This window comes from Thunnus thynnus, chromosome 3, assembly GCF_963924715.1.
Source record: "Thunnus thynnus chromosome 3, fThuThy2.1, whole genome shotgun sequence".
Classification (NCBI taxonomy): domain Eukaryota; kingdom Metazoa; phylum Chordata; class Actinopteri; order Scombriformes; family Scombridae; genus Thunnus; species Thunnus thynnus.
In genome coordinates, this window is record NC_089519.1 from 10,327,720 (window position 1) to 10,471,898 (window position 144,179).

Genomic DNA, 144,179 nt, shown 5'->3' on the forward strand with positions numbered 1-144,179 from the left:
GTCAATGGATGTCGCTGTTGGTGACACAAGAGCTGCAAAAAATCAAGCATGTGTGAAGTCATTTGTGCAGTCACTGTGTATGAACTAGTTGGAGGAACACTGCACAAAATTAAAACTCAAATGAATTGAACTGGATCACTGTGTTTTCCAAATGCAAGGAAAAGATGAGAGAAATCAATTTTATATGTGCAGAAACTTGCTTTCAGGTCAAGCAAATAAAAAATGTCTCTTAATCTGCATGAAGGTGACATTAATAAAATGAAAGGTTTCACCTCTGAACGGACATGTCCTGATGAGGTGTACTTAAAAGCCCCCACAAAGCCAGACAACTCATCACCATTTACAGCTTTAGGGGAGGCTTTGCATGACATGTAACGCATCTGCCTCTGCTAGAGCTCCCCAACCGTCACGAATATAGTCAGACAGTATGTTAGTCTAGCAATAACTAAAGTGCAAGGCAGCCTGTGCATGTGGAACAGTGAGGGACAGAATGAGAGGAGGTAAGAAAAACTTCACTATGTCTAGTCTAGATCTGACTTGACAAAATTCACACTCTCCATTATCCCAGACTGTGCTTCCTGAGCCGCAGGGGAGGCACAGTAATAAAAAGAGTGAATTTTGTACTAAACAGACTGAAACTTCAGTGCTCACTAACTCAGACTGCTGAAGCCTCACATTGATTTTGGTTCAACTTTGTGATGTTTTTTTAACCGAATGAGGACTATGGATTTTGTCTGCATCTCATACATTGCTACAATATAACATTAGGAGGGGATCTCTTCACAGCCAGTATGGAGAGAGGGAATGATTAAAGCAACCAATAACGCTTTTACTTTTCATATGGGCATAAGAATATTGTATGAAGACAGACTTGAAAAAATGTGAACCTATCTTTACTTTCCTTATATACAGAGTCCAAAACACTAGATCACTTGTTGCAACGTATTGAGCGTCTGTTATAGTAGTGTAAACTGTAGTTTACAATAATGTTCCAACAGCACAATATTACTGTAGCTTACTGTATTTTAGATGATTGAACTTAGTGACTGAAATATCTTAAGTTTGGTGCCTTGAGTAAAACAAACTTTGTGGTAGGTACAGAACAGAAAAAAATAAACTGATACAGTGATGTTCAATCACTATCAACATTTTGCCTTGTATGGGTGTAATGTAGGATTTACTGCAGTGTAAAATCAGACTCTGGACATCATTATCTATCTTTACAGAAATACAGCACTTTTAATAACTAAAATTAAAGTTTTAAAAATTAATTCTTACTCTTTATCATTTTTAATACTGACGTCTGTACAAATTGCATATTTTTTTCTTTTCCAATTTGTATAATTCTGAAGAAATTAATATTGCCTACTTTGCTTTGATGAGGATAAATTACTGTTTGACAGCATTATTTGACTAATGACTATTTTATTTATTTAACTTAAGTGATAAACATACGTTATGCTCTGATAAATGTACTGTGTGACATACAACTTACAAATTAGGCAATACATCACATAATTAATACGCTGTGACACATCACATCACGCTGTTGAGAAAACTGAGCCAAAGCAATTGTAAAATAGTGTCCTGTCATTGGTGTAAAATGTTATTTGAGTAAGTCTCCTTTATTCCTCTGCAGTGCCCTGAGCTACTGTGGTTGTTTTTTGAGCTGCTCTTCCTCATGTTCGTGTTAAAAAATGTTTATATATGCCAGTTCCTGCTTGCAGTTACCGGAGCAGTAAGGTGTGGAGGAGGCAGAGTGTGTGACAGAGACAGAGATTGAGTGTGTCGGCACCCTGCCCCACTACTGCAGTGGGTGTACTTAATGTGTTTGTAGAGCCATATTTTATGTGTTTGCACGGCATGCCCTAAGTGACACAAATAGGCTGCTGATGTGTGTGGGGGTTGTGGCGGAAAAATTTCATCATTTGATGATCATCAGTCCTTCTCCCGTCTCAACTCATCCCTCTTAGCTACCCTGTTTTTTTTTTTTCTTTTCTGTTTGTGAACCATTAACATCTATGTGTCTGTCCTCCCATCTGTGTTCATCCATCTACTGTATCTATTCTGCCGTCCATCCCTACGTCTTTTCTCTCCCTGAGGCTAGATGTGTACCGTAAATTTCAGTAAGCACATTCATCCAATGACTTACCGCACAGCATGAATTGGAGCCCTCCAGTACGGGAGTCTAGTATATGGTGTTTACACCGTGGAGACAGAATGCCTCATCTTCAAAGATCTGGATGTATAGCACTGCCCTGCTCTCATCAAGTGTCAGCAGGATACGACTTTGTTGTTGCGTATAACTTATATTAATCTCCTCGGAAGGAAGCAGATAGATCAGTCAGGGCTAGCTGAGAATTTTGTTTATTACACTGTATGTGAAGTGAAGTGCACTTTCAGCATAAGTCATGTCTTTGTAAAAATCTTTATAAATAATTCTACAAAAGCTCAGATGTTAATTCAGGATAGTGCATAGTGGTATATGTTAGTCACATTTAAAATTCTCTTTTTGTCCTTGCATAATAAAACTTAGTCATCCAACTGGCACAGCAGAGCCGAGGCTTTGGATATCCAATAGTCGCTGGGTCGCTTGGATGGAAGCATTACTGTCACAACAAAATTGGTTGAGTGACCTGGAGGGAGACAGAAAATGAAGCGTGAGGAAAAATCTAAATCAAACTGACTATCCATTACATTGTTTAGAGGTCCCTTCAAAGACTACTCACAACAATCTGTCTATCAAGGTATAATTTCATACTAAAGTACCCTCGAACCAAACAATGTTCAGAGTAAAATGTGTCAGATAAATGCCTAAAGCTGTATGTGAGTGAGGGACCCTGTATGGACCCGGTATGTACCAGTGGTGGATAGAGTCCCGGCTCTGGCTGAGGTCTTATACAGAGGAGCGTGGTAAAGTTCTGGCTCAGGCACATAGTTCTGCTGTGGCTCAAAGTGCACCACTGGCAGCATGGCGTTCATCACTCGAGGTAACGCATCCTCAATCACCATGTTGTCATCGTCCCACCGACTGGCGTCCATGAACATGCCATGCACGAGCACACCGTCCTCTGGCTCTGGTAACTGTTGTATCCACAAATGAACGATGGTGAGTTAAAGAAAGATCAAGGAATCACAGTTTGAGATTCTTTTTTATTGGCACACCTTAAGCACACAGTAATCATCCTCGCTTTTGAACCCATCATTATCTCTTGATTCAGAAAAGAACACACACTGAATCACTGGGTAAAGATAATGCATGCACTTAATGACAGGCAGGTGGTTGAACCCATCGGTGTCCTGCAAATACATACACAAGACTGTGCAAAATCTCTGCAGACGTACGTAAACAATCTGCATTGTTAATTAGCTGTATTTTTTACAGAAAGGGCAAGGAAGCTCAGAGGGAGAAAAACTAATTTGAGTGAAATGGTGCGTTGAGAGACATGGATAACAGGAATTGTAAAGTCTGCAGAAAGAATTTGAGATGAGCGAACTTTAAGAGTTGGCCAAACTTAAAACCTCGATAAACATCTGTTGCCTCTGATCTCAGCCAATTATGTTCATACCTCCTCATCCATGTCCAATTTATCGTTGTTGGTCAGAGTGCGTAGAGCCTCACACACTGCTACCTGGTCCCTGTACACAGGCACCATGTTGAAGCGGAAGTTGAGCTCATCAATGGGCAAATTGTAATGCCTGGCATGATTCTGCAGCACCCCTACATGCCAGCGGGCAGAGGAGAACATCAACAACACAGTTCATCATGTTGTATTACAAGATCTAAAGCATTTAAATGGTGGCAATGCATTGTTGATCTCAAGATCCCTTTAGGAACTGAGGAGATTCTTAAGCAGTTAAGAACTATTCACATTATTTTTATGTAGTCTATACCAGTGAGAGAGCCTTAAATAGTGGTTATTTGATGTATTTCTTGTACATATTATATATCTTACAAATGTTTTCAAACTAAGAGGTCAGTTTGTTCTCAGTTCAATGTGATGTAATGTCACTGCGACACTGTTGTATAAGAAATCCTTTTCCTAGACTATTTGAACTCTTGAACTTGTTTCTATCTGAGGGTTGTTTGCTGACCTCTGGGGTTAGCTAGAGATGTATTTGCCTTAAGCCTATTGTCTTAGAAACTGTGCGGATCACAAGGTACCTAAATGAGCTAAATTTGAAGGATTTCCTTGTTTGAAGTCACTGACCATTAGGTCTCTGTGTGACCATACTTGTTTGTAAGTTTTTAACTTTGCTTGCTGTCTGGTTTGTGTTCGCTATCTTTAGAGAAAGAGCTGGCTGAACAACATGCTTTCTCTCCAAAAATATGAGATAACTGTATTTTTGTTTTGTGTTTTTGTACTTGGACATTTGTATAATTGTTACTGATTGTGTGAAGGATTGTACAGTGTCTACAACTGCTTCAACAAGTAACAAGGTTTAATGCTCTCTTGTGTCTTTGTGTGTTCTTGAGTATGTCATGCAGAAATTTCCATGACAGTTCCCAACCTTTAGGACTTCTGACCCCTTCAAGTTTACCTGGGACCCCACCTCACATGTTGCACTGTCTACCAGTTAAACGAAAGAGGACTTATAACTTTTAGAGACTTGAGGAGATAACATATAGTAATTCACAATAAATAAAGCTAAAATTAGTGGAAAGCTTGAGAAAACAACAAATGTTTTTTCTGTTTTCCTTTCCTGCTCAATCATCCTCCCTTAGATTAATCCAGCGACCCCTTGTGGGGGTCCAGAGACCCAGGTTGTGAATCACTGCTCCATACAATAATTATACTATATAAATAATAGTGATCATTATAATTCTGAAGTATATTCTAACAGCTTTGTAACTTGCTTTACTGCTATGGTTCATTAAAAACATTGAAGACACAACTTTATAGTGCTGCAGTGTTTTACCAGTAAGAAAGCCTTGAGGGAAGAAGAATCCTGAGATCCAAAAAGATTTGGGCTGGCCACGTGTGATCCAAGTCTGGCGAGACAGGACAACAGAGAAGGAGGGATGCAATTAAATGTGTATCATTAAATAACTCAACTTTTTTTAAATGTGTTGTGTTCAGTGTTTAACAAGCCACAGTGCATTACAGGCATCCGCTTACTTATGGGACCTGAAAGTGACTCAGTGACTCAACTTGTACTGGCACAGTGAGGTGGATTCTCTCTACTAAGGTACTGAACATGTGCAGTCTGACTCAGCGGCTAGCCATCACTTTATGAACTAATGCGATTCTCCCGTTTGTGTCCTTTGTGTTTGTGTTTTTGTGTGTGTGCGTGTGTGAGAGATAGAGAGACAGAGAGAGAAAGAGAGAGAGAATTTTAGCGATTTTGCAACACACATGTTCAGACCAGTCTTATGGAAGAACAGCTTAAGTCAAGGGAGATGAACCAAATGTTGAAAGAGCGTGCATGGGAAGACAGAGAGAGAGAGAGAGGGAGACAGAGTCTGTGCCTCAAGGAAGAGCCCAGAATGTTCATGTGTCATTAGTGTTTTCCAACTTAATGAGAAAACACACACACACACACACACACACACACAATCACACACACAAACAGGCAAGCATGCACATACACAAACACAATCAAACCAGAATGCACAGTCACACTTTTCTTTCATTTCAGTGTGTGTGAGGATGTATCACATTGTCTTGGGTTTATTTAATCCTCTCTGATTAACATGTAATCATTTTAGCGTGCTTTATTGACCTAAATTAGTTAGCAAATCTATATTTAACACAAATCAAATGTGCACACTTGTGTTTGTATCTGTTTTCTCTTCCAAACCTGGATAAAGGAGGTTCTGAGGACCAGGTCTCTGACCCAGGAAGCCAGGGTTTTGAGAGAAGGGTAGGCAGAGTTTGCCCAGTGAGTGGGAACCTGGTTTTTCAGAAAGCTTGTGTAGATGCGATCCATCTCCTCTGACATCACCACCAGACCTGCTATGGCCTTTTGCAGAGTGGTGAGAGACATCTGGGAAACACCAAGAGAATCACATGTTTCAGTGAGGTGGCAGAAAGAACCGTAAAAATCTCTAAAAGCCATCATTTATCCATTTAAAACTTCAAAAAAGAGCTCTTATTGTTACACTTATTGTTTACATTTTTGATGTATTATTAGTGAAAGAAATAGAAATGCCCACATCTTTGCACAACTTAAGATCATTTTATAGTTTCCAACATTCCAACTTTGTTTCTTCTTGCAGACTTTACTAAAATCAATAAAAATATATTTAAAAATTTTGACCAAAGCTGTTTCCTAGCAACACAAGTCCAGTGGAATGGTATGTGTGTGTGTCCATGGGTGCAATGTGTGTCACCCTGAGCACTCTAAGCAGGTTGTTGAATCGGTCTACTTCCTGGCCTAACACGGTTGTCAAAGAGTTAAGGCGACCGTTTTCGTCTCGCACAAAAAGAGTTTCAACCGCCTCATCCATGTCCAGACGCTCTGCACACACACAGCGTAGACAAGGAGACAAGCAGGGAGACATGCACAGACACAGCATTAGATATTGAGTGGAAGTTTTTATGATGAATCATGTTCTCGACAATGACAATAATGGTCTGCATGTGTGTGTGAGTGCGTTTACATACCGGGTAGCTTGGCTAGTATTGATTCAGCAAGCTCGCAGACTATGTCATCATTACTTTTTGCTCCATGATGGGCTGAAGAGCGAGGATTAACATCCAGTATGGTGTTGATTAGAGTCACAGTTTCTTGGCGCTGTGGAGGCAAACACATATATATACACACACAAGTAAGCACACACATACTTAAGCTTCCATTTATTGATATTTTACAGTTGCACTCTAATGCTTTAAGAATAGAAATGTTGTCCATAAACTTTACAGTAGCAGCTCCGGATTAAATCATGAATAGGTCCATTAAAAATTACTTATACTGGTTGCAAAATGATATATTCAACACATCACCCTTCTGCTAAATCCAGTACATTATTGTATAGCTGGTAAATGTTTGGCAAATTTAAAACAGAGCAACAAAAACAAGAAGAATGATAACTTTCATGCAAATTTCCTTTCAAATTGAAACATTACCATAGAAGGAACAGAGGAGATAATTGTGTTAAAGCTTGTTTTGACAGACAGATGCAGAGTATTCATGTGTTTGTTTTTGTTTTTATTTTTCCTGCAAGATAACACATTTTTATTTCAGTATTGTTCCTCACCTGGAAGGCCAGGTTGGCGTTGTCGTGCATGCCAAACACCTCAGGATCATCAATGATCGGAAGACTCTCAATGTACTTCTTATACTGCTCTAGTTTGTCTGTCTCTGGGGCGTAGTAGATGCCTTATACACAGGGGAGAAACCATTAAGCCAAAGAAAATGTATGTGTGCATTCACTGAGACACATGGACCTTTGCAGACACACACACCAATAAATGTCTACTGTGCTGAATTTTATTATGTTAAGTGTTCCTGTTATGTTGTCCATGTCCTAGAGAGAGGAAGCTGGTAATTGAACAGTACCTGAGCAGGAGTAGGTGTAGTCAGGCTCCAGGGTTTGAGGTGAGAAGAAGCCTTTGAGGATAGTCCTGAGGCAGCGCTGGTCCCAGGCATCTGTCACTCTGCCTCCATATGTGATCTCACCTGGAGACAGAACACATAATGATATTAGTGTTGCTTAGTAACTGCTTTAGTGCCAATTTTGGTCAGTAACTGGAGTCCCACACCAAAATATTTCATATTAAATCATCATAGCAAAACACTGTTTGTAACATTTCAAATGAAACATTAAATGTAAAAGGCCCCATTAAATGGAAAATACATCTTTCCAGTTTTAACCCTGTGTTCCTGTGTTAATTGTTCATTTATCTCTTGTTATATGCCAAATATATGTCAAAAAAATCAGTATCAGAGTATTTTTACATCAAAATCCCTGTCTTTTCTCTTCCTGTAAAACGGTTTCAAATGCTTGATGACTCATCCTGCACTCAGGGGGCGTTTACTTCACGGTTTGTGGTTCGTAGTAGCTAATAGAGCAATATGGAGAGAGATAGAAAAAGATGTGTGTTTGGATATCAGCGGGCAAAAACTTCTTCATTCCCGAAACAATGTGCCTGAGGTCTAATTCATTCATCTCTCCCTCGTCCTCCTCCTGATCTACAACAGGTTTCGGTGTGTGTGCGGAGCCAACAGTCCTCTGTAGCTCCGTTTCTCTATGCAGCTCCGTATCGCGCTTAACTCTAAGCCCCACCGTCTTTTTTAGCTGTCCAATCAAATGCAAAGGATTTGATTTAAATCCCTCTTGTAATTGTACACTGCTCAAATATTCTGTTTCACTGGGAAAAAATGTCACCGTACAGAAGTTGAAGATGCTCTAACTTCCGGTTCATGGGGCCTTTAATGACATTTGAATGTGGATGAATGGATATCAAGTAAACCATGTCAGAGGAATTGATCATAATACATCTTATAGTACACATATTGTAGTGTATTTTCCTCAAGGCTGCCAAGTGTATTGTTTCCTTTGTTTGATATGTCCTCCTCCTTCTCCTCCCTCTTTCTCAGCAGGGCCTGTTCACACTGCACTTTGTCATTCATCCTGATGACCTTTTATGTTTACCAGTATCTAACCCAAGGCTAAGGAAACATCATCTGTACAGTCACCACAGCAATTCAGGAAGCAGTTTTAAAGAAGCAAACATGCATGAGTGAAAAGCCTGGATGATTATTTATTGTTAATAAAATGCTAATGAGAACTAAAAACTTGCATGTTCAAACATCATTTGAACTGATAAAGGTAATTATGAATCTGTTTAAAGATTTAAGTCATTCCAGATATTTGAATGGGTTGATAGAGTTATTGGATGAGGCTTCATTATGCTTCTAATGTGGAAACCAAGGTATTCAAAAGGACACAACTCCTGTGCCCATCTGAGCTTGTTAAGAACGATCAAAAAGACATAAAGACAAGAGAAATTTGTGACATCTTTTTATGTCACAAAGAGGTGAGAAAGAGAGAGCGGGGGAGCAACAGCACTGGACTCCACAAGTGCAAACATTTAGCTGACAAAGCAGACAAGGATAAAAGAATTCTGTAAATGACATTAAAACAAACAGCTGCCTATCTGTGCATGTTTCATGGCCAAGAGACAGTTTAAAGACACAACTACAATAACAATGTTTTTCCTCTTCACTTACACAGTGATGTGAAAAGATATAAATAATATTATGATTGCAGTCATACATTCTTATGGGCCTCCTTATAGACCAAAAGCTGGTTTTAAATGTCAGCAGTAGCTTTTCCAGCTCTTTGACTTCTCATGAAATAATACACAGCACAGGGGGGCAAACACTTCAGGCAATAAGCATGAAGATGCACCATGAAGAGCAAAGAACTGCAAAGAGAGACATGGATGGTACATATTATCAAAGAGCAAAAAGCAACATTCATTTTTAGAAATTATATTTAACTTTTAACAGTGAAAACCTTAAAATCCATACTTTCTGCAAAGACACAGTTATGTAAGGATGGGAGCGAATAATCAGACAAATCTCTGCTGAAGCCTTTAGTAAGCTGCAGGCGTGGTAAAGCTGGCGGAGCCTTTTTTTTGCACCAGAAGAGAGGAACTGCTCCGTCTAAAAGAGGAAAGGCAATATCATGCTTGGTTTGAGCCCAAATACTTCCCCTCAAAGAGTATGTAGCCCTGGCACACAAGCACTGTTAGAATTAAACTAATAACACAGTAGTGTGATAACAACAATGAGAGACATCAATTTGATGGTGGAGTGGTGCGCTCCACTGAGACTGAACACAACACATAATCATTTGGAGGTGTAATTGAAAACCAGATTAGGGAAACAAATGAACTTTAGAGATATGATGAGTATTGTAAAAGACAGGGATCCCTTTGCTTCTTTATAATAACTTGGAAGATGTTATAGAAGTCCAGGGAAATCAACATTAAATTGACATAATTAAATCAAATTAAATTTTAATTTGCCATATGTGTTATAGAATATAATGACAAAAATAAAACTACATTTTAAAAAGGTTTCAGTTAATATTTGATGTTTCAAGAAATTTCAGAGGCTGTAATTTGGGTTACTGCAAATTGCTTCAACTATTTAATCTACCCTGATTAATATAAATGGAGTAGATATATGTATATATATATATGTACAGTACCCTGTGATGCATACTGTGATTTGTCAAACCATTTCATAGCTCATTACTTTACTTCTATAATGATTTGATATCTTTATTTGCAGTATTTGACATAGAACAAAAGAGCTTTGGTGTGCATGGGAACATCTGCTCTTTTCATGCTATTTCTATAAACACACAGTCAAGAGCAAGAGAGCGGGGAAAGCTCATTGAGTGAGAGCTGAACAAACACGGGATCACAGCTGCAGAACAGAGTGAAATTGTGTTACAGAACCGTCCTCCTTTGTGAAATCAGCAAACATTTTGCTTCCCTCGTTTTGCATGATGCTCAAAATGTGTGTGCTGTTGACAAAACAATAGCGTGCTGTCTGTGCCACACACTGGCAACACAACAAACATGCCAGCTTTAGTAATAAAAGAGGCTGTCTCCATGCATATCTCCTGTTGTATTTAAACCTTAACGGGCTGACGTTATACGTTATGCTTTGCACATTGCGCTGTAGCATTGTATTTTTGTAATTTTCTTTGCAAAAGTGGCAATTTTGAAAGCTTTCTTTATCTACCAATTTGAGATAAATGTATTTTCAGACCCAAATTAATATGCGTATTATACACAGAAAATGTGATTGGTGCAGAACACTATAAAAAACCTACCACACACACACACACACACACAACCCCCAACGTATCAGCTCATGCGGTACATCTACACATTTAGATACACCTGACATGCTGTGTAGGTTTCCCTACCAGTGATGTAGATAAGAGCATCCCAAGGGATAGTGCCGTCTTTGCAGTAGAGGTTGAGGTTGAGCAGAGCACATTCCCTGTCACTGTCATTGAACTCATAGCGGATGTTCCAGCCAAGAGGACCAAACTTCTTTCGCTCCTAAGACAAATAAAGACAAGACACAAATAAGAATGTGCGTAGAAGGACAGGCACATACCAAACACATACAAAAGTGGAATATATCCAGGCACACAATGCAGTAACGATAAAGTGTGTGTGAGGTTCCGAGACAGTGTGTAACCTGGATGATTGCGTGGAAGAAGCAGATTCCAAAGACAATCTTCCTCCACTGACGTCCCAAAACGTGGTCTTCAAAGAAATTGCTGGAGATCTCTGTGAAGGCCCGTCGCATGTTGGCCCGCAGGCCTTTAGGAGGCTCATTAGTCACCTGGCAACAACAACACACAAGCACATTGGGCTTGATGGCTGCTGTTGAGAGGACACTGTAGCTGTAGCTGCTGTTAATGAGCGAGGGGACAGTTAAGGTTTCAAAACGGCATATTTAATCGATAATATCAAAGATGACATAGCTGAAACAGACAATGTATTCTGGGAAAGTTTCTGTTCCCAATAATAGAGAGTATCTACCAGCATTTGTGAGGGATGCAAAATGAGTTAAATAAGCAAATAATCGCTGGTAAAAATCAATATTTCCCAGCAGCATCCACCAAAAGGAGAGAAGTCATATATTACTGTATAAAAAAAACTTGTTTAACACTGTTTGTGTGCATGTAAAAGTATATCAAACACCAATGGTCTCCCTGGCAAGAACATCAAGACAGATTAGACCCAAATACAATTTCTTTCCCTGCAGATCCAACATACCTAAGGCTGTATTCACAGTGTATATTATTCTAACCACCAGGAGCTTTGATATAGACATGCTGTACTGTATCTAAGAGTTTCTCATCAAAACTCATTTATGAACCTGCTTAAAAAATGGGGAAAATTCTTAGTAACAGAGTAACAGGGGGGTTGAACTTTTTGCTGCCAATGACATCAGGTGTCTCATCCATAACACCAGCTATACTAGATAGTTGAATGATGGCCATGAAGCCGGCTTTATTTTTTGTAGCTGTTGAAAATCATGTATTATATGGACAATACAAGGTCTAGCAAGGATTTGATTTATCCTGTAAGTCTCCCTCCCAGATGACTGAAATCTTTCACAGTCTTCATAGCTCACTTTTTCAGTGAACAAAGAGCGTAGATATTCAGTTACTAGAATGCGGTGGACTTGCTGTACATTGAAATATTCTTATATGTATATCAAGTAAGATAATGTTCAAAGCTCTACGTCATTAAATCTTCCACAAATGTTTACACACTTAAATGTCAGAATGGGAGCATCAGTCACTTTAAGAACTGTTTGTGAATTGGTCCAGGGACATAGAAGTTCTCTCAACTACCCCTTTTCACAGAATTAAGAGCTGGTGTTACCAAATCATATGCTAACATGATTTGTGAATGATCTTTAGTCCAAAACTTAGTAGTGTTAAAATTAGGACTGACCAAATATGCCCCTTATCATTCTTGTTTGTTAATTTCAAGTTCATCTGATGCTGTGGTTTGTCCAAGTCCCAGATGTTGTTTAGTATACACAGATCCCATATTTCACCTCCCTGATAATTGCCTGAAATCCACTATTAACAATTTAAGTGAGTTCATCAATTTTTTAGCAGCTGTTTAACTACTGTTTACCTCTTCGTCAATCCTAATGTGCATCACTGAATACATTCAGTGGCAAATGAATAGGCAAGTTATAAGAAGAGTGTATAACTGATTAATTTACAGATCTTTTAATAGATGACATTTGAGAAAAAGTCAGTTTTACTTACATAGCTCATGGAATTAAAACCATGCAAGAATAAATAAAATAAAACATTCCTTCCCTTTTAGGCTCATTTTATTACCGTACAACCTGGCATTACTGACTATTGAAACAGTGTTCTCTTTTACTTTTAAGGAAAAGCTCTGCCTTTTGTTCAGCTTATTACAAAGCATGCAAAATGTCACATAATTTCCCAATAAAAATAATGCAAATCACATCCATTTCGCCTTTTTGCTTGCATGCTACAATCAGACTCCCTCACCCCGGCAGACACATCTATTGTGCCATTATCTAGTACACAGCGCACTACCATCAGGTTCTGCTTTGTAATTAATGAACTTTCTACATTTTACTATCTCTAGGATACAGAACAATACTGAAGTATTAATAGCCTTTTAGACAGATGCAATACGTACGGTATCATCTGTAAGTTTTCCACAGAAGTCCAAGTTCAGTCTAAGTTATACTCATTATGAACATACAGAAAAGTTGCCTTCCATGAATTCCATAAATTTCCATGAATGCTCTTCATGAAGAATAATAATGAAGGGCCATGTGTGACTGTAGAGTGCTTACTGATGGGAATGCAGATTTGTTCAAAGCTGAACTTTGCACATTGTGAGAGAATGCAGCAATTCCCTTTATTCAGGGAACATTAGTCCTGCAGAGCAATCTTTGACTGTCAATCTTCAAATGAAATGAACTGAAATGAAGTGAGATTATAGTGGCACAGGGCGCGCGTGTGTCTGTGTGTGTATATGATTACCTTGACAGAGTTCTGGAGCACTGTAACAGGAAATACTTTGGTTGGCATGGAGCTGAGAAACAAACGGAAGTTCTCATCGATTGATGTGTCTGCACATGAAAAGAGAGGAACATTATTCACAGCAAGAAACAAAAGAAAAATGAACTTAATGAATGTCTTTTCGAAAAACATGCAGTATACTCAGTATTTTTTTCACTAATACAAATGCTGGACAAAAAAACATGAAAACCACCATAAAAACACCAGTCATTCTGGCATTCGTGTCCCTGTAAACATGGCTATACACATTTATTTGTCCCACTGTCAAACATAGAACTAAACTTGAGCCCAAGGGTTTTTCTTGTACAGTCCCAGTCTAAAAGTACTATAAAGTTTGAAATGCAGACCACGCAGAGTCAACAACAATGACACTGCAAAAACTGTATCACACTCTATATTATATTTGGAAACTTAAGATAAAATCCATGTTACTTTCTTCCCCAGTAAAGGCCATGTTTTTATCACTTGATGCATCATGTACCCAACACAATGTGTTAAAATTCTACAACTTGAATTGAAATACTCTTTCAATTGTACAGTAATTTAATTTAATTTAATTGCAAAACTGGAAAGTGGCCATGTTTTAAAATGGTATCAGTCTGCTCTTGTGTGATCATGTGTGTAGCTACATGTACGTGTTTCTTTTCTCATGTTATAGTACCAGGGTCAGTGAAGGTCTTGATGAGCTCCTCCATGTCTAACATCCAGGAGACAGCCAGATGACAGTTCTGCAAGAAAACCCATTTCCCACTCTTCAGTGCTTCTTTGATCATCTTCTCTGCTATAGGCCCTTGTCCTTGGCCCAATGAGATGGACTCAACCCTGAGACATACAGAGAGATGGAACTGTGTGCTTTGGTAAAGCTGTTGCAAATCAAGCTGGGGGATTTCAAGCAAGTTTTATTGTTTTGGCTCTTGGTACAATAATGCTACTGCAAAAATACATGTTTTACAATTCATCCTCAGCTCCACTTCAGCAAACTGCCCAACTATGTATCTTTTTTACCTGTCGAGACAACCTCTCTCTTTCGCAAAGCGCTGGAAGGCACCCATGGGATCGGATCCTGTGCTAAGAATGAAGACCAGTGGGGTGGAGGGAGACATGTCGTTATAGAGATTGGCCAGGTCAGCTGGAGGGTTTTCCACAAACTGCTTCCCAAGGCTGACAATCACAAACTCTGTGGCTGCAAACACCACCTGGACAGAAAAGAAAGAAAGTAAATCATAGAGTAATAGAACAAAGAGGATAGGTAGAAGCAAGGACAGAGGGTGGCACAGTTTATGCATGAGAAGAGTCTGACAGAGAAAAAGGTAAAGAGAAAGCATAAATATAAAGAAAGTAAGTGAGAGGGATAGATATAAAAATAAAATTTGACTAGTTTCTAAGATCCAATCTTTGGCAAGTCTGGTATTATGGGAGTAGACAGCAAAAGGTGTCGCTCATGGCTGATGGGAGATTTTTCTTTAAAGCACCCACAGGAAGCACATTTAGATGACACGTGAGCATTGGGCAACATGATAAAAAAAAAATAGTGTAATTAGCCAAGTCTTTTATATATAAAATCAATGGGAACTCCACTGATCCCACCTATCAAAGTCAGTTTACGAGTCATTAAGAAGTCTACTCATCCTTTGAAAACAGCTATTTAATGTCTTCTGTGTCTCTGGAACAAGATTTGTCAAACATGAAAAAGTAACCTTTGCATAATGGCACACTGGCGCTTGACCCACACTAGGGACTAAAAGTCTGGATATCTTTGTCTTTGCTGCATCTATTTCAATTAGTCTTTAACTCTCTTTTCTCTTTTCTGAGCCTCCCAACTTTATGGAAGTGTAACACAATATAGCTGGAGTGCTCTTTTAATAATAAAAGATCTGCTGAAATGGACAACAATCAATCTCCTCTGAAATCCCTTGTGACCCTGTAGACCTGAAAACAAACAAGAATGGCAAAACTTTGATAATTAAAGTATCTTCCTGTAGCTTTAATCCAGGTTTACCTTCTCTTCAATGAAGCTCTTGATAAGGACCAGCTTCTGGAAGGCCCCCAACCTCTCATTCCAGTAGCCTCTGATCCCGCTCTCCTGCTTCTCCTCTTTGGACTCCCCAAGAGGAGGCAACTCTGACACATAGCCTTCCCAGTTCTCTGGATTAATAGATGCCTGAAAACGTCCTGAAGGAGATTCAACTGATTTAATGCTACACAAATCCTTATAAGTGATTTTATAAGACCTTTGCACGGTGGTGCACATATAGATTTGTACACTGTGTGGTAGAAGAATGGTAGATGAATGATTAGAATAACTAAGCCTGACAGTGAGAAAGGACGTTGTTCTATGTACATCGGTCATTCAAGTTTTTATCAGAAACATGACGTGCTGATAATGCCAATGCGTTCTAGATTAGCCAGACCAATAACACAAGGGTTGGGTTACCGAGTTCGATGTGGATGCAGGTTTTGGTGATTTCCTTGGAGATGCCCTTGAAGCAGGGCAGTGTGTCCTCCAGCTCACAACATGTCTGCCAGTAAAAATCACTTAGCCATGGCACATCTGGCCGTTCTGCATAGTCCTGGGAGATAAAGAAATAGAAAGGGAGATGACATACATATATGTTAGTATATTTATATATGTAGCGTGTGTGTATGTATGTGTAAACGTATACATACGTATGCACAAGTGTGTATGTGCATGGGCAGGGGTATGCATGTATACATGTGTATGGTTGTGAGTAGGTAGAGTACATGTATGTTGTGTATATATAACCATGGGCCACTGCTATATGAGAAGTGCGGTTCATCTGTAACCCGAGATTAGAGTTTATTCCAGGACATGGATAAATGCAGTGAACTTACTTAACCATCTTGTTATTTTGTTTTAAATCCTTTTTTTATCCTGTACTTGAACGAATACATGCAGAGCTTTGTTTCTGTAACTTTTCCCTGAGCATGAAATTAATTTTAAAAAAAAAAGAAAAAAGAAAGGGAGATGATTACAACAGTAAAGAAAGGGGGAGAGGAGATGGGAAAAAAAGAAGGACAGACCTTGAAAAGACAGACAGTAAAGAGGAATTGAAAGCATGTCAATAAAAATGTGACAGGGGATGATTCAAAACATCAAAGGCAGGTAGTCCTACATGCGACAGATAAGAGACGGTGATGTCGGCAGGCATAGAGATGCAAAGACAAATTTGAAATTCATTCAAAATTAGCAAGAGAAGCGTAGATAATAGATGTGTTGAAGATGCAATGTATGAGACAGGAGGCAGAAACACAGAAGGTGAAGGAGAGGAAAGAAAGGACACCATTAGCATGACGATTACGACGGCTGACAGGCAGCACCTCCACTCTAACTAATGCCATATAAATGGGAGCCAAATAGTGGGTGAACACAGGAATATACCCCTGGGTGGCACTGATCTATATTGTGGTCTCAAAACAATCTTCACTCATCAATAAAACCAGAGCTAAGTCTCAAAAGACCTTTTACTTGTTGCTCTGTACTACATTTCCCCTTCTTTATTACCCAAACCAACGTACCACTGGGGTTTTAGAGGAAAGATCAGAATACTTATTGAGAAAGAAAAAGTAAAAGGAAAAGGGAATAAGCAAGTTAGAAGTAGACACTGTTCTGAGAATTGGATTCTAAGGAGTCTGCATGACCTCATAAGGCCCCTTTGGACTTTAGGGGTGTCCAGAAAGGCATCCATTAGCATGCTACATGCAGGCTGCATGTACGACTGAGAAACAGTCTTATCGCACCTTTGTTAACCTCTCCAAAGTATTTTGCCTTTCTCTTACTGTGTGTGTTTTTTCCCATGAGTCTCAGTAGTTCCTCAGCAACAAGCCAGCCAAGAGAGAGAGAGGATGATTGCCACTTTGTGACAAAGGACTTTTTTTTTCTGTATCAAAACAATCTCTACATGAGAGGGGGGGGGGGGAATGAAGACACTGCCTACAGGCAAACCTTGGGGTATTTTTGTATGGGGAAATAAAATGAGATCTTGTTTATCTGCAGTTAAGAGGATCCAGCCAACAATTTCAAGAAATTTCTCTATTTTCCTCTAATAAAAGAAAACCTGGGAGCCAAATAAGATGGAGAAAAAAACATTGTTTTTTTTTCATTTACCACTCATAACAGTTAAAAATGGGCCATTATCTCTGTATTCCTCCAGGCAATTAAGCCTCATGCCTTACGATTTGTTCTGGCTTCAATGGTCAAATCTCCTTACTGACAGTCGGCCATTTTCACATATTCAAACTGATATAATCATTCTTCTTCTCCTTTTCCCCTAAGTGGCTAAACATTATGAAAGCCCATTTCTTTCTAACCACTGATACACCAATATCTCATTGAAAAATAAAAAAAAATGCATGAACAATAGCTTTTTAAAACACCAGCAATCTATCCACATCAATTTTTTCACATCCCATTCAATTTCCCCACCCCACCTTTTCCAGGGAAGCAGCTGCTCTTAGGAAGTGCTGCCACTCAGTGTCTGAGATCTCGTCGCGCTGCTTCATGATATCTACACACAACATGAAGCTGTAGATAAGCTTGTGCTGCTCAAAGAGGCCGCGAGACACGTTGATGTAGGAATTGAGCAGGATCTGGTCCAGCAGGATCTGGAGACGCTCTTCCAACACGCTGCTCTTCTCGGACGTCTCGATGGTGGAGTTAAAAAGCTGAGGTTGGAGAGAGAAACAAACAAGAGAGATATTCAACAGGAAGAAAATAATGATGTTACAAGGGTGGAAATTCAGAGGGATATTTGTCTGTGGCTTGTAAAACAAAGCACAGGTGCTTTTTACTCACCTGTTTGAAGTACTTGAGGGAGAACTGGTACATTGAATCGATCTCAGAGAGACTGGCGATGACAAAGTACAAGACAGAACCTCTGGTGGCTACAGGTCGGTAGCGCTCTCTTGCAGAGTTGATCATTAGCTCAGTGGCCTCTGCCTCCTCAAGACGATGCTTTATAGTCTCTGATGTTACCTGAGGAAGGTGGAAATAGAATGGAAAAGACAAAGGAAAGAGAGGAATAGCAGCAAAACAAGAACATCCAAGATGTTTTAGAAGTAAGGAAGGGAAAAAACATGACAATATGACATTTCCAAACAGGAAATGATCTATTTAGATGATGACAGATGATGCCAAATTCATCATCCAAATAGCGCAGAACAAGAAAAACATCCTTATGAACTTCATGACCTTTACCTTTGACTCCTGGAGAGTCTGAACTAGCTCCTCGTTGTCAAGTATATTCCCCTCAGAGGTAAAGAGAAGCTTGAGGATGCGGTCTTCAATATCTTTCAGCTGGTTGCGGTCAGCGTTGATGCGCACAATAAGCTCATTCCTCTGCTCTTCAAGATGTGGACTCTCTAGACGCACTACATCACTGAGGAGAGGAAGAAGGGTTGGAAGAAGATGGGAGTAAAGAAAAGAATTTGGGAGAAAGAAAGTAAATGTCATGCAAATAGTCATTACTGTATAGTGGTTTGTAAATGTGTACCATCGTATGTGATATCTGTTTTTTAGTGTGTCTACATGGGTATGCACCTAAGCAGTTGGTCCTCCAAGCCAGACTTGGTCACAGTGAAGTTGATGATTGTAACTTTGATACACACCTGAAACGCAACAGGAAAACACACACACACACACACAAGGCATTAAACAACACACAGATCATCAAAGATGTATTTCCAGTATTGTTATCTGCACATCTACAATTCACTTAATGATTTTAACTGCTGCTGGCTTACATTAACACTGCAGTAAAAGCTTGCATTCAAGGTGCTGCTGCTCTCTTGGACATGTGTTGAATAAAAGTGTATTGCACAGTGGGCGAGCTGGCAGGTGACTACATCTTTTGACAATGCATGAAAACCAACCATATAAAGGTTCTTGTTTGTGTTACTGTTTTTGCTAGTTCACAAAATGAGTGTGCCTTTTCTCAAGCCTTGAAATATCAGGTTGCCATTGTTGTGAGCTGTTTGGAAACTCTTCTCAAAAGTTCTTTAAGGCAACCAGAAGAGGTGTTTCGGTATTTGCTCGATCCAAGAGAAATAAACACCACCTGCCTCAACCACAGTTTGACCAACCATCTGGAGATTTTAAGGAGTGTGTGTACTGTCCTTACCTCTGGTAGGTAGTGTGGGTTGGCCATCTTTGTGGTCATATAGAATCTGAAGTTTTTGTCATAGTCAATATCTGAGTCTCCAAGTCGGATCAATGTCCGTCCACCGGCCACAAATGTCTGCTTCAGCAGGATGGGCTCCAGAGCTGGATCCAGGGACTCCTTTAACTGTACACACACAATACAATAATGCAAGAATTTACACACACATGGTAAAAGATAACACTGTTCAATAAAGGTCTCATAGTTAAATACATGTCGCCCTGTGGAAGTACAGTGGCCAAATGCTTACAATGTAAATTATACACAACACCCACTGTACTTTTCACTTAATTAATAATGAAAGTATATTTTACCATTTATCATCTCGGATGATCAAACACATTTTACCATGACACGGGCAGTGTGTTCCTACCTCCTCTAGCAGTACAGGCATGCCCATGCGGATGGCATTCTCCAGAGTACGGAGGAAGCTTGGATCTGTCAGCTTGATCACCTTTAGCCCATGCTTTGCCTCCTTGGAGCGTATCCACCGGTTGGCCTGAGTGGGAGAAAATTAACCTTCATCTAATGTGATAATAAGATTGCCTGTGTACATATTTTGCATATGATGAGAATGAATGTTAGCACTTAATGTTATTTCTATCAAATTACAAATAGTGAACGTAGCAATGGCAGTGTGGCATGAAAAGAAATAACAACACTGTAGTATGTGGTCACGTTCTGTGCTGTGGGAGACACAATCAGACATGGAAGCCTTCATAAAAAATGTATCAGAATTTCTGTCTAATCCATATTTGCATGTGTCTGTCTATGTACAGCGAAAGAGACCAGCTGTCCTCATGAAAAGAACAATAGAGTTACAGAGAGGGAGGAGGAAAAAAAAGCACAAACATGACAGGAGAGAAAATTAGACTTGTCAGTGGTCAGGCCACAGAACAGTAAGCTACAAGGAGGCTTAAAAAAGAAAGCTGTGACAGTATTTCCATGAATGTTTGTGTGTCTGAGAGAGAGCAGGTTTGTGTATGCACATGTGTTAGTGTGTGTTTGGTTCTATGTGGGCTTTAGATATGGGTGAATGTACTGTATAGATGGGTTATCCTGTTTATTTTGTGTGTACAGTGTATTGCTGTGACTATGAGAATATTTTAATATGTGTTCTTGGAAACCACACACATTTATGCAAGTATGCCTGAGTATCTTTATGTTTATGTAAAACATGACAAAATTTATGCTGACAACATATTTGCATTAAGACAGTGTATTAAAAAGTGTCTGTGCTGTTGAAAAGTACCACAAATATGCATTGTCCCAAAGAAAACAAACAGATGTGCTGAACATGACACATCGTTTCTGTGTAGGGAAGCTGGAAATTATGTATTTGTCCTCAGGCAGGGGCAGACTGACAGTGTCCTAAGATGGCCACTCAGTCTGATGGTCAGTGGCTTTAGCTTCTATAGATCACACCACAGACTTTTATATCGGGTCATCAGACAGTCTAATCTGTCCAAACACTACTATGGTTCTTCACTGTGGCCATCAGAGAAAAACAAGGCACAAAACAGGAAGACGTTTCGATGCAGCTGTTGCTCTCTTAGACACATGCATGTAAAGAAATCCTTTATATGTTGTTGGAATGTTGTTTTTGAGCATACAGTAAATGGGAAGAAAAGTGAGTCCAAACAGAGGGCTTCTTGGAGAGAATAAGTGATGAACAGATGTTGCATGTCTCAAAAGACGCTTCATTTTACTGTTATTTCAATGACTTCAAATTAGCAAAAGGAAACTACTAAGAAATTTCTATTTTCAAAGGGTTTCTGTTCTTAACACTGGTACTGCAGCCATGTAACTCAAATAATAAAATAAATAAAAGTAAAAGCATACTCAATTGTGTACTTTTGTACTTTGACTCATTGTGTATTCATTTAAAGGTCCTTCACATTAAACAGTGTGTGAAACTTTGGGATGGATGAATAAATGGGAATTCAAAACCTCGTAATAATCAGCCGACTGGTTAACTGATCAATTACAACAAACAAACAAATTCACAACTGAAAACCACTGAATGCTGCCTGGATACATAATTTGCTAATTCACCTGATCCTGTGGGTCAATCATAAGAGGCCAGCGGCGGCCCTCCGTCACCAGGATCCCATTCTCGGTAGAGACAGTGTCACGAGGCAGACCCTCTGTGTTCCACTGGCGGATGACATATGGGTCACCCAGGATGTTGATAAGGCTGAAGCTGGCACTGATGGGAATGTTCAGTTCCTGGCACTGTATTATCCACTGGTCAATAAGCTGAGGAAAAAGGGCAAATACGCATTATGCACAATGTGTACAATTTCTCCTTTTTAATCACTATCTTATCACAGATAATATTGCTTTACTTCTATGTTTTAATAATGTAAAAAACGATTCAGTTTAGTGCCATTACCATATATCTGTTCTGTACTGGGAACTGCATCTTAAAGCAGTAATGCGAGTGCACCACTGAGAAACAAATTAGCCTAATTTAAAAGGGTGGAATGTGCTGTATTGCAGTGAAATGTGAGACTCTACAGTATGCTCATAGAGGAACTACCAGTGGTCCCATACTGAATCCTGCAGTAGCCCTAAAAGCTTTTTGCCACATCACACTGTACCTACCAGCTGCCTGTAGTGAGAAGTGAAAGCTCCATAGTAGGCCACGCAAGCAGCTGCAATGAAGACATTCCCTACAACATTGATGATCTCTTGCTCAAACAGGGCAACACTTTCATCCCAGCGTACTTGCTCGTCACCAAGAGCAGAAGTTAGTTTCCCTGCCCTGGTCAACCGAGCCTGTGTCAGAGCCATGGTGTTAACTGTGAGAAAGGAAAGTGGTCACAAAGACAGATTCCAATGGGTTATAAAATCTCTTGAAAATTGAAAGAGATTGCAGACATATGAGAGAGGACTGATAGAATTTGCACCATCTCTACAGATCTCCATACAACAGGAATGAATTCATATAAGATATAAAGAAGAAAGGCCGTTAAAGACCCAGGTAGGCTATAGTTTAAAGTGGTAACGTTAAGGCCCTCACCCAAATCCTCTTTCTCATTTATGCTGCTTTCGAACTGATCCTGTAGGATTTTGATCTGGTCCTCCACCTCTTGTAGCTTTTGCTGCTTCTCCCTCAGTGTAGCCATGGTCACATCCAGCTCCTCCTGCAGTGGTTGGGATAGAAGTAGAAAGGGACGTTGGAAAATACTATTAGTGAACCATTTAGACAATATTTTGTCGAGGATGTTTTAATTGTAATAGCCTTGACAAAGCAATAGGCAGCACTGGGACTTTAAAGCATGAGTATATAAAGCACTACCTGTATATGGTTAAAACTCATATTCATATAGTACTCCATGATACTGACCTGTGCCTTAGCCAGTTTTTCTCTCTTGGGGCCGACTTCTTTGAGGACTCTGGAGTAAAGATCCATGGCTCTGACCCACATACACATTGATCTACAGGCTTTGGATACCTTCTCCACCTGATACCATTTAGAAGGAAAACAGAGAAGTAAGAGATAGAAAAATCTACATGGCTCTGTTTCCATTCCAACTCAAAACTGCCAAAGACTTTAAACACCAATTTCACCACAATCTGAGCCAAACTATTTGACCGTTTGTCGTATCAGAGCGTTTGACATGAACATGAATCCAAACAAACCTTCTCAGGTATGAAATCAGGGTTGTTGATGTATTTTTGCAGCTTCAGCAGGATCTGAGGCTTGATATTATCCTTGTCATAGTCTGTCAGACGCCTAAGGAAATTGGCATCTCCCAGTAATTGTTTGGCGCCGGGCCAGTCTGGTCTGTAAGGAGATGGGTCAAGGGTTGTGACAAAAGGGGGACTGAGAAAATGCTTAATACTAATTAATACATGTGCATGTGCGGCTTAAATTGGGACAAAATAAATCTGTTAAAATATCAATGTCTGATTTTGAATTCATTCCAATCTGCTGTAACCAATGGAATTTCAGCCAACCGTAGTTCCCATTTTTCAAGATAAATTGTGACAGGAAGTAACAATATAACGAGAAAAAAAAAACTACTTTTAAGGTAAGAAGACACCATATTTAGTTTCCAGTTGTATACTCTGCCATGCATTGTACCTGAATTATTTTCATGACAAGGATTTTTTGGGAACGGCCATGATGACCAGAAAGACAAAAGTATGATCAACCATTCATATTCATGTAACATTTTTAAAGTACTAGCAGTCAGTGAAAGTTTTACATAGTGCTGGCACAGTGAAATAGTGGCAGTTGAAGGATAAAAAAGATAGGATATTGGGGAGGATTGGATTTAGTGGAGTAATGCAGTAGATTAATGACTGATGAAATTTAAGGGTTGACAGAGTGATGAGTGCCGAGTCATGAGATGGTTGAGTAATCCCTCTGGATGCTGACTAAACAAAACATGTGGGATTAAAAAACTAGCCCCAAATCTCTTGGCAGAACTGCAAAACAACAAAGAAGATTGTGATTAGAATGATGATGACTTAAATTATGCTGAGAATAATTATGCTGAGGATATCAGCATAATCATTATCAACCACCTTGAGAGATGATGAAGCTGGCTAAAGTGATGATCGTGGTTATGGTGATGGATCATCATGACAGATGGAATGATATCAGGATGCCTGATGATAATCTTTTTTTGAACAAACATTTGGCAAATTCTATTCTATTCTTGCTATTTTATATTCAGTGATCCTAGATCAAAATTGATGCGTGTATGCACGCCATTGTTTTGTTTTAGTCCAACAGAATTACACACTATTTAAAGATAATAATTTGCCACTTCATTTTTATAATGAAGTCAGAAGAGCAAGCATTTATTTGGCATCAAATAGCATCTACCATTTCTAATTTGATGTTTTTCCTTCCAAAACAGAATATCACAGTGTGGCATAATTTAGTGAGTTTCCAAAGTTTGAAACAATGTGATATCAGATGGGGAGACAAAGACAATTTTATGTTACTAGAGAGTCAGAGAGATAGGACTGTTCAACAATCTTTGAGGAAGTCTTGTTTTTTAGAAGAGAGAGGGAAGCATACTGACTTGCAGTTGAGCAGGATGCAGACAGCCTCCATGACCGTCATGACTAGATCTGGGGGTTTGGTGAACACCTTGATCTCAGAGATGTCAGCCTTGTCCAAGGAACTAAGGGCTTGATTGGCTCGTTCCAAGGCTGGCAGAGCCTCATCCAGGTCTCTCTGGGCATCATCAGCTATAGCCTGGGTATCTTCAGCTTTGACCTTGGCTAAAGCCTCGTCTTCTTTCACTACTTTACGCACCTGTGGTAAGGATGTATTTTTGTGTTACACGCATGAACACACATACACTATAGCAATGAGATAAAAGCTTCATTCAGTACTTTATAGGGAGGGACAAATTGGAGAAAAGTTAATTATATTTGTTATTTTTATTAATGAGTAATTGAATTACCTCGTCAGCACTCTCCTGGTCGACAGCCAGTTTCTCCATGAGGGCATCAACATCAATGGATTTCTGTTTCAGAACTGGCTCCAGAGCAGACAGGTCCACTTTCATTTTGTCCACTAGTTCATTGGTCTCAAGCAGCTTGGTCAGACCATTCTTCACACGGTCCCTGGCCTACATATGAACACAATCCCACATATATTTATTATGCATATTTTGCTATGTAGACATAATCTACAAAATAAGAAAAATGTGTTACAGCCACAAAGATGCTTATCACATATACATATACAGTCACCACCAGTCAGTAGCTAGTTTCTTCTTCAAAAATGTCAGGTAAAGGTTAATTATTAACACCACAAATAACAACGTATCACTTGTAGTGATAACTGCATTTTGGTGTTTAGCCTTACAAGCACTAACTGCTGTCTCTTGTCTTCGAGCATGGACAGGTAGAGATTAATGAGCTCCAGGTAGGAGGTAGGCGTGGTGTAGTATCGGCGTCTCAGCTCTGAGTAGAAGCGCTCAGCCATGTCAGTGACGCTAACATGTATCTCCACACAAAGGGCTGAAAAGCTCTGCTTCAGTTCCTCACTACCAAAGTCCACATTCTGGAAGAAGGCTTGAGAGACAGTGAGCAGCGCCTCACGGGGCCACTGGGATGGTTTAGGGGAAGAGAGGAAAAAAGAGGTAAGGTTTTCAGCACAGGTGAGGAAATGTAGATTTGTTTTTGAGCTATTCTTTATTAAAGTGAATAAAGTGAATAAAGCGATTAAACAGAGTAGCAATACAAAGACATAAAACACTTTTCAAATGCAATAATAAAGAAATTCAATGAAGATGTAAATTACAAGCTTCTGCAACTGAATTAAAACAAAAAAAATCAGTATTTTAACAATAGACATAATTAAACGATATGACTAAAAAGCCATACACTACAATCCTGAAACAGAGCACAGATGTAGAGAATGGCAGATGAGATAGTACATATTTGCAAAACAAGTACTATAGTAACAAGTTACCATAGACAAGAGTGATATCCTATCAAACATGTAGAGGATCACTTAAACATTTTTGTGCTTGTGCATGTCTAACAGTTTTCTATGCATAATAATTACATGATAATCATCTTCAATTTCACAGAATTAATAGACGTGGTCAAAAAATAAGAGCTATCTCAGAATACCTGTACAAACCAGTCAATGGTGCAGCAGTTGACCAGTGATGGGAACATGCGACAGCGGGACCTAAAGGCATCGCCTACGGGACTCATACACAGCACAATGTGCAGCTTCTCCCGCACACGAGAGATGAAATACTGGAATACCTGTAGGCCACACACACACACACACACACACATGCACAAATGCAAACAAGGTTTCATTATTTCTGGATGGTTGGACTCAGTAGGCAGCGAGCATTAAATGTTGATGTTTTCCTACAGCTCGCTTGGGTACACTAATTCTATAACTGACGGCATTTGCTCAGAGACTATGGCTATTTTGGCCATGGTATGTGTGTTGTTTCTGAAATGCTATATTCTTAACATAACACTTAGTTCTTATTACCTTCTTTTAGCAACTGACAGTTTTACTCTGCAGCTTTTGATACTGATGATCTCTTGATTTTATTTGAACATCTTAAACATCAGGTGGGCATATCTGGTATAGTTTTAAATTGGTTTTGTTTAAATCTCTATGAAATAACCCTTGTGCTGCCACTGGTGTTGCCATTGGCAGTCTGCCTCAGCTCCTTGCAGTTGAGAGTCTCCTCAGGGATCAGTCCTTACTCCTTGGTTTTATCAGGGGCTTTAACCTCAAATCTGGGTCTACAAAGGTTAGCCTGGAGTCTCCACTGGTTGCCTGGCAACCTTACAGTGACGACAAGACACCAGGAAAGTAACTGTGCTCCACCAAGAAATAGTCTGGCAAATGACCCCCCTTTATAACCACAATGTGTGATTTTTATGCTTCAGTTTTTTCACAAATTAAAGCTAAGCTAAGCTAAACTAAGCTAAATTAATTGTCTCACTTTTTGCTTTTGATGGCTAACTTCCTTTTTTCTGGGTAGCTGGGTAGCTAGCTCTGGGTAGCATTAACACAGTTAATGTCCATGGATCTCAATTCACCTTCTTCCAGCATCCCATCTCACAGCAGAAATATTGATACCATTTTTGACAACACGGGTAAACAATGTCCAATCCTGTTTCCTTTGTAACATTTGATGAGATCATTTTACTTATTTTGTTGATGTTGACTGTGACAAATTAAATGAATAAATTATAGAAATTAAAGCTTTCAAAAAGCAGAACCTAAGCATACAGGTTGCGAATTTCTGCAACTTTACAACGCAAAAAATTGCTCTGATAATCTTCACAGACAATCTGTTTATTTGTACATGTGGTCGATAATTTATATACCAAATTCTATTTTTACAGGTGGAAGGATTTATGTTTTATATAGTATGTGTTTGTGTCTGAGCCTACCTCATCCCTGTTCTCTTCACTGATTCCAGCCTCTTTGGCTTTAGGGCGGGTGGCAGCAAGCACTTGTTCTAGCTCATCTTTCTCAAAAAGGTTGGGTACCTCACCAGAGTTCAGCATGTTGTTGATATCCTCCAAAAATTCCTCCACCACAATCTACAACAAGTGAGAGTCGACAGATCTCAATACACTTGTATGTGTAAATCTACATGTGTACAACTTCCTGCTATTTTCACATCAGCCTAGTTCTTCCTTCGTACCTGAGTATCCGTAAAGAGGAACACCATATTTTTTCCCTCCACCCCAGCCATCCTGTATAGCCTCCTCAAGTCTTCATGAAAGCTGTCATAGTTGTAGCCTCGACTCAGCTCAATCTCGAAGCATTGGTACCCACACATGTGGGATGCCAGTCGTGTGAGAGACTGCTTGCCTGTGCCTCCCACCCCTACTAGCAGAGCATTGCCTCTCTCCTGGCGGATCATACGGGCAATCCTAGAAGATGAGATAGGCAACATCATTAACACTTGCAACAAAACAACAGGATATGTTGGGGTTACAAGAAAATTTACATATTTATAGATCGTTATTTCCATGCCAAGAATGCCGTGTATCCTTTCAGCATTTTGTCTTTGAGTAAGACACTGTAGCCTTTCATACTTTTATTGTTAAAAAAGAGATTTGTGTGGCGTGATATACCATGATAAACTACTACTTTTGCACAGATGAACAAAGACTTGGTGTACACAAGCAAATCAATTATATCAAACTCTTCTGAACATTTAAGAGACACCTTATCATCTGCAGAAACAATAATAATAACAATAATAATGCATTTTATTTATGGGCGCCTTTCAAAGCACTCAAGGGCACCTTACAAGACACAGTTAAAAACAAGCAGCGATGTATCAAGACATCATAAAATCAAACAAAGCTTTGATATACAATAAATTAATACAATAGATAGGTATAAAATCATCATCAGTGCAAACGCCAATGTGGGTTTAACCATCAGAGTAAGGATCAGACCAAATATGCCAGTTTGAAAAGGTGTGTTTTGAGACAGGATTTGAAGGTGGAGACAGAGTCAATATTGGGTATGTCTAATGGGAGAGAGTTCCAGAGGCAAGGGGCAGAACAGCCAAGGGCTTTAGATCTCATGGTAGCCAAGAGGGCAGATAGTATAGTGAGTTGGATGGCTGAAGAGGATCTGAGAGTACGACAGGTTGTGTAGATATGAAGAAGTTGAGAGAGGTGCTAGGTTATGAAGGGCCTAAAAGGTGAGAAGCAGAGTCTTGTAATCGATACAGTATTTAACAGGGAGCCAATGAAGTTGCTGAAGAACAGGAGTAATGTGATCTATGGAAGGAGTTCAGCTAATGATACAGGCAGCTGAATTCTGGACCAACTGAAGTGTATGAAGACCGAATAGGACAGAACTGCAATAGTCAATACAAGATGTAATCAAGGTGTGAATGAGAATGGTGGTGCTGTCAGGTGTAAGCGATGGGCGAAGACAATTAAACCTGCAGTGTGGAACTTTTACATATAAGTGAACATCCATTACATTCAAGCCCTTGCTAAACGAGTTCACACAATGCTGATTAACCCTATCAACGCCAGGCAAATCTTTGTATTCATAGTATATGGAGTTTATAATCTGGTGTCAGGTTTGACATTCCCACACTGGCCTAGTGGACTAGAGACTTCCGCCAGCCAAGCCAGCTAACTTCCATTTAGCTCTCTGCTAACTTGAATGGGGATGAAATAATTAAATCATGCAGCTCTTCTAGACTTCCCAAATGTTATCGGACCAAATGGATCAAATTCTAGTGAAACAATAGTGAAACAACTCATTTTGTGGGGGCTGTGACGCTCAAAACACTTAATCCACTGTTTGACAGTAGCAATGGAGTAGGCTAGAGCAGAACCTATGACGTAAGCATGTGTCCCCCTTCTGGCAGTGAAAGCACTGCCAGAAGGGGGAGAGAAAAGTCCCGCACTCCAGCTTTAATACTGAATAGGTGGACGTATGCAGACCGAGTAACATTGTTCATGTGAACTTCAAAAGATAATGTACTATCCATGACATACTGCATCTATCATTCTATGTATTGTATCTGCTTCTATCAAATACTGAATTATAACTGCACAATTTCCAACAAGAGACAAACAGTATTACTGCACACATACAGTATTGTCACAGTTGCTGAGTACGTCAACGTGTCTCTTTCCTCACTTCACAGTTGGTACCACCTACAGCTAAAATCCATTAACCACCAACTAAGGAGTCATCTTACATAAAATCTGTCAATTCAGTGGCGCAGATTTGCATGTACACACCTAGAGACATGCTCAACGGCGTCCTGGAAGAAAACCAACTTGGTCTCCTTGCAGAAGGTCATGTTGTAATCATCAAGGTAATCCTGGAGAACAGTCTGAATCTTATTCATGTCTGTCAGATCCTCATACAGACGATCTTCTTTCTCTGCACCCACCTACGGATATATAATATGATGGAAGGCAAATGGAAGGCAGAGAAAATAAAATCTGTCAGGTATTACAGTGTAGAATCTAATATTTTCTGAACTTAACAAGCATTTTCCAAAATAAGATAGAATCTGACCTTGATGAAGTCTCCAAATATGATGGGCTGAGTCACAAAGTATGAGGGCTCCAAGCTAATACCAAAATATTTGCCTGGCAGAAAGAGAGAGAGAGTCAAAAAGAGGGGTATTCTTCAGCACGTAAAAGGAAAATAAGGGAAATGTGCAGGACTCAAACAATTTGTGCATTTTGAAAAGTGAGCCATCGGGGCTGTGTTTGTGAAAATTCTTACTGGCCATCTCACAGACGATGGTGTTAAAATAAGTCTTATCTTGATTGTTGATAAGTCGATCATGGAACACCCGCTGACACTCATGGCAGAAGAGACGGAAGATCTGGGTCTTATCTCTAACCTGACTCGGCTCACACTGCAGTATACCTGGACATCAAGAGAATAAAAGATGCATGGGGAGAAGGATAACTGGATGTAACTGGATTATTTTGTTTATTTTTTATCTTTCCCTGAAATGCACATAACAAATCCACAGGCGCAAAACAAGCTGAATTAATGTAAACTAAGACACAGCTTGACTGGGTAACAGTTTTCAACATTATCAAAAATGCTACAGAGCTACAACATAAAATGACAAAGGAAATAGAAATAAAATGAAATAGCTCTAATGATGAACCTTTAAATGCATGTCAGTGAGTGTGGAACTTGTTGGAGAATAGACACATTTTCACATTAGTGTCTCTGAAAATGCTTTAGGTTTTTAATGTTCCCCTCTAAGAAACCGCTTTGCTTATGGTTTGCATTGAATGTATAATTCAAAACAAAACTAACCCGACATGGTTCCAAATTGGAGCCATATAAAGATACAGTTATGAATACATATGTAGGGAAACATAACAGAAGATGAGGTGGCATAGAGAAAGGCCATGTGAGGTCAGCAATATCAGAATATGGAAAGAGTGGGTGTAAGTTTATTACCCCTCAACAACAGTATGTATTGCTATCAGGCACTGTGTGTTTGTACAAGTAGTGTGTGGCGATGTTGAACAGGTAGTGTATGGAAAGCAGTCATAGTAGTCACTTGAGGTCATCTTTGTGCTGTAATGACGCCTGCTGGGTAAAGGGAGAGAAAGAGAGATGGAGAGAGGGGAAAAGAGGCAGAGGGAGTGATGGTGCAGACGATTTGGGGCTGAGACAGAGCTTGTAAATATTGCTAATGTGGCTTATAGAGATAAATCATAGCTGTGCTCCATGCTGTGGAGGTATAAAGATTTAGACTCCCTATCTGTCAGTCTCTTTCAGTAAAGTTTAGTTTGTGCTGTTGAGGAAGAGAGAGGGTGTATATTCTGCATGCCAAAATTTCTGAAACCCAATTAAATATACATTTCTACTACTGTCCAACGTCTGCACTGTAGTTATGACAGCTGCAACTGTTCTCTGCAGAGGCCTGGCTGTACGATTACCTCTATGTGTGAGTCTGTGTGCACCAACTAGGTCATCAACCATGTCTCACCTTGGACACACTTGGAGAGGTCCCTGAGATTGAAGACATAGTGGGACTTAGCTGGAGTGGGCAGCAGATCCACACTCAAACGGTCGTAAATCTCCACAGCTGCATCCACAATCTGTCCGGCGCAGTCCTTCACTGCTTGGGAAAACTCACTGAGGAAACCGCTCAGGATGGCCTGGAGGAAGGTTGGGAAGGAAAAGAGTATGACTTAAAAAAAATAATAGCAGCATATAATGGAAAAAATAGCAAGAGTGAGATATCATAGAGCTTTAAAGTCGTAATAGCACATGTGACAACTCATCGAGGGTCATAATTCTTTGTGTATTGATGTGTTTGTCTGTGTATGTGTGTGTCCTGACTTTGAAGATCTGTTTGAGGCTGTGCTCTGAAGGTGTGGGCAGACACAGCATGCTGAAATGGCGGATGAATCGGGGGGTCACAGGGTTGCGTCCCCCTCCTGGAGGAGCACAAGCTGCGGCGATAGTCATTTCCTGGAGGAGAGAAGGGAGGAAGAATAGGAAAGAAGGGGGGGATTGCCAAAATCAAAAAAGGAAGAAGATCAAGAAAAGTTGAACATCATGCGTCCAATCAGAAACTTCATCAAATGTTTCCAGTGAGAGGACTGGATACACTTGGATGACCTTGTGGTATAGCACATTATCACAAACACAGTAATAATCCTGTGCTAGTTTACACAGGTATGGTTTCTCCCCAATCTATGCTTATGTGTGACTCCAACACGACACACACATATCTACACACCCAACACACATTCACACACTCAGTTACATTATAAGACATCACATGCAGTCTTAAGTACAATCAGTCTTGTGTGTGTGTCTGTTTTTGTGTGGTGGTGGTGGAGGGGGAGGGGTGTAGCACAAGTTAAACTTTATATCAATGCAGAATACAAACATGGGTCCACATTATTACCACACATACAGATGCAAACACACACAGTCACACAAGATGAATGGGCTTCTGATATAAATGGACAAACTTCATTAAAATTCCAACTAGAAAACAATTTAAGTCGATGCTGACTGTGTAAAAACAAAAATAGCTATGTCTACACTTTTTTAACTTAACAGAAAACCAATCAAACATTAAAAAGGCACTCCAATGTTTTGTGAAACATCACCCGGAGTTAGATGAGAACATCGATAATATCAATTTAATCTGTGTCAACTACAGCTCCAGGACCGTTAAACTGAGACCGGGAGCAGGAGGAAACAGCTAGACAAGTTCTGCCTAACGTCCTTTCCAACAACTGCAACTCCAACAACAAGCCGTCTTCTTTGGAGGCTTCATTTTCTGTGTTCACATTTTTAATAATCATCCTCACAGGGGATATAAATCATCATATAATGAAGAATAAATCATGAAATGAACTTTTCTCATAAGGGAGACCAGTAAACCTGCCCATTTCTTTTGCTACTGGTAGTGTATCCGAATGTAACTGTGTACACAGAGATTTCTGACTTTACTCTGGCTTTACATAAGGCTCCACACTGTAGTTGTTTTTCATTAGACACTATGTTCATAACTTAGATTTGTGCCAAACATCAACAGACTATCCTTCCTTACACACAAAGTTAAAGATCTTTCTAGTGAGTTGCTGTTCAGGCAAATTCACAAGTCTGTTCCAAAGTCGAATCATCTCATGTTTGTCTGACGTTTGGAGGTTACCATCCCATATCACCACTGAGGGCCAAAACTGAGTTAAGCTTATGAACTCCTAAAAACGACTGAATAGCTCTGTTACAATTCACAGGTTCATGGAACCGGCTTAGTGCCATAAGCATAATCTGAAACAGGACACACACAAGACTTCCAGATCCAAGATCCTTACAATTTGACTTTGCAAAGCACTGATCCCAGCTCTCTACCTGCTGACATCACTAAAACATTAATACGCTCCTTAAAAGTCAGATGCTCATCCAAAATAAAACATGACAGATAAAATGTGACAGCACTGTTGAACCAAGATTAAAAGTAACTACACTTCCTGCAACTATTTTTTTGCCTGAAATGTACTATTTGAGTTTTATCCTGGCTTACCACTAGTAAGTTGCAGAAATATAAAACAAGACATTATGGCTTAATGAGCCTTAGATTATAATAGCTGAGCCCAGTATCTGCAGCTCCACAGAAATCCTTCCCTCTTGGTTACGTTGACAGCTAACTCTCCTCTAGTTCCCAAAATGTGTGAATGTTTAAATGTTCTACTTAAAATACTTAAAACTGAAGACTAAAGGGCATGTTCACTAGTCTATCTGCAGATTCATAAAAAGGGACAAACACCACATACATATCCATTAATGTCAAATGCACCATGATGATGTAGCTCATCTTATTTTTGCAAATTTGTACCTGGATCTCCTTCCAGAAGAACTTGTTTCTGTCATAGAAGCCAGAAAAGTCTTGGAACTGGCGCAGGAGCTCTATAGGTGGCTGAGAGCCATAACTGTCCAGCTTGGGCATATTCAGATCATCCACAAACACCACTAACTTCTTGTTACCAGGAGCACCTGCATAGAGGGAGAGGGAAGAGGATGAAGAGAGAGGGGCAGATAAAAAGAGTGAGAAAAGAGTTGGCAAATGATTGACAGATGGACAGAAGGTTGATACTTTGTGTAGATGGATTGAAGAAACTGGAATGTGAAGGACAAATAGATGGCTAAATGAACAGATTAACTACCTCATTCAAGGCTTTACCATGCTTCAGCCCATTAACTGCACATTTGTGCCAACTATTTTTGGCAATCAAGTTTTTAGAGACTTTTCCCACATTGCAGTATATGAATGATTGTGTGGTAATGCAGCTGCAAGCCTTTACCCAGAATGTTTTTCCTCTTTTTCTCCAATTTGGACTCAATGATTTCTTGCGTGCGAGCGGAGGAAGTCTGAGCAGAGAAGTTGATGTAGACTGGAAGGTACCCTGCCTTTTCCTGGATACTGTTGAGAAGGCCCCGGGCCACCACTGACTGTCAGGGATAGACATGTAGAAATCAATCAGACACCAATTGCTTTTTGTCAATAAAGTTTTACAATCTACATTGTATGAAATGCAACACCAAAAGTTTAATTTGCAAAAGCTTTTCAATAATTCTCTTGAGATTTTTTTGTTTTGTTAAACCCTAGCACAATAAAATATGAAAGCTCCATAGAAACCCAACACTGACAGACATTCATCATCATGGTATTTCATGTAGACAGTGCAATGACTTTTTCAACCTTTATCTTTATTGTATTCTAAATTTTAGTTTAAATGTTATTATTGATTCATTAATGTGAATTCTTAGTCTTCATTCAAATACTTTTCATTTATTTATGATCTCAGATCATTGGAATTGCCCATTTGTGCCATGGCCCCCATTGCTGCCAGCGTGCACTGTTGGCTATAGGAGACTGTAGAGAACCAAGTGCTTACTCAAATTCACATGGAATCACGAGCCACCTTTTGCTGAAACATAGGATTAACCTTGAGGAAACAAGCAGGGGGTTTCTGGGTATGCAAGGGGACCTAACATTAACACTTTCATAATCTTGACGAGCATGATAAGTATCTGAAGTCCTCTGCATCCAACAAACTGAAGGCTTGAAGTAGGAAGAATTTCCAGAATAAAACTAAAGATAAAAAAGCACACAGAAATTTTCTTTACAGTATCTTCTATTAAATCTTTTTAATAGGCTTATTTTCAAGCGTTTCCACTGGGGATTGTTCTGTACACTCTTTTATGTTAAATCCAATGTTAATATATCTGGTTAACATCTGGTAAATGTGCATTTTATATAATATTCACACAGTGCCCACACATGTTCACAGAAACAGAGGCATGTCTCAGGCTTAACGCACGCACAGGTGCACAAAACAACCAGAACTTGTTTTTGCAGCAACACTGTCAGTTGTATACACTGAAACACCTGGTGATGCCAGAAGCACTACTGCTGGGATCTGAGCTCAGGTTTCAGCTGTGGTGGGGCAGTGATTTTCTTCTATAAGACCCAGATGCTCCATCAAATAGTGGGCAAATAATTATCAACACAGGGTTGTATTTGGGTTCTCTGGTTAATTTAACTTTGTCCATTAGGTTATAGTGCTGCCATCCTAAGCGTAGAGTGTCTGTGTTGCTACTGTATCTGTGAATCCTTACCTTCCCCACCCCAGTGCCACCAGTGAAGAGTACAGAACGTCGCACAGACAGCAGCTTCTCCATCAGATAGCCGTAGCGGACAGTGTCTGTGGTGGGAACCAGCATCTCAAAGAAAGGTTGCTCCCTGTTGTATTTAAATGAAGGGATTATCTTCTCCCATGGCTCCAGACGCTTGTAGCCAAAGTTCATGTACAAACTCCACAGGGTACCATTTTTCGGGAGCTACACAGCACATATGAATGCACAAACAGGCAGACAAACACTTTAGGAAAATTGAATGTAATACATTTCACAAAAATGCATATAAGTGCCTACATGAGACTGTGTGTCATTAGCTACAAAATTTCCTTAAAAATCAGCCACAAATTCGACTCTGTTGTTGATTGTACTTTCTGTCATGTGGTGCTTGGGAAGTTTCCTTGTGGCATGTGAATTAGAACATGTATGCCATATTTGTTTCCCTGAATCCTGCTGTTACTGATATGTGTGTGTGTGTGTGTGTGTGTGTGTGTGTGCGTGCATGTGTGTGTGCGTGCATGTATGTACACAGTTTATATTCCCTCAAGCTTCACAGCTGGGAGTTGGCTGGACTGGCGTCATCTTACAGTAAACATACACAAAACATACACATACAGAGTTCTTTGATACAATAGTTCACATTCACAGCACACCACGAAACAACAACAACATTAGTTCTGTATGAAGAGACAGATGAACAGATGCGGGCACATGTGGCAGACTCCAGGTTTAATTATATCCTTCAACCCTTTTACCTACATACTCACTCCACCTTCAAGTGAGTCATGTTCGTACCTGCCTGTGTTCTCCCTCTGTCAGTAATACATTACCTCAATCATCTGTCACGACTTCCAGTCAAGACAAAACTCTCAAACAATTAACTTCCCATTTCCTGTTTGGCTGAAGGACTCATAATATCAGCCTCCAGCTTCCTTCATTTATTTCTCTGCACCTCATTCTTTACAAATAAAAATGATTCATTTCATTCTATTACCCCCCAATTCGTAGTTAGCTAAAGTGGGCAAGTTAGAATAATGATATGAACTAGACTTTTATAACCTTGGCACAAAGCTCATCCTTTCATCTGATTTACCTTTCCAATATGTTCTTTGTATCCCACTGAAGGAATTACAAAAATGTCTGGATGTTCTTTCTTAATGTCTTCATTTCATAAGTGACTGATATCATAAAGTAGAATCTTCTTTTAGATTAGCTGTGCTCCAGCTAGATACATCCAGTGCCCACTTTGAGTGCTTTGATGTAATATATAATATGATTTAACCTTCAGGCCTTTTCACATATATCATGCTAATACCAGCAAATGTGTTGGCAAATGGATTTGACTCTCAGTCATACAGATGAGGGATAAAATATGCCACGAGTGGCAGAGAAGAGTTTTAAAAGCATCACTGGACATGTGAGGTGCAGTTGACATTTTGTCATGTATATCAGTGTCTTATCAAAGTTTGTTGAATCTGTAAATGTACCATAGAGCAAACAAGACAAAGAGTCTACAGCCATGCCAGCAGCTAGGCACAGTTGTTCTTTAAGGTAAATGCTAACATCAGGATACTAAAATGTAATAATGCGAATATGCTGATCTTCAGCAGGTAACATTTACCAGGGTCACCACCTTCATTTAGCCTGTTAGCATGCCAATATATGCTAGATAGCAATAAACACAAAGTACAGCTGAGGTTGATGGGAATGTCATTAGTTTTGTTGGTATTTGGTCATAAACAAAGTATTGGGCAAATTGAAATTTGACCTGAAAATTGACGTGATGATGGGGCTAGTTGAAAAGTCAGGGGATCACCATAGTCAGTAGGCTTCATCTACTGGGTACCATGAATGTCTGAACAAACTTTCATAGCAATTCTTCCAATAGTTGTTGAGATATGACTGACCAACAGACTGATGTTGCAATACATAGAGGTGTCAACATATGGTATAGCAGGGCTAAAAACCTTCCATCCTGTCCATCTACCTGTGCATGTACTGTATCTGTGGCTGTGTGTACATGTATATACCTTAGCATTGCTGTTGCCTTCAAACTGCCCTCTGACGAAGGTGTCAAAAGCATCCCAGTGAGAGCTGGTCAGGTTGCCTCCTACTGCCCATAAGTAGCAAAATATGAAGGTCTGACATATTACAGCGTTGAGGTGTTTGGAATCCTGACACCAACACACATAAACACACACAAAAGAGGAAGAAGCTCAATCATTAAGTAATGGCATGGTTCAAGCTGAAGCATACACATATATATAACATTTGCTCTTGTTTTTGTGCACTTCATTTCATTTCAATTCATGCATTTCTACCACGTGGTCAGCTATCAGGTATTGGTGTTATGTGGTTGAAGTAAAGGAGCTGCCTTTGCCTTTTGTCACCTGACTTTACCAACCCACAACAAACTGTTCTGAATACTGTTTGAATTTGAGTACTGGCTTATTGTGCAAAGCTAACTAAGATCTGCACTAACAGACTGGTCCTCTGAAATGGAATAAAGTGATAGTTTATTGTGTTTAATGTACCATTTTAAGGTCTGGCCCTCCCTTGCCCAGCAGCAGTGCCTCTAGCAGGGAGCAAAGAGTGTTGACTTTACTGATGTCCACCTGGCGGATCGCCTGGATACAATGCTTCAACACAAACTGTAGTCCTTTCTCCACATACTGCTCAAATAGCTCCAGCAGGTATGTGCGCACTGGGTCTGGGAGCTAGTCAGACAGCAATGAGTGAGAGAAGAAAGACATTTACAAAGAGAGGGATGTACGCAGAGGAGGTTAGGGTTACTCAGTGATTTCTATGAAAATCTTTATCTACTTAACCACTTAACAGGTACAAAAACTGTTGGCTTAAAGAGGAGTAATGGACAGAGCAGACTGGGAAAAAAAAACAGTTCAGTGGAAATCATAAAAAAATTAATTAAAAACTAATAAATTCTATCTTAACACAATTGTTTTAAATGCATCAAAGTTATCCGAGACAAAACCAAGAAAACCAATCCCCTCTAAAAAAAATAAAAGGTTGCTTTTTAAAAACCTGATTGAAATAGTTCAATGGAAAGGTTGAAACAATCAAAGGTAGGTGATAGATGTGGAGAGAGAATTATGGGACACAACAGACTGCAAAGAATAAATTAAACATGACACTATCAAAAAACAGAATATTCTCAGATAATTATATATCAAGACAGACAAAGTGGGAGAGGTCAAAGATGTGAGGAGAGATAACCCGCTCTCGCTGCTGTGTTTAGTCACCCTAAAAGGTTCAGGGCTAATATTGCAAGCTAATAACTGTGATGTGATGTGCTGTCAAGTCTAAATCTAAACTTCTCCTGCTTGTAATGCCTGGAACGGCACATTACCATTCATGTACCAATGCACACAAAGTCAGGAATACAGTTACAAACACGCGCACACACACACACACACACACATACACAATATGAGGGCAATCATGGGGACAGATGAAACTTTAGTAGTCAATTATATAGGGGATGCAGAAGTGTGTTTGATGTTTGAATGATGCTTGGACTGTGATCAGTGGTGCATAACTATGACCTGAGAGAAAACCTGATATGATAAATGTTACAATTACCATGCAGTATTCTATATGTACTACCACTGACCCGTGACCATATAATCATGTAATATTGTTTTAAAAGCAGTTGTATGCCAAGCTTTTAGACACTTTCTAATGCATTTTTGCAACTCTATATACTTAAAAAACTAAACTAAACAAAAAACACCTAGAATTTTACCACCTTGGCTCCTAGACCACTGATCCATGTCTGGACATAGGGCATCCACTTGAGCTCAGCAGGGTCAATATAAACCATCCCACAGCGACTGACTGTGGCTGGAGATGCCACAGCCAAGTCCTGGACCTAAAAACACATAGTAGCACATGTAAAATCTCTTTTGACCTTTAGTCATGAACGTACCAGGTTATACAGGTAAAAGGTAATGAAGGAGATTTGATAAGGTGATCTCAGAGCACAAAATACTGTAGAACTATATGTATATGAAATTGAGATACTGCTTACTAACAAAATCATCAAACTCAACTTCCACTATGTTTAGCTCTAACCTCGAACACCATATGTATGGATGGAGTAAGCTTGATTCGCTCGCTGTTGGCCAGACAGAGCATCTTGTTGTCATCCAGCACAGTGTTCATGTTCTCAATCCACAGGGCGTCAACTGGCCCATCGCAGATCACCCACTTGTGGTCATCAGTGGTGTCGCTGACTGCATCACGGACACTCAGCGCCATTAGTCCATCACGCCACTCCAGTGTCAATGTATTAACCTAGGGCATTGAGGTCAAAAAATGAATGATTATAGAGAGAGAAGTGAATAAACCAGTCTAAACTTCACTCTCCTGCCTACAGTACCTCGCCATAGAGCTCTCCCATCGTGACAGATTTGGGGTTGAGAACATAGGTCTTGACAAGCTGATAGAAGGGGTTGCTAGCCTTGTTCCCTGTGCGATGGAGGGTCTCCAGTGTGTCTGCCAGAATGTTGTAGACAGTGGTCTTACCTCCACCAGTAGGCCCAACCAACATCACACCATGACGCACTATCATGGTCTCATATAGTTGGATCACCTGGTGGTAAAGAAAGAAGGGTAATGGAGTAAAACTAAAATTGCCTACATGTTTAAATACAACACACAGACAGAGTATGTGAAAATTTTTTTTTTTTTTTAAATTTGGGGTAAGTACCTCTTTGAAGGATTTTTTTCTTGATGTCAACAATTCTGATGAAAACAGCTAAACCACAATGAACTGATCATACTAATATGTATTTCTTGAGTAGCAAAGCATGATATAGCTTACTCCTCTATGCTGTAGACCTCCATTGTTGCCTGAGAACTATTGAAAATACATAAATGAGACACATCACTGCACTAGGTGACATATTCCTTCATCATGGTGAAAAGGAATAATTTAGTTAATCCGACATACACTGTACTGATGCTCTAAATTCTCACTAGTGCACCAAATATGTATCAATCCGTGCTAAAAATAGTCCCAAAGAAATTCACCACTTACTCTATTTATTCTAAACTACAGTACCAAGTTGTTTTAGGAGATTACTGAGCCTTTTTTAAACGTGAAACAACATATTTATTCACTAGGAATGAATGAGCTTGGGGCTGAGGGCCAATGACAGGGTAGAGAAGTCAGAATGTATTGAGGTACAGGCTAACTAATACAATGCTGTTTTTTTCCTCTTTTCATGGGATGTGTTGACAATAAGAGAAATTTAGAAAGTGTGTATTACATGAGTGTTACCAAAATATTTTACAGAAGTAAAATATTCATAAGGCAATAATTCAGTAAAATAAAGGAGCATCTCTTTTCCCACTTGTACCTTCTTGGTCATGCTGGCCAGGGGCTGCAGGCTCCGCTTAACTAGAGACTCCAGGATGGTGGAATGCAGCACACCATAGTCATGCTCGGGGATACACACACCAGGGAACAAGTCTGATAGGATACCACTGGACGGTGGTTAAAATATGGTAATACATGCACACACATTGACACAGAAAAGGAAAATAATGTAAGTAAAGAAAGAACACGCCATTTGCTCATTTTGAAATGATCATATTTGTGCTGGAAAGGATGTGCAACAGTCTAATGTCCTGTATGTTATCATTATGTGTGCATTTTGAGCACCAGGAGTAACATGCACTTACTTCCTTACCAAAATGTCCGATAAGCTTACCCGAACAGCACAGCATCATCTGTAAGGAACTTTGGCAGGTTGGAATCCCTCAGGGCTCTGATAAGAACCACATCCTCACTGAGGTGGGGGTTGGCTCTCTTTAGGGACCTAAGGACAGATCATCAAATGATATGCATTTACACTGATATATTTTCAGCCCAGCAATCTATTTGTCAAAGAATCATTACATGTTCACAGATCATTTGCATACTGTATGGTTTATTCTTTGCAATCCTAAAGCTTGAAGTGCTTTCAGTCATATGTCTGTTAACTTGTTTGTTGAATCTTGGTTTGTTTGCTTTATTGCTCCCTCCATCTTGGTCATACTGCAGAACAATTCTCAGTTTTCAGTTTACATGTTGTTCACAATTATTAACAGTAGTGCTTAATGAGTCAGTTTTAGAAGAAATGGCATTAAAATAACAAAGAGAACATTTTATCAAATGAAAAAAAATCCAACATTCTTTTATCACACTTCATTTGTCAACATGAAACGTGACAAGACAGGCTGCAGCTCTCCAAAAGTCACTGAAATAAATGTTAACAATATGGGAACATTAATGTTCTAATGGGCAAAGTAATTAGTGGGAAATAGACTCTCTACAAATACAGATGTAATAAAGATAATAAGCAACCAACGTGAGCTGATGATTGAATTTTGCACAACCTGATCTTTACAACAAGCTGGCTCCACTTGATTATTTAAAAAAAAAAAAAAACAGAGTAAAAAACATTAGAGTCATTAGAGTGGGAGATACTGAATGTGTGCTTAGTCTGGAACAAGCAGACTCAGAGGAGTAATATCTAGGCAAAGACAGACAATGAATCACAAGCCAATTACAACAGTTCCCTGAGTTTCAGCTACTAACCAACAGTCAAAAGCATGACTTTCACTATATATGGTCAAGAGCATCAATTCAAATCTATTTATGCACCCACACAGACCAGGAACAATTATGCTTTTCCAAAATTTGTCGACCTAATCTCATCCCTCATCTCTTCATGTGCCTCAACTGTCATCCATCTATGTCTCCAGCTAATCTGGTTCAATGATGATGTCCCAGGGATTTTTTCAGAATCAGCAGAAACTTACATATACATTTCTATTAATTCATTATTAAATTCCTCTGTTGAACTCAGAAGTTAGCAGTTACCAGTTACTTCAGCAGCTCCGTCAGCATTATGTATTATGTACTATTCTGAAGTAAAAGGATGTAGGCACAGTTCAGGCTCAGAGTGCTATTAATCAAAAGCTATCAAAGTAAAATAATGTACTTTACCATAAACAGATATCATGCTCGAAACACACAGATACACACCACAGAGTAAGGACATCAGCTCAGCTCAGGATAAGATCAATTAATAAATCTGTGGCGACTCAGAACATTTTCCAAGCGATGGAGGGCCATTTAAGTTATGATATGCCTTTGGTTGAGTGAGGAAATTTCACAGAGATGGTACTTGAAGTGTAACTGGTACTAAAGTGGAGAAACGCTTATTTTCTATTATCTACTTTAGTCATACCATGAAAGAATGGGGTCATTTTTCAACAATCAGAGGTTCTTATGCTCTAATCAGAATCATCACTGGAACAGTATTTAATTTATTTATTTTTTTTATATTTGATTATAGTATTTGCAGAATATATGAAAGTTTAGCACCAAGCATGACCATCTAACTCACTGATGATGGACTAAAATATGGCAACTGTGTGCTGATTATCAGTATATCCATTTAAGATTAATAATCTCGCACATTAGCCATGTATGTTTGTGTGAGTGCAAGCACGGCTCTCCTGACACTCACACAGACACACACACAAAAACACATGTATTAATGTAAAGAAAATGTGCTGTGAGGGATTATTAATGTTAACTTAAATGGATTTATTACTAATTAGCACACAATGGTCCTTCTGGGACTTTCCTGCAGAGGTGAATGGATGTTTGTCTCTATAACTGAATGCACATGTGTATCAGTGTATGAATATGATGCGTGTTTCTCTGACCCTGCCATGACCAGAACAGACTTGACTGCTCTCATGCCAAAGTCGTAGTGGTCCTGCTGGGACAGCTGCTCAGAGCACAGCTTGTACATCTGGGTCATCTTCCTCGCTAGGGTCTTACTGGACTCGAATCCCTCAGAGTACAAAATCACCTACAGGGAGGGAGGGAGGGAGTGATGCAGACATAGATATAGAGGCAGAGATACAGTTGAGATGAAGATAGACACAAAGATAAGAAACAATGAAACTATGAATTGCCTGTTACCTCAGCAATGAGCGCATAGTTTGGCACCATCATGGCTATGGGTCTAAAGAGAGCTTTAAGGTTGTCAGGTAGCTCTGTTCTTCCAGCATAGCCCGGGTTCATAGTAATGAATGCAGCACACGTCATCACCAGCTTAATCTCTTGGCCCTCAAATCGAAACCTCGACAGCTGCATAACACAGAGATGAGTGAGATTGTTTGTGTGTGTGAGTGTGATGTCTTAAAAATCTAAACAAGCAAGATAAGTTTGTGTGGCAGTAGCTGAGGGTCTTTCTTTATCTCCTCTATGGAAAATAAAGCAATGCCACAGTAGATTACTTGATGTTTGTGTGTACCTTAGCAGCTTTAGCATTTCGTATGGTTATGAGCTGCTGAGCGATGACTGATAACACTTCAATGTCGATTCGGTTAAACTCATCAAAACAACACCAAGCTCCAGACTGAGCAAGCCCACTGAAGAAACGCCCCATCATCTAGAGGAGAGAAAATAAGAGAAAGAAATATTACTAACAACAGAATGGGTAAAACAGTAATGCAGCACATATAAAGGCTTGGATAGTCATTTCCATTTTTTCATGTATTGTTTCATATTATAGGCGTACTGTACTGAAGTCCTGTGAGAATTTTACTATGATTCAAGGTTATGCTACACATACAATATCATTTTGATTCAACTTATCAGTGGCAAACTCCCCAGCCTATTTTAGCTGTATATTTATATTTGCCCCTATAAACGAGCTATTAACACGGCTTAGAGAGAAAGAACGTGAGGGAAGAGTGAGAACAGAATGTGATATGTCATCAAGGCAAAGTCTCAGTGGACCAGAGGAATATTGCAGAAGAGGACAAAAGCAACATGCATTCATTAAATTGTAATGCTAGTAAAAACACCAGTGTTACATTACATATTTCTTCTTGTTAAATTCATTATAGATTCCCACTGGTTGGGGCTGAGTACATTGTGGAGATGCACCAGGAATTCCAGCACAAAAAAGTAAGACAAGACCATGTCTGTTGCTTTAAGTATGAAGCCTTTGTAGCAGGAGGCAGACATGAAACAGTGTAGTGAAACAATGTGTATGTCTGAAGCTGGAGGAGATACAGTACTGAATCAGTCAATTTCACCATACCTCAGAGACATATTATTGTAGGCTCTGTGTTACTTGCACCACTTCCGGGTGACATAAATACTCCTATTCAAAGTTATTAATGAGAAAAAAAAGTGGTTCAATGTTTCAGTAAAACATTTAATTCTGTGTTTTGCAAGTGCTAAGCTTCAGTGGAGCCAGATCTGAACAAAGTTTTACACATGAAATCACATTCCACCCTGGCTAAATCAAAGCCCCGTCTCACTCTAATGCACTTCAGGTGTCTGCTACCAATAATGAACCACGGCAGGCACGAGGAGAATGGCTTTCCAGCTGTCCGTGTGTGATTTCAGCTGTACTGACCCCAACTTCACTGCACTGCAAGACAATGCACTATTTAACATTAACTTGAAATGCACTGTGTATCCCAAGGTTATAGCCCTATTTCTAGTTTTTGGGCTTAAAGAATACAGATAAATTATTGTATATAATAATAGTTTATTACTTGTGGATGAAATATCATCACATTGGTCATCTGATCATAGCTGATGAAACTGACTGATGTAAAACAAAATTAATGACTTAGATTTAAAGAACTGTCAATCAAAATAGGACTGATAGCAGATTCCAATCCTGTGCTTTGATTTTTGCTGACGTACCCCTTTTGTTTACATTTGGAGTTGATTGTGAACCCAATAAATATACATGCAAATAGCACATTTTAGGTCATTAAACTATAAGAACACTGTTACATTTCCAACACATGCAATGGACTTATGATGCTCAAACAGCTGCTGATTGGGAATTCAGAAGTTACAGAAAAAAATACTTCAAAAGATAGAAGGAAGGATCAAATCTGTCATTATGGCACACAATTGTACAGTTTATAAGTGCTTTAACTGGCACAGAGCACCAAACTGCTTTTGCAATACTGCCATCTAATGGCACCACCTAGTAGGCACAGTTTGAGTTAGGAAGCACTCTACAGATAATGTGAGGAGAGCAAACACATGCAGTGGTAGTGGAAGTCATTGTGAACAAAAGAAGAAAAGGTGAATCATATGTCGGTGAAGAGGTGATGGAGAAATAATTAGGTACTGAGTGAAAAAAGCAAACAAAACGAATGGAATAGTCATAAAGTCATTAAGAAGCAGTATAGAAGTAAAGATAAATGCAGTTAGTCATGGCTGACCTTGTAGTCAAGTCCATCAGAGCAGTTGAAGACCACACACTGGATGGCCAAGGCCTTAGCCAAGTCTTTGGTGGTCTCTGTTTTTCCTGTCCCAGCAGGCCCAGCTGGAGCTCCTCCCAGGTCCAGCTGGAGAGCCCCCATCAGACACAAGTAGCAACGGTCCTGCTCATCAAGACAAGGTGAGAGATACACAACAGGAGGAAAGAATGCGCATGTGATTGTTTGAACAAAACCGACATGATATTCTGTGTTTCGTTTTCATTTCTGGCTACTGCAGGAAACACACTCTACAGGCTTCTAAAACACTAAAACCCTCTTTATTGGTTTGGTAGCTTGTGTCTTGTCTTTTTGTTTTGTCTATACTTGCAGTCTGGGAATCGACTGTGGGTTTATGAGCAATCTAAATGAACTAACAGTGTTTATGAATATCTACCATTGGGGGGATTGTGTTTCTAGTTTGATTTCACAGACATTACTTTCAAAAAAAGGTTTGTGTGTTACTCAGGGATTAAATACAGGATGGGTCAGGGTAAGGCATGTCTAGGTATGTCTGTGTGTGTGTGCATGTGCATATGCAAGCTAAAATCTATATTCTGTGATACCGTAAGAGGTGTGATGACCAGCCTTGGGCAGGCTCCCAGGTACTCATAGCCATAAATATAAGTGGACAGAGCCATTGTGGCTATACAGTTGTCCAGGTCAAGGTCCCAGTAGTAGCGTAGCTGTCTCTGCCATTCGAAGTTCATCCTGGAGTCCACCTGAAAAGGAAGGCTGAAGTTACTTAGTGTTTTAAGGGTTTTAATTTTTCTCTGATCACCTGAAAATCTCCCAGTCAAAACCTACAGCTATCACTCTAAGCGAGGTTTGTGTGTGTTTGCACTATTTGTACCTTCTGCCGGACAAGATCTGTGACAATGTCTCTGGCATGGACGTCGATGGTGATGAGGGCGGTGATGATATTACGGTGTAAAGTAGGTAGCTGGCCTCGTACCAATGCCGCCAGAGAATTCAACCGCTGGAATACACACAAACACGCATTCCTGGTTTTCAAAGTTGAAGTTAAAAAGTTGAATGTCCTTCAAACACAACAATGTAGATTTGTTTTGTCAAATCTAAATTTTAACTTCACAATGAGCAGAAAGGAAGCAGAACAGTAGTTAGTGTGGTTTACATCAAAGTTAGTGAGTTCAAATTCCTGCAAGGCAGCAAAGTGGTCGTGATCTCCCTCCAGGCAGGCATCCATGTCCCTGCACCACATCATCTGTGAGATGGTCAGCACCACCTGGTGGAAACACACACACACACTGATGTTAAATCTCTATTTAAAAATAGAGACTACGGAGCACAAGAGCAACACCTCTGAAAGTATTGGCCACCTCCAGAAAGCAAGCAACCAGAGAAATAGTGGAAACAGATCTCAATTTCTTGTTAGGGAATAATATATCTGTAACAGTGAAATTTACTGGTAACTATGTCTGATGATGCCTTGACACAGGTGCAGTAATATACAACCAATAACACATGTGTTAAAAAGTGCTGGCCCCTAACTTTATTTTATAATGCATGCATATGTGTGAGTACCTGCGATGGATGTCCGGCCACCACCCATTCCTCCCTCGACTTAACTTGGTAGTCTGCAATGGCAGCCTTGCTGAGACGTCGCAGTGAGGAAAACATAGCCTCCTCCACCTTGCAAAGCCAATCCTCCACATTGCCTTGCGCCTTGAGACCTTTCGTCAAACCTACCTACACTTACACACAGAAGGACAAGAGTTAACACTTAAGGACATGATTACATCTGTATTGTCTTTCTTATTAAGGGTTTACTGTGAATCCTCCATGTCAATTCACACAGCCTCGATTTGCCCTGTGCGATCAAAAGACTGCAAGAGTGATAACTAATAACCCCTCGTGGTCATAACTGACAAGCCTTTTGTCTGATACAGTGAGTGACTGAGCAGTCAGTGCATGCTAAATTGACACTAGACAAAAATGGTTTATCATCCTTGTTGCAGTACTGGAGATGTCAATTATCCCACAATGATTGCCACGGTATAATCGACAACTGAGGGGAGACTGGACTTTATAAAGACACCCAGAGCAGAAAACAGCTAGCAACCACAGGCTGCCTGCGCTGGAGGATATGATGCATGAGCCCTCAGCTGGCAAACCAAAACATTCTTAACAAATAATAAGTCTCTGAAACAATACTACATAATTCATTCATTATTATTTTTTAGTTATCAGTGCAAACCAAAACTTTGCATGTCCAGTTGTTGCCTTAATTACTTTTGCATAATTTGAGAGAATTTATTTTAGCACTCTTAAGGTTGCAAAGTAGGAAGATGGTGATGTCATTCAAGATGGCTGAAATTTCAGAATAACATGAAAGAGAAGTTACATATTCTGCAACTGTGACAAGGTTAACTGATGTTGTTTATACTGTTGTTAGTTGAACTAGCTGCAGTGATTATTGCAAGCATACTGCTGGAGCTAGATGTCTCAGCATCTCTTAATACATGTGGTGGAGGCCTGCTGGCCTTCAAGTTAGACACTGGTTGCTGCAAAATAAGCAACCACTGGCTAAGTCTGTAATCAGTAGTGTAACAGTATATCTTTTTCTTCTCACGCACTCTCACTCTCAGTAAGGACTGAGAGTAACAGGTGGAACACAATCAGAGAGAATAATGACCAAGGGAATTAGAGTTACTTAAAGCTGACCTTCTCTCCCTCAGGGGAGACCATACTCAGGATGTCTTTGCTGTAAACTGTCTCCTGTTCTCCAGCATCCAGCGCAGTTCCTGCAGCACCGGATGACTGTTCGGGCAGCAAAGCAAACTCTAGGTGTGTGATGGCATCAAAACACTTCCTAAGGTGGGGCTGAACTGCCTGGGGGTTTCTTGTCTGGGCCAAGATCTTTAGCAGCTCATCATTGGATAAGAAGTAGAACCTGCGAGGTGATAAAGGATGGATATCAGAGTATTCAACACTACCCATCAGCCACAGTGTTTATTACTCTGCTTACTGAGAGGAGATGCCTACGGTAACAAAGAAAATTGTTTAATACATGTGTAAATATGTATAAATATATCTTATATTTTACCTTTGTACACAAAGAGTACTACTACCTCTAATATGTAACAAACCAAGCATGTGTATACCTGGGAAAGATAACTCTCTTGGACTCCAGGTACGCTTCCAGACACTTTTGAATCTCATCCAAAAGAACGTTGTTTTTCTGAAAGGTCTCCAATAGATCTGTGTAGGATAAAAGTAGGGGGTTATAGGCTGTGCAACAATGTGTTTGTCTGAGAGTGAATGCATGAGTGTGTATCTGTCTGCTGTCTGTCTATCTGTCTGTTTTTTCTATGCATGCTGTAAAGTCACCTACCAGGCTGTGTGGCTGCTTTAAAGGCATTGGGCATCTTATTGACCTTAGCCATGATCTCCTTCCAGGACTTATCCACTTTAAGAAACATCTTGGACTCAGCAGGGAGCTGCCTCTTGATGTCTTGAGCCAAGAAGATACTTTCTAGGTATAGCCAGTTCCTTTGGCACGTAAGCCACTCATCCTGGAAAGGAATGTAGAAAAAGAAGAGAGAGAGAGAAGGAAGGAGGAACAATGTGAGGGGAGGGTGAATTTAAAAGGTAGAGGTATTTCATACGACAAAGAAACTGCAGTCTTAAATGTGACAATTAAATGTGACAAAAAAGTTTAATTTCACTCTTTCTCTTATGTCATTTTTTTTCACATGCATGAAAATTATTATGCAGATACCTTGACTTCTTGTTTGCAGCCACTAGGGAGAGCTACTGTGTAACATTTGAGGCCAAATCCAAAGTGAAACTGAATTTGGCAAGACACACAATCTTGTAATATCTAGAGGAGAATCACTTATAGCCATAACACATTTCATTCTGTTCTATACTATTGTATTGTATTCAAGGGCTTTACCAGTGTTTGGTTGAACAGTGTCAGCTGTCTCAGTAGTTTTTCCACTCTGAATTTGATGGGAGCTATGTAGCGAGAAGATGCCGCTGTGCTTACATTGATAATACTGTCATCCAGGAGCACCTTCACAGTAAACAAACATGGAAACACATGAACAAACACAGTTAAATATACTGAAACAGACCGTGTGTGACTGTGTGTGTGTGTGTGTGTGTGTGTGTGTGTGTGTGTATACTACCTGGATATCATCTGTGCCTCCCAAGATGAAGACTTCTTTGGAGTCACCATGAGACAGCACGGTGAACTCTGTGGTCTTCCACACCTCCTCCACCTGCACAGCTCATTGAGAGGGCAGAGGTCAAACAGCATGTACAACTCTACCCTCTACACTAAAAGCTGTCTAAGTGCTGCTTCAGTCATCAAGTCTGAGGTCCGAATACCAGTGTGCACACTTCTGTACACATGTTTAACTCAAGTCTGAGTACAATCTTACTAATCACTAAGGTTTATGTATATTTGTACATGTATTCTACTGTATCTATTGTACCACAATGTTAATCGTCAGTGAAGATGTGGCTATTGTGTAAATTATTATGATTTTAAATTGAACCATACCGTTCATTATTAATGATTAAAAAACACCATCCTCTTGCAAGAAGCCTGTCTGAGCTCTCTTCTTCATTAAATAACTGTCAGTCTTATATGGTGGAGAGGGCATTGCTTTTACAGCAGATCAGAGGAACTGATTTTAATTGACTGTAATTAATGCTGGCCTCTAAAATATTCACTAATAATGTATTACTCAGAATCCCACCATGTTCCCACCCACCATGGGCACACTAAATGCCACCAGCATAAAAACATGAAAAGCACCACACCCACTTCATTTTATGCCCTGTGTGTAGATTCACAAAAATGGGGATTTTACACAATATTATACTGGTTGTGCTGTTTCAGCTTGAGAACAAAATGTAGTACCATTTACTCATAGAACCATCTTGCATTTCTGAGTGTTTGCTTCTAAAACAAGGAGTAGGTGCCATATGCTAAATCTTAAAAGGTAGACATAGCAGTATTTAAAGAGGTCATAAAATTGGTATATATGGGTACAGTGGCATGATTAAAAGCAGCTCACATTCAACAGATGGGATGGTAGGATTTCTCCAGTAAGCATATGAAAATATTATATTTGTATACATATTCATAAATAGCCCCTGTTTCACACACCTTTGTAATAATGTTCTCCACTGATGCCTCTCCTGAAGCCTGTCCTGACACCTGAAAGTCAAGGATTGTGTTAGTCCTACATTCAAATGAAAGATCTCTACACAAATCCATATATTAAAAATAATCTAGAAGACATGGGTCCTTGTGTGCACAGTTAAGAACTGGTACCTTACCCTTGGTAACTGAGGTACACAGATATAAAGGCATTCCCAAAGAACAGCATTTGAGTTTTTTGTCATCTTGGTGTTGCTGATGATGAATTTCATTTTGTATTTTATTGCCTGATGTATGATGACCTAAAGGAGGCTTCTATTTGTAAAAAATTCTTAAACAATCCTGATTTTGTTTTGGTTGCATGAAGGTTTTGAGTTGAGTTGGCTTTTTAATGAGATTTTTGTTTTAGCAAAATTGTGCTACATAGTGTTGGGTAAATTGGACCATCTGAAATATTCTCCTTTTGAATTTTAACATCATGATTTTTCATATGACTCATATGGGTTTAACACAATGTGGTGTGAGATACTTAAATCTATCAATCAATACCAAGTTGTCTGTTTCTGTTCACTTGCATACTTCTATTCTTGATCTGACATCAAAATACAAAAAATTATTAGTTTAGTGCAAAGTAGAAAGTTAGATTAGGTTATGGTAAGTAGTTGTACATACTACCGACATAATAGCAGTAAACAAAGTCTAACAAGAGCAAGAGAAACTCTTAGAGTATCTATATTTATGTGTTACCTCCTGTATCTCCGCGCCATAGGAGAAGATGTTGAGCTCCTCCAAAACAGCCACAGTAAGTTGCTCCGCATTCAGGGAGTTCCCCACAACAGACTCCACGGTGTTCCAATGCTCTGGCTTCATACATGGGTTACGCAGATCGGTGATCACAGGCAGCTGAAAGAAAACATATGATTAGATAGAATCACAAAGCTGTAGTCAAGAATCAAGTGGCTCAATCACCAGCACATGCTTGCGGTCAATATTTAATGTGCCATTATTTCAAAAAGAGATCTTTGTAATGTTGTTATTTATACCACACACATTAATGTAAGTCATTACCCTTGAACACTTCGTCCTACTCACCCTCTGCTTCATGATTTCCACCTTGTCCTTAAGGCTTGGCACTACATTATTACGTGGCAGGCCCTTCTCCAGCTGGTTGACGTACTTGCTGTATTTGTTGACCTGTGAGCTTAACTGCTCCAGATCCAGTTGCTCAAGTGTGCTCTGGGGATGTGTGAAAATAGGTTAACTCAGTCAAATTTAGAAGAAAGGAAGAGCTGTTTAAATGTTTCTTTGCATTATAAACATGTTCAGGTCTATATATGGAATACATTGAGTGCACCTCACCTGCCGCCATCCATCTTGTAAAGAGTCCCATTCCTCTAGAGAGTCCCACAGTAGCTGCTTCAGCCTAAACTCTGCAGTTAACTCCTCCAGGGCATCAAACTTGGTCACCTCCGCCTTTAATGATCAGGAGATCAAGGGAAAAAATAGTTTGGGTTTTGCTGACTAGCTTGTTGGTTGGTGAAGATCACTTTTCCTGACTCAAGTTTCCCTCATAAAAATAATGTTACGACTCGTGATTTTTTAAGGAGAATTATTTTGGAATTCCGGATCACCTTGAATTTCTTCTGGTAGGATGTGTAGGCGGAGGCCTGGGCCTGCAGCTCATCCACAGAAATCTGGATCTCCCCCAACAGCAGACGCACTTTGGAGGTATCTGCATTGATGTCTAGGATTTGTGGATCCTACACATGAAAAGGCAGGTTAAAATGGAGCAGACACTTCACATGGACATTTTACTGGTTAAGTAACAAGACTCAGCATGAAAAACACCCTGGAATCCCATCCACACCATGTATTTTTAGGTTATAAGTAAAACCAAATATAGGACCCTAATTGAAACAAGGTTCTCTGTGCATCTTCCAGCAAAAATCAGCTGAATCAGGTGCTTCTCAATTCGAGGACAGCAGACTTCAAAAATAGAAGGGACTGGAGCACACTGATTAATTTGCAGCCTTTAATTGTGCAAAAAGACAAACGTTTCAACTCCACTGTGTCTTCATCAGAGCATGAAAAACACCCTGGAATCCCATCCACACCATGTATTTTTAGGTTATAAATAAAACCAAATATAGGACCCTTTCCATTAACCTGCATTAAGAAATTCAAACATTTATGAAACTTCTCTACATACCTGTGCCTTAAGCTTGATTTTTGTGACCTCATGATTCAGCCGCTTTATGTCCTTGTGCAGGGAGCTGCAAAACTTGTCCATGCTGGCGTCCCTCTCTGCCACTGCCCCGTCGATGATGTTGTGCAGTGAGTTAATAGAAGGTTGCAAGGTGGCGAAAACCACAACATCCTCGGGTGGTGTGGGAACTGAGTACTGGTTGATCAAATTGTACATTTGACATACTGTCTCCTGCTCCTCCTCTAGCACTATAATCTGGTGAGAGAGAGAGAAAGAAAGAGGGAGAGTATGGTGTAGTATAAAAGAGTCGGATAGAAAAAGGTGGAGAGGAAAGGAGTAGAAGAAGGTTATAAAAACAGCTAAACATGAAGATCTTACTCTCTCCTGAATTTCATCCAGGAATGTGAGGAAGTTGGCTAACTCAGTTGTAGTAGAGGGACTGAACTCCAGTTTAAACTGGGCTTCAGAAGTCTCTGCAATGACAGCATCTAGCTTCCTCTTAGCCAGCTGGGTGAGCATCTCATTGATGACCTGAAACAGAGATTCATAGCAGAGCAATTATTCCTTCTTCTCTCTGACAATTTTACTGTAGTGTTCACTTGATATTTCTTAGTTCTTAGAGACTATTTCTTACAAACGTATCACTCAATGTGGCACTGGACCTTATTAATTTCTGTGAGGTTTAATTTGCATAGAAAAGCCCTCACCGTTCCCTTGTGTTCAAAAACCAAAAACTCTTCATAAATACAAAACCAGTAGAAGTTCCAATTCAGTTCCAGAGGTAGTTTAATGTTAAAAAATATTTTCAACTATTTTGAATGCAGTGATGTATTACTGTACATTTTTGTGGAAAAATGTCATATATCTGTGTGTACAGTATGTGTTGAGCGTAGAGGCTTGTCCTGACCTCCAGACAGCAGAGTGGGGAAGACACAAGCTTCTCTTTGAGCTGTGTTTTGTCAACAAGCAGTAAGCCCAGGTGTCTCTTCTGCTGGATGGCTACGGCCTTGTTATGCTCACTGTGGTACAACTCCAATGCTCTTCCAAAAAAGGCCAAACCTGTGAAACAAAGTAGTCAATGTGCATCAGTCTAAAACAGCCATACCTGTAATTTTGCATGCTTTACCCATTAATCACAAATTCTGTATCTTTACTATGTTCATCTTTTGTGTTTTATTTTCCTCTTTGTGACCAAGCTCTTATTAAACAACAGAAAGGCATGGAAGAACTTATGTGCTACTCCTGCACGACATAGAGAAAAAAACTACTAAAATGTATACAGATTTATACTGTACATATTTATAAATATATGTGTACTGTGCAAATGCAAAGTATTGTTAGTTTCCTGAACAAATAAGGCACAGTGATACGGAAGTGCACTGCAGAAAAAAATGGATGCTTAGTCTCGTAATTATGACTTCAGTATTTCACCATTATCATTTACTATCTCATAATTATGAGAAAATATCTCGAAATTTTGAGAATGTTTGACAATTATTTAACTCTCCTCAGTTTGCTGTGATGTGACAGTTATGGACTGTCAAAGTAAATCTTCCTTTTTTCAAAATACCAATACAAAAACTACACCTTTGGCAAAAACGGAAATATTTGAAGATGATTATTGAAGACTTGAAGTAAACTCAAGTGTTTTAAACTAGTATAGTAAGGTTTGATTTTCTGAAAGCTTCCAACAAGACTTTAATGCAACCAGCAATGATGTATTTCTAAAAAAGTTTGAGTCTCATCTGCATTGCCATGCCATAATGTAACTTTAACATAACTGACACAAAGAAATGTCTCTGCAAGTTGATTTGCATATTGCACAGACAAAACAATCTACCTCTGATACGCTTTGGAACATGGTCATCTGTAGTTTATAGACTAAAAAATATAAATACAATGATATGGTCTGCCTTTTATGGAGTGCTGAGAGGTGTTTTTACTTGAAAACAAAACAAAACAAAAAAAAAACAAAAAAAAAAAAAATATATATATATATATATATATATATATATATATATATATATATATATATATATATATATATATATATATATATATATATATATATATTGGTCCAAGAAATCACATTTTGATCATAACTTGTCAATTGTTGTTTAAAGTCAAAAATGTTTTCCATACTAATACAGCGGTTAATACAGCTGTTTGAGGGTCTAAGGATAGAGGATGTTGTATTGCTGTACAGATTGTAATGCCCCCTGAGGCAAAACACACTCACTTGAGCACTGTTCTCAATTGACCTGTGTTGTGAGTGGGAGATGTTACAAAAATTATGTTGATAAATCACCATGATCATGTTTCCGTAGTGCATCCAGATCCAGACTTTCGTTCTCCTTATAGAACAGCCGGAAATGCTCAAACGTTTGCAAGTACACTTTTGCGGCGTCAAAAGCAAACTGGAGTGATTCCTAGAGGGAAAAACAAGTCAGGCCTCCACATACACTGTATAATCGAATTACAACTTCCAAAAATAGAGAACAATGCAAAGTGAAAACTGACCTTGATGTTTTGGATGATACTTTGAAGGTGGCCATCATTCTCTATGATAGATTCCACACTGGGGCTATCTTCATATTCAATTTCCATTTCCTAAAAGTTAACAGACATACATGCTATATCACAAATTAATTTAAGACTAGAATCCAACATCATCCTAATATTTGTGAACTAAGTCATGTTATGGTGGTGATTTTTTTTTTTTACTACCTCATAATCTGTGATTACTGTCACTGAATCAAAATCAGGATCTCCTGTAAGTATCTTAACTGACATCACTGTCTCTTGGAATTGCCCAATGATCTCTGCAACCGTCTCCTGTTGGAATTAGCAGTGCATGGTTTAACACATACACATTGTGGTTAGGAGTAAACTGTAGAATGCTGTTAAATGGGTGATAAATAAATCCTCCAAAACCTGAAAGTTCTCCTCAGAGGGTTTGTAGGTCAATGCATTTGTGTCCAGCATCAGCTCAGAGGTGAACATAGGTTGGCCACGGGCAGTTTCTGACTCCACAGGCTAATTAAGACACACACATAAACAAAAACTGAACACAGTGGTCTGTGTCTAATTAAGAAGCTGATTTGGTGAATATGACAATTACTGTGGCTTTATTCTTAATAGTACTGAAACAATGCCCTACCTTCTTATCAATCTCTTCCTCAGCAGCTTCAGTGGCAGTCTCAGGCTGCTGGCCCCAGCTCTGAATAATGGCATGGCTGGGTGTTCGACTCACCTGCTCCTGGAACACAGCCAGTAGTTTGGCCACTGCATTCACCACCAAGGTGTGCAAGGTGTTGACAACCAAATAGTCAACAAGACGGATGAAGCTGGGTAGGTGCGAGACACAGAAGGGTTGGACTGTGTTAATGTGATAAATAGACATTTTGACTTGTCACAGTAGGAAAAGCACAGGTGTTACTAATAACATTAACAACTGCTCTGTTCTATTCAAGTGTTCCGGCAAGCTAAATGGAATTCAGCCATGATTTATTTATTAGTTTTCTGAGTGTGACATTTCAAAATGTCTTACATTAAAAAGGAGTATTGATTTTAAAAAAACGGGGGGTGGAGGTGTATGTCTCTTCCCCAATAGTGACGGAAAGCAGACAGAAATGAATACAAGAAAACTACCCACCAGATGAGGCGGCAAGAGAGGAAAGTCTGGTTGATCTGTGCCAGAATTCTCATTTCCTTTTTTTCCTCTGTGACAAACAAAAAGTACTGTCAACCGTTTAAAACTGCGGTCTATGTATGAGCATTCAAGTGTGTCCATACAATCAATATGTACGCACTTGGGTTAGTAGATTTGGGTTGAGATTCTGACAAGTAGTTGCGACAGGCACAAACTGTCACCTCCTTTGCCAGGTCTTGAAACTTCTCCAGGTCACTCAATATCTGACAAAAAATGAATAAATAAAGGCAAAGAGCTTCTGAGGAGGCACACAAAATGTATTTATGTACACTTTTACATTTATTAGCTCACTTTAACTGGACCAATTTTTGTATGAATACACAATTGCACCTCTTGTAGTTTTTTTAACTGGGCGTCCTGGAACTCCTGGAGTGTGTAAGTGTGTTTTTTCTCCATGTGGCATAAGCCTGTGTCACTAATTTGGTAACACATTTTTCTGATGTCCATCAGTGCAGGACTTAGAGACTGTATGACACAGACACAAGTTAATAACACCATAACATCCACACTCATCATTGTGTAAGTGTTACAGTGTAAGGTATTCCATCTTCAAGATCATTAAGACAGATTGAGAGAAAATCTTGACCTCAATTTATGCACGCAATCACATACCTGACTGACAATGAACAACCGTTTTCGGAGGGTCTCCCTAGCCATATGAATCTTCTTGGAGCGAATTTTTTTGCGCCAGGTATAGAAGGGTTTCCACTTTTTGTAGCGGGCAAAGAAAGGGATGCGGAGCAACTTGCAGTGGTAGTCATACTCCTGTTCCCAGCGCTCAGCGGTCATATAGTCAAAGTCATCCCCACACACCGATACCACACCTCCACTGCTGATCATCAAATAGTCATCCTTTGCGTATTCATAGATATGAACTTTGGAGGGAGAATCCAGTTTTCCATCACTCTTAATAGAAAATGGCCATCTGGGGAGACTCGGGGTTACCGTCACATTCTTGGCCAACTGATCCTGGTAAAGTGGTGGGGAGACGCAAGCAAAGATGATTTTCCTCCTGCAGGAAGCTCACTTAAAGGCACAATCCCAAATGTGAAGAGTCAAAATTTTCTCATTCACTTGAATGAGAAAGTGTGACCAAACTTTTGACTGGTACTGTATGTGTATGGTCAAAAGTTTGAACATAAATAACTGATTGATAGAATTAATTTTTTATTTTTTCAACAGTTTTTACAAGCTGCCTTCAGTCACTTGGCATTGCCTTTATTTTAGATGTATAATGTAAGAAAGAACTATATAGAGGAAGACTATGTACATTTTAAGTAATGCTTATCCTCGAACATGCCTGACACTGACCTTGGTCCTGGATTTCAGTGGAGGTAGTTGGACAGGTAATTGTTCACGGCGCCTGAGTGACTGCTCTTTTGGTTGAGATGGAGTTGACTGAGTGTACCAGCCTGGAAAAAACATCCTCTCACGGGTTTGTAAGTGCTGGAGACTGGGTTGTGTCCGGGTTATGCGTCTCTTCAGCACAGCCTGGGGACAAAAGTGACATCTACAATAGTCCCTGTCTATAGTATATTATGTAATAACATTAAGAGTGAGCCAAGGATAACATAAATTGATAGACAAATACAAACACAAATACTAAATTAAGTGTTCATTTTAAATGTTTATTTTGTTTCATAATGTCTCAGTTACGTCTTAGTTTGCAAAGTCATACCTGTGTGTCTTTAACGTGGACTGGAAGTCTTGGTAAGACGGTGGAACTCTGTGGTTCAGGGGGCTTGTGCAGCCGCTCTGGGACATTAAGTGGAATTTAGGTTTCTTACTGATGTGACGTATACTATTAGCCAAGGCTAAGCTGTGACTGACGCATAACATACAACTAGTTCATTTTCAAAATAACTAAGGCCTTACAGTACCTCTGGACTCATTTCCCCTGCTTGGGCCAGCGCGGCTCAGCTGAGAGGCCCCGGGAGATGAAGAAGCCATGGCAGGTGTCCTCACAGGCTCAATGGAGGGACAGCAGGACAGAGGAGGAAGTAACGCAAACAAAGTAGCGCTAGTAACGACAGCTAGAGGTCATTATGGCAAAAACAATATTAGTTATCCTATTTAAATACAAATTGTGTTATTAACCAACTTTATTGGCAGTCTTAAGATAAATTTAGCCGCACACAGCAGCTTCAATTTCCCACACATACATACGGAATGTTACGCTACAAGCAATTGTGAAATTAAAATTAAAGTTAGCTTACGTTGACTGGGTAACGCCACGTTAGTTAACGTTAGCTTAATGTTCATTAACGTTTGTTCAGACGGCAGGTTAAATTACCAAACTGTGTCAACTTTCTGAACATTTGTGAGCGTTCACTTAATAATGAGTAACTAAATGTTACTAGTATTCAAACATGCCTACCATCAAATGTTCAGCTCCGAAATCTTTTAAATATATTTTCCTTTACTAAACTATCCAGTGTAAATTATAAAGCGCTATAGGAGTTGCTGATGAACGATAACTCAGGTTTACAGTTTCCTAGCAACAGAAAGCTTTCCCAGCATGCAGCGCAACCAAACAAAGTCACGTTGCTGGTTGTGCATTTGATTGAACTCAAGCGTGTACAGCACTCTGGCTTTTAGACAATGCCAAAAAAAAGCTCATATTAAAGTCCCCCTATACTCAGATATGTTTTGCACATTGTAACCTCACTTAGATGCTCGACCTATACTGTGCAGAATGACGTATGTGCCGAGTTTGTCATTAGAAGGCTGATTTCACTCTCATCTTGTTAGGTTTCTTTGTGTTCACCTACAAGCACGATTTTGTGACATCCCAACGTCTTGTTCTGGTAAATTCAAGTAGGGCACATCTTGTTTCAAGTAGTTAAACTTTTCAGATGAGGAATCACATATTCATAGATTCTGTGTTTTTCAATGAGGGAGAATAAATTGTGTTGTGTTTTTGACACTTTTCATAAAACGTCTGCGTGAAATATTTTAGACAGCTTTTAATTCCAGTAAAACATTTTAGTTTTATACAATAAAGACCACTGTGTATTTTGAAGGTGTATATTTTGTAGAAATAAAGTTTATTTTACATACTAAACATCAGACATCATAACATCCTTATATATACAATGCACCAAGCAACATTTAAACTGGAACATGTTGCCATTTAATCAGACAAAACCATTGCTGTCTTATGCCTTTGGCCACCATGTTGATATCATATTAACAAAAAAAGCAAAGTGTTCTACTCTCATGGCTACATTACTTTTCCTATAGTACAGTGACAGTCGCCATTATAAAGTCTCTGGATCAACCATGGCTGTTTTCCTTCGCTGGGACGCCAACATAGTCAACTGTCAAAGAAAAAAAGAAAAGAAATACATGACACAACAGATAAATAACATGAGTATTCATTCAGATTACAAGAGAACAGCACAAAAATGTAATATGTATACACAATATATATACACATTATATGTATACATATCACCATATCCCTACACAGAGCATATATTTAGTCATACCTGTTGTGTAGCAGTAGATGCTCTTTGTTCAGCCTGTGTCAGTCGTCTCTGCAGACGATTAGTCTTCTCTTGATACTCTGCTAGTTGCCTCTCATACTGCACAAACACGCAAATTCAATTTTAATTACATGGAGACGAACATACAAGTCACTGTGCTTAACATGGTGCAATTATCACTATCCATTATCACAGACATACTTTTTTTTGGCTGTTGTTCATAGATGTGGACTCACAGATGTCTGTCAGCTCCCACATTCTCACCATCCTTATTTCACCCTTTTTGTGACTAAATACTTATCATTTCTTGTATATATATATAAGATATTTTGTTGCCAAATGTTATGATTAAGTCCACAGGATGGACTGCATTGAATTAAACTTTACTCAGATGTCTTGATCATGCTGCTTGATTCCACTTGACTCCTCTTGACACTAATGTACAAGGTTTCCAGTCAAAGTGCCTCTCTGCTTCTTGTCTTTTTGTAGCTGCTTGTCTGAGAACTCAAGGCAACAGGAGGCCTGACATTTGCAGAGGCTAACAGCGGATGAAAAGGCCTGAACAGCAAAGGCCAGCTCCTCCCATCAGGTAGAAGACAGTGTCCTACAGTGCAGGATGAACATCTTAAATTCCTCTTGAGACCAACATTTTGAAAGATTGGTCCTTGTCTCAGCTCACTTCAACGCTACACTCTCTACTACTACAAATCATGGCCGTGTGTGCATGTGTGTGTGTCACACAGACCTCGGCGATGGCGTTGTGGTCAGTTTCCAGTTGTATCTCTAATTCATGTGAACGTTGCTTCTGCCGATTCAGCTCTGCCCTGAAAGGAACATTTAGGAAAAAAAAAAGTAAAAAAAAAAAAAAAAAGTTTCATTTTCAAGTGATTCAAAATGTTCAATATTTCCAATATATCTCAGTGTAGTACAGCTGTTGCTGAGGGCCAAACAACTTCAAGAAGTCAATTTTTGTTTCATCGGAATCTTAGGTGCTTCACCTCAGCTGTTGCTCAGTCTTTGATCCAGTGTTCGTGATAAAACTGATACAACAAAAAAGTATCTGAAGAAGTATTTTTCTCTTATTTAATAAAAATACCATTTGTACTGCACTGAATATTGAATTATGTATCTCATCTTATTTTAAATTGTCTCATATTGGGGATACTAGAGTTGAGTAACTGTTTTTGATACTGGTTATCATTGTACGCTTCATTTTGCGGGGAAGCTCCATTACAGCAGATGAAATTTAGCTGATTTTGTTAGAGCAGATAAAAATGTGTTATCATTTATGTTCCCTGCCCGTTTAAAGGATTTGAACTGGTAACCTTTTGGTATCAAATCACATTTCTCAGCTAGTATTACGTATCATTCTGTGCTTTCTTTAGGAATGTTAAAAATCTACCTTCATCTGTTCTTACTTGAGACTTGCGATTTTCGTTTCAAAGGCCTGAACCAGGTTCTTGGCCTCTTCCTTCCAGCGCTGAGTACTTTTCTGCTGCGCTGTGAGGAGGCGCGTCAGATCAGCACTAGAGCTTCGGCTGCTTTCCTCCAACTCCCTCACCCGTGCGTCAAGTCCCTGCTCCTTCAGGCTGTACTCCTGCTCCATCTGCGACACCTGGGGGAGGGCAGCAGAGTGGGGAGGTTGCGTACATAAGGTCAATAGATGAATATTCATACATCTATTGTGATAACTAATTAAAATGCATGCTAAATTATATATCAATATTTTAACCGGTTTATACGAGCATGACTCGTGTGAGAAACATGTATTTCATTGTCCGTATTTATTTTTTATCTTGTTTTTTTATCTTCTGCCAACCATTCCACAAACTTCTATGGAAGTTTCTGAATATTTAATTTAGTGATAGATCTCCGATTGTTAATCCAAATGCTTGTTTGGCAAACACATCAGATCAACATGCTGAACAAATACTGCTACCTACTGCTTTCATCTTCCCCCCCCCCCACTTTTCTTACAGGGACATTCATTTTACATATGAAGATTGTTTACTTGTCATGAGGAGTTCTACTCAGTCAGTTGTACAATGCGGCTTTAGAGGAAGCTCTCTCTAGTCTGAGAAAACAACCCTGAAGATGTCATCTCTCATCTAATGTCCTAAGTGGCTTGTTGTTGATTACGACTTTATAACAGAAAGCATGCGTTACAAACCAGGGGTGAGGACTTTTAAAGATGTGGTCTGGGAGGGTCTATCAAAAGAGTTAAAATTTATCAAGTTGCATTGCGGGAATTGTAGTATCTGGGGGTTTTAGAGCTTTACCCTAAGAGTCTGACTAAGAGTCAATATATTTTGGCCTCTGCTGCATCAATTTTGACTGTGTTGATCTATCTCTCACCAGTTCCCCTACTTCACAGAGGTGCAATACTAAATTACTGGAATAACCCTTTAACAGGCAGTCCGCTCCTCTACTTCCTTTCCTTTCTTCATTTCCTCCCTAAATCCTGCCTTCTTCCTGTTTATATCAAGCCCCCAGGAAGAGTGCTGAGCTGTGACGCCAATTTGACATAGTGCCCAAACCGTGTAATTAAAACTTCCAGATCTATCACGTGATGCAGACTGGCCCAAAAGCATTTTTTCCCCACATACAATCATTGGAAAAGGAGTGCATGAATAATGGAGAATACATTTTTTTGAGGGCATTGATCCCCACGACATGACTCACTTTAGAATCACAATTTGATCCATTCAGTCCAACAACACTTGGAAAGTCTAGAAAAGCCGCACAATTAAATAATTTTATCTCCATTCAAGTGAGCAGAGAGCCAACTAGAAGTTAGCCGGCTTGGCCAGCGGAGGTCTCTAATGTGCAAGCTCTATGGACCCAACAATCAGGAAGCCTGGCCAACATCCGGGTAATTTCTTTACAGTGGGAATGCGATTTCTTGGCTTTTTGGTTTCAGAGAGCAACTTTCATAGGAATGAGCAGGCCCCGTCTTTGAGTCTAGTATCCAGTTCTTATAATACATCCATGGTTTAAACATAGTCTTTCCTAGCTGACACTTCTTGTAGTGAGAACTTGCAGTATTCCTCCAATTCTCTTCACATCCTTCTTTTTTCTATAAACCATTAAGTTACCTGTTGTTTGGCCTTCTTTTGGACCAGCAGGGTGGCCTTACGCAGCTCATCCATCTCCCTGCGGAGCTGCAAGTTTTCCTGTTGCAGTTGGAGCCGCTCCTCACTGACGCCGACACAGTCGTCCCGGGCTGTAGCCAGAGAGCCCTGCAGCCGCCGTACTTCCTCCTGGCACCGGGACAGCTCTTCACTGTAGCTACAGGATAGACGGATGGAAGATGGATGAGAGGAAGGCGAACAAAGTGTAACAAAAATATTCATGCTGCCATTGTTACTGGCAGAAGATGGAGCCACGTGAAGTAAGTGAGGGAGGAAATAATAGTTAAAAGTTAAAATGACCAAACTATAATGCTATATGTTAACTATTCCACTTACTCCATTTCTATGTTTTTTAGTTTGTTTTGGGTGCTTTGCAGAGTGATGCTCATGTCTTCCTTCATCCTCTCTGCATCTAGACACCTCTGGTGAAGGGCATCAATCTTCCTGAACTCTGGCTCTGCTCTGCCCTCTTTATACACCTAAAGCAAAAAAATTAGGAGCATTGACTGGGATCATTCATAAAACCATATAATCAAATAGTATCGAGCTAGCTTCAGTAGCTTCTTCCACCTTGCGGTTTCATTGAACTTTCAAATGATACCTTCTCCAGTTCTTCCTCTACGGCTTTTCTCTCTCGCAGGGACCTTTCAATCTGAGACTCTTTATCTGCACACTCCTAGAGAGAGACGGAGAGAGAACAAGGAGAGTGAGGAAAGGGAGGGTTCTAGACGGAATAAAAAAAAAAAAAAAAAAAACAGATAAGTAGACAGGTAGAGATTGAAAAAGGATTTAGTGTGATGCTGAAAGGAATTTGTCCTTAGCGGGGTGAGTTCTTACCAGCTGCAGTGCAGACAGCTCCTCGGCCATGCGATGGATTTGAACATTGCACTGCTTACGCACATTATCCACCTGTTAAAGATAAAGTCACACAGTTCTAATATGAGCGGTTACTACTGGGATCATGCAAGTGCAAATGCTTTGCATTTCACTTTCCTTTAGATAGACAGTTACTTTATTAGACAAAAAAGAAGATACTTGAGCTGGTGACTTAACTTCTAAATCACCTCTCTAAGGTTGTGAGATTCTCATGTTGAGCTTTTGGGGAATTAGGTTTTTAAACATGTCAAGGATGCATTTGCCTTTAAGATCTGGGGTACAAGAAAAAGCAGACTGATAAAGCAAATGCCAATCATGTGTGGAATTTCAATAAATGCATAGGGAATTGTAAAATGAATTAAAAGTAGAGTCTAATTTACAAGAATGAAATAAATAATATGATGTCGAGATGCAGATGAACATCTAGTAATAATCTTGTTCTCCAGTGGGATTGACTGCCATGAACAGTCTATTTCAACGATAATCAGGGGTGTCATGATTCTCCAAATCCACGATTCAATTTGATTTAAACATTTTTTTTCCGGCACTGACGGCTATGCCATTGTTAGACTATCAAGTCTTGATTTCTAAAGATCAACAGGTCATTGGTTTCATGCCCCGACAACTGTCATTTATAGGGATGCACGATAATGGATTTTTTGCCGATATGCAGATATTTCCAACTCACTGTGGCTGATTGCAGATGCCGATACCAATATATGCACATATTTTTTTCCAGATAGCTGAGGAGACTATTATGCATGCAGGCATAGATTGGACTAAGTATGATCAAGAAAGACAATAAATGAAGGAAGAATTTAGGAAGACTGGAGTTCAGGAGCTCAGCATTAAAACTTTAATGAACCTGCCAAGTGGGTGGAGCAGTAGACTTTTCATTGAGTTCATTAGACAGACAGGATTAATGTGTAGGATTTAATCTCTGGTCCACACTCCGGAGCAGAAGGTGGCGGTAATGCAACTAATATACTGGTTGCCAACCGTCGTTATAAACCAAAAAGTTTTTTTTTCCAAACAGAGTGGTACATCCTGTCAGCCGAGCTGTTTAAAAGATATATACATACATGATACAAAGACACATGGTATCAAGTGTGATATAACTGCCATATTTTTTGTTGGAATGTAGTACAATAAGGCCATATGGTCAAAATTACATGAATCTATTTAAAATGTAATAATTTATTTCACCAGTCAATTGGGAACAGACTCTTAAACACAAAGAAAGAAGAGCCACTAGATGGCAGAAGGGTACTTTACAAAAGCTTGAGTTTCTGAAACTAAATATAAGTTTAGGCCAAGTGTTGCACCTTGTAGACAGTCCCTGCGCACTCGTCTCACAGCCGGATATACATAGAGACCAATGTTATTTGTTCAGCTCGGAGGACGGCTCGTTTTGGTGAAAATTAGGTGAAGGTTATCTACCTTACTATGGTAGGAAAGGGGCGTCTTTTTTGTTTGTGTTCGAACATTTCACTTATGAGTTAATGATCCGGGATGTTCAAATCTGTCAATATATTTCCAACTTTACTGAAGTGTGTAGCGTAGCCTACAAACTGTAGTTTTACTCAATGACGCATTCGTTGTTTACACAACTCACAGGAAAGGCAAAATGTTTCCACACTGGTGACTTCAGAGAAGCGGTAGGATTTTCTAGTTCTGATGTTTCTCTGTCATCTCCGACTCTGGCAGTGGCCATGGTGTCCGAAAAGTAATGCAGCTGCAGGCTACTGGTAAACTACGCTGTGTCATCTTTGAAATGTTGTTGTTTTTCCTTCAGACGCGCTCAAGAAAATCACCGATCCTGCTTTTAATTTAGATCCATTTCGTTTGATTCTAATTTCGATCGATTTTCAATTTAGAATTGAAATCGTGACACCCCTAATGATAATAATATACATTTTCATACTCTGCCTATTTGCCAGTTTGGAAAGACAAAGGCAAAGGGCTTAAAAGAAATAAGAGAGGAGAAGTATTATTATATCAATGTGATAGAGAAACCTCTGTGATATTCTTGCTGGAGTGTTCTATGATGTCTGTGACATAAATAACCATAAAACACAAAACTAGTTTACGTCTAGGGCTATTAAATGTCTCAACTGGTTCATTTACAGTATTTTATTTCTAAAATAGTTTCTTTAACAAATTAAATGCCCTTATTCAGAAATAATACAAGCCTGCAGCATCCTGGTAGTCTAGGGGGTTGATTAACACATTTATAAAAAAGGGAATTCGAAAGAACACTTGACCTTAAAGAGAAAGTTGGCAGTCATAACAATTCTCTCTTTGCCCGGGTGGGAACTGTGTAAAGGAAATGAACCTCAGCTCTGAGTCTGACTAGCAGATAACCCTGGACACACCTCTATTTTGGGAAACTCCACCCCTCAAATATGTCTGAGTGGCACTTAAGTCCTCAGGTAAGTGTGCAGTCTGACCAATGTTAGCAGTTTTGGGATTAACTCTTCATTAAACAAGCTTATCTCAACACTCAATGTGGCTTTAAGTGAAGATGGGGGAGAGAGGAGATTACGCTTCACTTTGGCTGCATTGTTTAACATTAACCTCCAACTCCATGAGAAAATTACCTAGGAGGTAAAAAGGCAAAAGCAAGATAAGGTCCATAGTTTATAGAAAGTCTAACAAATCAACACTTACTCTCTGAAACACCGTCATTTATTGAAATCCAGCCAGTGACTAAGATGACAGCCAGCGCTGCAGTCACACTAGGCTTCATTAAAAGGATTAAACAGTTGAAGGGCTTGATGAAGAAGACCCATTAATAGAGCATTAATCACCATGTCTTTGACTGAGGTAAGGCAGAGGGAAAGAGTAGCTCTTTGCTTTTGGCTTAGTGCATCATGTGTTTAAAAAGAAAAACAGCAGGGCTGAGCAACTGGTACAGCTGAAGGTTGCGCTTCCATGTTTGGCTCATCATACATCAAAAATTCTGCAGTGTCTCAAATTTTTGTGACCTTCTTTTTTTGAGAATTATAGAGTTTGCACCAAATATCTTCACATCATCCAGTGCTTTTAAATAATAGTTTAGTAGAATGAGCTGTGACCTGCCCGATATTTTGTAACTAACGACCAAACAGTTTTTAAAGCCTATTCCAGACAGCTTCTGTCATGGAGTTTTTCAGTGCTGTGTCAACTCCTGCAGGAACACCCCAGCATTTCTTGCTGAGGGAGCCATACAACAAACAACTCCCCACCTCTTTCCTGGTGCGGACTGCAGCATCCTGGATCAACTGTTTGATGGCCTCCTTTGTTTTCTCCAGCTCTTCTGTCTTCTGTTTCTCTCTTAACAGGGCCTGCAGGGAGAGGGTAAAGACAGACACAAGTATGCCTTTCAGATGAGCAAACTTTTATAGTGCTGAAGGGATGTGAGGACATGTCAGTGTTAGTGCAGCTGCACAACACTTTGACTGAGGTAAAGGCCAGTGAAAAAGACTAAAGGAGAAGTTGGGGAGTCTGGAGAATCAGGTCTGGACATTTTCCAGAGTTGCCCTTTCACACAAGTAGCACAATATACTCCATTTAGTTTAGGCAAGGGGTGCAGGAGGCAGGATATGATGCAAAAAGTATGCTGCAGTTGTAACTGAGCGTTTTAAGCTTTTCATCATAAGTAAAACAGCTTTTATTTTACGAGAAATCACAGTCCTCTCTCCCATTAGCGCTGGCTTCAAATGGGTAAAACCAGACATTACACAGGCTTTATAGTAGGGAGCTTGCAGGGTAAAGTCTGTTTAATATCCAGTCTGACTGATTCGGACATTTGCGTTCACACACTGGGTAATGTCCAGAAAATTTCAGGGTTGCAGCGCATGTGTGAAAGGGGATAAAGTTACTGCAGTCACCTGGTCCTTCTGCAGTGCAGCCTCCTCAGCCACCTGAACGCTCTCTCGGACTTTGGCCAGGGCTTCATACTTCTCCTCTTCCAGGGTAGTGCAACGCGCCTGGAGTTCCCCAACCTTTCTCTCCCACACAGTTTGCTCTCTGCGAACTGCCTCTGCCTCCTGAGATGCAGCTTTTAATCTAGCAATGGAGAAAAGTAGTGAGAACCAGCAGCAGGTGGAAACACTGGGAGCTGATATTAAATTCAAAGGCTTCCCCAAAGAAGAGTGCTTCTTCTTGGTTGGTTAATTCTGTTGAACTTCCTGTGGATCGTTACAACCACAACTTACCTGCATACAGCTATAAAGGTTTTTCAAATCAAATTGAAAAATTGAATATGATCATGTCTACTGTCTCATTCATAAAACATGCTGAAATTCTCAAGATTTCACCAAGAATGTATCAAATTTTCTCACCTTTTCAGTCTTGAATTCACATCTCAGATTTAAATCTTACTGCATACGTTTCATAAATGACTGAAATGCTTGACAAGGTGAGAAGAGGATGGGAAAGGGGTTTGCGGGTGAAGCAGCAGTTTATCATGTGCTGACCTGGCCTCTAGCTGACTCAAGGCTGACTGAAGCTGCTGGAGTCGTCTGTCTGCTGCCTCCTCTCGACCCTGAGCCTCTGCCACATCTTCCTCCTAGATAAATACACACACAAATGGCCTTCAGAGCAGGGTCGCAAGGAACCATGTCATTACAGTAATTGTTTTCTTAATTTATTCACCTTTTTTTTAAAAATTTAATCCATTAATTTCTTTTAATGGATTTATCTTTTGAAATTTATGACAAGTTCATGAGCCCAAAGTAATACCTTAAAATCGATCACTTACTTCCACCAGCAGGGAAAAAACAAAATGAAACATTCATGGCGAGAAAAACTTACTTTTGAGAATCTATAACCATCAAATATCTAACATTTCATTCAATAAATGTCTTGATTATCAATCATTATTATTCAACCAGTTCTCTACTACTTTCATCACTTCTATTCTATTGATTTTTTTTTTTTTTTTCCCGCTCACCCGTCTCTGTATCTGGTCCTGTACATTCTGCAGAAGTTTGGTCATCTCATCCACTTTGGCTGTGGCCATCCTTAGCTCAGCTTTGGCCTGCCTACACCAGGACACAAAGAGAAAACAGTCCATGCATGGCATTATTTGGTGATAACAATTCCCCTGAAAGTCAAAGGTTTACATTTTAGATAATAACTACAATAAATATCTAAAAGCAACACCCATCTGGAACAGCGCAATGTAGAAGTGGTCATGCATGCTGCACTTTTTCTACCTGATTGGGGTTGTAAACTCTTCCGCACCAAAGTAATTTCTCATCCCATAATCCATTACAAGTAATTCATGGATTAAATGAAAATAAGTAAAGATTCATCTGTAATGATAATTATTAATCATTTTCTTCAATTTCAGAAAGACAAAACAGAAGAAACTGTTTTTGGAGACAAGGAAGAACAATTAGTCTGTCCTCAGTCAGCCTACTGTCACCTGAAGAATATATTAGAATTAAAGAACTTATGTCTCAGCAGGATTTGGAAAAACTTGTCCATGTATCCTCAGTAGACTCGACGACTGTAACAGTGTCTCAAGCATCTTAAATCTTTAATAACTATTTTTAATTGTATTTAAATGTCTTTTTATGATGCCTTTCTTTTGCATTTTGTCTTAATGGTGAACGTATCATGTAAAGCACTTTGTATTGCCTTGTTGTTGATATGTGCTATACAAATAAACTTGTTTTGCCTTACGTTACCCATTTCTGGGCACAAGCTTGAATCTTATCTGTGCTGGTGCTGTGAAAGTAATTTAATAAAAGGTTATCATTCATATATCTTTCATTTTAATATCTTCTATTGTCTTCTGTATTGTCTCATGCCCTTGAAGACAGCTGGGTTGCAACATGAAGCCTGGCATATCTATCGGACACTTGTAAACAGGTTATTTGTGTCACTCGATGCCTGGTCCACACACCAACCTGCTGTGTCTTTCTATACCTTAACCTACTGCCTTAGAAACTGTGTGGACATAAATGGAGATGTTTTGTTGTTTATTCCTGAAGCTTGATAACACACCTGAGTATAATGTATGCCTGTGAAGACATCCTGCCTATAGACTAGTCGACCTCTGAACCATGATCCTATTTGAAACCTGTCTACTGACCTTCGAGGTCGACTGGAGATATTTTTGCTTGCATACAGAGGTACTTAAGAACTGGGTGAGTGCCCAGCTGGTAGAGAGAAACAGGGATCTTAGGAAGTGGCATTGGTATGTTTTCTCTCTCTCAGGAATATAATGCACTGTACTTCTGATTGTATTTTTGATTACATTATTATTATTATCTAAACCTGCTATTGCTCTTTTTGTGTGTTTCTTAAATGAAAAGTCTATTTTCCACAATAGTGCAACCTGTTGTCTTGTATGTGACTTCACAGGACACAGGACATATCTTTTCAAATGATGTTCAAACATAAGAAAATTGTTGGCAAAGGGATACAAGTAATGTCAGCTTAGACATACCTGGCGTTCTAACGGTAAATCGCATAACACGTTTACGGAGCAATACTTCTGCTGGCAGCCATTTTGAATCTACACCACATGTAGTTACCTGTGCTGGCTGTGTAGCTCCTCCATCTCCGTGCTCTGCTCTGTCATCGTCTTCAGGAACTGCTGGTTTGTCTGTGTGTGGCAAGAGAGACAAGACTTCCATTTGTGCGGCATGATTCCAAACAAAGACCTCAAACTTTATATCTAAACTAACCTTCTCCTACAACTTCTTTTCTTAAAACTTTCTGTCCTATTTAGAGCAAATGTTAAGGAGCCTCTGTCTGTCACTCACTGCTACAAAGTCAAGCGCTCTCACATACAGAGACTGAAAGAGGCTGCTTGTATGAAAAGTCAGAGAGGGGAAAGCCCAAGGCTTGCCCTCTCATTAAAAATGCATCAGAGGGATATAGTGTTACTCTCTCCTCACACACTGTATTGTGTACAAAGTAAGCACCAGTAATGCATGTGTGTGTGCATGCATGGGTTTTTGTTGGAATAAATATATTCTGTAAACATACTGTACGCCTTAACCTCCAAGTAAGGTTAAGCGTCTGTCAGGTAACTGTCTCTGTAAATAAAACTGTCTAAACAGTTTAATGCTGAGTGTTTTTAATGCACGACCGTAGGTGTTTGAGTAAGTGTGTGTGTGTGTGTGTGAGAGAGAGAGAGAGAGAAAGAAAGAGAGCGGCTAGAGTGTAACAGTATGTGCTGGAAATAGCTAAGGTAGTTAGAGGATTACCAAGCGAGTTGACAGTCCATTATACAGCCAAGACAGTTCTGGCTGACTACCAGAGTGATTTAGAATCCGTTTCACTTAGTTACAAGATTAATTATTAGAGCAGGGTTCATTTCAGAGAAGCAGGAGCATTTCGATCCCATGGCTAATTAGGAGGCAATAATTTAACACACTTTTAATTAACCGTCACTTACCGATTCCAGTTTCTGATTGGCCACTTGGAGTTTGTGCGTGTGTTGCTGGAACTGAACAAGCTGATCCTATGAAGGGAAAAAAAAGGGGGCATTCAATAAAAGTTAAATGCTCGTAATTACCTCATGCTTTCACCAAGCATTAACTGAGGCCAAACTGCTCTAATTAACCTAATTTCTATGATAATGGCTCCATCTAGTGGTGGAGAGCTGTGCACGCTAACGTGGGAACACTTCACCTTGAGCTGCTGTCTCTGAGCATCGTGGATCTGTCCATCAGAGATGGTCTTCTGATAGACCTGCTGGAGACGGTCCAGCTCCTGTGCTGCTGTCTGCCACAGCTCCATGGCCTGTACCCGTTCCTACACAAATACACACGAGAATACACACAGACACTGATACACACTCAGCGAGGCATTTATGCATGTTTTACAAAATTGTGGCTTCCTTACTAGAAGTTAGATGACGGTAACAACACTAATCTTCTCTGTGTATTCAGTAAAGAGGCTGGTCCAGGACTTATTTCACCCGGAGTAGGACAAACACCGGCAGCAAGGAAAACAGTTTGACTAAATCAAGGACAAATAATGCCTTACAACAGCTCCAAAATTGCCTATTTCGGTGTTAGCTAGCAAGCGAGTCACCACTAAATAAAAAATAATCTGGGTTTTGTTCAGAGTTATTAAAAAGTGTGTAAAGGTGGCAACTCTATTATAAGGGCAGTGCTGTGTAGAGCCACTGGGACCAGCTGTTGTTGTCAGTTAATAGCTCCAATGCAAGAGCTAATTACTCAATGACCCATTATGTCATGTTTTCTATTACTGCACGTGTAAAATGTACAGCATACAACATGTAAATATAACAGTTTAAAACTTGTTTGAAAGGACCTTTGACAACGTTCAGCTGGTTGTTTCCCCCTCCATTTAAGCTTTGTGTTAAGACAAATTAAAGACACCTTGGAACAATCACTTTACTGAACACACAGAGATCAAAATGTACATTGATCCTTTCATCTGACTCCAAGTAAGATAGCATCAAGCACACTCCTCACAATGTCCTTGAGATTATACCAAGGACACTGTGCAACAAATACTAATCACAGTATAGACACATGATTGTAACTACAGGTTTCATCTATATAGCTTTAGACATCACATATGGGCATGTGCAGACCTGTTCAGACAGCTGGACCTGTTCTTGAAGGTTTCTAATGACTGCTTCCTCCTCCAATGTGCTTCCCTCCACTCCTGAAGCCACCGGCATGGCATGAAGCTGCCTTTCCACAGACTCCCTTAGCTCTGCGTGCAGTCTGCAACATATTTAAAGCTATAATATGCAACTATTCTGCATTAAAATGTCTAAAAACAACTAGATCTATGTTATATATTTTGTTGAGTTGTGTACTTACATTATCCCAAATGTTTCCAACAATTTTCAAACCCAGAGAAATCTGTAATTTTAATCAAGGTAACGGTCCATTTCATTTGGTCGCCCATCAATGGCGTCATACCCCCTCTACCAAAGAGTACACACATACAAGATAGTATGTTGGTGTTGTGGTTGCCTGCCAAAAACTGTCATAAATTGACTTTTATTCAGTTTTAAGCCACATTTTATGATAAACTTTTTTAGATCTTGGCCATTTTTAACTATATCTTTTAACCATATGAAGGATTTTAGTCATCAGACGTCTGGATCTTAAGTTATCAGAGAAACAAGCTGAGCAAACGTTAGCAGCAGCTCAGCTAGCAGCCCCTCCCGACGTCATCTTTCCGCCGAACAGCATCAGAGAAACAGCGATTTTTAACATGAAACTGCTTTACTAACTGTTTTTACAGTCTTATTCACCATGTACGTTTGTTTTGGAGAGAAGGAGACCTCTGTGGATAATTCAGCTCACAATAAAAACCTGCTGAACGTCAGTATCTTAAGTTATCAGAGAAACAAGCAAACGTTAGCAGCAGCTCAGCTCGCAACTGCTACCGGACATCCTGTGTCCACCGAACAGCATTTGAGAAACACTGATTTTTAATGTGAAACTGCTTTATTCAGTGTTTTTACCTGTTTTAATCACCGCGTCTGTTTGTTTTGGAGAGGAGGACACCTCTGTGGATAATTCGGCTCCTGGTAAAAACATCCTGAATGATGAACACTGAAGTAATCCTAACCAGGAGAAGCTGGTTGTTTTACAATGAAGACGACAACTCCCATGATCCCACACTACTTCACATCATCATCACACTCTGTCTTTTGTTTTGAGACCCCTAGCAGCATGAATCACATATTGTGTGTTTAAAGATTAATTCATATTTTAAAATTTTTTGGGGGGAAATTGCTGATAGTTTTAGATTTAAAACAAAATATCACAACCTCAATTACACTCAAACACATTTTGTTCATCTGTATTTTTAAATAGTACAGATGCCTTGATTACCAACCAAACTAACATTACTACTGTACTTTTACAACCCATTCTAACCTTTATTTCCGGTGACATACCAATACAATCAGAGTCACTCTATGTATTATAATTCAAGTTAGAAAACAAATTAGAATCTGATATTCTCCAGTAACATCTTGATGTGATAAATGTTTGCTTGTGTCTCCTATTGTGTAGCCACTTTCTATATGTTGGCACCAGTAGAATTTGTTTACCTTTCATTCTCCTTGACAAGCCTCTCCAACTTCACTTTGACTTCTGTCATTGACACCTGTTGATTTGAACAAGTAGATCAACACTGGGTGTTATTAATTAGTTAAGATATGCTTATACATTCTCTGGCACATTTGAAAAGTAACTAAAAATGTATACAGGACGAGTTTTCTTTAGAAGAAGCCAATATGAATATGTTTTCAAAAACAAACTCGGATCAAGAGATCCAGTATTCCTCACTCAGGTCTTATCTTTTAAAGCCTTAGACTTTCTACTACTCAATTTAACATTTTTTGTGTGCTTCATTGTTCAGAATACGTTGTGTTTTTCACCTGGTATTTCTGCAGTTGTTCAGTCATTTCATCCATGTGCCGATCATACTCAGCTATCAGAGGAGCCATTATACTGTAATGCAGATGAATAATGATGTCACTTGCGCTTCAGGGCAATCACATCAACAAGAATGTGTTGACTGTCATGTAAGAATGGCTTGCAAATCTTGAGTGATTCTGGTGTGTCTCTAAAATGTGTCAAGGAATTAGCAGGAGACACACAGACTTTTGTTGTGCCTAACCTTCTATCAGAGATCCAGGGGGCAGGAGACTCTGCCAGTCTTGCCTCCTCAACCTGATGAACATAAGGCATGCAGAATGAGAGGGTAAACATTAAGGGCCCAGTAGTACTTAATCTTCACTAAATACTTCGGTAACAAAACAAAATACAGATGGAAGGGTTACAAGGAAAAGAGCTTTCACCATGAATGATATGTTGTATGTCTTGTTGAATAATTTTCTGACAAAGCCAACCACATTGTTTACTGAAGATACCAAATAATGAGCCTGAATAATTTTAGCTGAGTTAAATCTTTGTAAGTTTATAATGGTTTATGATGATGCCTTTGTACCTGGGATGATGTGGATTGAGCGCGGTGTCCATATTGATATTGGCTGAGAGCCGAATTTAACCTGTGGACTTGAAACACATACACACACTGTCAAGCATATACACTTATGATGCTCCACTATTCAGAGTTAACAGATTTTTAGTTTTGAAATGGACTGTTTTGAAATTGCAAATTTTCACAAATGGGCTTTTAAATAGTACCACTCACCAATTAGGTATAGTTAAAGCAGAAAAATACCAAACTGATGTTGTTTTGAGTATTTATTTTCTCAGCCTGTAAGTGCTCTGAATTAATTGAATTTGTAATGCCAAGTCAAATCTATTAACTGATTCAAAGATTCTTGATAAGTATTGGCCATGTTGTTAGCCTATTTATTGATGTCATTGTAATTCACTTATCAGGGAAGGTGAATTCATAGCTAATCTATACCACATGATCTACATTACAGTGTTTTCGTGTAAGTACATAACATAGTCATGATGGAGCAAACATGGCCCCGTTTACACCTGGTGGTGTGTAGTTTCGTAGTTCCGTGTCCTATAAATGTCATATGGTCATGGTGGATTATCTGGACTTCAAAGTCTGTTATTACTCCCCATCTGGATACTTGTGCAAGTTTAAACCTTCCTCGAACAACTGTGATAGACATGAAAACCAGCTGGTGCTAAACTCCTTGGTCCGCCCTTACCTTGATCACGCAGAAACTCAACCTCTGCCTCCATGCTGCAGGTGTGCTCTAGATGGAAGCAAAACAATTTACGTTGGCAGGTAAAAAAAAAAAAAAAAAAAAAACTACCTAAACATTAACATTAAAATAGACTCATATACAATCGGTGACCGTTAACGTTACACTAGTAATATTTACAGTTGATTTCAAGGCACCGTTTCAGTGTGGGATCTTCCAAAAATACATGCCTTCAGCTAACGGCATTACAAAGCTGCAACAAACATTTCACTGTACGGAGAGCTACCAGCTAGCTTAGCGTTGCCTGTGGTTACCCTGCGGGCAGCTAACATTAATTAAGCTAACTATACCTTTTCATCTGTTAAACTAATAGCTAACGTACAACACAAAACGTATTTAGTTAGAGGTGACACTTACGAGTTATATAAGTGTCTTGTGTGACGCGTTTTTCTTTAAAATATTAATACACAAGTGTTTTGGTTTTACTTTATATTCGGTTCCGCCGTCCGTTTTGAAGCAAACAAATAACAACCAATGACAGTACAGAAGCGCACCGCTGAAGTTGTCCGGTCTGTACAAGAGAGTGATCAAAGAGAAGGTTCCGCTCTGTGTAACGGGGAAGAAGCCTCAGTCGGATATATTCTGAAGGCTGTGTCAATATAAACTATCAATTTTTAAAATTTTCAGTTTGGGTTACGAACGATTTTTGTGGAAAGAGATTATGCTTTCACCAAAGGCGGCTTGTCTGGTTTGTTAGAAAGTAGCAAACGTATTTGTTCGATTGCTCTTGGCTTAATTGGTCACTTGTTTGTTAATAAAATGTGATTTTGGTTATGTTTCTGAAAGTTTCTGTTGTAAAATAACGTCTACGTGGTAGTTTGTTTCTATAAGTCCAGAATTGGAGTCGGGACTAATCATAAAGTAAGTTCATTTTCCTGTTTTCTCTATCAGGAAGTCAGTTTTACTATCTTGATAAGTTATTGAGTAACTGATTTTGACATCAACCTAACATGATAACAAACTGCTTGAAGAGCGAACCGCTGAGTATATTAGGACATGACAGGCTCAGCTGCAGCATAGTGAGTATTTCAGCCAGTGAGTCTTTGACAACATGGGGTTAGCTCGTGGACTACAGTTTATGACACTCATCTACATCCTGCTATGCTGTGTATCTCTGTAAGTTTGCAATTCAGTGATGCACCGTGTCACTATGGTCACATTGCAGATTCTCATCCTGGTTGACTTTTTCTTCCAGTCCTAATACGCAGATGGAGTTTGTGATCCAGCACACTTGGGATAGCGACCCTGTGAATCATGACCCTATCAGGATTGTTTTCTCTCCCGGTGAAGGAGGGCTGAAGATGCAGGTGTTTGGTCCCTTCTTCAATGACCCAGCAGCCCCTCCAGGACCCCCTGGCCAGCCCTTCCCTGGACTCTGGGATTATGAGGGTGGGTAAGAAAAGTAGGAGCACAGACCCAGAGTAGTATTTCATTAAACAGCTATTCTCACATGCAAATAGTAGCCTATATCTGTAGCAAGAGCATTTAGGGATTTGTTGACAAATTCATTAAGAATGTCTGTAAGTAAAGTGAAATGTTTAGATGGAATGCGATATGAAGTCAAATTAGCAAATGGAATAACTAAAAGTAGCTACATTTTTAAAACCCTTTTAGAAACTATTCTACCAGTTTATTTGGAAATTAATACAAATTTCAATCCGTGCCAATCAATCTTTTTTTTATTTATTTATTTTTTTTAAATGCATGGCTTAATTAATAGTTATATTAATAGTTAATGGAAATATTAGTTTTCTTATTGAGTGTTAGAGGAGAAGATTGATACCAATCTCATATGTCTGTTAAATATGAAGCTACAGCCAGCAACCAGTTAGCTTAGATTAGTGCAAAGACTGAGAACAGTGGGAAATTGCTAGCCTGCCTTTGTTGAAAAAAAAAATCCACCTACCAGCACCTCTAAAGCTGGGTAATTAATATGTTGTATATTGTTTGTTTAATATGTACAAAAAACATACATACATGGTATAAAAACAAGTTGCATTTTCCCCCTCTTTTCAATCTTTATGGTAATCTAACTGTTTTTTAGCTTTGATTAGCTTCATATTGAATGGACAAATAAGAGTTGTGTTGATACTCTCATCTAACTCTTGGCAAAAAATGAAAAGGTGTATTTCCCAAAATGTCCTTTCACTGATTATAGTAAGCCAAACACTGACTCAGACTCCTTAGTGTTGCTTCAAACAGAACATGATGAACCTCACAAAGGTTGTGTTTATGGCCTATTTTAACAGATTGCACTATATTGTACAGGTGTTGCTTTTATGGTTTCCACCCAGAGTTGTTGTACTTCTCATCACATTGTAATTCCAGTCACGATTCAGGGATTTAGTCAGAAAGATGCTGTTTTAGGCCACTCTACAAGCTGAGATAAAATTATGAGTATAGTCCAATGAGGATGGAGAGACTTGGGACTAGTTCTGTTTATGAGGCCATAATAGTAATTGCATTATCATTATTATGGTGACACAGCAATTAAACCCTGTAATGAGGCTGAGTAATAACAATCCCATCTAATTGACCTTAAGTAAGTTCGATTTCCAGTTAATGAGCCCCACATATTTTGGCCTCATTAATGTTACTTATTAGATTGGAAACCAACCCCATTATCATCTAGGTAGATAATGAGCACGCTGTTAGGTTAGTGGGTGTGCTTGTATCTTGTTTGAATGTTTATACTGTATATCTGTTATTTTTACATATTATTGTTAAACTGTAACTTAAAATACATTATTCAAATTATTCAATTATTTTCTTTTCTGATGAGGTTAATCACACCACTTAAGCAGTATGTTAATGTCAGATTAAAATTGTTTTTCTTTTTTTCTTCATCTCCTCAGTTGTGGAGTCCTTCTTCCTTGATAGTACTACTGAAAATTACCTAGAGGTGGAGGTTTGTCCGTAAGTACACAGCTAAGCTGTTATAACATCCATGTCTATTACCATAGACATCCTCAATACAAACAAGTAAAGGCACAGCACAACAATGAGACATCTTCTCCATGTTTTCATTTTAGACATGGACAGCACCTGATATTATTGCTGTCCGGAGTCGGCCAAGCATTCCAGGTAGGCAGACATCAAGGGAGTTATTGAAGGGGACAGCGATACATTGTGTTTGGAATTGTAAGTATTTCATTTGTCTTGATTTCTGTCTCCAGCAACAACTGCCCATGGTGTTTGGTGCCACAATCACAGGGGACAAGTGGACGGGTGAGGCTCTCATCCCCTGGTCGTACTTCCCTCCCAATGTCAACAAGATGAACTCTTATGCCATCCACGGCTCTGGAGAGAACCGTACATATGAGGCTCTCTACCCCATCCCCAAAGAGGAGATAGTGGAAGGGCAAAAACCCAACTTGTGAGTATACTGTGTCCTATGAGTACAGTTGTTTGAGGTCACATAGCTCATATACAAAAACATTATTCATAGCAAAACATTGTTTGGTTTTAAAGGGATACTCCAGCAATTAGATAGTGCACTTACATAAAGTGTAGGGACTTGTTTAAGATTTAAGAAAGAATGGTCAAAATCAAAGCAGCAGAAATATCCTGACTTTTAGTAGCATGGATCAAGCTCCAAAAACACTGTATCCTACAATACCCACAATGCAACTCCACAGTATCTTTACTTAGACCCTCCCTCTCTGCCCATGTATTTTAAAATCCACATCCCAGTTCGTAACATAGACTTTCTGTTATAAATTTGAAGTCTCAAGCCCCAAACAAGATGACCATGATGATATCATCAGGATTATGAGTTACTTTCTCAGACTTTAGAAACCTCCCTCCATAGCCACACAAGATATTTTTCAACAGTTTATACAGGCTGAGTACTAATTCTCATGTTGAGTAAACTGATCTTTATGTGTAAAATCAGTGGAGTGCCCCTTTTAATGTTTTTTTTTGTACATTTTTTGCATCCAGATTTATGACCATTATTATAAGTGTGAAGGTTTATGCATCTTATTTTAAATTCTCTCTCTGTCCCTTAGCCACCGCCTGGAGTATTTCCAAAATTTCCACCTGCAAAGCATCATGGGAGAAGGTTGGGTCCAGCCAGAGTCTGATTTGTGGAAGGGAAAGCCGTGAGCTTTTCAAAAACACTCCCTTTTGTCTGTCTCTCTCTTGCATACACAGACACACACACACACATACATGAACACACATACACCATGGCTGCAGGGTTATAGTACAAACACTCATTGACAGAGAACAAAGGGCAATCAATCTTTATTAGTTAATGATGTGAAATGATATGACAAGGAATATGTTATCAGCTTGTCAGTGCGCATTAGCCTTCACACACATCCATGGAAGCACGCAGACACACACACACACACACACACACACATCACAAGGTATTGGACGTCGCCTTAAATTGCCTCGGCAGTGTGTGACCTAGAGCGGTTACACTGTGCATGGTGGCAACGAATGCTCACTTTGACATTCAGCTTCTGTGTAGCCTGTGCATTTCACTTCAGTGAGATAAACCACAGCAGGTTCTGTGATTCTTTGCCCTGACTGCCAGGACACACACACACACACACACACACACACACACACACACACACACACACACACACACACACAAACGATCATACACACACCACTGAAGTGAAAAATCTGTTCTCCAGAGATACGTGCCAGAGCTTTTGATGTAGTGCTCTATTGTAATTAGATCCTTTTGCAATCATTCCAATCCCTTTGTCATTTCCTTTTACAATTAAATGTGTCAATATATTGATTTCATAGTGCTGATGAAGTGTTTTTGTAATTTTTTTTCCTATGTGACTGTTTGGCAAATGTCAATTTAATTTGATTTCTGATGTATGATCATGTTTCAGTGCCATGTCTGTCTATTAAAGCAATGCTTTCTGAAATGTGCTTTTCCTTGCTAAAAGTCAGATGAGAAGATTGATATAACTCTTATTTCTGTTGGGAAATACTGTATGTAGTTAGAGACGGTTAGCTTAACTTAGCTTAGCATAAAGACTGGAAATGGGGAAGCAGTTAGCCTGGATTAGTCCAAATGTAACAAAATTTAATAAATATAAATAACATGTTATATCTCATTTGGGAAATCTGTCCCCTTATAATGCCTAATAATTGTATGATATGGATTCTTCATGGCAAATAAATTGAAATAAAGTAGGTCAAAAGCTACTTGGAATATTGAATTGGCTCATCCTGAGTTTGTCCCCCCTCATATAGGATATCAAAGTCCTCCTCGCTGGCTTTTCCACCTACTTTTGAAAGCTGAGATCACAGGCCCTCTGATCCCCAACATACACAGGAGCGCACACACACAATGACTGGGGACTCACAAATCTCTGTCTTCTTTCCATGACACTGCGAGTCTTTCCCCCCTTGCCCTCGCTACAGCCCCTTGTGGAGCCCGTGTATTTATCAGAGGTTCCTCTCAGATCACTGGCTGGCAAATCGCTTCTCTCCGACCAGGAGACGGGGGGCCGATTGATTTTCATGTTGGATGTGTTGCTCTTCGCTGTGGCAGCCCAAAAGCCCATATTGAGCCCTATCAGTTTTAATTGGCGTGCTCGCCTTTGAAATGCCCACTGCTTAAGCCCCCTCCTTATCATCGCCTGCAGTGCCTTGCCACCACACCGCACATTATTCACATGCACATGCACAGTTTGCACATTGTATTCTAACAGCATGTCTCTTACTAATAAAATGTTGACCTAAAAATGTGTTTCTGGCTAGTTTAGACAAACACAGGATCTTCATAAAACACTTTGATGAATACACGTGAGCATGCTCACCCGCCCACCTATGTGCAGGCAGAGGATGTGCCCCCACTAAACCCAGCTCTCTCTAATTAGTGTGAAGAGATGAGAGGGGAAGACAGAACAGGTACCTGCCTCTCCTCTACCTCCAAAGCCAAGCAGACACAAGAGCCTTCTTATCCCCCTCAGAAAAAGAGACCAGCCTACTCTAAAACATTCAACACCAGCTTAAGGGTGATTCTGCATGTCAGAAACTTTCTGGTGATCACCCAGACCTAGTTCCTTTTTTTCTTTTTCTTTTTTTTTCAAGAGATGTGGGTCTCATTTCTTAAGTTTAAAGAGTGTTTGAGGGTATGAATGAGGGTAAAGTTGTGATGAAAAATAGAACGCGAGGGATAAAGGAGTGATCTCGGAACATGAAAAGAGCTAGAGATTGAAAAAGTGAAAAGGGTAATGACTTTGCCTAGTTTTAGGGGTTCTGTGATACAGACCCAAATGAAAGATTCATACTGAAGCTAATAAGATACTGGGACAATTCGTAGCCTTTGCAGGCTAACGCCAAAAGCAGTATCAGATTGTACAGAGCGATAGAACTTATCAACACTGCACAGTACACAATCCTAGTATGGCTGGCTTCCAGTACACCGTGAGTAGAAAGCAACATGCACACCACTTGTCTCCTTTGTGTTGCAGGGAATCAATTCCCCTAAAGATCCAGTTCCAAAGTAAAAGTCAATTCCCGCACTCACTTATCACCTCTGCATTGATTTATTAAAAAGAGTTGACGTTTCGGCCACAAGAACCTTTCATAAAGTCACACAGTGCTTAAATACAGCCCATAATTGCATGATAGTCTACAGCTGTGCATCCATGATCACATACAACAGCTCATTCATTCAAGATTCCCTCAACTGTCAAAACATACAATATCTATGGTTATACACATTAAAAATCCTTTTGATATTACTAAAAAGCAAAACATTTTTTTCAGGTTAGTGGTATATAAATAAGACATAGCCCATGTCTACAGTATACAAATCCCCCATGGGGTCCTATAACGTTAGATTCATCCATGAACAAATAAACAAAATATATGTGAACACACACACACACACACATATATAACAGATGACAGAAGAAGGCAGTGGTGATAGACATAGCAATCCCAAGCAACAGCAACATCAGGAAGAAGGAACACAAGAAGCTCGAAAAATACCAAGGGCTGAAAGAGGAGCTAGAAAAGATGTGGGGAGTAAAGACAACAGTGGTGTCAGTGGTAATTGGTGCTAGGGGCTGTGACCCACAAACTTGGAGAGTGGCTCCAGCAGATTCCAGGTACAACATCTGAGGTCTCTGTCTAGAGGAGCACAGTCCTAGGAACAGCTAAGATACTGCGCAGAACCCTCAAACTCCCAGGCCTCTGGTAGAGGATCCGAGCTTGAGGAAGACACACCACCACCACCCCCCATGGGGGAGGTGAGAGGAGGATTTTATATAAATATAAATATACACACACACACATATATATATATATACACATATACACACAGCACAAATAATGTATACAGCAAGAAATAATCTACCAGGTAATATACAAAAAATGTTCTTTGACAAAGAGGGGGATTATAATTTGAGAGGAGAGTTTAATTTAAAGAAACTCTGTGTTTGTACCACTATTAAGAGCATGTGTATTTCAATCTGTGGGGTAAATTTGTGGAATGGTCTGGATGTGGAGCTATAACAAAGTACAAATATAAAGCATTTCAAGAAGATACACAAAAAATGATTTTTAGAGGTATATGGATTACGAAGGGTTGTCTTAACTGTTTTATTTTATAGACATTGGGTGGATATTTGGGTTGTACATAGAATTGGGATAGTTGTTTATAAATTGTATACATGATTGAGCAGTTGTGAAACGGGTAGGAATAAATAAGTGTATACTTGTTCCAACTCCTTTTTGAACATGTAATATTTAATTTGTGTTATTTATGAGAATTTGTTTATTGAGTAATTGTTTAAGTTTATTGTTTATTTCATTTTCTTGTTATTTTTGTTTTGTTTTTTTATCATATGTTTTTTTTATCTTATTTTTACATGTTCGAAACAAAATTGACTAATATAGATAAATATAGCACAAAAAGTAAGGAAATTTGTGTTTGGTAGATTATTTCGTTGTTGTAACAATGCTTCTTGGCAATAAATCTTATACCGTTGGAAAGCCAGTTTATTTCCCTTTTAAATGGTGCCACATTTGTAAGGAAGATGCATTTGTGGGATGAGCAGCAGAGCTGAGTATGTGGGTTGCGCCCATGAAAAATTTGCCAAATCTTCTCTGCCAATGCCGAACAGCTTATTCTGCCATTGACTCTTGTTTGGGGTTTGGTGGATTGGATGATTGAAGTTTGAAGAAACAAGACATATTGGCAATTTAATAATTTATTTATTTAACAAACAGGAGCCTCAGTAGCGTGTGGAAGAACCATACATAGCCACAACAGCCTGGCACCTCCTCCTCATGCTGGTCACCAGCCTGGTCACACACTGCTGTGGGATGGCATCCCATTCTTCAACCAGCATTTGTTGCAAGTCAGCCAACGTGATTGTGTTGGTCACTCTGGCACAAACAGCATACCCAAGCTGATCCCACAAGTGTTCAATGGGGTTGAGGTCAGGACTGCTGGCAGGCCATTCCATCCTCTCCACTCCCAAATTCTGGAGGTAGTCTCTGATAAACCCCACAAACTGCATGGCATTTGTCGGTTTGTGGGGTTTATCAGAGACTACCTGGCAAATTTTTCATGGGCGCAACCCACATACTCAGCTCTGCTGCTCATCCCACAAATGCATCTTCCTTACAAATGTGGCACCATTTAAAAGGGAAATAAACAGGCTTTTCAACAGTGTAAGATTTATTGCCAAGAAGCATTGTTACAACAAAGAAATAATCTACTAAAAAACAAATTTCCTTACTTTTTGTGCTATGTTTAGATAGGTAGATAGATAGAGATATATATAGATATGTATATATAGATACACACACACACACACACACACACACACACGTGGCCGAAACATCAACTCTTGTTAATAAATCAATGCAGATGTGATAAGTGTGTAGTGTGTTTTCTTTGGAATTAGCTTCCAATACACCACAGTGCAAAAACAAAAGCAAACTTTGATCAGTGTTCATATGAGACTTTATCTTACCTAATCATCAATGTGCCATTTTAAATACCTTATACCCAATCTACTTTCCAAAACCACCAAGGATAAACCAGTCCTAAAATACGATAATACACCAACAGTGCTGGGTTGTGTCTTCTGCTAAGGTTAAAAGAGATAGGCTTATAATGGAGGGGATACAATGCATCCAAGTCTTTCCCTGGATCAACTGAATGCTTATTAACTCCATCTAATTATTGTTAACAAGTCCATCAGTACTGAGAGAGCTTGAGAGGTGAAGGATAGGAGAGCGGTGCTGTGCACATAAAGATCCGGACCTAAATGCTTCTGCAGTGTGTGTACGTGTGCTTGAATGCGTGATGACACAGGTACTAATTGCAGTTGAAGCCACTAGTGTTGCGTGTATGAGGATGACATGGGTAGAATGCAGGATGAAGCTGTAAGAGGCTGGGGAGAGGAAACGAGTGATGCAGAGCCAAGCGAATGCCAGGGACATTAATGAGGGCCAGACGAGTTCTACTTCTCAATAACACTGCAGTGAGCGAGAGAAGAGAGAGGAGGATGAGGGGAATAGAAAAAAGAAGGAGGAACAGAGAGGGGATTTCATTACAGAGGAATGTTAGACAACCGTTTGCAAACTTAGGAAAGCAAGGGTCCTTTTCTTTCACATCCAAAGATATGCAAACATTTTTCATGTCAACATGAAGACAAATTACACACAGCAACACACATACAAACAGAGAGAGTAATCTACTCCAACCAGATACATACAGAAATCACCCTCATGTTTATGAATCAATGCTAATATATTCATTAACATTTTATCGAGTTAATAATTAACCGTTACTTCTGCTTTATATGACCATGTACACACATGCACAATGTATACACACACAAACCTTGTGCAACACAGAAATATAAAGACAGGCACTACTGCTCAATTTATTTGTCACAATAGGGAATGGGATTCATATGTTATCATTGTATAAACATTAGAAACAAATGATATCAGTAAGAGGGAAAAAGAAAGTAAATTAAGCTTTCTTTGTTATCAACACAGAATATAAATCATGAGCGTTTGCCTAATTGATTCCATTACATTCCCACCTGCCTGCTGAGTCTCTCATCCATCCGTGTATTGTTTATCTTCATTTTAAGCTAGATGGATGAAAAAAGTTGTTATTGGATGTGAAGCCTGCTGAATTTCATCCTTTTTAGTGAGCACATTAATTGCCAATTAGGTGTAGCACACAATTATTAGAGGATATTTGTTCTTGTACAATAAACTCACAAAGAAGTGGACTCTTGATGCAGAAGTTTGCTTGTTTGGGAGATACAAGATGGTGATATTCCTTTGTTATTTAATGGCAAATAGACCGCAATATGCTTGAAGGTAATTTATGTGCAGCTTGATATTACTGGTTGTAAGTGAGCAAGTTCACTAACTCTTAATTGGGAAATAAATCACACCGTTGCCATAGCAACAAACACTTAAAAGTGCTAATGGCAAAATAAGAGAATGCTGATAGTGTCTCGGCACATTGAGGTTGTGTTTGTGTGCGCGCGAGTGTGTCCACTCATGCATGTTTTTTTTCACCTCCTCGGGCTCATTACTATACAGCCTTGTTAGTATAGCTGCTGCTATGTACTGTACATGGCATGCCGTTTCATTCCATTAGGCTTTGTTTTGTCCGTATTGCTCTTAGAGGGAGGAGCTGCAAGCTTGTTCATTTAAAACCGTGACAAATGTTGAAATAACAGTGTAGTTAATCAGTGAATAGTGACCCTAAAAAATAATTACATCATTATTGTATGTGTCACAGTCTATCCATGTTATTCTTCCATTTATTCCAAGTTTTCTCTACACACTTTTCTCCTTTAGTTCGTATCTTCTTTATCTCAATTCAATTTATTATTTACACCCTTTCTCTTTTTAAAATCTTTCCCTTTGTCACTTTCCCCTTCATTCCCTCTCCGTCCCCTCTGTTCTCCTGTGCCTTGTCCTTCTCTCTCCAGTCCCCTTCAGCTCATGAAATGGATGGAGGCAGAAAGAGCATTAGCGTAGATGAATGGATTGACTGGCCTAACACAATCTGGCCCACTTCAGTAGACAATTTAATATGAACTCACCCACAGTGTGGTTACCCTGCCAAGGCGCAGCACTAAATCTCACTTTGACTTAATCACACAAGCTATGATGGATACAGATTTGACAGATGAAAACAGTGTGTGTGTGTGTGTGTGTATGAGAAAGAGAGAGTGTGTGTTGCTATTTGTGCATGTGTAGGCATGATGGATACGACAAACGATCGGCAGACGGGTGAGCTGTGAGAGGCAGAACTGATAATTATAGTATTTATCTGGGTTAGGTGTCATGGCTCCCTATGCTGCATTATGAACAGATAAAAGGCTGAAATGTCTTTCAATGCATTCCATCAATTCAACACCTGCACCTCACTTTTTAGAGCGAACAGACCATACAGGAAAGAGATGAACCGTATAATTCAAGTAAATGTCTTCAAAGGCAGAATGTAGACTGTTGATGTCAGGTGGGGAAGCAGGAGTGGATCCAAATGCAGAGGCCGGAATGCAGATTTGACGAAAATCTCCTTTAATCATAGATGGTCAAGTACAGGCAAACAGAGCTGAACAGAAATAGCAGACAAGACAACACAAACGATCCAACAAAGACTCAACTCAAAACCAGACCTGAAATACAGACTTAACTAATCAGGGAATGGGTTACAGGTGACGAGACACAAGGCCAGGCTGGGAGTGATTGGCTGAGGGAAACACAGGAAGCAGGGCAGGGCTGACGAGACTGATACAGGGCAGGTGTGGGGAAGACACAGAGCAGAGCTGGGTTAACGAGGGTGAAGCAGGGCAGGTGAGGAGGAGTACATGAACACACAAGGGAAACACAGTAACAAAACCAAAACCCAAAAAACACAATACTCTAAATACAACCCACACCAACCTGTCCAAGAACCATCATGAACCCAAACTAACGTACACAACACACCAGGCTAAACAACAAAAGGCAGTCCAAACCCACCACCAAAGAAAACCCATATGACCCGAAGGACTAAACAGAAGTGCAAACCAGGAGACCCCAAAGAACACAAGAACATAAAAAGACAGTTGAGGCCTTATGGTGCTTGCAGAAGATTTCATACGACTATGAATATAGATCTTTATGGAGGATGGTATATATTATGAGGAAATCAACCCAGATGAAAACAGAAGTTATTCTGTTTTGCAAAAAGACCAGAGTTGTTTTGTAAAATAAAATCTTTAGTCTAATGTACTTAGATTTTGCTAAAAGTTACTTTTAGCTTCTTTATGCAAAACTCCTGAGTCTTATTTTTTTTGCAAAGATTTAATATTATAAAACTATTATTAAGAACATTTCTTGGATGTTTTACACCAGACAGGTTTGTTGCTACTAAGCAGTATTATTCATTACATGAAATAATCAAATACAATTGAAAACATCATTGCTACTGCTTTTACTGCTATCACTAACTATCTTAATACTAATTGTGTTAATTAATTACACTGTTAATGGTTGCAGCCAAAGGAACAGGTAATACTAAGTGGCTTAGGTCTGAATAACCACTGCCACAGTGTTCTCTACTAACAGCATCTTATTAGCCGAGATAAGGCGCAAATCAATGGTTTGAAAGTCACTGGATGATCAGTGCACACTCATTTATCTCCACTGACTCAATTAATTCTACCACTGTCATTATGCAGATCAATCAGTGCAACAGACTGCATTTCTAAGTGACAACTTCACTAAGATGCCCTAATTGCCCCTTATTACAGGGAAATACTATTAATTCCAAGAATTACCATCTTACTCTTACAGCCATAAACAGTCACTAGTGGTAGGTATAAACTGCTCTCTTTCAAAGCTACATATCAGGGTAGCAAGGTACTAATTTGTCATGTATAGCTGAATTTTTATATCCCTGTGAGCTATGCAGTGCTACAGTGTCAGGCCAGAAAATGTATATCCTGTGAGCCTAAAAGACAGAGAATGTTGACAGATAATAAGGGGAAGCAGCGAAGCCTAAAACAATCTGAGGTGACCAGAGCTCAGCACGATGCAAAATAAAAGTGAAAGGCTCAACAATGTATGACTATTAGGCTGCGGGAAAATGTGATGTGATGTGTGTTTTACTTCAGTATTGAAAGTGGATGGTGCTGATGCCAGGCCAAAGGGGTGTGAATTGGTAGACACAATCATGGGTTATGAAAGCAGTTAAACTGTAGCTCTCAGGGTGCAGAGGTAGTTGGTGGTAAGCTGAACTCAAGTAAATCTGGCTGTGTGGCTGTATCTGGGTGTGTAGCACCAGCTAGTTCTGCAAACAAGTTCCCCATATGAGGAAGAGAGTAACAGTCCATGATTACATTCTTATTGGGTTCATCAAGGTCAACACACAGTCGCAGCTGCGTTTCCATGCCACCACTAGGGGGACTCACCCATTCAGATGCGTCCACACGTTCTATGATGCCTGCTCGCAGTAAGTGGTTGAGCTCCCCTGACACCTCCCTACATATGCTCAGTGGGAGGTATCTCATCTTTTGACATACAGACTGTTTTGAGCTGTTTACCTGTACCTTGTGAATGATCCCTTTCACACATCCAAGCTGATGGTGTGGAGCAGAGTCAACATGGTACACTGCAGACTTTTGTCTGATAGCAGGGGTTGCAGTTTGCATCATCCTCCTTGATGTAGCTCACCTTGCCTCTAATGATGCTGACATTGAGTGCTTTCATCAGGTCCAGGCCTAGTAAAGGTGATCCAGCTTTAACAATGTAGACGACATAGCTAAGGCCCTCAAAGCTGCCACATACTGAGACATGGTTTCATTCGCTCATTGTCTAAAGGTGCGTCTACATGTCACCACATTGACTTTGACAAGTGCTTCTTGAGGGCAGCCATGGCCTCCTCAAATGTTGTACCTGTTCCAGCAGGGTGTAGAACAGATGTTGTCCCTCCGGCCCCAGGAAGTGTAGTACAACTGCATGTCTCTTTGCTTCTGGCCATGCATTGCCTCTAGCATGTAGCTGTTGAAAATCTTCCGCCACGTATCAGACAGAATTGGCGGCTCACCAACATGAGGAAGGAAGGGTGGTGGACTCTGTACTGAAGCATCCTCGTCGCCAATTTGTTGTGTTGGTGAGTGAATCACATGAGACAAATGAACTGTATTGGCAAATCTGTTAGTGTATTCAGAAAAAAGTAGCCATATGTGAGTCATATGTAATTTTGACACGCAAATATGACAAATCTTGATGTCAAGCGACTAATGTCAGTTATCAAGCCAACAAACAGAGACTACATTTGTGACTTATTAAGGTTTTGTCAGAAAACTCCACCAGTGTCACAACATTCAGAAAGAATATGATTAATAATAAAAAATATAATTAAGGTTTGATACAGGACTTCTGTGACAGGGCCAGAGGATTTGGTAATAACGCAGGGCTAACTGTATATTGTAGGGTAGTGTTGCAAATTCACAAGCAAATTCACAATTAATCAAATTACCAAAAGCCAAGTGGCAAATGAATCTGGGATTTTTCGGGTCCTTGCAGGGTCAAGGGCCCTGGAGCAGTTTGAAAGTGTTCACATTTGTTGGAACATAGAGCCGGAGAGTTCAAAATGGAGGAAGATAAAATTATAACAGCTTTTTAGCTGTGCAGCACCATCCACTTTTATATCTGTCGAGTGTAAACTTTTTCACAAAAGAGGAAAGGTTCGCAGACAGTTTTGAGACAGGAGTACAAATTTTGAATACACTGTGATCTTATTGTCCTGTTAGCCATCAGGCTAAAGATTTTTCTCTCTTCCATAAAATTCTTTGTTGAACGACATTATGTACAATCCCGGGAACAAAATGCCAGCATGCAGTAAATGGCACAGTGCAGAGAAAATAGAAAGAAGCTCAGAGAACTGTTGTGACTGACAAGCATTAGCATGTTCCCAGGTGGCTAGAGTGTCAGCAAGCAGTTAGCTCACCAGGAACAGGAGTTCTAACGTTATGAGTAGTCACTACACAATGAAGCTCCTAAAACCTGAATATTTCACAAAGATGAATTCCACTGTGTCACTTTTTGGAGTGATCAGGCCTATATGCTGGTGAAATGTAGTGAAGATGGCAAGGACACAGAGTCCCATGAATGCAAATGACACCAGTGACACTCCATGGCAAGAGCCTCTGAAATGTACCCCTGAAGTGACAGTAGAGATGCATGGCCCCAAATATAATGTATACCAGAATCACAATGTAGAAAGGTCTATTGTGAATTAATATGAGTGCTGTGGAGGGAAACTCACCTACTTCTTAAGAAATACTGTGCAGAGATCTTTGTATGCTGGTGGCATGTTGGACATGTTGACAGCCTTGTAGTCTCCTGGGCGGACGCCACTCTTCCAACAGGTTCACATCCACAGTCTGGACAAGAGATAATATTAGGGAAGCCTTGGATCTTCCAGAATAAAGTGAAAACTGGGACAGTTCTATACAGTATTATAAAAGAAGACAGTACATGGGAAGCTGAGTTATTGTGAATGACAGTAAGAAACTTGGATAGTTTCCACCTTACCAACAGGACCAGCATTTTGGACAGTGCCCGGGACTGCAGCACACCACAAAGCCTGAGTTATGGATTTAAAGCTATATAATGAAATTAGATGAATGAAAACATCTCACAAAGGCTTGTTCACACATACAACTGTTGAGTGCAAGTCAGATACAAGTTGAGTTAAACTTGATTCCTGAGATAAAACTGGGTTACTGAGGCAGCCAAGAGGAGCATAAAAATTGTATGCAATGCAATATATTAAATATACTGAACGCTGAGGATGCAGCATTTTTATCATATATCACTGTGTCCTTTTCGCTCTAACAAATTCCACTGTTGAACTCACGTGGAAATGTTAATTTGAGTGCTTTTTGCTCTGAGCTTGCAGTTGGTACACTAAGAACAGTAAGTACTTTGCGAGTGGGGAACTGACAAAGAAGCGTTGTGTAAGTAGAAGGTCAATAATGTAGAGTGTTAATATTCAGCCTTGGCTTTTACAGCTTTGAAAGGATTATAAGCAAGTTTCATCACATGAAAGTAGTACCTCCTGGAGGGTTGGCATCTTTGATATAAAGATGTGATCAGAATTTGATTGGAGTAGTACAAGCAAAGTGCATGGAGATATACAAAGAGGTGGTGCAGAATAATATAAAGTAAGAGAGTTGAAAAGGAAAACAGGAAAATGCATAAATAGCACAGAAAAGGAAAAAAACATGGGAAATAGATGAAAGCAACACAAAAATAGAATAAGACAAAGAAATTGTCCAGGAGAGTAAAATAAAGGGCAAGCTAAAAGAGAATGAGTGGAAGATAGGAAATAAATACTAAAAGTCAAAACTGGGCCTTGCTCCACTGGGAATGTGGAAACCTGTGCAAACCTCCAGAAGATTGGAGATTTGCAAAGGGGAACTAAACGGATAGAAAAGAGAGGATTTCATTTTTTATTTTATATATATATATATATATATATATATATATATATATATATATATATATATATATTTATTATTGCTGATGTTTGTTGGCTGGCAACCAGTCAAACTGCTCTGGTGAGCAGAAGTGGCATGGTAATGAGTGAGAGAGATAAAACTTCTCCATTTTCACTGATAAGACAAAATTAGAATATCTTTTATTTTTCTCTCTTCATGGTCTTTTCTTCTTTCTCCATCTCTTTTGACCCACTCCTTTCCATGTTCCTTTCCTCCTCTCTTTCTCTTCTCTCTCATCACTTGAGAGCTCTCTCTTCTCCCCATTTCTGCATCCCCTCCTCACTTTTTATCTTGCTGATAAGGTTCTATCTGGCTGCCAGTCAACTCCTATGCCAAGCAGACACTGATAATGCTCTGACATCTCCTGCAACCGCAATTAACTAAAGCTCTGTCTCCCTCAAAAAAAGAGAAACATAACATTTTCTATCTGCATTGCTCCCCCTCCCCCACCACCCTCGTCCTTTTCTTCTCACTCTAAGTCACCTTGTGACAGTCACACGTCTAACTTTTAAACCCAACAGTGCAGAAAGAGGAAGAGCCAGCTCCACTCATCTGCTCTGTTTCGTGTCTCCGTTTCTGTCGTTGTTGAGTCAGACTTGGGCAGCTTGGCTAATCCCATTTACAAAAGTAGGTTTGCATTTAATTTTGTTAGCAAGTGTGTGTACACGTGGCTCAGTGAATGAGTGAGTGAGTGAATGAGGATAAACTGTCACAGCTGCTCTGCTCGTTCTCAGCATTACATGGGTAACATGTCAGCGACAGCTAATAGCTCATTCGCTGCTCCAAATTAAAAGACAATCACCTAATAGGAGTACAGGGAGGTAGGCGGGCTCTAACAGGATTTATGAGAAAATGGAAAGTGATTGGATGTGAAGTTTGTATTAGAGGAAAGCAGTCTGGTGTCAGACTCTATGAAGGTGACTGACTGGTCTGGTGAACGGCCGACTCTCAGTGGACCAAATCCCATCCAAAACCTGTCTGTCAAATTAGTGTGGCAGGTAGGCCCCTCCCAACAGTTAGGCTGGGAAAGCAACTTGCCAGCTATTAATTGCACTATAGTTTCAATGGCCTTACATGCCCTTTCCTCCTCTTCATGTTGATGCAAATCTGTTCATATGCCTAACTTAACATTTATCTGAAAAGTTAACATCCACCCTGACATAACGCTATTTTAAAGTGAGACTATGTAACTAAAATTAAAATAAATTAAAATATAAGCCAACCCTTGCTCAGTCCAATACACTCAGGGGTTTTGCATACAGCCTTACTTGGTGTGGTATGACCAGTAGCTTGGATGCTAATGTTAGCTAGTGTTATCGAACTTGCAAAAGATATTGGTGGGTAACTGACATTACTGAGTCAGTTAAATTACTTTTTCACTCCTCTCCATTTGTACTACTGTTACACTATGTTTTTGCATGTCACAGAAAATTGGTTTATCCCAAATTTAAAACAAAGTGTAAACACACCATACCTCAACGCAAGACATGTTTGTTGTTTCCTGCTTGTATTCCCAATTCACTCGCTCTCAGGCAGGTCCACTGACAATAATATCCTTAAAAAGTAACTTAACACCTGCAGAAAATCTGGTTTTTGCTGACATCCAGTTGTTAAACTTCTCGCTGTGGTGATGTAGAAGTGTACTCAGGGTGTGGTTAATATACTGTGACATCACTGTTTGGTATCGTTGCAAGTGCAATAGAGAACACCTCTGACCACATTCATCAGCTGGGTTTGGTCAGACGTGCAACACATTTGAAACTTTCAATCAAATGGCGGACAAACACGGATTTTCAGCCAGGTGTTATGTTGCTCTTAAAAGCAACTGACTCAAGAGATACTTGAAGCCAACATCCATCCCTACATACATGTATATCATGTGTATCTTCGCCTCCCAGCTCATCACTCACACTACCCTTGATGATGTAATAATGTTGTTGCATATTGAGCACCCTATCTTACCTGGATAACAGCAACAGTAAGTGCACCTGACTGTTCTTCTACATCCTTCCACTTTCTCTTTTCTCTTTTACTCTATAATTATGTCCCTCGCATATCTCTCTTACCAACCCCTCACCTCCATGCCCCAACCCCTGCTTCCTGTGTTGAAAGCCGCTATTATTAAAGTCCTCCAGGTATCTTGATGAGATAGCCAGATGGGATTGCCAACTTGGTACAGAGCTCTCTATTGGCAAGCTAAAAATCCCTCCCCAACCCCACCACACGCCTTTTTTGTCTCACTTCCTCTTAGCCCTTCCTCTGTCACTCTCAATTCTCTGTTTCTCTTTGGACATCTCCTCTCCTTCTCCTTGTGTCTCTCTCAAGAAGGGGCTTACATTGAAATATCCTCCCTCTCTTGTTGCGTGTTTCACTACCTTTTGTTCCTTCCTTTCTCCCATGCCATCTCCTGTCTCCTTCAGTGTAATTACTGTGGTGGATACAGTCAGGTAGGGAACAGGATGGATATATATATTGAAGAGCAGGCAGGAGAGAAGAAAAAAGAAGAGAAGGCCAAAGAAGGCAGGGAAGAGGAGAGATAAGGAGGAGTGGTGGGATAGCAGAGTAAGGGGAGAGAGGAAAGGGGTAATGCAATCTTACTGTGGGAAGTGTGGTAATATATCACCTGCCACAGTTAATAAAATGTCACTACGCCATGGCTTTAGACAGGAAAGAAAGGTTAACTGGTGCTTCATATAAATGTACTTCAACAAGCACAGGTGGAGGAGATTAAGACTCACACACACACATACACACACACATATATATATATATGTATACATAAAAGCATGCAGGCTTGTAGGTAAAGTAGACAGATGAGCTCATAAAAGACCAGAAACGCTAATGGACAATTCAAGAACACTCACAGATATGCATGCAAATGCATAGGAGGGAAAGCAACCAAATGTGCACACTCTTTAACACACACATGCATGAGTCTGCACATACTGCATATACACACTCAATCACTTATACCCTTTGATGATAGTTGTAATCATATATGGTGCAAAATTTCATTTTCAGGCCATGTCTTATCACGTATTCTCACCATCGCACTCTTTCTTTCTCTTACTTCTCGTCTTCACTTTCTCAGCTCCTCTTTTTTTTCTTTTTGCATTTTTCTCCTCAGCTTTTTTTTGTGTAATTTCCTCCTCCCTTGTGTCTCCCTGCTCCTCTCTCTCTCCCTCTCTTTTTTCTCTATTCTCTTTATGCATATCTCCACTCTTCATTCTCCACCTCCCTCTCGCCCTCACCCTCCACCTCCTCTCCTCCCTGTGGTCGGTTCATCCCTCTCTCCTACTCCTTCTTTTGCCCCAAGGATATCTCCCCTCCTACATCTCCTCGCCTCATCCCTCTCTCTCTCTCCATTTATTTATATCAATGAGCAAAAGTCATCCTTTCATCTTCCTCCAGATGAACAGACTGCTTGTGGAAGAGGACAGAAGAAAAGAGGAGCGGAACACAGAGGCACACAGTTTCTCTTAGTCCATAAATTCAACTGTACCAAGCAGTGGGAATATTATATAAACTCTCCCTTGTAAGAGAAGATTATTCAATGTGTTTTGGCTGGCTGGTAAAGGGATTGTTTCACCCCAAACACTCCAAACACATTTTAATGTTGAATTAGAGAAATCAGGCCTTTATTCCAGTGTTTCCACTATGGAATATTGCGTACAAAAACCTTTCACAGCATCAAATTCACCTCATGCTCATACTTTGGCCTTAAATCCACCAACCTTACCAAAAAAAAAATCATGTTCGGTGAACAAAAAATTGTCTTTGAAAACTGTGAACAAAAAATAAATACATAAAAAACCTGAAAAACTAAAAACAACATTATGTTTTGAGAATACTGGTAATAGCATTGTTTCAAGACTGTTGTCTTGAATGTTTTAATGTTGATCACAGCCTGCAAATTACTGTGTGATTTTTTTGCAATTATGATGCATTTATAAAGTGCTTATGAGATGTATTTACAGGGCAACATAACAGAATTTAAAAAAAAAGCTTGTTTTAATTTTGTCCATCGTCTGGTGTGCATGTTTTGAGGTCTGTGTTTGCTGTGCCGCAACAAATGCGAAATGTGGTCTCGTGGGATAATAAAGAACTGAACTGAACTGAACTTGAACTAAGCAGAAAAGCTCATGTTTTTTGGATCGGCCAAGCAATAGCAACGGATGCTTAACCATCTTGCTCCCTGTAGTTATTCGCAATTCTCCCACGGCGTACAGAGCCGTGAATCAATGTCAGTAATGTCAATATCAAGTGCCAATCTGAAAATGACCCACCCTTTAATACAAAATTACACAGGTGCACATAAACCACAGAAGTAAGGGCTGTGTAAAAGGATTTATTAAGATATATCCTGAATCAGAGTTTCTTACTGCAGTTGCTGTCGTTTGATTTGATTTGCCATCATAGTAATTTGTTGTATTTGTACATATATTCATTCGACACACCTCATATGATATGAGATGGGTCATATCATATTGTGTTACGTGTGCAAGTGTAGGTGTATGCACATGTGTATATGAATACACAGTAAATTTTGTCATGGTCACAAGTTGCCATGTGTGTTTTGACTGGTTGACTTACATAATGTCAGCTGGTCTGAGGGGAGGTGCCACGGAGCTAGCGTAGTGATGGGAGCACATGACAGTGGTGAGCCAGCAACGAGTATTTTGGCTTACTTTCTGCCTCTATTTCTTAATCTAAATGTAATGAAACCACCAACAACAGATGAGGGCACGTGACCTCGTCTGCTTCTCTCTACTTTGCCTAACATGTAAAAAGAATTAAAAGGCCCCTGTAAAATAGAAATAGTCTAAGAAGTACATCCTGTTTGGTAGCTTATAATCAGCACTGTAAATGTTTGTGAACTTGAATCAACCCACAATAAGAGGTCTTTATTCTCAATAACTCTCTGACTAATTTCTATCTCCACCTCAACAAACCATTTAGGTTATTATTCAGTCTTAAAACATTAACAAACATTAAAAAAAAAAAAAAATCTGACAATGAGGTGAGATAATTACACCTTCTTACAACTACTACTACAGCTAGTACTACCTAATTTGTGAGAATCAAGTGTTTTCTCAATGCAGCTGCCTTATTCTGTCTTTTCACAATCAACTTGACTCTCATTTGTAAAGCATCCTTGAATCAAGGGAAACTACGTCAGGAACAAGTGGAATTAACTCACCCCTCAGGATATTTTCATCTTTCATTTAAATATCTCAAAGGCTGAAAATGAGACAAAAATGATTCTTTAAGAGGGATGTTTTTGTACCTTCTCATGTCTCACTTCCAGTCTGTATGTACAATGTGCATCTATACTTTCATCTCTAATTTAAATGTTTTGTCCATATGTACAGTATGCAAGTGAACTCTTTTTAACCAGCTTCTCCCTTGCAAGCATGAGAATTCCTCTAAAGTGGATGGTAATCTTTCAAGTTTATTTCTGTGTACTTAGGAGTTTGCCTGAGGGTCTGTGTATGAGAGACTGATTCGGTCAGGAGAGTTGATGTCTGACACGTGTCTTTCCAATCAGCTCTTATGCCTTGGCTGACTCATCCTTTGTGAGTCAGACTGTGAAAACCTCACACTGTGACACCTGATGGCTCTGTTCTCAAATATAAAGCCTTGCTGGGACTTCTTAAAGGACCAGTCTGTAAGATTTAGGGGGATCTATTAGCAGAAATGGAATATAATATTCATAAGTATGTTTTCATTAGTGTATAATCACCTGAAAATAATAGTCATTGTGTTTTCGTTACCTTAGAATGAGCCCCTTACAGAGGGAGCGGGTCCTCTTCCATGGAGCCCGTCATGTTGCACCACCATGTTTCTACAGTAGCCCAGAATGGACAAACCAAACACTGATACACACACACATACACACACACACACACCAGCAATAATGGAATAACAAGCTCCGTTCGGAGAGTTATTGTGTTAGACTCAGATGAACATGGAATGAGCTGGAACACCTTTAGTTTTCCATTAAGGGGGAAGCCGTGAGGGAGGGGAAGCTGCCTGGAATCAATGGTCTGTGTCTGGGGGAAACCGCAGAGCTGGATGGAGAGAACAAGACAGAGAGCAAGAAAAAGGATGATGATGTTATTGGTTAACTGCTGGGACTGTGATTAAATCCTCCTCACTGAGATAAGTCTCTTTGTCAGTTTCCCTTTCATTCTCAACACATACAGTTTGGCTCAGTTCTCTGACAGTTTCTTTCTCACTCTGGGTCAGTCTCTCTGCATATACAGTCACATCTTTCTTAGTGTCTATCTGAAGACATAAGTTCACATCATCTGTCTCAGCACACACTTAACCTCTCTCTCTGCCTACATTCCTCTCCCTCTCCCTCTCTGTCTTTGTTGTCATTGGCTGAACAGCTGAATCTCAGTCATCCTATCTCCCGAGGATCACATCAAAGCTTTATCGCAGCGCCCCACCAAATTCTACCCAAACCCCAAGCCACTGCTAACTCTGTCAACTAGCTACCTACTGTGTGTGTGTGTGTGTGTGTGTGTGTGTGTGTGTGTGAACATGTCAAAGGAAATAGATCTAAAGCCTCTAATACAGATTAGACAGTTATGCTTTTACTGAACAAAGGGATGGGCTAAGGCCCTATATAAAAAATCCCTGTTATAAAACTTCTGAAACTGAAAGAAAATCAATATTAGCGATGATCATCGTTAAAGTCTCTTCAACAGCATGCACAGAAGTGTGCTTATATTCAATATTCCATCAAATCATGTAGAAAGAGAAAATTATTCATCATGCCACACGGAATAAATGATTTAAAAATATCTCTCAAATGTGTCAGTTTTTAAATAAATGGAAACGCGAGGAAGCGGAGGCGCATCCTTCACAGACTTCACAGAAGTCTTTTGTATGGGAGTGTCACTTAGCAGGGTGTTCTTCTCTTCCTCTGCCTCTATTGCCTCTCCCCTCTACTTCCCTATTTCTTCACAGCTTGTCATTTGTTCCCTGATACTCCCTTGCTCTTCGGTGGAAGATGCATGATTAAATCGATTCCTATTGCTTTTGCCTTCACACCCTTTGAGCTAGCGCAGGCAAGAAAAAGCTTTATAACTTCTATTAATGTCCAACAGATAGACTCATGTAAGATGCATATACCTGTGTGTAAACACACGCAACACTTAGCAACATGTTGGCATGTTGAGAGTTTGTGCTCTACCAGCTGGCGAGTAGTAGCTAATAATAACATGCTAATTGGAGGAGCATTTGTTTGATTAAACTAACGTGATAACATCAGTCAGCTTAGTGCATGAGCTAATTATGCTCTGCATTACTGCCTGAATAAATAGAAGAAAAGTAAAACACATTTGAGAATTTGAAGACGTAACAGTGGTAAGCAAGACACAAGACAACAACGATGTCCTGGGTGTAGTAGATCAATGTTCTCATAAGTAGAAATATACTCCACTCATAAACACTTTAGTTTAGCCCCGTTTTTGTCACATGTCATGCCACCACAGGATACAATGGGTGTAGTAAGTAAGTACGTAGGAACAATTAATCAGGACTTTATTAAAGATCAAAAAAACGTGATTGAAAAATACATGGTTGGGTGGGTTGAAATCTGCATTGTTTGGTCTGGTTGAATTGTTCATTTTCCCCCTTGGTGAGACTCATTTGGGCAGGTCTGAACACAGCAATTGTAGTCAGGTGTGGACCAAAACAACTGTACCAAGACCCTTTGAGGATGTGGTTTTGGTTCAGTCCCACATGAACTCTAGAGTGGTACGTTTGCAGTGGCAACATGATCGGAGCTCAAGCTGACCCAACTACATAGCATACTCTGCAAGTTTGAGCTTAACAGCTCCCCTAACCTTGTGCGCTTTGCCTACTGGGATGGAGATGAGCAAAATCATCAGTTGCTAGCAGCTAACTGGAGAATGAATTGATGTGTGACCTGTACTAGAACAAAGAATTATGTTGCATTTTTTTTATCTTCTTCCTGTGTTTATGTTCTTGCTCCAATGAGCTGAGTGCACATTCTCACATGGCTTTTAATGATGCATTTTGGTTTGCTTTGATTTTTCTCTGCGTGAAAGGAAATGGAACCAAGGGGAAAACACACCAAGTTTACCAACTCATCCACTGATTTGGACCAGAGCAAACAAATTATCGGTTTGAAAACTCCTTGAGATGGCCTCTTGTTCACAGTAGGACATTGGGGCATTTGACTTGGGGTCAGGTAAGTAAAATCTTTCGGAAGCCAAGTGCTTAGCATGCACTGGGGGTCCGTGATAACATTCCTTGAGCTAATAGAAAAATCACTGGGTTTCGAAGTGTATTTTTTGTTATTATGTACAGTATTTTTCATTTAAAGTATTAGTAGCAGTAGTTTCTAATGTCTCAAATGTAAACCAGAGTGTCAGAATCACATTTATATAACCTTTTTCCACCCAGCCTTTTATTAAGGTTTGTGTACAAAACCACCCAAATACAGTGTGACTAGTAAAATTGGGCGGCGTAACTGCTGGAATGACCGATGGATTTATAGCACCAGTGATTTAATCTCCTGATTGGCAGTTTATTGAACCCGCTCTGTGATAATTCAGAATCATGCAGAGGAGGAGACCTGTCCAGAATTTTGAAGATAAAGACAACTGCTGAGTGCAATGGAAAGAAATTGAATCACTCTAGAAATAAATAGTCATACAGAGCAATAAGACATGATTGTGGCTTTTGCAGAGTCTCTTAAAATTATTGTTAAAATCACCAAAGAACATACACCTCACATAGAAGCTAGCGCTACCTACCCAGCACTGTTATAAAAACACACAGGAACACAAATGTAAAGTACATATACACGTAGTAACCGCACTTATACACACACATACACATGGACATGCAAACACACATCTGCATGTACATCAGTCCATCCAATCATCACTGTAAAATCAAAGGACAAACATTTCACATAGTAGCTTTCATGCCTGTGAGAAATCACTGAGTAAGGCAGCCTGACACTGAGGCAAGGTGATAACAAGATTCGTTGTAAAAGTGGCAACAACATCAGAGAATGCTGCCGCCTCCAACACCACTTTCTTCCACCTGCAAATGAGGGAATGAAAGAATTAAAAGAGATTAAGGAATGACAAGCACTCTCTAAAAAGGGAATGAGACGCTCATGGCCTTCTGAGCTGTGCTGCGAAACCACTCTGTCACCTTCTGATAAGGACTGAGAGAAGCAGAGGGACAGAGACAAAGAGAGAAGGAGCGAAGGAAGAGAGGGCGTGAGACAGAAGAGACGGGAGGGAGGAAGGGTGGAAGGAAGCGAATTGACTGGACAGAAAGTGTTCTTTTACCGTTTTCAAGCACATAAAAAAACTTAGAACAGAAGCTGTCTGCTGGAACTGTCACTACGGAAATGAACCACTAACTAGTGTTTGATCAACCTTTCTCTCGTTGATCCACACAACTCTGTATAATCTCTGATGCCCTCCTGCCTCACCTTAACACACACACACACACAACATCGAAAGCCTCCAAGCATACTAGACAAAATACACACACACTTTCTTCCTGGTATGAAAAAAGTTGTCTAACCTTTCAGCATCTTTTCCCAGCTTATTAATATGCCTCATTGCTAAAAGGCAAGAAGGGAAAATGTCTCATTTAAATTTGGAGCGGCGATGAGATGGATGTGGGATTCCATTAAAGGTACCTCTCTCTTTTCATGATATACACACAAGTACACACTCACACTCGTACATACACACCTTGGCAGTGTTCCACTCAGCGTTGCGTGACTCAGTGATTAAAGGGATGGCGTTGAATCTCAATCTGAGCACGTTCTTCCCAAACCTGACATTTCAACTCCTTGCTCCACTCTAATCTTGTGTCTATAACACAGTGCTAAGTGGCTAGTGGAAAAGTTTATGTTTCTTTTTCTCTCAATCTCTCTTGAAACGCCAGTTTTTGAGCCAACTACAGTCCCCTTGAGTTTTTTTTTCATTCATCTGAGTTTTCTTTTGAATTCAGTTCACTTTGAGTTTTCTTACCTCATCTCACCTTTATGTTTTTCATTTTGAAACTGCCATTTCCTGTTCTACTCTTGTCCACCCTTGAAACTGCCACCCCAATGTATCTCTGTTCTGACAGCAATGTTGTTTACACCTAGCTTGAACATTTCTGGTGATGTTCATTTTTGATAGCTGCCTTCTTTTTCAAAAAAAGTTTCACTTGCTTTTAGTTAGTTAGTTAGTTAGTTAGTTAGTGTGTCATGCACATACAAGAGCCCAGACCACACGGACTTACAAGACATCAAAATACAGTTGCAGTAGTGAAACATTTGTCAAACATTGAACCAAATAGAAAAAGGCTAAACTATCTGATAGTTTTGATTACTGTCAAATACAAAAGTGTGATGTGACTGAGCTACAGGGATAATGAGAAATCCAAATGCTAGAAATTTAGAAAGGGATTCAAACCTGAAGATTTTGCCTTGAGTTCTTCTTACCTCAACTCACCCTTATGTCTTTCACTTTTAAAACTATTTCCCAATCTACTCTTGTCCACCATAAAAGCAGCTTTAACATGTTATGTGTGTGTCTTACTCAGAGAGGGTGCTTCCATGAAGCTTGAACATTCCTGGTGATACAATGTTTGAGAGCTCCCTACTGTTTAAAATTAATTGTTAGCATTGTATTACACACTAAAAATCACTGGATCAATATTACCCAGTTTGGGTTAATGTAGCAACAGTGCAATATTGAGTTAACTTTACCCAGTAGCAATCTGTTATTCTGACCTTAAAACTGCCACAAATGTTTTGTTTATTGTACAAAATATGCATGTGACATTCAAAAGATCACAAGTTCTTAACAATCAATAACAAGTAGATTATAAATAACCCAACAGTAAAATAAAAAACACTAAAACTGGGTCAAAACAACCCCTTGTCTTGAGTGGCTTTCTGGTTAACATTAACCCAGTATTGTGTTGGTGCTATATTGACCCAAAATGGGAACAAATTTCATCTAGTGAGTTTTAGAGTGTGCTAGAGTGTTTTTTTCTCTCCCTAAAATCATGTATAAAAACTTTAAATTAAAAAAAATCTTCCTTTTAGCTATTGTATCACTACAGTATAGCTGGCAAGTGTCACTGAGGCTAGCAAGCTAAGCCTGTTCATTAAACCATTTCAATGCTTAGCAAAAGGCAAAATTAGCTGATACAGGGATGATTAAAAATTGAAATTGCCCACCCAGACACTGCCAACCTGTGCAGAAGGTCACTCAACAAACAGTGGCTGTGTATGCTGCAGTTTATTCCTTTATTTTTCCTTCATCTTTTCTCCTATTGTATTCCTGTGTTGAGATCTTTTTTATAGTCTCATTAATCACTCTACTCCAATAGGTTGACATTTGTGGAACTGCTTTAGATTGGTTCTGCTTTTGTTTAGATATGTTTTCTGTTTCCATTATACCTCAAGTTATTATGCCTTATCACACTCAGTGTGCCACAGGGTCCAGTTTTGGAGCCATTTGTTCTGTGTTTGTCAGTGTCCCTGCATCTATTTTCAGTGCTATGAGATCGATGGCCAGTTAACTGTCAGTAAAACTCATTGACCTCTATAATGTGGCTACTATATTTGAATGTTTAGCTGGGTGAAAGGCTGAAAATTCTGCCTCAGAGAATTCTGCAACCAAGAATAATAGTCATTTTTTATTTAAATGATCAAATTTGAGCACCAAGCTGAAAATGTTTGATCCTATTTTATGACTTATAATGTCTAAACTGTATAAACTGCAACTGTATAATAAGCAATACATTTACAAACAAGTTCTTATTTTGTTTTATTTCTTGTTTCACATAGTCCTCTGTAAATCAGTTGTGACATGTTTAGAAAAAATATACAAATAACATAATTTAACATCAGCATAATCTTCGCTATTGTTTAATTCACTTATATATTATTTAGTAATTTATTTAAATGTAAATTTGTTTTGTCCAATATTTTAAGTTGCAGTTTAAGTTACATCTGCATTGCTTGTTCATCACCTCCCTTTGTCTTTTTAGTGCTTTATTCTATAAAGCACATTGTAACTTTGTGCTTTTACAAGTACAAGTAATAATAGTACTTTGGCAATCAAAAATTACCCTAAATTTCCATTTGGTTAATGTGGAAAAACTTATGGCTTTGGTGACTGAAGACACACACACATACTGTACACATACAGGAGGTGAGCACACTATAATGAACAGCTGTACAATATCATGCAATTCAAAGCAGTAACCCTGCAGCAAACACCTGCTGTTCCAGTACAACACATTATTATTAAAATTATGAAACACCACAACCAGTGGTTCCCCACCTGGGGGTTGTCAAATCTGATTGAGAAGATTAAAGGGATAATAAAGGAGAAAAAAAATTACACAAAGTTATGTGAATTTTTTCTGGCTTATCTCAAATTTTTCACAGTTTCTTGTCAAATACTGGATTCTTTCACCTCTTTGGGCCTTTTTAGCAAAGAAATCTCACACAAATCTGCACACAGGCCGTAACTTGTGACGAAGGGCCACAAGTAAGCTATTGATTTACTTTAAAGGGTCACACACCAACTTCTTAAAAGAGAAGAGTATAAACCGTATGGAATGATATGAACTACAGCTGTTTATGATTTTGTGTCCACTCCTGACATGCATATACGCTAATTCACACACACACACACACATAAGCTCACACACAGAAACATACACAGCGATACTAACAGACTTCAGGCTGTCAGGTTTGACACACCAGTCTGAATACCAGCTGTCATCACTTTTCTTGTCTCGCTGTCCCAGCCTCTTTCACGCTGTCCCCCACACCCTGTCACTCTTTGTCTTCTTTTCATACACCCCCACCCATATTCCTTGTATCTGCTGTTTTCTCTCACCTCTCCAAGTGTGAGGCAGGATCTGACATTCTTTTGGTGTGTTTGTTGACATCACCAACATCCTAGTTGTGTAAATGTCACACCCACAGATCTCCATCAACAAAGCCGGCACTGTTGTCAGCTAAAAAAAAATTGTACCAGCAGATTTTCAGCTGCCAAGGCTCTGAGTAGTCAATAACAGTGATAATTTATTACAGCATTAATGATGAAAAGTTGTAATTACGTAATTTATGGAGCTCAACACATGTTCAGGAAACTGCCTTCAGTGATAATGTAGAAAATCTGCATTGAGAAATGCCGAAGGCAGGTGCTTAACACTTAACATTTTGAGCACGAGGAGCATACTGACTATGCAATAGGCAGAAAGTAGCTATTATGTGAGAATCCAGCAGTACAAGAGAACAACAGTAAGTCCTTGGTACTGTTCAGCAGATAAAAATCACCCTTATTTTTCATAGAGTGCAAAGTCTGGACAAGCAGATACCATACATCACCCACACTGCTTCACTGCACAAAAGCAATGAGGTGCAATGGTTTATTTTGCCTTTTCACCTCAGTTGGATCCAATGAAGATCTTCATTAGCTACACTGAAGAACATAAATTTGTGGATTGCAAAACAATTTATACTTAATAGATGAAATCACACAAGTAAAAATCACATAGCTCCTTGGCCTGAATGTTTAACCACTGGATAAAAACCTAAGATCATTCCAAACCTCAACTACAGTTCTATACTTCAAGTGTCATCAGATCTGCTTTATATCACCTAAATAAATATTGCTGGAGAGTGGTGCTTTATCTCTTAGGTTGATGCAGATAAACTGAGGGGAGCACAAATGTGTGTACAAAATGTCATGGTACTCTAGTCAGGTGGGCTGTTTATTTGTTTGAGGGAGAAAAAAAAACCTCTGTGGTGGACTCTGTGGTCACTCGTTCATGATGTTTCCTTGCTCTCCACCAAATTAATACTAAGGTAAGTTCAACCCCGCCAATAACCCTTGAACAAGAAGAAACAGGAATGGAGAATTGTCATGTATCCCCAAATGGTTAAATACTCTTTTTTTAGTCACAGGATGTAAATTTTATGAAATCATTTCAACGCAACATCTAACTTTTTCCTTCTAATATATGTAATCTCTATGTTTTTATGCAAACACACAATTAATGTTGAATATGATAAGTGGGTATTGAAAATGGATGGCTGGCTGGGTGGATGTTTTTTTTTTACGTGAGCCTATGTTTTTACTGTTTATATATTTATACACACTCATGACTTCTATACATTTTACTTGACTTGTTAATGTACAAAACATATTCTGTTATTCACTCATATACACCTGTACTTCACCACATTTACCATCATGTAGTGTGCTTGTTTATTTTCAATTTCTCTGTCAATAACATGCTTACTCTTTGCCCAAAACTGATTCATTTATTGATCATTCATTCACTCAGTGTGTCAGTCAGTGACTCATCATCAAACTCGCGTCTCCTTCATTCTCTATCTCCCGCTCTCAGCCACTCTGTTACCTCTCTTGTTTTTCTTTCTTTCTCTCTCCAAGGAGTTCAGTGAGGACGAACCTGAGATTCCAAATTGTGAATATAGCTGGGTTCATCATGCACTGTGATGGAGAAGCAGAGCAGCACAGCAGAGGAGCTGAGATGGTGGTAATGTAACCACTTGGTGATTAATTACACACTGAGGGAGATGGAAGCTCTAAAGGTGAAGATGTGTAAATGAGTGAATATTTTTTCATGTTTCAGTCATTTTCATTGTGTGTGCATATACTGAGTGACATTAGTGGGAGGTTTCAAAAGTGAATTTTAATTTGGGTCAGAACCCTCCTCGGCAATTAAGGGTTGTGCACAAATGAACAGTGGTAGAAAGAGTACTGAAAATCTGTATTCGGGTAGAGGTACTGTCAGGACAGTTGATATTCCAGACCAGAGTCTTTATCAAGGATCACACTTGCATCAACGTATTCAATATGGTCGATTAGATCAAAAGCATCTAGGTCAGCTTCATCTTCATCTACCTCAGCATCATTCTGTGCCCCAAACATATTGAAAGCTTTGATGAACTTGGATCCACTATCAATTGTGGTTCTTAAAACTTTACCTCTAATCTTGTATTGACAATGGACATCATCAAGAGCACCAGCAAGCATGTCAAATGTGTGAGACCCTCTCAATCTTTTGCAGGCTAGTGCCACAAATCTTCTTTCCAGGGACTCTTCTTCTATCCAATAGCACGTGACACCGAACTTTTCTGATGAGCTGACCAACAATCAGTGGTGGTAGCAACAAATTTGACTTTACCCAATTCTGCAATCATAGTCTTCTTCATGTGACCAGCAACTTCACAGATTCTAGTATGGACAGTGGGTCTGGAGATGACTTTTGCTTGAGTTTGCAATGTGGTAAACTAATTCTTTGAAAGCTGGCTGTTCTACCACTGCAAATGGCTGTAGACCTTCACATACGAAACTGATGACAAGCTTGTCAACAGTTGCTTGTGGGACATGTTTGCTTGCAGATGCCAACATCACATCTGGTAACCTGGCTTGCTTACTTGCTGAGAGCTTGTTTGGTGCAGCTGTGGTCTTTTGTTGATGTTGGATTTTGCATGGATGTTTTCTCTGTGAAGATAAATATTATCTCAGTGCATGTTCACACAGAACTTCATCACATCACCGCTATTAACACCAAAGAAAAAACTGAGTAAAATCATTCAACCAGAGTAATTATTTAAGCTAAACATTAATTGTTTAGCATGATGTGAAAGTGTGGTAAATTTGGTTAAATGAATACTGATTTAATCATTTTTGTTTAAACGTTATTGTAATGAAAGTGGTTGTCCTAATATTTTGCGATAACATTTTTAAGAATTGCAGTTTAATTATTTAAACATGCATGCACGCACGCATGTTAGCTAACTCTCTCCTACTTGAATCCCAGGCTAACCGATGACACTAGAGTGTAGTGTTAGCTAGTTAGCTTACTTTATGTTATCCAAGCTAATTACCCTAAACCTATCAAAGACGAAAACAATAACATACAAATAGCTGTAAATCTTACCTCAATGTGTTTTTTGAGATTAGAGGCTGAATTCTTGTGAGTCGATATCACTGTATGCGGCAAACAAAGTTTGCATTGCAGTTTCACGCTGTCTCTTTTTCTCCCCCTGTATGTGAAGAAATCTTCCAGATGTGGCCAAGGGCACTAGTCCGCCGTCTTTTCCTCTTCTTCATTTGCACTGTTTTCAATGTTGTTGTTCTCTGTCTCCATTTGGTTTCTGTTTCTCCAAATCTTCAGTCACTAAATTACTCACAACTCCTGCATTGTTCTGGTTAGTGGTCCCCTCTCCAAACCTGTGCCTGCTGCAGCATTTTGTCTGTTTTTTTGACTATATTTCATGGTTTTTACTGGCACATTTGTGATCAGTTTGTAGCCTTATTGGCTACAAAAATGCAGATGAAAGTTTCAGATATATATGTATAGGTATAGATACGTATAGACACATTTTGGTTGTGGCTAAATACTTTAAAAAAAATGGACTTAGATTAATCATGTTTTTGTACAAGCACCATACACATCTCAAAACTTACCTCATGGGTTAGGTTAATTATAACAGACAGAGGGTTAGTTGTATCACTTGCTAGAAAAGGTGGATACTGTTTGTGGATCTATCAATGATAGATAGATATCCATACATCTATGCATCTATCCATCCCTCCTCTAAATATACATCTATCACGGATGGAAAGATCAATACATAGATGGATAGATATGAGTGGATATTATCTATCCATCCATCTCTTTCCATCCATGATAAATGGATGGATAGATAGGTATGTGTGGACATCGACCTGTCTTTCAAACTATACCATGGATGGATGGATAGGTACCCATACAGGTCTATTTATCCTTCCATCTATCTATTAATCTATCATCAATGAATATTCAAATGGATGGACAGATGGGTGTAGATAGATGGGGTAAATCTACACATCAATATAATCTAGATTCACACATCAAAATATCTATGGATATTGACAAAAGACTGCGTGTCAAACATTGACACATTTGTTTTTATCCACAAGGTAGACAGCAATTAAAAACAGCATAGGTCAGCAGCAACATATACATTGTTAATCTGAAAACTTTAAACTGCTTGAAAGTTCATGTCAACACATGCTTGTTGAAGCTTGAGGCCCTGGCCAGACAGGTTGCTTGTGGCTTCCTGATGTACATTGTGGGGTTATGCTTAAGGAAAGATGTCATCTAGTCCTTTCCTGCTATCTTAGATGTCTTCTAGGACTCTGGGTATGTGCAATTAAATTGCACTGCACACTGGACGGCAAGTTTTCAGACTTGAAAAACATGAACATATCTCTTATATGAATTGTTTTTATGTATGATTCACATAAACTAACATCTGAACTGTATTTATTTATTTAGTCATTTATGATTCAAACCAACTGACCTATTGTTTGAAATGAGGCTAGTTATTCTATTAACAGTGAACTCATTTGTGAACTTAAATGAAATGTAAGGTTACTAGATGAATTAAATAGATTCTTTGTGGAATCCTAGCTACTGAGTGTGTCTAAAATAAATAAATACAACTCTGGAATCCTCTTATTTATTAACTTTTTTACTTCTTAAACCTACTTCTTTCGGGCTCAGCCCATACTACATGGCAGATGCTGTTTTTAAATAGTTCCTGAGCTCCTTTTCTTGCTCTGTGATGAAGACTCCCTTGTGACGAGAGTAACCCACGGAGGGGGAATTGTGCCTACCAGCCTCCGGCAGCTTTCTCTTCTTCCTGACAAAATGACAGAGTCATGTGGCAGATACCATATGACTTCACCACCCCTCTGATAGACCTGCCGTTATCCACATCCCTGGCAGCAAGACACAGAACCTCTCTACTCATTCCCCTGTCTGTTTTTCGCTTTGGATGTCTCATTCTGTGAAAAAAGAAGTTGTAAGAATTAGCTGTTTTAATTTCATTATCGTTGTACACTATGAGTAGCTTAGTTGTAACACTGTGTCGCAACTAACCCTGCCGTGAGGAGTTTTTATTCAAGCCTAGCTAACACTTATGAGTTGGTTACATGTATCAAAACAGTGCTTTGTTTTAGGCAACAAGATGGTTATAAAGATAATGTAAGGTTGGATTTGGTGACTTACACATAGCTCAGTAATCAAAAAACAAGTATGATAAAGAAATTTATGGAACTTACATGCTGCGAAAACACTCTTTCCCATAGATCTCCACAAAAACACGTCCAAATGGGAGACTGTCTGCTGGCAATATGGTAACTGGATACACACCCTGCTTCACCCTGTGTAACTATATAAAAGCTCTGTGTTACTTTTAACCCCATGTTAGGAGGTGCCCTGTGCTTCCCTAGCTCAAATTGTAGGCCTGCTCAGTACCAAATTATGATTTTAAAAGTAGCAAAGTAGATTACATAATGTAATGCATACTTACGTAAGAGTAAAATTGCAGACTTGAAAAAAAACTCAAAAAAGTACAAGTACCCAAAAAATGACTATACAGTAACAGGAGTAGTTGCAATTCGTTACTTCCAACATTGCAAATGAAATAGCACAAATAACACACATAAACACACATGTACACATGACAAATGTGTGCATACACACACAAAGATCCTGAGGAGACCACCAGGGATGCAAAACCTTTCACATCTCAGCATGAGAGTGTCTGTTTATGTATCGATGAACACACCAGGCCACAAACACAAACACACACACACACACACACACACACACACACACACACACACACACAAACACACACACACACACACACACACCATGGTGCTTCTCTTACAACCACATGGAAACTCACACATAGCCCACACACATGCTTGTGTACTCACAAAACCATGAGTCTGACAGTAACCACACCATTATATGACTGCAGGAAATAGGTGTCTGTCTGTGAGTTTGTGTGTGTGTCACTGGTTCTTTGAGAGTAGAGTAAACTTAAACTTAACACTAACTGTTCAGCTTTCTGTTCTTGTCCAGCACATATGCTGCTTACAATGACAATGATGGCAGAAAATTAAAGGGGAACTCCAGCGATTTTACACACCAAAGTCTGTTGAAGCTAGAGGTTCAAGGCCATGTTAACATAACAGACCAGAATCTGTGAACCAAACTGTCGGCAGTTGAGCTGCAATATGGGTAATTTGTAAACAACCATTTTTGACAAGGTAGAAGAATGCATTAAATAAAAAGGTTTTGCTGCATCAATTTTGGCACTTTTTTAGTCCATTGTAAGTCAGAGACAATGTTATCTGAGCGCACTATTTAATCGGTGGAGTACTCTTTTAACCTTAATCTTGGCTTCACTAGCTCCTTATAAATTAAAATCTTGTTAAAGGGGCCTTCAATATGCATGTGATGGCTACATACAGGGTAAAGCTACATGTCCCAGACAAAAGGTCTGCATTCTCACCAGTTGAATACAGGCTTGACTTGTGGAATACAGGTACGTAAGAAAACAGAGATGTTCTTGTATTGTGCAGTATCCTAGTATTGTAGTATTAGTGTCGTAGTATTATAAGTACGATAGGGAAATTCTAAGTAATTTATAAATGTAATTTTTTCTAACATAATACTGATTGTTCATATTACTTGTTCATATTTTCAAATAGTATGTTTTCACTGTAACATAACAAGATTAGGACTAAATGGATGTGTTTGGCAAGCTATTTCGGATAACATTGTCTGGGGTTGTTGGTGTATAAACTTCCCCTAATCCGATAAAAAGTAACTTTAACTTTAATTAACTTTAGCCAAGTTAATAGACAAGTTAATACTGTCAAAGCAATAAGCTACCACCAATCAGTGAATTTGAATTCTATGTGGGTTTATTATCAACAGTATTAAAATATGAACACCATCAAACCCACACAAAGCAATATTTCAACAAAAGCTAACATATGACACATATTCTAGTAAGAAACTGCAGCGAGTAGAAGTGGTAATGCTAACACAGACTACACAAAATTAACTTTACAGGTAGTAAAAAAGTAGCTCAATGTGTCTCAAACCGTCAACCAGGCTAAAAGCACAGAAGCTCCCTGCACACAAGTAACGTTAGCATGAAAAAAATAAAGTAATGCTAGCATATAATTCCTGCTGTTTGACTGCTGCACAGGACTGACGTTCCTAACAGTCGTTACCTGAAAAACTGAAATTCCACCTGCACGCACATCTCAGTGATAACATTGCTCGGAAACCTGTGTGTCTGTAGGCTACCAATAAAAATTGGCGGAGAGAGGCAACCATTTAGAGAGCAGCTTCAGGTCACTTGTTTGCCAAAAGTTGAAGGACCTACATATAAACTCATTTGGCAGGCAATCCTCATACAGGAAGTGCACGTTTTTACACAGAAGTCAATCAAATACAATTTGAAAACAATTTTTTAACCCCAGTACCCCACATTAACCAGCCACCACTTGTACAGTAGGTAGGCTAATTAGCTGCACATGCTAACAATGGCACCTTTTGTTCAAGCAGATAAACACACTGTATTGTCCATTCCTTACATTTTTGATCTCTTGGTTTTGGTTCTTTGTGGTTTTGGAAAGGTCAAAAGAAATGATACAACTGCCAAAATACAACTGTTATTCGCACCTCATGCACACAGTTTCAACATGTGGAGAAATCTTCACATTATTTGTTTGCTGTGTCTATGTACGGTTGATAAATTATGACTGAACAATGGCTGTTCTAAGAGGTGTTTTACTTTAGCTTAAAAGTTGATTGCATAGCTAGTGCAAACAGAACTTAAATGAACAAACTGAATAGGCAGGTGAGTAGGTGAGTGATCAAGCGAATCAGTAAAGGAATGAGTTCAGACTGAAAAAGTGAAGAGGTAAATGAGTGAGTGAGCAAGCGGCTGACTAATCAAGTGAGTGAATGAGCAGGTAAGTGACTATGTGTCTGACTGATTAAGTCACCAAGCACTTAAGCCTAGAAAGCAGTTGAGGCATTTTATATGTTAATGTGTTGGAGAGGAAAGTTAGGGAAGAATGTGCCATAACAAGAAATAAGAGGGCAAGCAGCAGTGACAAAAGGTGGAAGCCAGGCAGAGGATGGAGGGAGGGAGGGATAGAGAGAGCGGGGGGTGGAGAAGATGTTGGGGAGCCGAGAAAGAAGGGAGAATCATTGGAGTGTGTAGGAGGGATGGAGAGAAGGAGTGAGGGTGGCTGTGGAAGCTGGTGGTAATCAGAGGGCAGTGATGGGTGGTCAAGCTGTGCATATATGTGTGTGTGCGTATATGTGTGTGTGTGTGTGTGTGTGTGTGTGTGTGTGTGTATGTGTGTGAGCCCCACTGTGGCCAGCGCTCTGTGACAGACCGACACCAGGTTTCTCTGCCCTCAGAGTGTGTCTGTCTCACTGTGCACAGCTGTGTGTGTAAGTTGTATTTTAAGGTGGCTGAATGGATTTTCAGACACTTTTTCCTCCATCCTGCTGCTGATTTGCTGGGTGCCTCTACCAATGGAGTTCCTGTACCTACCAGTGAGTAGAGGTATAAAGTTTGCATCAAAGCCAACTTCCCATTTTTATTAGGATATTTTACTTTTTCAAACGATACTCAGCAAACAACACACACACAAAGAGCAATTTTAACTCCCTTTAGATATTCAAAAAATACATTGAAATATATAACAAATACAAAGGAGAGTTACATATGTAACTATGGTTATATAAATTCTGGAAGATAACATAATAGAGACATTAAGTAACACCAAGATTTCTGCCATCAAAAAGAATGAATTAGAGCTCTCCACACAGCCGACAATTATGTCCAGTTGTATTGTTTCTGTCTGATGGGGGTCCATATCACAGTAAACATGACGATGTTGCTGAGGTTGGTTCTGTTGATTTTTCACAGATCATTTTTATCTTTTTTATTTATTTATCGTCTAAATTTAGGGTCTAAGAATAGAGCATCAAGTCCTCCAAATTCAATGACAAAATGCATTGTAACTACACCCTGCATGACACACATAAGTGTTTTCTAATGCTACGCCCCTATCAGCAGGAAGACATCATTTGTTACCAAGTGAGGTTTGGTTAGGTGTAGGCACAAAAAACAGGTTAGGGAAAGACAGTAATTTTGTTAAAAATAATAACCAATTGGTTACAGTTAGGGAATGATTGTAGCCATGGTTAAAATAAACTAAATGTTGACTGTTGGTTTAAAATACTAAACAATCAATGTCTGTCATTTTATTGACCCATCCATCCACCCTGGCTTTGTCCTTCTGCATACTTCATAGCTCTATAACAACATTGCAAACTGTCCTCCTTAGCTCCCGATGGACATGAGTCATAATTCCTATGGCCATTAGAGGTCTTTGCCACTTGAAGATGAAAATATGTCTTGGTATTTGTTAAAACGATGGGTTCTGTCATGTTTCTTATGGTTTGTTCAGACAGAACACAAAGCAAATTTTTGCCTCACGTGATTCGCACGTTTTTGACTGATGGACCGCTTTGTATATAAGCTTTTAGCTAGCTAACAACGGACACACCATCAAGGTCTGTGGGAGTGTTTCTTTGTGTTTGTGTTCAGTTCAGATTCTAAATGAACTCAGAAGTCACCACAAACTCCAGTTATTTCCCTCCAGTCTCTCTCCTGTTTTCTCTCCTCTCTGTATGTTTATGAAGCACATTCATAAAGCCTCAGGATATGTGCCAATTCTTTGCTCAAATTGAAACATTTTCAACTTGTGCTGACCCATTTTTGCGTCAATTTGTGCCACTCGAGTGACTATGCATCTACTTGTGTCTTTGCATTAGCTTTGTATTTAATTGAACCACATATAAAATTAGTTTTCTTTTTAATCTGTGATTTTGGGCTATCCAAATAAATTGACTTTACTTGACTTAAAGGACAATACTTGATTCTCTATGAAGAAAAGCCAATAAACGCTATTGCATTGAACACTGGGACCAGAATTAATAGTACAGGATAACAAAGTGACTGTACATACAATTTACTGACTTAAAAAGTTTAGTGTTAAGTTACTTTTTAAGCATTTACACAGCAAGAAATTAAAATTGATTTGATTTGAAACCACTGAAGCATATTTTTTGTCTTGCTTGTCATCTTACTCTTGATTTAATGTCTCAACATGTGAACTGTTGACTTGTGTAGCTAATAGCAGATCCAAGTATGTCTTGCTTCCATCTATAAACTGCTTACTGTGTATATTTCTCCATGATAAAAATGTATGGGTCTCTGGGATTTGAATTAATCTGCGTTTTTCTGTATGCATGCTTGCGTGTGTGGGATGGTGTACATGTATGTATGTGGGTGTACATGTATTTAACGGCTTTCAGTGTTGGTTCAAGTCACATAGTAAAGGCTTTGAAGTTGCTGTGCATGCATTTAAATGATCAAAACAGTCATTTAGCATCTTTTAGGCCATTTTTGATGCATAATGTATGTTTTGTTTCCATTCAATCCATCCCATACTTTCTTTCTAAGTAACTAAACTTATAGACTTATAACTTAAACTTACATACACAGAAAACCTGAGTAGCACTTTCACCCTTGTCACCCTTTATAAATGGTTCATTAGTTGTAACTAACATCTTTATTGATGTAAGTAAATCATTTATTAATGCTTTATGGTTTATTTATAAGCCACTAATTAGAACTTAAAGGGGAACTTTTGGGTTGCCAGGTTGTTGAAAATCTTTTCGTCTCTTTACCATCGATGCTTGTTTTTATTTTTATTTTTATTTAATGCTATTAATCAATACTCACTTATTAATGGCAATGACAGACGTCATCTAGCGGCCATAGTAATTATGACCTGGAGAAGTGACTTAGTTCAGATGACTATATTAGGTGACAAATTGGACAGTTTTTTAAAACCGTAACTACGATTGTACTGTAGTCATGACGATGAAGGTTATCTAACTTAAAGGAAGCAGTAACCCTAACCCATACCAAGTCAAGTCAAGTCATTTTATTTATATAGCGCCAAATCAAAACAGAAGTTATCCCATGACACTTTTCACATAGAGCAGGTCTAAACCGTACTCTTAATTTTACAGAGATCCAACTTTCCCCAATGAGCAAGCACTTGGCGACTGCAGCTAGGAAAACTCCACTTTAACAGGAGGAAACCTTGACCTCTAGGTGAGTGGCCATCTGCCTTAACTGGTTGGGTTGAAAGAGAAAGAGAGGAGAGAGAGAGACACAGAGAAGCAATACCAGAAATAAGAACAATAATAATTACAGAAATATGACTAATAATAATAGCGGAAGCAGTGGGCAAAAATGACTAATAATAAAAGCATCACGCCGGACAGTAGGTGGTCCACAGGCAAAGGTCTCTTGCGAGACGAGAAAGCACAAAACTACGGGGAGGATACCAAGTCAGTAAGATGCATTAATGGTATATGAATGCATACAGATGAAGAAGTGGAGGAGGATAGAAGAGCTCAGTGCATAATGGAAAGTCCCCTGGCAGCTTAGGCCTAAACCACATTCCAAGTGATCATTTTAACCCAAACTGTGATCTTTCCCAAATCCTAACCAAGTGTTTTTTGTGCCTTAACCTAACCTGTCTTTAACCACAGCGTTGTCACACCATAAAACATTATTATTTTTTAACAGTGATTTGTAACAGTTTTGGAAAGTTGCTGAAAGAAATTCCTCCTATGGGTCGTTTGGAGTGCATGGTACAATCAACCTATTTTGTCATTTAATTATGAGGATGTGTTGTGTATAACTGATAGACAAGTTACAGTTACAGTTACAAAGTGGTACCAAAAATGACTGATCCATAACAATGCACATTGTGCATTGTGACTACTTGCATTTTTTCTTGGCAAATTTACATTATCACTTGATTGTGATTTGATTTCTCGAGGCTGGTGTTTGCAAGAACTGGTGGGAAGCTCAGAAATGCAAGAACTGAGAGTCAGCTCCTGAGATCAGTGACAAACCAAATAAGAAAATGCAGTCAAAAATTTGTAATTTGTGCATATGATTGTGTGCCTATATATGTGTTGTATTCATGTATTGATTTCAATGCTCTCATTAAAAACTATCTATAAACATCAACAAGAGAATGGAGAATGGTTAACCAAAGCTCTCTCAGTCTGTCTGTTTTTTCTTATGGTTCTCTGTCGGCTCACTGTCTTCTAACAGGCTAAGCTTTGAGATCACCTTTCTGTGATCATTGTACTTACTACTGTGTGTGGGCGAGGAAGGGAGGGAGGGAGGGAGGGAGACAAAGAGAAAGATAGCACATTTTCTTGCCTGTGTCGTTCCCTTCTTCCTCTTAGCCGGGGCTCTGCTTTGATTTCTCCCCTTCTTTCCTTTTCCCTGTCGTCTTGTATCTCATCCTTCTTTCAAACAATCCACGGATTCAAAAATACACACAAACATGTTCACAGTCACACGTAGTGTATGTGCACACAAACTGGCGTCCCAGTAGGATGGGACACTGAGACAAAGACACACACCAGTACAACCCAATGTGAGCCCAGTCATGGATCACTGGTAATCCCTACAGTGGATCAGTGCCCCTGTGTGTCTTTGTGTGTATTCATTTGCTGAACTTTTCGGTTTCAGTCACAACTGTGAACATATGCACACACACACACACACACACACACACACACACACACACACACACACTTCTCCCACACTTAAACACAATAAGTATGAGTATCATCCACCCTCCTGTTGACATTTGCTATTAGTTTAAATGCCAACATAAACATTTCCATTCCTTTCTATAGACACATATTCACACACTAACATATACACACTCACACAGAGAAACCATCACTCTGCTACTTTACATTCAAATCTTACCTTGGCTGTGCTTGTGATTAAATTCCTTGTCTCGGAGGAGAGCAGATGCTATTGTTTCCTCCCTTTGGCTGCCATGAACGGAATGAGACTTGAGATCCTCATTCTGGCTCAACCGCCTCGCAGTTGCACTGCATCTATGAGCTCCGACATGTAGTGGGATGAAATTACAGGGTAATATATGGTTGCCATTAACCCGAGGCCTGCCTGCTTAACCTCTCTCATAGATCTCCCGGTGGAATCTCCTTTGTGTGGTGTTCAGAGTTAAAGCTTGTTCTCTCCGAGTTGACTTTTGTGGGCACAGGCGTATGACCAGCTCTCCGCTTTTATATTCCAGCCTTATTCACATATGTATGAGCATGTGAAAGTTATCTGTCCTGTGTCATGAGTAAAACAATCGTTTTCCTCCCCCAACATAATGTGTGTGCTGTTGTGCTCACACTAACCAACAGGTGGCACTGCAACTCTATGTTTTCAGTATGTGAAGAGCTGTCCATGGTGCTGAATGTAAATCTCCCAGATCTGCTGTTGCAAAGGGAGAGAGGGAAACAAGAGGAGAGAACGGATCGGATTTAGGGAATGTAGACAAGAAGAAAAGGATGAGAGGAGAAGAAGAAAGAGAGGGTAGGATTTAAAGACAGGACAAGAAGGAAGGCAATTTAGGAGGGAGAAGTTAATGGCTAGAGATAGAATAAAGAAATGACAGGTTTAGGAGGAGAGGAAGGGTTTAAAAAGAAACAATGATCAGAATACAAAGAAAGTGAAGAGTAAATGCTAATGCGTAAACAAAGGTGTGAATAAAAAAGAAATGGCAGAGGTAAGACAAGATCGGAATGGAAAAGATCAATAAATCAGAGAAACACAAAGAAGAGAAGAAAACAGGAGATGGAAGTTGAAAGGGGGGAGAGTAAAAACATGCTTGCCACATCGATAAACAGAAGGTAGGTTAAACGGGAAATGAATTTCCCCCGTAGGCATTTAGAAAGGTTTTCATTAGTCAGTGAGCAGAGGTAAGAGGCAGAATTGTGGACATTGAGGGAGGATGACCAAGTGGATGGAGAGAGAGGACTGCATGGAAGAGAAGAAAGACGAGAAAGAGACTTGAAAGTGCCAATTGTAATGGTGAGAGTGATGAGGTGAGGAAAAAATGACAGGGAATAAGATAAATAAAAGTAAAATGTGAAGAGAGGAAAATGGAGAGCAAAAAAACTGACACAAAAATTAAAGACATTTTGTCTGAATGGCATAAAGACGTGTGTATTTGTGTGCGCGCATGTGTGCATTGACACACTCAGTTGGTGGTGTGTATTTCTTTGTTTGTTTGTGTCTGTCACAGTGACAACAGTGTTTATGTGCACATGAGAGGGGAGAGCAGAGGAACAGACGTAGACAGATGGGGCTAAGAGGGGTGGAAGACATTAAGTGTGTTGTGTCCGTCTGTGTGAGAGTGTGTGAGTGTGTTGGTGATCTGTGTGTGTGTGTGCGTGTGTGCTGATGATCTCTGATGCAGTGGCAGCAGCAGTACAGTATGCATGACACAGATAGCAGGATTTATGCTTTCCACAAGACTACAGATGGTGACAGGGGAAGCCTCTGCTTCCTTCTATTCCCCCTGCATGAGTCTTCTTCTCTGTCTGCTCCCACCCAATCTCCCGCTCACCAACATTCTCCTCCAGTCCTTCTGTGTATATTTGCTTTGCTTTGTCATAGCCTTACAATGATCCAGTAATGGGATTGTCAAAGTCAGAAGTCTCTATCATCTGTGGCCTCTCTGTCTCTATAGACTATTCAGTAGTGGGAAGAAGGTGTACATGTCATAGTTGACCTCAGCAGAGCAGTGATTGTTCTCAGCCACAGAAGTGATCTGAGGGGGAGGAAAGGTGATGTGTGGAGCAGACAAAAAGCTTTTAAAATATATCTATATAGTATCTTTGTATTTTTAACCTTCATGGTAAATTTTCTTTGGAGCAAATACATTTTAAGAGTCGGTCGCTTCCTCCCAATATTACAACAGTTGGAATATCTTGTAAAATACAAATCACATGGTGTACACCTCACTAGATGTTTAGGAAAAGGACAAAAAAAGCATGGCTAAATAGTTTAAATTCATTGTCACAGTACACATAACCCATCTGGATACTGGAGGGGTTAAGGTAATTGAATATGCAATGCTAGCTGTCTTTGGAATTGGATTTAGGCTGGCCTCTGGGAGTTTTGAGCCATTTATCTCATGAATTGAAAAGTCTTATGTCCACATATGCTGTGAAATTTTGCTATCTTGTTTGGTTGGTGGTTATCGTCAGCTTCACTGCTAGTGGGTTTATCATTGGCATGGATACTTACCACCTTTGCTTCTCATGCTTCAGTACTGCACGCAGTGCTGCTAGGATTGACAACAAACTGATTATCAATGCAATGCAGTGGTTATTTCCAGGCACCCCATTTGGAGCCTTACTATGCAGCTCGTGTCGCAGCAACTCTCTAAAGGCCTCAGTATGCTACAAACAAACTAGGTTGTACAATGTGCTGTTTGACCATGTCTAAAGGCTTTTTTTGTTTGTTTACACCTTTTGTGGTGACCACACTCACAGGCAGGATGAAAAGCTTGTTGTCTCAGCCTCCTCCTGGCTGCATCCCACCTCCTCCCTTACCAAGAAGAAATCTGTGTCATTTGCATGTCTTTGTTGTCTTGTTGTTATGAATCATATAATGGGCAAAACAGCACATACTTTCAGAAAAGTATCTCTTCGAAGGCAGTCATGGTATTGGACGCATTTGTGCACAAAAAAGTGATAGAGGCAGTTGTGTGACGAATGAAAGAAAAGAGAGCTTGAGGGGTGTCTGGTAGCTGAGTGGTTAAGATGCATACCACATGACTACAACGTTCCTGGTTTGATTCTAAATGCCTTTTTTACAAAAGAGTTCAAACCCTGCCTTCTTTCACTTAACACACCTGACCAATCACTGCATAAAGTGTGTGACTATGTGTTTTGGAAAGTTAAATAAGTTGTCTTATATAGCTCCACCTGATTCTGTCATCAGAAAGGGGATGTCAGAAGCTGTCAGTCAATAGAAGAAGCACTTTGCTTGAAGCATGATGAGGTCTTTATATTTGACCAATCTCCGCCTGCACCAGACCCTTCCTTGCCAAACCTGTTGCAGAATAAAGAAGGCCCCATGCAGGCTGGCAAGAAGTTTTCCAGGCTCACTCCTCTGCAGCATCGTTGTGTACTTCTGCACAGGGTTTCCCACCACTTCCCCTACTGGCGAGGAAGGACTTTTTCAGCGGGATGAAGTTTGCTATTGAGTTACATCAGTGTTGAGCTTCTGCCTCCTGACCTGCCCCACTAAACCTGTCTGCGCGCGGTTGCCAACACTTACAAAGTGTTGCCTTGAGAAAAACTCTTGAGTGAAATAACCATGGCAAGATTTACTGCAAGGCTCCTCTTTATAGCTTTGCAGATTTCACTAAAGCAGAGAGGAAGACCGGCACTCAGTACCAAGGGCATTCCCCCAACTTCATAATTATCTAGCTGCCCGCTCTGTACTGGGTTGTGCTAATTTGTTGTGGAACTATATGCTGCAGAGCAAGGACAAGAACACAAGCAGATGGTGATTTCTTTGGGTTGGGGGGACAAAATGTTCCTCCTCGTCCATTTTACAGAGATGCCCAACAACATGCCCTTGATTGGTAAATCCCTGTCAACCATTACAAATGATATGGCCTTCCTGTCAGTTAATGAGTTACTGTTGCTACTACTTTGGGCTGTTTCATGTACAGTATTTAGCCAAAGAAGTTCTGTATTTTGCTACACATAACCACATTTCAGTAGAAGGGGTAGGAGGATCTCATCGATTTCATTGATTTCTCACTAGTTATGAATTACCTGGTATCATCACAGGAAGAACCACTGCCTTTTCATGAGGGCAGCACCTGAACGACAGAGTAGGCTCATTCTTTTTGACTGTGTACTTAGGTGAAAACCTCAGTATGTGGGGATGCAGCGACAAGTAGCCAATGCATAATGAATCTTGTTACAGCCCCATTTGAGGGCATCACTTGTGATCACTGAATTAGAAGCATTCTAGTTTGTTTTCATCAGAAACAGCCAAAAATGTTTGCAGAGATAACAGCATGCTGTACTCAAAAAGACCTGTTCTATCAGTGATCTCAAATGCACAACTGGAATGGTGGTATGTGATGAAAATTATTCACTTTATACTGTTTTTTTTTTCCCTTTAGTGGTTCTGTGTCTGTAGCTATGCCTTCCTCACTTGTCTGTAGTCTACTGGTTTATTCAATCTCTGTCCATTCCTGTCTTCTTTTTCATTCTTTTTTCCTGTTCCTGCTGCAAAGAGAATTACCTTTCTTCCTCACCTTTTTCATTCTCTCTTTCTACCTTTTTCTCACACACACATGTACATGTGTGCGCAAACGCGCGTGCGCGTGCGCACACACACACACACACACACACACACACACACACACACACACACACACACACACTGATTTGTTCTTTCTCTCTCAACCTCTAGTTGTGAGATCAATGCCTCCCCCAGGTAGGCTGAGTCTGAGTTATTCTGCCACACGGTGTGGGAGAGTTAAAAGGCATACCAGTGGCATATTGAGTCAAATTTTATGTGCATCTCAATGCACCTTGGATGTTTTCTGTATTTGAAAATCATTTAATGGGAGTCAGACAAGATGATTTCTCTTATCCCGCAAAGATCCAAGGGGAGGATTCAGTGCTGTGCTTTAGAAATGAAAATAGCACAGGGATTTCAAAAAGAGAGGCTGTAAAATAAGGATGAATATGATCTCTTCACCTTGGAGCTAGCCATTGCAAAACTATTCTAACTTAAATTCCAATTTTCATACAAGTAATCAATACTGAGTATAAGAAAGCTTGGAAGGGTTGCTATTTATTCTGTTTATTTATTTATTTATTTATTTATTTATATGTTTTAGTGTTGACATTATACTTGGCACAGTTGGTTTAATAAATACCATGGTGCAACAAATTCCAAGCTTTGCTTGACCACATGCTGGGTTAACTGTATGGTAGTGCTCTATTCCCTCCATTGTCACAGCTATGCCATTAGAGATATACAGCACATCATTAGAAGATGGTTTCAAAACAAAACAGCACCACTGTTAGCATGTACCGTATCTGTTTGTTTAGGTGTAAATGCACATGTGTCTGTATTAGCAGATAGAAAGATAAAAATGGAAAGAGATCAGTGAGACAAATCAGGGGATTGGGGTGAGGACAATACCCCAGGGGGAAGGATTAGTGAGTTAACCAGATGTATTTAACCAAATTCAGCAAAATCCTGGATTTTTTGTTCCAAGAGTAGGGCCCACAGAGTCTTACTATGGCAACAGCTGCCATGAAACTAGCCCACTATATTCCAGGTTGATCTTTACTAGTGGCCTCAGGCTGATTCTCATAGGTTCCATCTTCTTCATTGTGAAATTATGTGATTTATCTTGATATCTTTGGTGTTTTGAAGTTGTGCATATGCAGTTATGTTGATTGTTAAAACCTTTCCACAAACCAAACTAAGCTAATTTAAAGTTACACTACTCAATAATCTATATAAACTCAAATGACAATGTGTATGGGAAAGGGGTTGCTCTTAGTGATGAATCCACAGAGAATGTTCTCCTCATCTCTTTGGAGAATTTTAGCTTCTTTCAGCTCATTACTTTGGTTTTATGACCCCGCAACTTTACAATTTGGTTCAGTTCCACATCTCTCATCAACCTTTTTAGCCACAACAGGCAGTTCCTTTCAGCAAAAAAATCTCTAATAAACCTATTATATGATACCTGCCCAGCACCAAATAACAGACAGACAAAGTTAGTGACTAGCAAATGAACATGGTGGAGCATTTAGCAGCTAAAGAGACAGATATTTCCTTCAGGAGTTTGTGGAGACTAAAACATGGCTAAAAGGAGAGTGAATATTGGACTTACATTCATCAGATGAACATACATGACCCCAAATAATGTTGATCCGTGTCTGCTGAATGTGTAAACAAGCAACTACATGCTAACATATTCGTCATATCTACTTTACAAAGTGATAGTATGTCAATGTTGTGTCAACTGTCAAAAAAATCAATCAGTAATGCTTTTCTTAACCCCCTTTCTAGAACTCCACCCCACCTCCACATCATGTTGGTGAATTAAGTTGTCCTCAGTGTCCCCTATAAAAAGTAAAAAGACCCCCACCCTATGACACAAATACTATGATGGTGTTGCTGGTCCAGAGGTATCATTTCAACTGTTCTTTTTGTCAGACACATTGCATTTATCATTCTCAGTTTCACTTCACACCCACACACTTTCACACTGTCTCAGTTGTATTTTTTCTGCTGTGTGTTGATCTGTGTGTGTATGTGTGTGTGTGTGTGTGTGTGTGTGTGTGTGTGTGTGTGTGTGCGCGCGCATGTGTGTGTGTATGTGCTTGTATGTATTCATGCCTACATAGAAACAATTCTGGTTTATTGCCAGCGGGGGTGAGGCTCCTAATTTCCTTTCAACAAGGTCATATCCTGTCTTGCGAGAAATAGGAAACAAAGGCCATGTTTTGCAGGGGGAGACCTTGATCCCACTGCTGCAAATCACTGATGTTACGTTCATGGGTGTACACATGCTTGAATGCATAATGCAAGCCAGCCATGCTGTTTTGCTTCGCTGTGACAGATAAATCCAAGTTGTGGTTTAGTGTGTCTGTGTGTGCATGCAGCGCCCACAGCACCTGTCAATCAACGCTGTCGTTTTTGAATGAGCTTCACTGGGAGATGAGGGCCTATTTGATTTGATCGCTGAGGGGAAGCATACGGCCTGTATTACTATATCACACACACACAGAGTGAAGAGAATGTTGCTATTCCTGCAATACGTCAGATCCTCTTGAATGCACACAAACCGGCAGCATGCATAAAGACCAACAAAGACCCACGCAGACACAAAGACATAGACACATGTGCACACGTGTGCAGGAACTCAACACAGTTCCTGGACCTATTTTATTATAGCAATGCTCCAGTGCATTAAAATGAACACTCTCTTTCCTTATCATTTAGAGAGGCAAAGAGAGAAAGAGAGGTAGAGATCAATCTGAAGGTTAGACAGATATGATAGCTTACAGCTGAAAGCATGAAAAAAGTTAGAGGGAGAAAGAGGGGAGGGATGTGGGGACAACAGTATGAAAAAGTCTGAAAGACGGTGAGATACAGTAAGAGTGTGTGTGCGTCTGGTCAGAGGGCTGGAGGCTTGTCCTCTTTCCCCTGCTCAATGTGACCTGGCCTTTCCTTGGAACACGCTATCAAATGCTGACAGTATCTGTAAATCTACGTTTGTTTATTAACTTGCTTCTAAGTGCTGATTTTCATCCTGTTTTGCCTGGCTTTGTACTGTTACATGCAAGCTCTTTGATTCTGTTTATGGCTTGTGGAGTCCCAGGATTTCCAATGATTCAAAGTCTGGTCAGGTCTGTTGCTGTTTTTAGCTAGCCAAACTGTAGCAATAGCCAAGCCAACAAACCCAGACTCATGGTACAAATGGCCAGGATGGTTACTGCTGATGTTTTGTCTGGTGTTAAATCAGAGCTAAGAGCCATTGAATGTCTGATCAATGAACTCCAGAAGCTCAACTTGGCTCTCAGCTGGTTGCATTGGAGCCTGGCATCATTCCAGGTGTCCCCCTGGTCCTTTTGCCGGATGAAAATGGATGTATTGTTAGTGAGCCCTCCTGGGCTACTCTTATCAGGCAGAGTTGTAGGGTCTTTCTCCCTCTCTTTGACCCAACGGGCAACAAGGATTTTTCGAGGAGTCAAGAAGCGGGGTCCCTCTCCCCATTCCCTTAACAACTCTCTGGCGACATCTCCCAAGAGGAAGTGGTCCTGTGTTATGGCCCCCCGTGCTGCTGAGTGGTGCCTGCCACAGCAACAGGTTACACAACCTCCGGACACAGCCGCGTTGGTCACTCTGGCTGACTATTCTGACGTCCTTCCCAGTGGTGCACCCTCTAATCTCAACGTACAACAGCAACTGCAGAGATCCTGAGTTCCTCTTTATTGGAGATTCAATAATCAGGTTTGTGGAATTACAGATGGGAATTACCTACTGTATTTCTAGTGCCAAGATTTTGGATATTGCCGAGAGCATCCCTCCTGTCCTAGACAGTCATTCCACTGTCCACACTGTTATTATACATATACACACAAATGACATTAAGCTAAGACAATCTATAAAACTTCAGCAGAACTTTGAGCCACACGCAGAAACAATGAAAGTCTGCATAAACAGTGTATCTTCTCTGGTCCAAATGCCACAGTGAAGAAAGGCTGTGAGTGGTTCAGTCATCTTTAAGGTGTTGACCAGTGGCTTCAGAATTTTTAAGTTGCCACTGCTTACAGTTTCATCTGTCATTTTGATTCATTTTTGGCAAGGAGAGATCTCTTCAGAAATGATCACCTTCACCCCAATAGGAGTGGCACGAGCCTACTGGAGACTACACTTATCTCACATATTAGTGTGTGTCATTATACTGACTCACTATCCCCACATACACTTCCTAATCCTGTCCTGTATCCAACATCTTAGTACTTCTCAATACCAGGCCAAAGACTCATCTACCTTATAGATATATTAACATGCATAACTTCTCCCTTGTTCATTGTCACAGCTAATAATCAATATTAGGACGGTTCATAGCACAGAGACAGCACTTCTTAGCATTCTTAATGACATTCTTTCACCAGCTGACAATGGCCAAAGATCTGTTTTTATTGCTTTTAGATCTTACTGCAACTTTTGATAAAGTTGACCATGTGATTTTAATTGAATGTCTTAAGCATTGGGTTGGCATATCAGGTACAGATTTATATTGCTTTTATTCTCTTATATTCTCTTTCTAATTCTCAGTGGCCATTGATGACTTTAAATCCTCTACCTCCCATTTCTTCTATGGAGTGCCTCAAGGCTCAGTCCTTGGCCCTTTATTATTCACCTCTATACCTAGAGGTATATGTTACTTCTAGGTGAAATCTTTTGTTGGAGCTGGGAGGAGCACAGCTGGTTATTAGCTATAATTAATAATTATCAGAGATAATTATTAAAAAAATGCTAATGTCTGAGGGATATCAACATTCACAGGTGAACAAAGAAGGTTTGAGTTCGAGCTCTGAGTCTCTCTATCAGCCACTTTTCACAATATAAAAACTTCTCTTTAAAGATATAACAGTGTTTATTAAACAATAGCAGAGTTAACAAAGTTAGCCGATGCTCTGATCAATAAATCACTATCCTGAAATCTTATTCTACCTAAGCAATAACAATAGCAGCTATGTGAAAACACATGCAAGTGAGAGCGTGCATGTGTGTTTGTGGGCAAGATGGCGGACATGATCTTGTGAGATGATGTCACACAATCTCAAGGATGGTGGATGTGATCTCGGAAGATGAATCTTGTCACGTGAGAACCAAAATGGTGGACATGACTGCGGTGTCTTGGTTAGAACAATAGCAAGATGGCGCTGACTGGCGTCTCTGTGCTCCACACTCGCCCGAGTCAGTGTGCGTTATCAAATTACACATCTGATGATAGATGACGAGGGGCAGAGCATCACTGTGTCCCATGTTATCTGTCCACCAGATGTACAAAAGGGTGCGAGTGTTGTGTATGTGGGTGTGTGTGCATGTGTGTGAGTGTTAGTAACAAGAGAGAGAGAAAGAAAGGAGAAGTGATGCCGGCTCGCGGCAAAGTCCCTTGACTGTGGGGGAGAGAGCAGCAGTTGCTTTGTCCACAGAGTGCGTGCGTACAGACGGTAGTCTGTCACACATGTTGTCTAATATGTCGATCGACAAAGCAACAGTCCCGAGTGGGACAAACACAAAAACAGTCTAGCGTGGTGAACATAACTAAACAGGCAGCAAACTTCAAATACTCCTCAGAGCATAGCAGAACAAAGGGACTCGGCAGTCCGTCAATTCACAACAAACAACAGCAACAAAGTTGAAAATAACACACACTTTCATCACCTATCTCTGCCCAGACATTACATGTCTTGCTTAAGAAAGTGAGTAGAGTGCGTAACAGTCCGTCTTTCGGATCCGGCTCGGTTCCTTGGCTCAGATGCTGATGGGGCCATCTTCACGCTCTGTCAGCGGGTTTGACGGCAGCTGATCCTCGCGGCATTGCGGGGAAAACAGCAGAATTGACTCAGTTAAAGACGAGTGGGACATGGAGGCTGTCCTTCATCTCTGTGAAGAAATCCTTTCTTCCTTGTGAGAGCGCTGGGTTGCAGCAGCGGTCTGTCTCTTGGATCAGATGATTGTGTTCAGGTGAACACAGGGCGAAGTTGTCCAGCAAGGGGAGGCTCTTCAAACTCAGTGAGGGGAATTGCATGTGCATGGGGTTACCTCCATTGTAAGCTGGCTCACAGGAAAGTAACTACTGGGGAAAGGCAATGTGTGTCGGTGTGCAGCCAGTTCTTAAGGCTGTGGTGATGTCATAGCTGTGTCACTGTGACTTCCCCTGATGTTGGAGTGTCTCTGCCAATGAGAGACGAGAGTTTGGGGTTCTTCCCAGATTTCACACCAAGGTGCAAACTGCTGGGGCAGGCTGGGAGATGGAGTCTGTGAGAGCAGCATTTTGGCACTGCTCCTTTGTTTCAGGGGTTAGATGACAAAGGCGGCCTCGTGGTCAGGCTTCAGAGTTTACAAGTAGGCCTGCCTTTGTCTGACATGCTAGAGGCCCAACACTTTCATAAGTACAGGGCTTTCCACAAGGATATGGAGTAGCCAGGCAGTGGGAAAAAGTAGCCAGCTAGTGGTGTCCAGGGGCATACCTCTCTGGAGAAAAAATTTGGACAAATTTGGTGGCATCTGGCACATTCTAATGCCACTATTCCATCATATACACTGAATTAATCATTGCATATTTAAATGAGTTTGCCTACCCGATTGTTAACATGTAGTGAATTATTGTAAAGAATTAGGCTTCTCTGTGTTAAAGGTCCAGTGTGTAGTATTTAGTAACATCTAAAAGAACAGACTTGGTAAAAATTGAATAGATTATTTATAGGTATATCTTAATTAGTGTCTAATCAGCTGAAAATAATAATTGTTGTGTTTTCGTTACCTTAGAAATAAGCCCTTTATATCTACATGGGAGCAGGTCCCCCTCCACAGTGGCCGCCATGTTGCATCGCCATGTTTCTAGAGTAGCACAGAACGGACAAACCTAACACTGGCTCCAGTGAGGGCCTTATGCGTTTTAGATTCAGTGGGCGACTACCGGTGTTAGGACGGGCAGTTGTGCATTTGGTTATTAGCAATAACTATGAAATCAAGATATTGTTAACCTTAATCAATAATTCGGGCACCAATTGTTGGATCTGTGAGGAATACCGTTGATTATTTGCAATAATTATCAATTATCAAAGATAATTAACTAATTATAAAAATTAATATAATTATTAATATGAATTAACAAATATGGGGCACCACCCGGGAACCGGGACCAATAACCAAACAAGGTAGTCTAATAAATGGGAGTTCACCTCGAATGTTAGTATCTGAGAGATATCAACATTCAAGAGTGAACAAAGAAGGGTGAATTCGAGCTCTGACTCCTTCAATCAGCCACTTTTCACAATGTTACACACAATAATGACAAAAGAACTTCTCTAAAGATATAACAGTGTTTATTAAACTTAGCAAAATTAACAAAGTTAACAAATGCTTCATTCAATAAACAACTATTCTAAAATCTAATTCTACCAAACAAAACACAACAGCTATGTACAGGGTTGGACACATGCAGGGGAATGCGTGTGTGTGTGTGTGTGTGCGACAAGATGGGGCCTGACATGATGACGTCGTCGGTCTGCAACTCGGACGTGACTATGGGGGAAGTCACGTCACGCGAGAACTGAATGGCGGAAGTACGGCGGGGTCTTGGTTAGACAGAAGCAAGATGGCGCCGCCTGGTGGTCGGCGTCTTGCACTCACCCAATTCTGTGAGAAACACACGTGTCTGATGGCGGATAAGGAAAGACAAAGCAAAGCTTTGTCTGACGTTATCTGATTATCAGATGTGCAAAAAGATGTCGGTGCGTGCGCGTGTATGTATTAGTCAAAAGAGAGGGAGGAAGGAGGGAAGGCGATCGTGAGAGGAGGAGAAGTGGTTCCTTTGTCCACAGAGAGGGCACGTACGGACGGCAGTCTGTGACGCACGTTGTCTGGTTTCTGATCGACAAAGCAACTCACTTTCTAACTCACGATGGCACAAACACAGCAGTAGTCCCGAGCGGGACAAACACAAAACAGTCTAGTGTGGTGAACATAACTTAACAAGCAGCAAACTTAAAATACTCGGCGGTCCGTCAACTCGCACAACAAGAAACAATAGCAATAAAGCTAAAGAGCTAAATGCTAAACAGAACTTACCCCCCCAGCTCAGTGACATGGGAAAGGCGTGTGCTTCAGGGCACGTTCAGTTTTTAAAGGGGTGGTGATATCATGGCTGCGTCATCAGGACGCTCCGCTGTGCAGGAGCGTCTCCGCCGATGAGAGACTGTATGTTGACTGTTCCCTGCTGAGGTGTGAAAATTGCAAAGCATCCTTGGAAATGGAGTTTGCAATGGACTCCCATTGTCTGTAAGCAGCATTTTGGTGCTATTCCTTTGCCTCGGGGGAAACAAAGGAAAAAGCACCTCATTACATGTAGGCCTTCTTTGAGGCCCAACACCGGAAATGCACCGGTTTTAAAACGAAGAAGAAGAACGGACCAAACATTTTGTATTGTAAGTTTTTGAAACCAAAATCTGATAAATGGAGGATCATACTTATTTAGAAAATCACAGGAGCGTGAAATGTCGTCGTCAAAGAAATGAAAACATGAAGAAGCTAAATGAAATTGGGACAACGAACGGCATAAAATGAAGATAAACCCAGATGGAAATCCCTGATGAGAGAAATGTTTGCAGACTGACGGCGAAGTTTCCTGTTTACTGCTGGACAGGTAATGTATACTTATTTTGCCCCGCCGGTAATGGTTCAAAACCTAGATGATGTACAATGTTTATTAGCAGTACATTAGTTTCTCTGAAAAGAAACAAACAAAATATTGCTGCTCGATACTGTTGCTATATAGTATTTATATAATTGTTCAGTAGTGTTGCTGATGTTTTCAGTAGCCTCTTTTATACAGAGAACCTGCATTATAACCGTAAAGAGGATCCAAGGGGAGGACATTTCTCTTCGTTTGATAACGTTAAAAGTAAAGTTAGACTTTTCTGTCGGCTTCCTGACTCATTTTAAAAAGACGAGAGAAAGAGAGAGAGAGAGCAGCTGTGGTCGAGTGAGCTAGAGGGTGAATGAAGAGAGGGAGCGCTAATAACATTAGTGAGGAAGCCGGTGAATCAGATCGATAAACGTTATTTTCTGATTGTTTCACAGCAGTTAGCTTCTAAAGCACAAACACACCCACACACCTCTTAAACCCTGTAGCTGTGCACTGCGCCGCCTGATTTGGTCTGAATACGGGCTAAACAGAACAACGAGGCGGATTACAGGCGCAGTATTCCCGCCTTGAACGGGCTGTGTAAAAGGGGCTATTGACTCACATTACACTAATGACACATCAAACTATACAGACTACAGTAATGTAAGCACAGAGCTGCTATATAAATACCACTTTGTGTTGTATTGGCATTTTTAATATCGTGCAGAACAGGTAGGAATATGATAAAATAATTGTATAAATGACGTCACAAACCTCAGTCGCTTCAGTCCCTTCTGAGGGTTTCCAGCCTCTTCCCCTGCTTCCACGGTGCCGGTGTTTGCTCTCCTCCCTCGCCTGGCCCTGCCTGCAGCAGAACCGCTAACTCGCCCTCTTTCTCGCCCTCTTCCTCCTCCTCTAACCTCTGGTACTTCCGCAAATGGATAATAAAATATGTAACGTTATCCTGCCAACGCTATCTCACTATCAATAATGCCTAACGTTAGAATAAAATAACGTAAGTTTTGTTTAGCATGACGTTGCTAATGTTAGCTTTTATTACCAAAACAATAAAACACTCATAATTGCTATCTTACTTGTGAGCTATAACCTATAGTATTATAGACTAAATAATTAAATACATCTTCACCTCATCGCTTGACTTGTTAGAAATGCTCGAAGTTGTCGTGGACGATGACATCTTCAGCAAATAGCTTCTTGTCCTTGAAGGCCACCGTAGCTTCTGGAATCTCTCCAAAGTCTTAGGGAGGGGAGGGGTGAGCGGCGGAGTGCTTCAATCTAGAACCTCACCGTTAGCGGCCGCTAAATACCACACATATTACACACTGGACCTTTAAGCCCACACAGTCTGTAAATAAGCTATTAATATTTAAAACCACGTCTGTTCCTGACTGATTAGAACTTTAGTAATTAAGAATCATTAGACCTTATTAATTATGTTTTATACAGTGAAGATCAACACCTTCACTGTAAGATTTATCAGGTTTTAAGACAGGCCACAATGATGGTTACTGTACTCTTTTACTAGAAACATAAATGCATTCTAGTCAACAAAAATAATCAAGGCTATTTTATTTATATACATCTTTTATCTATGTATCCATATGTAAAATGACCTGAATACTCATCTATGAAAAATGTTAATATTATATATTAATATTATATATTATAATATATTAATGTTAATATTATTTAATTCCTGATTAAGGGGAAACTGACTACTCTTGCTGTTCTATTCTATCAAGGCGTTAACATATATTTAAATATTAAATAACACATGCACTTATCAACCCAGACAGATAAATAAAAGAGAGAGGGGAAATAATTCATTCAGACCTATTTTAAAATTGAACAAGGACCACTTGACCCATATTCAGCTCTGCTCCACTTTCATATGTCTGAAAAGCAAATTAAATTGTTTAGCAAACAAGACTGTTAATTAAACTACTATATTTAGCTGTTTGCCTTTATTAATGCATTTTAGTTTATTGCTACAGGAAAAACTATTATTACCTTTAAACTAAATAATTATTGTGTTGGTGGGCTTTAAAGGGTGAATTGGATGGTGTACTGCTTTGGGTTGGATGCCAGTTACGTCTCTAAGTGGAGGAGTTCAAGTATCTTGGGGTCTTATTAATAAGTGGAGGATAAGATTGACAGGCATATCTGTGCAGCATCTACAGTAATGCAGCCTTCATACTGAGTCTGAGGGAGAAACTCCTGATTAACCAGTAGATTTACCCTCCAATCCTTACCTCTTTTCATGAAATGTAATCATTTGGTTTGGACATCTGATTTTAAAAAAATATCCGATTTTTTTCACATTTGTTTCTTTGATCATGACTTTGTGATAAACTATCACTTTTCATAAGAATTATCCATTTTTTTTTCTATTTTTTGACCCCCGCCCCCCCAAAAAAGCCTTACCATTTACCAACCTGAAAGGTTCAGTTTCTAAAATCTAGAAAGGAGGTGTTGTGTGTTTTGTTGCATGTAACTTGCAATGTTTTCTGTATTTGCACCAGTTTCTTTAAACTGCATATGTGTTAGTTGAAATTGGTCAATGTGTTTCTCCATTTGATTGTGCTTTATTTTTTGCAGTCTTTATTTCTACATGCGATATAAAGATGTTTTCTTCATTAACTTTGTCCATTACCTGTTTTAAAGTTGCATTACATTAACCTCCTCAGCCACTGTACTATGTAGCTCACTACCTACATTCAAAGACCAAGGTGTAATATAGAATTAGCATTACATGCACATCCAGTGTGGCAGTGAGTTTGGGTAGCAGCTTTGCCCTGTTTATTATTGGATTTGGGGAAGTTTAACCAAGACACAGAGCATTTGCTTGCACCTGTAATTAAGACAGTATTTTTGATCAAATCAAATAATTGTGATGGCACCATAAACAAAAAAGTAAAAAACATTAATTCATTCATTGCTACACCTTTGACACTTCTCTTCAATTTCCTTTGTCTTTTTTCATTTTATTTTTTGATTAATACCCCTCTACTGGACACGACATTATTTTTAAACCAAGCGTTATCATAGCAGCTGTTGGGGTCTTCATTTCTGTGTTAAAAACAAACAAAAAAAACCCACAGGTTTCCTTTCTGACATACTGTTAGAAGCAGTGGATGCAATGTGGCCCCATTGTCAGGGGAAGTGTTTCAGATGTTTTACCTTCACACTGGTGAAATGGTTATCAACATGCCATATGCACGTATCCACACAGAAGTGTTTTTATGTCTGTGTCCTGTTTTCTCACTCAGATCTAATTATACTCTTGGAGAAACATTCCCTTAATGGTTGCTGTTTTTTTTTAATTAATAATGTTTTAAAGCTAAAATCCACACATCTTTACAAAAATACTTAAAAAAAAAAAAAAAAAAAATTAACTCTGAAACAAAATCATGTCTTTTTCACCTTTCTTAAACCATCTAAGGATGTAAAGCCACTGATGAAAACCTGGTTTCAAATTTTGAATGTTTCTATAAGATTTAATATTTAAAGCTTAATTAGCAAAATCCAAAAGCTCAGGGAAAAAAACCCCACTGTTGTTATTAATTACAGTCCAAAATTCAGACAGTCTGCTTCATCAGGACTGTGTGGGTGTGGTTTGATTAGATCGATTGACAGTGCTGACCACATAAGCCAAAAATTGTCATTGCATTTTTCTAAATCCTGATAGGTGTGTGAAAGTATGTAACATCACCTCAGCTAGTTCAAACCAGTGAGAATAGCACAGACAGAATCACAGTAGTAGCACAGAAGTACAGAAATCTTTCATGTAAAATAATCAAAACTGTTGTAACTTTGGCGGAAAGTTTTTCATGTAGGATCCCAACACTCACTATAAGAATCTGATTGAGAAACTAGGATTTCAGGGTCTTTAAAGATCCTGCCCTGCAAAAAGTGTAGATAACATTTGCAGTATTTTTAAAGGGGGGCATATTATGCATATTTACAGATCTATATTTTTAATCCAGGGCTCTACTGGAATAACTTGCCATGATTTACAGTTCAAAGAACTCCTTATTTAACTCATACTGACCCTTTATGCAGCCCCTCAGTTAGGCCTCTGCCAGAAGCAGGCCGTTTTAGCTTCTGTTAGCCAGCTCCTGGAAGCTAGGCAGAAAAAAGTAGAAAAAACAGGCAAGGTAGAAAAAACCATTGCAAACAAAGCGTTCAGAGTACACTGAAGCCCTGGCTTTTTGCAGGGAGCATTTCTACATATGTAAACCTCAAATTTTGGAATTTGTTGACCATGTACTATATAGATATCCAACATCATAATAGTATATAAATAACAGAAAACCACAAAAAGCATAATATGGCCCCTTTAATGTATCAGCCCATTACCACAGTTAACATAGTTGAAATTTAAGTACTCTTCTGGGAAGAATCCAAAATGGTAATATTTATTTTACCGTTTTTTTGTCCAAATGTCATCTGTTTGGCCAAATTCCACAGCTCATGGCATCCACAACAATCAGTCCGTCACTTCACAAAAGCACATTGTTTGTAAAATCCTGTTCTCTCTGTGACTGAACCCCGTCTGCATAATCAAGCTCACAGATCATTACCATGTGTGCCATATTACATTTCTGCCAAACCCCAATTAAGGGTAGGATTACCTATGCATGGCCAGCTTCATCCTAATTTTGGAAGTGTGGTGCATATCCATAAGCAGCCCACAGTTAATTTGAGCTTGAATCTAACATGAACCTGTATTTGCTTTTGCCATTGGAGCTGGCATTGCTAGTGCAGGCTGCATATTTACGGCTAGAAATCCCATGCTCCATTTATGACTGGTGGAAACTTTCTGCTTCTGAAACAGCAATTATCTTAAAACTTTCCTCCCATTTCAGTCTCAGTGCAGGACACATAATTGATTCCCATTAATTGCAGGTGCTGCTGCAACTGAGTTGTGCATAAAATTAGCGCTGCACTGTCCCCATCAGGAAATGTATCTCGCCATGATAGACAGTGAAGGTTGAATTAGGATTTTAAGAAGATGAAGAGCTCTGCACAAAACTCATTAAAAATAGTTAACAACTGACATTGCTTTATTAAACATGTGCTTACAGTACGCACACACATGCACACCACGCACGTCCAAAAGAAACACATTCACCCACCGCCACTCCAGGGACTTAATTATTGCCACATATGAGCAGAAGGAAGCTCCCTTATATTATTAACATAGTTTCATTTTCCTTTTAATATTCAAGAAAATCTTATTAAGGAAAAAAACTCCTTTGCTGAAAACAGAGAGGAGATCTTGATTAAATAAAAATATCTTTGTTCCTTTCCTGTCAGAGCGAAAGAGTGAGAAACGCGTTCAAATGATGAGGCTGGGAGGTTTAGCCTTTGAAGAAAAGACATATATTAATATTAACAAGACTCACCTTACCCTCCACCCTGACCTCTTATTCTTCTATAACACCTTTCACTCTTTATGCTTCTTTTCCTTTTTTCATTCCTACTTTTTTATTTATTGGCTTTCTCGAGTCATTAGTTCATACCTGTTTGCCTGTGGCACACAAGAGAAGCTCCTTTCGTTAATTACACTGTTGGTCTTTCATTCGCTCCCTCCGTGCTATTTCCCACATGACTTGTGACCCTGAAAGGAAGAAAAAATGAAGGACTTGTCTTAACATGCAGCATTTACAGCCGAGTGATGCCGTGTTTTCTGACTGCAGTAAGAGGCAGCTGGTGTGGATTTCAATCCAATATTCAATTGAAACAATATTCATGTGGTTCTATTTTCACTACTGCTTACACCTTTACACTTCTACCATCCACACCATTCAGCTACTAGACAGTATGTGCCACTGGACACTGATGCAAAGCATGGTCTTTTATACTCTCACAACGGATGTGGTACAAAGCAACCAAAGACCTGAGGAGATCCTTTAAACTTCCTCCGCCTGACTGAATCACTCTGATAAGCTTCGCAACAGGGAGACACTCTTTTTTTTTTCTTGTGTACCCAAAGACAACTGAATATGTAATGAAATCACATCCATCTTGTACATATCTGGATCTTGTGTTTCATATTCTGTACGTTATATCATGGTATTTCATTCAACGTTTCACTTTTGAGCAACATAAAAAGGCTACACTGTCTAGTGCACAAAAGCCTGCAGGAAATAGTACGTTATGAATTATTTATATTGTGAATTGTTCATGAAATGACATCTCTTTTCATGTAAGGCATGTTATTTACATCATATAGCATACCTAATGACGGTGAGCCTTTGTACTCTCAGCACTAATTCTAACTTTTTTTTTTAATGTTGGTGCATAATATACTGTATCTGTACTGTCTATTGTGCACTCAAGTTACCTGAGGATATTCCTCTAACAAAGTTTTCTTACAGAAGTCAGTAGAAGTCAATACATTCTGCATACCTGCATGTATATAAAGCTACAGACAGCATGTGATGTCTAATGCACTGATGCGTGACATGACTCACATTGGACTAATAATGCCACTGCAGTTCATCAAATGTCATCCCATCAACTTATCAAGTGTGTAAATCAAGCTACCAGACTCTAGAAAACACTAATGGCAATCAAGGCTGCTCAATCCTCTAAATAATTTAAAATAAAAAACATTGTTTAGTAAATCTGCATCACTGTGTGTATTTTGACAGATTGCCATGTAGTTTATGCCATTGGGTCCCTTGGGGAGGAGGCCTAAAAGGTTGGGAAACATTGGTTTATGCCCTTCACAAAAGTACCCTAAACATTTTTTTTATGAAATTATGATAGCGATGTGGCTTTAGGGATGGTGATGTTGGGTCTGTCAGTCCCCCAATTTGGTCCAGAATTAAATATCTCAACAATTATTAGATGGACTGCCATGAAATGTTAGAATTTCATGTCAACAAAGGTTATGAATCCTACCAAATTTGGTGGTCCTCTGACTTTTCCTGTAGTGCCACCAGCATGTCTTACTTATCCAGAGAAATAGCTTAATATCTATGAGATGGATTGGCACAAACTTCTCTAGCGCCACCATAAAATGTCTCATTTACTATGGAATGGATTACCATGAAATTTGGCACAGATATTCATGTTCCCTCAGGGTTAAATGCAGTAACTTAAGTGATACTTTAACTGCTTATATGGTGAAATTCCTGCACAACTCAAGAAATTCCCATCAGTGTCAGTTGTACTTTGTCTACAAGCTAATGAACATGGTAAACATTATACCTGCTAAACATCGGCATGTTAGCATTGTCATTGTTGTGTTATGTTGCCATACTAGCATTAGCATTTAGCTCAATGCCTTACTGTCTGCAAGTATGGACAGTCATTGCTTGTCCAGTGATGCGCTTATACGGTTGGTGCTTGATTGGTTGCATCTTTACGTGCAAATTGCTCAGTGCCTTTACATGCAAATGAAATAAAAAGGGGCATGCAAATAATGCAAACTACCCAAAATATGTCAAACCAAACAAACTGATGTGGCCCTTGCTGCAGGGTAGAGGCTGGTTTGCTATGAGAGGTGCATCTAAGCCAGAACTACTGAAAACAAGTACAACTTTTAGACAGGACCAAAAGAGCATAGAGTGTATAGAGCAGCCAATTTTGGTTATTCGTCACGTTACAAAGGTATGTTAACTACACCTGTCAACATTCTACCAAAGTTAAATTTGCCTTTACACTTCTGAAAAGTCCTTGAAGTGAACAAAGTTTAGAACCCCTCTGTATAATTGGCAGTGTCTAAAAAAAATGATTTGTAGAGATTTACTGGGAAGTGTATATCTGTCCTACTAATTTCAAAGATTAATGCTTGGATTGATGACAGAACTAATTATTAACTAAGCTCAACTGTTACTGACACTTTGGTTCTTTAAAAAAGGATCACGTCTTAATTTGCTTTTGGGAGGAATTTTCACCAACAGTAATAAAGTTGTTTAATTAATAACAATCACAAATTAGCTAACAACACCGAACACCTGAAATTAAATATAATATTGAATGATTTTAATTTTGTCCAGTGAGGTCGTTTACAACTCCGTGTTCTTTGGAGTGTTTAAACTATAAATACTAACCACTTCAGATTCTCCACTTCACTAACTCCACTACTGCTGCTGTTACCAGGCTGCTGCTAGTCAACAATGCATACAGCTTGAAGTTGAGTGTTGCCAGATCATCAGGTGGAGTATTCCCCATATCCTGCTCTTTCACTCTTTATCATAATAGCACACTTTTTTGCAGGAAACATACAAACCTGGCAACTCTGCAGAGATCTTACTGTTAAAGGTGCATCACGTAAGAATTGAATTCAACAGAATGTGATGAAATAATAAAATGAGACCTTCCTCAACTTTCTCAGTTGTCTATAACAGCCTGTGGACTGAGTTCAACACAAAGTAAGCTAACATTACTGCAACGCATGTGAACTATATTCTGATATTGTGGTTTTAGTTGGCTAATGTTAGCACCTCTGCGCACTCACACTGACAGTGCGAGCACGTGCGTGAGCAACAGGATTGATTGACTGATTGAAATTCTTTATTGACAATATAAAAGATATACAACATATATAACTAAATACATAATATATGCACAGCCTCAACCAGGAGGCATCATATATTTGTACAGTAGTTGTCAAAGGGATAAAACACAATAAAGCCTAAGAGCTTATTACCATTGTAGTCCTTTGGGTGTAGGATGCTGACTGCAGCTCACTTAACAGCCACCGATGTCATTAATGAGAAGGAATTTCTGATTCTTATATATTGCACCTTTAACATTACGTGGAATTAAAATGGCTAGATTGTTTGAAATGGGTAAAAATATTGTTAGGGACAATCCAGAACACTTTGATAGTGGTAGGGGCATGTCCCTACCATCCACACGCAAATCTGCGCCCATGTATCTTGGGATGTGTGGTGAGTTTCTCTCCACCTTGACCATCTGTCCACTTGAATGAAGGGAATCCAGAGTTGAGGTGTACTGGAGGGAAAAGCTAGAGAGAGAGAGATATGACATAATCCAAACTGAGATTGGTTGCTGTGTGATATCTTGTTTCTCAGCTCCAGAGTCTCAATCAATAGCTGCCAGTGAGGGAGAAGAAAGCTCTCTCTCTCTCTCTCTCTCTCTCTCTCACACACACACACACACACACACACACACACATACACACACACACACACACGCACGCACACACACCTGTCAGTGAGAAGGAAATGTTGAAGCTAATGAGAAAAGCTTTAAAACATCTTTCTGGCTGTCCTCTTCTGGGACACGTGGACACACTAATCTACCTTCCTACTTTCCTCTTCTCAACAGAGCAACACAGCACAGAACTCCATATATTATAAAGCACAAGATGTGTATTCAATCTTCATAACCAGGCTGCCCACGGTAGAATTATTCACATGTAACTCTCAAGAAATTGACATCTTGGTGTGTGATTGAAGCTTGTGCGGAATCTCCATTTGGCAGAAGAAAGAAAATTCACAACCTTATTATTTGCAGGGGATGTGAAAAGAAGGCTTGAACTAATACAATCCTTCAGATAAACACAGTAGCTGACAACAGCAGCAACTGGGGACTATGTAAGAAACCTTGTACAGATAAAGTCTCTATGACTAGAATTGTTGTCTCCAGATTCAGCATCTCGGAGAGTGGACAGTTTGCCGCAGTGACACAAGAAGAATAGGTTTAAATGAGTAGAATCGATGGTCCAACAGAAATTACAAGTCTTTTTCGTAGTGAAAAATCATAGCTACAAGCTAGAAAGCATTCTTGTTCAAAGTCTGTGGTTATTCATGTGTTGTGTGTGTCACAGGTTATTGCCTGACTGTTACAGCTTGTCTACACAGGAGGCTTTTCACCTGTGTTTTACTGGTGTCTGTGTCATGCTTTTTTTCTTCTGTTTTGTATGCTGCAGCAGAAAAACAAAAAAAGAAGCTTTTGGAAACCTATTGAACATAACAATGATCAGTTGTCTCTCTGTGTCATTTTTTAATCACTCTCTTGTTCTGTTCTACATTGGATCACACAGATCTGGTGCCCAAAAGCAGACTTAGGAGGCAGAATAGATGTCATCTTTAATTGGTTAGTATAGATGGCAATGAGTTGGCAGGCAGACCAGGCAAACAAATCCACATGACTGGGGCACATATGCAGGCTAGTTATAAGACAGGCAGATGGTCATCTGAACAATGCAGTCCAAAATATAGGTGGGATCACCAGGAGAATGTAGCTGTCCTGTATATAGTGTACTGTACACTGAGACTAACTGTGAATGGTACACCATGAAGCAGAGAGCGATCCAGAGAACGTTCTGGCAGTGTGTGAAGACACCAGCAGAGAGCCACGCCAGCTTCACTGCAGAACAGATAAACAGACATTAGTGCTGACGACCCAATTACCTGCAGCTGCGACTGCAGCACCAGCCAGCTACAGCTGCATGCCAGCCCAGACAGATGCACCACACCCCTCTGCCACAGTCACATCTCCCCTCGTTGCATCTCACAGGTTCTCTGTGGGTTTGAGGCTGAGTGAGTGCTATAAATTTTGTCACTGAAAAGCAAAATGAAAAATATTGTTTACATATTTTTTTCCATGACAAATATGAAACGATAACTAAAAGATTATCTTGATAAACCTTGGACAAAAAGAAAAAAAACAACAACACATTTTTGTGTTTCCTGTGGCTGTCAGCTTTTAAAAAACCTGTCTAGTTCTGTCTCACGTATTCTGAACTCATACCAAAGTGCTTATTGCCAGACCTCTTTAAGTTGACAGATGCGACTAATTGGCATTCAATTAAAGTGAGTATTTGCCATGCAATTAAGTATAGCTGCGTTTACCACCAAGTTTCCTTCATGAAGCAGAGGCAGCCGTGTGGGTCAAAGTACCATTACAGGGCTCATTATTCAAAACCTTGATTTCTAATTAAAAATGCACAAACAAGGAAAAGCAGAGCAAGAGATGGACACAGGTTACAAGCAGCCTTATACCATGAAGCCTGCACCGTATTTGCACAGCCACTATTCCAAATCAACATGATACCAGCGAGGCACATGCTCAATGAACTCATTTGATTACATTTGGCATGTCAGCATTGTAAAATCCAAACCTATTTTTTAAAATCCTTACATATGAGGTGTTTCCATTATTTCGTTTACCTGAGTTTACATTAGGGTGTGTGTAGTGTCCAGTTAATATGAGCATCTCTCCCCAAACCTCTGATTTTTGGACGACAAGATACAACTGCGTTAAAAAACTAATTCAAGCACAAGGAGGGAGCGGGGGAGGCACAGCCTGGCCTTCAAGTCCTCGGAAGGGTATACCGCGTCCTTCGGAGGATGCAGCCTGTGAATAGAGAATGGAGCTTTTGTCTCTTTAGACACAAACATACAAAGACAAGCACACACTTTCACATTTTTGAATCTATACATAGCACAGCAAGAGTATACATAAAACATCAGTGTCATTAAAAATTACAAAAAGACACTGAGTAATACAGGATGTGTGATCATCTTTCACAATTTCATAGTTCCTTCTCTCACCAATCTCTTGTATGAGGGCTGGAAGTAACATAAATGAATTGATAAAAATTGAGTTGCTGAAAATGCATGTGAATTGAAGAACTGAAGGGTAAATTGTCAAGTAATTTAATTAATTTAAAGCTGATTTGATTAAAACAGTCGTGATATAATGAAAACAAAGCCATTTTTTAAAATCATTTTCCCTGTCTTACATTCATCATTCACATGATCATTTATCATTTACAGTAAGCAAGTTTTGTTTGTAAAATATCAACCAAAAACCATGTCCACTGACTAACTGATCAAGTTTTTGGCTCTCAACTTGCAGGCCTGGCCTGCTCGTGAGTGGTCAAGATACACTAGTAAACAAATACAATGTGTACTGAGAGATGCAGACTTGCTGTAAACGGTAAATGTCAGTTGGGTATTGTGAACGATGAATGGCAGACAGTAACACAGCCCAGTTGATTATCAGAGCAACACTGTTTCAAATCAAATGTCAATCAAGTTTATCAAATCAATTGATAATTTATCACTCTATTTTTCAATTCACATACATTTAATCACTTTCATTATTAATTCATAATTAATAATTTTCATCACTTCCATTTTTTTCAATAGTTTTTTTGTTACTCCCACCCTTGAGGCCACTTTCCTTAAATGATAAATGGCAATTTTGTATTGTGAATGATAAATGTAAGACGGGGAAAGATGAAACATGGCTCTGTTTTCATCATATCATGACTGTTTTAATCAAATCGGCTTCAAATTAATTCAATCACTTGACAATTTATCACTCTATTTTTCATTTCACA

At 39.5% G+C, this 144,179-nt stretch overlaps 3 protein-coding genes and 2 long non-coding RNA genes across 12 annotated transcripts; 1 reads left to right on the top strand and 4 right to left on the bottom strand.

Annotated features, from left to right (window-relative positions):
- Positions 1 to 2,351: 2,351 nt before the first annotated feature.
- On the bottom strand, positions 2,352 to 59,777 carry dnah6 (dynein, axonemal, heavy chain 6). Its single transcript, XM_067584137.1, has 82 exons — positions 59,649 to 59,777; positions 59,152 to 59,291; positions 58,950 to 59,026; positions 58,583 to 58,762; positions 57,884 to 58,240; positions 57,602 to 57,736; positions 57,372 to 57,474; positions 57,215 to 57,281; positions 56,720 to 56,906; positions 56,494 to 56,595; positions 56,287 to 56,394; positions 56,080 to 56,169; positions 55,868 to 55,988; positions 54,467 to 54,618; positions 53,938 to 54,090; positions 53,563 to 53,814; positions 52,985 to 53,113; positions 52,713 to 52,826; positions 52,446 to 52,589; positions 52,101 to 52,256; positions 51,360 to 51,410; positions 50,371 to 50,463; positions 50,136 to 50,255; positions 49,572 to 49,752; positions 49,342 to 49,438; positions 48,902 to 49,130; positions 47,762 to 47,926; positions 47,352 to 47,462; positions 47,070 to 47,195; positions 46,783 to 46,938; positions 46,181 to 46,342; positions 44,236 to 44,373; positions 43,902 to 44,069; positions 43,640 to 43,788; positions 41,632 to 41,739; positions 41,278 to 41,404; positions 40,296 to 40,508; positions 39,989 to 40,210; positions 39,663 to 39,785; positions 38,431 to 38,613; positions 37,927 to 38,070; positions 35,879 to 36,100; positions 34,561 to 34,708; positions 34,095 to 34,252; positions 32,081 to 32,212; positions 31,725 to 31,896; positions 30,491 to 30,637; positions 30,278 to 30,351; positions 29,995 to 30,149; positions 27,915 to 28,146; positions 27,658 to 27,810; positions 26,359 to 26,499; positions 25,586 to 25,828; positions 25,179 to 25,346; positions 24,792 to 25,027; positions 23,395 to 23,539; positions 23,099 to 23,215; positions 22,772 to 22,895; positions 22,354 to 22,550; positions 21,802 to 22,005; positions 20,120 to 20,245; positions 19,708 to 19,872; positions 19,128 to 19,195; positions 18,786 to 18,966; positions 18,384 to 18,563; positions 18,020 to 18,253; positions 16,005 to 16,140; positions 15,570 to 15,742; positions 14,576 to 14,766; positions 14,232 to 14,392; positions 13,532 to 13,620; positions 11,176 to 11,322; positions 10,895 to 11,033; positions 7,504 to 7,623; positions 7,202 to 7,323; positions 6,609 to 6,738; positions 6,335 to 6,462; positions 5,803 to 5,988; positions 4,921 to 4,993; positions 3,570 to 3,721; positions 2,862 to 3,084; positions 2,352 to 2,636 (listed from the first exon to the last, which is right to left on the bottom strand). Exons 2-82 carry the CDS (start codon positions 59,219 to 59,221, stop codon positions 2,533 to 2,535), a joined length of 12,159 nt encoding a protein of 4,052 aa, XP_067440238.1. The 5' UTR covers positions 59,222 to 59,291; positions 59,649 to 59,777; the 3' UTR covers positions 2,352 to 2,532.
- A 520-nt stretch (positions 59,778 to 60,297) lies between these two features.
- Positions 60,298 to 76,958, bottom strand: sclt1 (sodium channel and clathrin linker 1). Of its 5 annotated transcripts, none has more exons than XM_067584138.1 (22): positions 76,822 to 76,958; positions 76,408 to 76,455; positions 75,720 to 75,787; positions 75,390 to 75,442; positions 75,148 to 75,220; positions 74,818 to 74,873; positions 73,336 to 73,471; positions 72,402 to 72,524; positions 72,166 to 72,231; positions 71,297 to 71,367; positions 69,703 to 69,793; positions 69,227 to 69,318; positions 68,639 to 68,816; positions 67,994 to 68,092; positions 64,728 to 64,799; positions 64,492 to 64,566; positions 64,227 to 64,369; positions 63,855 to 64,047; positions 62,178 to 62,374; positions 61,505 to 61,583; positions 60,763 to 60,858; positions 60,298 to 60,591 (listed from the first exon to the last, which is right to left on the bottom strand). In XM_067584138.1, exons 2-22 carry the CDS (start codon positions 76,439 to 76,441, stop codon positions 60,532 to 60,534), a joined length of 2,055 nt encoding a protein of 684 aa, XP_067440239.1. In that variant the 5' UTR covers positions 76,442 to 76,455; positions 76,822 to 76,958; the 3' UTR covers positions 60,298 to 60,531. The 5 variants fall into 5 exon arrangements, with proteins under 5 accessions (XP_067440239.1, XP_067440240.1, XP_067440241.1 ...); XM_067584139.1 differs by having other exon boundaries at positions 76,891 to 76,920; XM_067584140.1 differs by lacking the exon at positions 76,822 to 76,958 and adding an exon at positions 76,585 to 76,603.
- Positions 76,401 to 81,362, top strand: c3h4orf33 (chromosome 3 C4orf33 homolog). Of its 3 annotated transcripts, none has more exons than XM_067584149.1 (6): positions 76,401 to 76,487; positions 77,660 to 77,853; positions 79,320 to 79,380; positions 79,497 to 79,548; positions 79,641 to 79,840; positions 80,475 to 81,362. In XM_067584149.1, the coding sequence occupies exons 2-6, from the start codon at positions 77,673 to 77,675 to the stop codon at positions 80,569 to 80,571; spliced, it is 591 nt and encodes a 196-aa protein (XP_067440250.1). In that variant the 5' UTR covers positions 76,401 to 76,487; positions 77,660 to 77,672; the 3' UTR covers positions 80,572 to 81,362. The 3 variants fall into 3 exon arrangements, with proteins under 3 accessions (XP_067440250.1, XP_067440249.1, XP_067440248.1); XM_067584148.1 differs by lacking the exon at positions 76,401 to 76,487 and adding an exon at positions 77,016 to 77,325; XM_067584147.1 differs by lacking the exon at positions 76,401 to 76,487 and adding an exon at positions 77,334 to 77,580.
- A 26,357-nt stretch (positions 81,363 to 107,719) lies between these two features.
- Positions 107,720 to 109,576, bottom strand: LOC137180542 (uncharacterized). The gene is made up of 2 exons (XR_010927988.1): positions 108,993 to 109,576; positions 107,720 to 108,553 (listed from the first exon to the last, which is right to left on the bottom strand). It is a non-coding gene; the product is annotated as an uncharacterized lncRNA (long non-coding RNA).
- Positions 109,577 to 109,813: 237 nt separating this feature from the next.
- On the bottom strand, positions 109,814 to 113,231 carry LOC137180543 (uncharacterized). Of its 2 annotated transcripts, none has more exons than XR_010927990.1 (3): positions 113,138 to 113,231; positions 111,164 to 111,273; positions 109,814 to 110,887 (listed from the first exon to the last, which is right to left on the bottom strand). It is a non-coding gene; the product is annotated as an uncharacterized lncRNA (long non-coding RNA). The 2 variants fall into 2 exon arrangements; XR_010927989.1 differs by having other exon boundaries at positions 111,415 to 113,231.
- Positions 113,232 to 144,179: the final 30,948 nt, after the last annotated feature.

Excerpts from the sequence above, each read along its gene's own strand:
- sclt1 (XM_067584138.1), bottom strand. The coding sequence starts at position 76,441 with ATGGAGGCAGAGGTTGAGTTTCTGCGTGATCAAG. Across the intron at positions 68,093-68,638 it reads CTGCACTGCAGAAGGACCAG|GCCCTGTTAAGAGAGAAACA; the intron begins GTGACTGCAGTA and ends CTCTCCCTGCAG. Across the intron at positions 60,592-60,762 it reads CATCTACTGCTACACAACAG|TTGACTATGTTGGCGTCCCA; the intron begins GTATGACTAAAT and ends TTTCTTTGACAG.
- dnah6 (XM_067584137.1), bottom strand. The coding sequence starts at position 59,221 with ATGGCTTCTTCATCTCCCGGGGCCTCTCAGCTGAGCCGCGCTGGCCCA. Across the intron at positions 27,811-27,914 it reads TCCTCTTTACGGATACTCAG|ATTGTGGTGGAGGAATTTTT; the intron begins GTACGAAGGAAG and ends CACTTGTTGTAG. Across the intron at positions 11,034-11,175 it reads TCTTCCACGCAATCATCCAG|GAGCGAAAGAAGTTTGGTCC; the intron begins GTTACACACTGT and ends TATTTGTCTTAG.
- c3h4orf33 (XM_067584147.1), top strand. The coding sequence starts at position 77,516 with ATGGGGTTAGCTCGTGGACTACAGTTTATGACACTCATCTACATCCTG. Across the intron at positions 77,581-77,659 it reads CTGCTATGCTGTGTATCTCT|TCCTAATACGCAGATGGAGT; the intron begins GTAAGTTTGCAA and ends TTTTTCTTCCAG. Across the intron at positions 79,381-79,496 it reads CTAGAGGTGGAGGTTTGTCC|ACATGGACAGCACCTGATAT; the intron begins GTAAGTACACAG and ends TTTTCATTTTAG.